Source organism: Triticum aestivum, chromosome 3B, assembly GCF_018294505.1.
Source record: "Triticum aestivum cultivar Chinese Spring chromosome 3B, IWGSC CS RefSeq v2.1, whole genome shotgun sequence".
NCBI lineage: Eukaryota > Viridiplantae > Streptophyta > Magnoliopsida > Poales > Poaceae > Triticum > Triticum aestivum.
The window spans coordinates 22,472,632-22,616,810 of record NC_057801.1 but is presented as its reverse complement, the minus strand read 5'-3'; the positions used below and the strand labels follow the sequence as shown (position 1 = coordinate 22,616,810).

General features: G+C 45.5%; 2 protein-coding genes and 1 pseudogene across 5 annotated transcripts; 1 reads left to right on the top strand and 2 right to left on the bottom strand.

Moving 5' to 3' along the window:
* Nucleotides 1-3,747: 3,747 nt before the first annotated feature.
* LOC123068322 (disease resistance protein RGA2) lies at nucleotides 3,748-10,247 on the top strand. 2 transcript variants are annotated; one of them, XM_044490893.1, is made up of 5 exons: nucleotides 3,748-7,753; nucleotides 7,836-8,176; nucleotides 8,284-8,610; nucleotides 8,841-9,003; nucleotides 9,155-10,247. In XM_044490893.1, exons 1-3 carry the CDS (start codon nucleotides 3,872-3,874, stop codon nucleotides 8,297-8,299), a joined length of 4,239 nt encoding a protein of 1,412 aa, XP_044346828.1. In that variant the 5' UTR covers nucleotides 3,748-3,871; the 3' UTR covers nucleotides 8,300-8,610; nucleotides 8,841-9,003; nucleotides 9,155-10,247. The 2 variants fall into 2 exon arrangements, with proteins under 2 accessions (XP_044346828.1, XP_044346827.1); XM_044490892.1 differs by having other exon boundaries at nucleotides 8,841-10,247.
* Nucleotides 10,248-59,468: 49,221 nt separating this feature from the next.
* Nucleotides 59,469-105,907, bottom strand: LOC123067187 (hydroquinone glucosyltransferase-like; annotated as a pseudogene).
* A 22,768-nt stretch (nucleotides 105,908-128,675) lies between these two features.
* Nucleotides 128,676-129,881, bottom strand: LOC123068321 (UDP-glycosyltransferase 72B3). 3 transcript variants are annotated; one of them, XM_044490889.1, is made up of 2 exons: nucleotides 129,061-129,878; nucleotides 128,676-129,020 (listed from the first exon to the last, which is right to left on the bottom strand). In XM_044490889.1, the coding sequence occupies exons 1-2, from the start codon at nucleotides 129,817-129,819 to the stop codon at nucleotides 128,928-128,930; spliced, it is 852 nt and encodes a 283-aa protein (XP_044346824.1). In that variant the 5' UTR covers nucleotides 129,820-129,878; the 3' UTR covers nucleotides 128,676-128,927. The 3 variants fall into 3 exon arrangements, with proteins under 3 accessions (XP_044346824.1, XP_044346826.1, XP_044346823.1); XM_044490891.1 differs by having other exon boundaries at nucleotides 128,676-129,026; nucleotides 129,067-129,878; XM_044490888.1 differs by having other exon boundaries at nucleotides 128,676-129,881.
* Between the last annotated feature and the right edge of the window lie 14,298 nt (nucleotides 129,882-144,179).

The following is a 144,179-nucleotide window of genomic DNA, read 5'->3' as shown; positions in this document are numbered from 1 at the left end:
TATATGCATAACGTGTACAATTTGTAGTATCGTGAAATAGCAGCAAACAAAAAAAATAGAATAAAAAATAAAAAAACATCTAAACATTTAGTATCGGTTGGTGTTACCAACCGGTACTAAAGCCCTACGCGCACCCGGGCCTGGCTCGTGCCACGTGTTCGCACTTTAGCGCCGGTTCGTGACGAACCGGTACTAAAGAAGGGGACCTTTAGTCCCCACTCTTTAGTGCCGGTTGAAGAACCGGCACTAAAGGCCGTTACGAACCGGCACTAAAGGCCGGTTCTGCACTAGTGCGCAAACGGTTTGAACACCCATCAGGATGCATCTATTTGTTGGTGATGTGGACTTCCACTCATAGGGACACTTACATCTCTGTTGCACCACCTTAAGCAGAGAGGGGTTTCATGTGGGCTCTTCGTATTGGGGAAGTAGTATCCCATGGACATGTTTCACCTAAGATTGGCTTTTGATCCTGGTACCGCCAGGTCATATCCCTCAATGACGGTGGCAACCCTGTCTTGCTTGTCTGTTTGGCAAAAATAGAATTTTTCTTCCGAGATGATGATCAGGACCAGATGCAGCAAGTTATTAAATTTAATTTCTAGTAAGAACACAATTTGTGCGTGCATTCTTCATGTAATGTATATATACAAAACCGGCCTTTAGTGCATGTTGATCATGACCACATACATGAGCAGTGGATGATCTTGTCATGTGATGTATATATACAGCCTATGGCAAAGTGTCTTCCTCAAGTACCAAGCAGTAGCAAGTCGGCAGGCTATATGTTAAAACGAAAGCATGCAGTCCTAGACCGAAAAACCTTAGTGAACTGAAAGACATTGCAGCAACTAGCTAGGTACAGTGACTGTGGGACGTTGGAGCGAAACAAACAAGCTTGTTGTTTTTTTATTACTTTTTACTTAATTAGCATGGGTGGAGTAGACAGCGGTTCCATGGGAGAAAATGGCACAACGGCATGTTGATCTCACGCGTGCGTGAAACTCCTCCATGGCCACTAGCCACAACTGGTTCTTTCGTCCTTCGAGTTGGTGCTTGTTTGATTGTTTTTTCAGTGACACCTCTGTGATATTTAAGATTTTTAAAACCAAGATAGAATAAACACCTGAATCGTGTGTCATGTCATTTGTCAATACTACAAGATTGCAAGCACGTGTGATTGTGCACATGAAAACATATAATTTCTTTATATATGCTTTGGAATGGATAAAATTATCCTACTCCCTCCATTTTTGTACACAAGGCCACTATCAAAATTACAATTTGCAACTATACAAGGCCACTAACATTAATCGAGGCAAAATTGATGGCGTTTGCCTCGTACTAGAACCCGAGGACATTAATATCCTTTGTGTGCATGCGGAGTGAGAAGGTTGGTTTGTACTCCCAACATTAATCAACCAATGAGGAGTAAAAGGGTTGGCTTGTTGTGCGTGGGAGAGAAAAACTACATTAATTAACACGACAAACAAGGTGACAAGCTAGCTTGCAACATTGACTTAAACATAGCATTGATTTTTACCTTGATACCTGTAATATGAGTTTGTGGCCTTGTATACAAAAATGGAGGGAGTACCAAATTCCATACAAATAAATTCTATGCGAATTGCAGTCCTACGGATTATAGAAAATCTTAAAGATCAACGTGCTCCATTCATTTTTAGTTCCTTGGATGAGCTATTTGCCAGAAAAAAAAATCTTTCGATGAGCTGCATGACCGACAAAATCAATTACTCGTGGGCGCAGCGTCCTGGCTGGTACAGGTCGTCGGCAACGGCATCGACGCTGCCTGGGCCGCCGCGCGCGCGGCAGACCCCGACCCCGACCGCGGAGGCGAGATCCACTGGCTCCCCTCCCGCCTGCAAGGCCTCCACCTCGTCCTCTCCGCAGCCCAGGAGCGTGTGCCCAGGGTGAGCAGCGAGGCCCTGCTCGGCTCCCTGCGCCACCTCCACAAGCTCGCCAGCGGCGCCGACAACCTGCTCGAGGAAATGCTCTACTACCAGATCCACCGCCTGCTCATCAGGATGAGGCAAAAGACACTTCCTCCTCGTCGTTGATCATCAAGTCAGTGGTCTCCAAGATTCGTGGTGCTAAAAGGGCGTGAATTGATGTACTGCAGTGTGTCTCGGTGCTGGTCCGGATGACATTGACGAACTTTGTAAGTTTTATTGTAGCTTGGCTACACGAGTGATATAAGGCGTTTTAGATCACTAAAGTGCATATTAAGTTTTTGAAAGTTAAACATATTTATGTTTGACCAAGTTTTATAGAAGAGAATATAAAAACCAAAGTTAAAAATTAGTGTCATTAGATTCGTCATGAAGTGCATTTCTATAATTTATTTATTTAGTATTTACTTGCAAACGGTCTATTCTATAAACTTGGTCAAACATAAAATGTTTGACTTTTGGAAAAAAAATATGCACCGCATCGTGGAATAGAGGAAAGTACTAGCCCATTATATGTGGGCCAAAAGATCAAGCACAAATGGGTTGAACAGTCGCCACAATGCATCTACTTGTTGGTGATGTGGACATTGGCTTGGTCATCCCCCCTCCCAAATGCAAGCAAAGAGGGTTCCTCTCGGCTCTTCATCTTGTGGAAGTAGTAGTCGGTGGACATGTTTTGCTTGAGATTGACTCTTGAATCTTGATCCTACTACAACCAGGTCATATCCCTCAATGACGGAACAACCCTGTCTTGCTTGTTGGTTTGGCAAAAATAGAACTTTCCTTGCTAGACGTTGATCAGGCCCAGATGCAATAACCTGTTTAATTTAATCTAGTAAAGAAATACATTTTGTGCACGCATTCTTCATGTGAATGAGAAAGAGAAACAATGTATAGCATGTACGACTTGCATGCAGGGTGCGACAATATACTCGTGACTACATACATCATACATGGCCGTTGGATGATCTTGCATGTGGTGTATATATACAACCTATTGCAAAGTGTCTTCCTTCCTCAAGTACCAAGTAATAGTAGGTGAACGGGCTGTATCTTAAAGTGGAAGCATGTAGCCCTGAAGACATTAGTAGAGTAAAAGACATTGCAGTAATTAGTTATGTACAATTGCTATGAGATGTTGGGGTGAAACAAAAAAGGCTGGTGTCATCCGCTTGTGCATCTTTCCTTTGGCATTGGCAACCATGACTTGGCCCAAGAGTGTCGTCTGCCTGCTTATGTCTTACGCAAATAGGGGCATTGACTAAAGGTCAAGTACAGTTTTTGTCCGAACACATGTAGAAAAAAAAAACAGAATAGAAATTCATACATGCCACTTTTCACTTGAGTGGAAGAATATTTTTCGAGTGCCCAGTTCAAAATTATACTCGGTGAATTATTTGTAGTACTAGTCTACATCAGCTTTGATTCTGTTTTTTTCCTTTGTTGTATGTTCAATCGGAATGGGTGCCATTGGAAAAACACATTGAGTGAGTGTCATGTTCTTTTCAACATTATAGGACTGCATTGATGTTGACTGTGTACAGAGAAGTCATAACATTCTTTACTTAATGTTTGAGCGGATTGAAATGTTCCTACGAAATCTAGTACAGATAACTCTTATGAAAAATTCCTGTAAATTGCAGTCCTAAAAATTAAACCATGCATGGAGTAGAAAGGAAAATGAAAATCATTCAAAATTCCTTTAGAAAAATGTTTTTGAATCAAAAGGCTTCTCACAAGTCACAATACATCGGTGACGAGCAGCGTGACACCACAAAGTCAACTACTGTTGCTGCAGGCAGGCTCCGTCCACCGGTATCCAGTGGAAAAATCCTCATCGCCATAGATCTCTACATCCTCGGGCCTCTCCCGTCCACCGCCGCCGCCGCCGCCCTGCACCCATGGACGTCGTGGGCGCAGCGTCATGGCTTGTCCAGGTCGTGCTGGAGAAGCTCGTCAGCGATGGCATGGACGCCGCCTGGGCCGCGGCGCGCGTGGCCGACCCCAACCCCGACCCCGGAGGCGACATCCACCGGCTCCGCTCCCGCCTGCAAGGCCTCCACCTCGTCCTCTCCGCAGCCCAGGAGCGCGTGCCCAGGGCGCGCAGCGAGGCCCTGCTCGGCTCCCTGCGCCGCCTCCACGGGCTTGCCAGCGACGCCGACAACCTGCTCGACGAAATGCTCTACCACCAGATCCACCGCCAGCTCCATCCGGATGAGGGGAGCGAGACTTGCTCCTCGTCGTCAGTCGTCCAGTCAGTGGTCTCCAAGATTCGTGGTGCTAAAAGGGCACGAATTGGTGGGGACGAGGATGCCAGCACCGGTCGAATTGATGAGATCTTGAAGCAAATGTGTGAAGCTGGAGATGATGTTCGTGAGGCGCTCAAGATGGAGAAGCTGGACCTTGTTTTCACCCGCGGAGGTCATGATGCTGGTATGGATCGCCGGGGCCCGACAACAGCTTTTGTTACCGAGCCGAAGATATTTGGGAGGGATGCCGTGAAGGAGCGCATTGTGGAGACGCTGGTGAGTGCTGAGGCTTGTGGTGTCGATTTGTCAGTCCTTCCGATTGTTGGCAATGGTGGTGTTGGGAAAACTACTCTAGCACAACTCGTTTATAACGACGCAAGAGTGAAAGGTTGCTTCAGCAAGCGGATATGGATCTCGGTGTCTGCTGACTTTGATGAAGTAAGGCTCACACGTGAGATGCTGGACTGCGTGTCAACTGGTGTGAGCAAGCATGAAGGAATCACAAATCTGAATAAATTGCAAGAGATTCTTGATGAGGATTTGAAGTCGAAGCGCATGCTGCTTGTTTTGGACGATATGTGGGAGGACAGTGATAAAAGTCGCTGGGACAAGCTATTAGCACCACTAAGATGTTCAATGAATGGCAATGTGATCTTGGTCACAACTAGAAATCACTCTGTCGTGAAAATGATTTCTACTGTGGACCCTATACATTTAGATGGCCTGAAAGATGATGACTTTTGGCTTATGTTCAAGTCATGTGCATTTGGTGATGAGAAATATGAAGGACATCCAGGTTTACAGGTTATTGGGCAGCGGATAGCCAACAAGTTGAAGGGTTACCCCTTAGCTGCAAAAAGTGTTGGTGCACTGTTGAAAAGAAACCTTGATGGTGGGCACTGGATGTCAGTTTTGCAAAGTGATGAATGGAAGCTGCAGCAAGGGCCGGATGATATCATCCCTGCATTGAAACTTAGTTTCACACACTTGCCTTTCCATCTCCAAAGGTGTTTTTCTTATTGTGCACTATTTCCTAAAGGTCACATGTTTGATGGGATGGAATTGGTTCGCATTTGGATATCACAAGGTTTTATTCCTTCTGGAAGTAAGAGAATGGAGGAGACTGGTTATCATTACTTGAATGATTTAGTGGACCGAGGTTTTTTTCAAAGAAGCACATACTATTCTATGCATGATCTGATTCATGACCTGGCACATATAGTTTCTTTAGACGAATGTCATATGTTGGAAAATTTTGATTCAAGAAGTGGAACATGTCACCCAACTATTCGACACCTATCTATCAATACAAGATCTGCTTATAAGTGGAACACAAGTGCCCGTCATTATTCTCCCAACGATAACTTTCAGAGAAAGCTGGCTTACATTGGTGGAAAAGTGCAGACCAAAACGTTGAGCACATTAATGTTATTTGGGAAGTATGATGAAGGGTTTTCTGAAACTTTTTCCAAGGTATTCAAAGAGGTGCAGCATCTTCGCGTTTTGAGGCTATCCGTACTAACTTGCAGCATAGACACTCTTCTTAGTGACTTTGGCAAATTGATCCATCTTCGCTATCTTGAACTAATATCAAGTGGACCAGGTGGACCCTTGCCAGAGGTTATATGTCGACTTTATCATCTCCAGGTTCTTGATGTAGAGTATTGGGTGGATCTTTCTGCTTTACCACTTGGCATGAACAATCTTTTGAACTTGAGGCATTTTGTTGCTCGAGGCGAATTGCATGCAAAGATTGCTGGAGTTGGAAGGCTAAAGTTCCTCCAAGAATTGAAGGAATTCCGAGTGGGAGAGACTGAAGACTTTCAGATTGAACAGTTGAATGGGTTAAAAGAATTGGGAGGATCTCTTGCAATTTACAATCTGGAGAATGTGGGTAGTAGGGAGGAGTCTAAGAATGCTGGATTAAGGGACAAGATATACATCCATGATCTGTTGCTTTCATGGTGTAAGAATCGGTTTGGTGTGAGTTCTATTACAGAGGCAGAGGTGCTTGAGGGTCTTCTTCCAAGTTGTGGGCTCAAGCGCCTTCATATAACTAGTTATGGAGGTATTTGTTCCCCGACATGGTTGAGCTCCAATTTTTCACTCACCAGCTTAGAGTCCATCTATCTTGAGAATTGCACAAAATGGGAGATACTTCCGCCACTTGGGCAATTTCCACTTCTTAAAACACTACATTTGGTACAGTTGTCTGCTTCAACAGAAGTACCAGTTATGTCCTGTGACGATTGGACTGGGTCTGAAAAGCATGTCATTTTTCCATGTCTAGAAGAACTTACAATAAGAGATTGCCCTAAACTAAGGTTATTTGCATTACCTCAATGTTCTTCCAGTGACAAAGGCTTTCACTCATTTTGTTGCCTCCGTCGTGTTAACATTTACAACTGTCCTCAGCTAGTTGACTTACCCCAGTTTGGTGAGATGAAATCTCTATCCATAATGTCTATTGAGGGAGTAGGATCATTTCCTGACATCAGATTATTTGTGCGAGCATTACATATCAAAGGGAGTGCTAGTGTGAGAACCTTGGATGAGATATTAACATCAATTTTGACTTACTACAGGCTTAGCGGGCTTGTGAAATTAACAATTGCAAGCTTCCTTGATCTAGCATATTTGCCCTGGGAAAATTTCAGCCGACTTCTCTCCTTGGAGATGCTGGTAATTATGGATTGTCCAAAGTTTTTCTTGCCTGCTTATTCGTATGATCAAGGAGTCCCATCTTTGCTCAAGAAGCTTGTAATCCAAGAATGTGGTATAACCGGGAAGCAGTTATCTGACTTGCTGTTGCAACTGCCCTTCCTTTATTTCTTGACTATTGGAAGCTGTCCAAAAATAGCATCCTTGGCAGTTGGTGGTCTGATTACTGGGAATTTCAGCTCCTCAACATCTTACAACCACTACTGGACAATTGATGGCTTGTTGCAAATCCCACCTGACCTCTTAAATCGGCTTGAGTATTTGTGCATAGAAGACTTCCCAGATCTGGTTCTTCTGTGCAATGAAGGCTTTCTTGGATTTATCTCACTCAAAACACTGCACATAACAGGGTGCCCACAATTTTTTTCTATAATGACAGAAAAAGAATCCAGTGACAGCTGGTCCCTCCTACCACCATCGATACAAGACCTTATGGTTACTCACATGGATAACAGGTTGCTGTCTTTCATGCTTTCTAATCTCACCTCATTGTCCATCTTGGCAATATCACGGAGTCCAGGGCTGACATCTATTGTTCTCCATTCTTGCACATCTTTAGAAACAATTATTATTGAGAAATGTGCTAGGTTATCTGCTCTGGACAGCATGGGGTCTCTCTGCAGCATCAAGCACATGCGGATATTTGAATGTCCCAGTTTAGCTATACCGTGCGGCCCTTCATCTCCAGATGGGCAGAACAAGGATCTGTACTTTTTACTGCATCTAGAGAAGCTTGAGATTGATAATGCTTCATTCTTTAGCACAACAATTTGCAAGAGCCTCCCCTCTCTCCAACATGTGGTGTTTTTCATGGTAATAATAACTCAGTGTAGTTGCATTGATGTGGTGAACTTGTAGGGTATACAATGATTTCTCAATCACTCATTCTCTGCAGGCGAAGAATGTGAGATCGTTCACAGAAGAACAAGACAAAGCACTTTGTCACCTTACATCTCTTCATATTCTTGATTTTTGCTATTGCTCTGATCTCATATCGCTGCCTAAGGAACTGCATCGTCTTTCTTCCGTCAAGAAACTATCTATCAAGGCTTGTCCAGGAATTCTATCATTACCAGAAATGGGCCTGCCGGCTTCCCTGCAGGAGCTGTATGTGAGCAACTGCAGTACAGAACTAAAGGAACAGTGCAGAAAGATAAAAAACGTTAGATGCGTTTATGTTGATAGACATGCAAGCAAGTTCATAACTATATGCAAGATGTTACGGCTGTATTTTAGGTACTATTTCTAATTTGTTTTTGTATTTTGTTATACAAAGTATCTTATTCTTACTAACCAGTAATACTGACATAAAAGTATTTTTTGCTGGCTTGCTTAATTCACAGGAACCAGAAAAAGTGAGGATCCATTCTGATGGAAATTGCAAAATAAATCCTTGTGCTGATTGATAGTCTATTTCATGGCAAGAAGTGGCAGAAACAGCTCTTTGATGAAGTCCCAAAGTGCAGATGGTTTCAAGAATACATTGTCTAGATTCTGTCGTTAAAAGAAAAGTCTCCTGTGACTGTTGTACTTGTATACATGATGGAGCTTGAGATGAAGCAAGCAGCTACAAGAGCAGCAGACCACTATCTTGATTACGCACTTCCCCCTTCTCTTGTGCCGGTTTGCCAGTTATTTGTTGATAACTACAGACTCTGGAAACTGATGAGGTATGGCTACCGGGTATACCCACGTTTTCTGAACTGTAATGTAGTTTTGGTGCCATCATTACAGGATTTCTTTCTTCACATAGCTTTGTTTGTGGTACTGGAATGAATTTCTGTTAACTGCACAAACCACAAAAACCATTAGTATATCTGAATGGCTGCGATCAGCAAACAACTATAGTAGAGAATGTTGTTTTCATTGTATGGAAAATTAAAGGTCTAATATTCTGCAGATGTTGATTCAGTAATCGGTTCATCAGTAAGGTTCAACCTAGTCGTATGGATGTTTCTTATGTTCAAGATGGCGCCATGCAAGTTGTTCAAATGCAAGATGCTGAGAAGGGTAGTATAAGAATTGGAGATGAAGAAAAGCAAGCTGCAATTAATTACTAGATGGTATGATACATGGTGCGCAAAAGAAAGCTAGCATGAGATGTTTCTCCATGTGTTGATCTGCCGGAGGGAAATACTCATGGGAGGCATGCATCAGGTTGTTACCAGATTCAGTTCTGGTGATAATTGAGATTTTTGGTTGGTTTGCTTGCAGGTCACCGGATCATTTCTTTACAGCTAAACAGAATGTTAATCAGCTCCGATCTATGATGGCCAACTCACCAGAGGAGATGTGTTGGAGATATCCAGAGCTAAGCATGCAGAGTGTCAGTTCCACTGAAACAGAATGTAAGGCAAGTAATCTTAGAGTTACTGGTAAGTCGGGCACATTCAAATAGCGGAGAAAGCATCCTTGTGTCTGTGCATTCTGGTATTTCGGGATGGCAATACTTTCATGCTACAGCTCGTCCGTAATCTATTTCGCATGTTGTTCTGATGCTCTTCAAGCTGCTACCACCTACTAGAGGAAGTTCTGGCATGGCGTGGGGCTGGAATCAGAGAGAAGTGTTTGTATGTAGCTGTCCGGTTTGGTTGAGCCGTAGGTAGACACCAACACATGTAGGATCGTGTGAGTAGCCAGGCAACAGATTTGGTCGAGTCATGGGTTATTGAAGTTATTCCAGGATTGGTGGTGCGAGGCGTGTGTTTAGCCGAGTCTAACAGCCTATTCATGTGATCAAGTTTGCTATATAAGAGAAGTAGTGAGAAGAGGAGGACGCTGCGAGGGCAGGAAAAACAATGTACTAGTCTCTAGTGCCACCAAGGAGAAATACCTCTGGCCAAAGCAAATCTCTGAGTGTCTCTCTCTTGGTGCGTATGTGTTGTGTGAAGCAACGTGTGAGAGTGAAGGGAGGAGCTGTGAGAATTGAGATGCAGCTCCAACAGTTGGTTAAAAAGAGGTGTGTGAGATAGTGGAGGAAAACAAATAACGGGAAATTGGCAGTTGGCTTTTGTGCAGTAGTAAGACTAAACTTCAAGCGAACGATCGACTTCTAAATCCTTGGTCCAGTCTCATCATCTCTTTCTTCGTGGTTCGAAATCTGCATCCTGAAGTTACTAATGGCTTAATTGTAAAGACAGTCCAGGCGTACCCACATGGTGTTGTACAATCGGCTACTGACCTATCCTTCTGCCTCCATTTGTCTACATCATTGTGGCATTAAGTCATTGGAAAATACCCCAGCTGTTCGTCTGCGTCATTATGGCATTTAAGTAGTACTGCCACATAAACAGAATAGGCAAAATCATCTCATTCTTGCTATTTTCTCCCTCTCTGTTTTAAAATGTAAGGCGTATTCTTTTTAAAAAGACAAGCATTTGACCGATAGTACTCTAGCATGCAATTTAGGGAATCTATGGAAAGTACTGACAGTACTACCATACACGTGTACTCTCTATCATCACCTTCCTTTTTTGCATCAAAGTTCGTGCAATTGCATTTCGTTTTTTGTTTGTTTCTCCCCAATAAAAGAATATTTGATCTTGAAACTTCACAGACCAACAACGCACAAGTATTACCATGTGCAGAAATATGTTTGGATGTTTTGGCGCAATATAAAAAGGGCAGCCTTGTGATGTAGCTCTCCCTTGTGCAGGGTCTAGGAAGTGTTGGAACCGCTCTCTCTCTGATGGATGGAGCACTTTTTTCTGGCAACCAACCAGTACACAGGCGGGGGGATTTATACCCGGAGCACACACGCACGCTCACCACACCGAGCACTAACCCACTAGAACGCCACACCGGCCACTAACCCATGGCCTGACTAACTAACTATCACTGGTGGAAAAAGGGCCTTTGGTCGCGGTTCGCAACTGCCATTAGTCGCGGTTGCGCAACCGCGACAGAACGGGCGCGACTAAAGGCCCCCCCCCCTTTAGTCGCGGTTGCTTAAGAACCGCGACTAAAGGCCCGTCCACGTGGGCGCCAGGTGGCCGTCGGGGCGGAGGACCTTTAGTCGCGGTTCTTCTGGCCAACCGCGACTAAAGGCCGCCGCAGGTTTAGGGTTTTAGCCCCCCCCCCTAAACCTGTTTTCTGTTAATTTGTATTGTTTTATTTCTTTTGTGCTTTATTTTAATTTTGAAGGAGTTTTATATATTCTACGGTACTACATACATGCATATGAATGTACAATTTCAAATAAATTTGAAATTAGAACCAAAAAGAATTCAAGAGGAATATACAATATATATTCAATATCATTGGATGACCATATACAATTTTGAACAAGTTTCCATACATGATTTAATGCATATAAAGTTCTACGTCCTCGTAATAGTGTTCTCCTTTAGGATGGAGGACTTCCCTGCTGAACCATCCAGCTAGTTCCTCTTGAAGTGGTCGGAAGCGAGCTTCTGGACTAAGCATCCACCGGAGGTTATTCCTCTGAGCATTGGTATCACTCGGAACCCGCTCAGAGGTGTATCTCCGGATCATCTCACAGACATAGTATCCACATAGATTGGTCTCCGGTGGCTGAATATCCCCAGCATTCTTAGCCTTTAACATTTTGAATTCTAGCTCTTTTTTGAATTCACCGACCTTTGTATCTACGAACCGTCTCCAAACCCTACGAGGCAAAGAAAATTAAATGAACAAGAGAGTTATTAATTAGTTACTTGATATTAGGAAATGAACGAAATAGGCCGATCGATATAGAGCGCAAATGAATGAAAATAATTACTTCTGCAGCATTCTTCTCATGCCGCCCCAAAGCTTTGGATCCATATTCACAGAGTCGTGGACGAGACATTCTGAGGTGTTAACTTTAATTACTAGCAGAATCCAGTGGAACCTGCGGACACGATACATGCACAGTACGTCATGCATAACTCATCGATTAGCCGGCCACATACCATGCATGGAGTAAACAAAAGAGAATGTGCTCAAGACAGAAACACTCACTCAAAATGGTAAGGAAATAGAATATCACTTTTGAGTTCCTGCTTTGTAAGAAACTGCCACAGGTCTGCCTCCATGTTGGCGGGGTAACGCTCCAACACATGTCCATTAACGATGTGTGGGTCAATGAACCCAACATCATGGATGTTCCTTACTCTGCATTCCTTAATCTTCATTCTGCATGTATAATAGCGGACACAACAATATAGTTAGAACATATATATAGTGCAGGCAATATGAACGAGATGGGGTAGAAATTAATAAATCACTTACAGAACGTAGCAACTGATGATAGATTTATCGAGCTCGCGCAGATTGAAAAGCTGGAACAATTCACTCAGTTCAATTTGTACATAGTAATGTTTGAAGTGATGCTCATGTCTAACTTCCGCATAAATATATTCTTTGGCGTTTTTATTTTTTATGTAACCCTTGTACCATTTCAGCAGACCTTTCATTTGTGGAGGTAGATCCTTTTCCTGCGCAGGCTCGACGAGAGGCCCATTCTTGACATATGTAATTACTACCTCCTTCACTGGCGCCTCATCAAGGCCTAACAGTTCACGAAGAGTAATACCTAAGTTGGCCGCTTGTTCTCTGGCACTCGTTACAGTCAATCCCTGTGCTGCCGTAGCTTGTATGATCTCGGGGGCATCCGGACAGAAGGCTTCCACTATAAGCGGGGCAATCGATTGTTTACTTTGTTCCCCGAGCTGGGCAACTTGTTTCCCGCTTTTTTTTACTTTCGGCCTTCTCCCGCTCTTTGTTCTCCTTGAACATGAGTGCCTGCCTGCGAAGTTCACGTGCACATGGAGACGAATATATGTGGGGTCGGGATGACCCATGTGCAGGGCGGGGGGTGCTGGCCACACTCTTTTTTCTTTTCTTTTTCATTTCATTTCATTTTTTCTTTTCCTGTTTTTATCCTTTTCATCTTTAAAACAATTCAGTATATCAAAATATAGCAATGAAAAAAGATATTTGAGAAATCATAAAATGTATGTGAATTCAAAAAAATGAATCATAAAATGTTCATGGATACAAAAACATTGTGATTTTGCAAAAAAAAGGTTTTCAAAAAATATTGATGATTTTGTGGAAAAAACAGGAATAAAAACATATTGTGTATTCAAAAAATGTTTAGGGATTTCAGAATAGTTCACGTATTTAATTTTTTCACTGATTCATGACATATTCGTGAATTTAAAAATTATTCGTGTATTTCAAAAAATTGATTTTATTAGACACAAAAAATTCTTTCACGTATTTTCACGTATTTAATTTTAAAAATTCTTTCTTTTTTTCTTCTTCCTTTTTTTTCTTCTTTCTTTTTTTCTTCTGTTGTTTTCTTCCTTTTTCTTTTTTTTCTTCCTTTTTCCTTTTTTCTTCCTTTTTCTTGTTTTTCTTCTGTTTTTCTTTTGTTTTCTTCTTCCTTCTTTCTTCTTCTTCCTTTTTCCTTTTTCTTTCTTCTTCTTCTTCCTTTTTCTTCTTCCTTCTTCTTCTCCCACGATGGGCGGCGGGCAAGGGCAGGGCCAGCGGGCGGCGGGCAAGGGCCGGAGGACGGCAGGCAGGGCCAGCGGGCGGCGGGCGGTAGGGCGGCGGGCGGCGGACAAGGGCGCAAGGCACGGGCGGCGGGCAAGGGCAGGGCACGGGCGGAGGCGGCGCTCACTGGGGACGGGGGCGGCGGCGCGCAGGGCTTCGGCGTCGGCGTCGGCGTCGGGGCAGGGCTTCGGCGTCGGCGTCGGCGTCGGGGCAGGGCTTCGGCGTCGGCGTCGGCCGGGGCAGCGCTTCGGCGTCGAGAGAGAGGAGAATGGGAAGTGGCAAAACTGCTAAGTGCAGTATTTATAGACGCACCTTTAGTCGCGGTTGGAGAGGCGGACCGCGACTAAAGGTACCCTTTAGTCGCGGTTGGAGAGGCGGACCGCGACTAAAGGTACCCTTTAGTCGCGGTCCGCCTCCCCAACCGCGACTAAAGGGTTTTGGCGCCGCTTCCGTTCCCGCGCAGAAAGACCCTTTAGTCGCGGTTGGAGAGGCGGACCGTGACTAAAGGGTACCCTTTAGTCGCGGTCCGCCTCCCAACCGCGACTAAAGGTCTGTGCTAGAACTGGCGCGGTGCGGTGGGATGTTTAGTCCCACCTCGCTAGCCGAGAGGCTTCGACAGTGGTTTATAAGCGCGGCTGCGCTCACCACTTCGAGCTCCTCTCAAATACAGGCTTACGGGCCTATTCTGTCACTATGTGCCTGTGGGCCTACTCGGCCTTCTGCGGGCCTGAATCCTGGCCCTTTAATGGGTTTCTAGTCGTATTCAGGCCGTGGTGGCCCAATAGGTGGCATATTTTCTTTTTTTCTTCCTTTTTTCCTTTTTCCTTTTTTCTTCTGTTTTTTTCTTCTGTTTTTTTTATGTTTTTCTTCTGTTTGTTTTTTTCTTCTGTTTTTCCTTTTTTCTTCTGTTTTTTTCTTCTGTTTTTTTCTTCCTTTTTCCTTCTTTCTTCTTCTTCCTTTTTCCTTTTAAAATCAGAAAAATAAAACTAATTCATTTTAAAATCTTAAAAATACAATTATATATCAAAAAAATCAGAAAAATAAAACTAATTCATTTTAAAACCCCTTGAAGGTTTGACAAAAGGTTTGATACAATAAATTATTACACATCATTTCTTCCCTTGTGTCCCTGCTTGCTTACGATTGTGCCGTATCCATGGAGCATCCTCATCATTTAACTTAATGCTTGGGTCGGTGTTCACTTTGAAGGGCGGAATTTCAGCAAACATATTATAATCTTCTGACATGTCTGTCTTGTCCTCCACTCCCACGATGTTTCTTTTCCCTGAAAGAACAATGTGGCGCTTTGGATCATCGCATGATGCACTGATCGTTTTCTTATCTTTCCGTTTCCTCGGTTTGCTACTCATGTCCTTCATATAGAAAACCTGAGCGACATCTTTCGCTAGGACGAATGGTTCGTCAAGGTAACCAAGATTGTTGAAATCCACCATTGTCATTCCGTATTGCTGGTCCACCTTTACCCCACCTCCTGTTAGCTTGAACCATTTGCACCGGAACAAAGGGACCTTAAAGGAGGGTCCATAGTCAAGTTCCCATATCTCCTCTATGTAACCATAATATGTGACCTTTTGCCCATTCTCGGTTGCTGCATCAAAGCGGACACCACTGTTTTGGTTGGTGCTCTTTTTATCTTGGGCGATCGTGTAAAATGTATTCCCATTTATCTCGTACCCTTGGAAAGTCGTTATAGTCGAAGATGGTGTCTTGGCCAACATGTACAGCTGATCTACAACATCATTGTCATTCATTAAATGTTTTCTCAACCAACTGCCGAAAGTCTCCATGTGGGCCTTCCTAATCCAGGATTCAGGCTTCCCCGGGTTGTCCGAGCGTAAAATATTCTTGTGTTTCTCAAAGTACGGAGCCACCAAGCTGGAATTGGTCAGTACAGTGTGGTGTGCTTCAGTCAGAGAATGGCCGTCCATACATATCGTTGATTTCCTTCCGATCGTGCCTTTTCCACTTAGTCTCCCCTCGTGCCGCGATCGAGGAAGACCAATCGGCTTAAGGTCAGGAACAAAGTCAACACAAAACTCAATTACCTCCTCATTTCCATAGCCCTTGGCGATGCTTCCTTCTGGCCTAGCACGGTTACGAACATATTTCTTTAATACTCCCATGAACCTCTCGAAGGGGAACATATTGTGTAGAAATACAGGACCGAGAACGAAAATCTCTTCGACTAGGTGAACCAGGAGGTGCGTCATAATATGGAAGAAGGATGGCGGGAACACCAACTCGAAACTGACAAGACATTGGATCACATCGTTCTGTAACCGTGGTAGAACTTCTGGATTGATTACCTTCTGAGAGATTGCATTGAGGAATGCACATAGCTTCACAATGGCTACTCGAACATTTTCCGGCAGGAGCCCCCTCAAAGCAATCGGAAGCAATTGCGTCATAATCACGTGGCAGTCGTGAGACTTCAGGTTTTGGAACCTTTTCTCCGCCATGTTTATTATTCCCTTTATATTGGACGAGAATCCAGACGGGACCTTCATACTGCTCAGGCATTCAAAAAAGATGACCTTCTCTTCTTTGGTCAGAGCGTAGCTGGCACGACCTTGAAACCATTCCGGATGCCGGTCATCAGGGTCTTTCAAACGTTGCTGGTCCTGCCGTGCTTCCTTTGTATCATTTGTCTTCCCATACACGCCCAAGAAGCTTAGGAGGTTCACGCAAATATTCTTCGTAACGTGCATCACGTCGATTGCAGAGCGGACATCTAGGACTTTCTAATATTCTAGCTCCCAGAATATAGATTTCTTCTTCCACATGGCTGCGTGCCCGTCAGCTCCCTTCGGAACTGATTGTCCGCCAGGACCCTTTCCAAAGATGACTTTCAAATCCTTGACCATATCAAATACCTCAGCACCAGTGCGTTCCGCAGGCTTCGGCCGGTGATCTGCCTTGCCGTTGTAATGCTTGCCTTTCTTTCTTACTGGATGAATTTTCGGAAGAAATCGACGATGCCCAAGGTACACGTTCTTCTTACAATTTGGCAAATGTACACTTTCAGTCTCATGTAAGCAGTGCGTGCATGCATTGTATCCCTTATTTGACAGTCCCGAAAGGTTACTAAGAGCAGGCCAATCGTTGATGGTTACGAAAAGCAACGCTCGTAGGTCAAATTCCTCTTGTTTGTGCTCATCCCACACACGGACACCACCCCACAGCTGTAAAAGTTCATCAACTAATGGCCTTAGGTACACATCGATGTCGTTGCCGGGTTGCTTCGGACCTTGGATGAGCACTGGCATCATAATGAACTTCCGCTTCATGCACAACCAAGGAGGAAGGTTGTAGATGCATAGAGTCACGGGCCAGGTGCTATGGCTGGAGCTCTGCTCGCCAAAAGGATTCATGCCATCCGTACTTAGAGCAAATCTTATGTTCCTTGCGTCAGCTGCAAAATCTTTGAACCATCTGTCGATCTTTCTCCATTGCGTTCCATCTGCGGTGTGTCTCAACTCCCCGTCCGACTTACGGTCCTCTTTGTGCCATCGCAACAACTTGGCATGCTCTTTGTTCCTGAACAGACGTTTCAACCGTGGTATTATAGGAGCATACCACATCACCTTGGCGGGAACCCTCTTCCTGGGTTTCTGGCCCTCAACATCGTCACCAGGGTCATCGCCTCTGATCTTATAACGCAATGCAGTGCATACCGGGCATTCATTCAAATTCTCGTATTCACCGCGGTAGAGGATGCAGTCGTTGATGCATGCATGTATCTTCAGAACCTCTAAACCTAGAGGGCAGACAACCTTCTTTGCTTCGTACGTACTGGCGGGCAACTCGTTATCCTTTGGAAACATATTCTTCAACATTTTCAGCAAGTTTTCAAATGCCGAGTCAGCTACACCTGCCTCTGCCTTCCATTTCAGCAAATCCAGTGTGCAGCCCAGCTTTTTCAGACCATCATCGCATCCGGGGTACAACGCCTTTCTGTGATCCTCTAACATGCGATCCAAATTCTCCCTCTCCTTTTCAGTTTCGCAGCGTCTCCGTGCATCAGCAATGGTCCGACCAAGATCATCAACGGGATCATCACGTGCCTCTTCTTCACCTTCCCCTTCACCTTCAGCATCCTCCATGAAAGTATCACCGAAATGAGCAAGATAGCTTTCATCGATGAAATCATCCCCTTCTTCATCTTCTTCCATTATAACCCCTCTTTCTCCATGCTTGGTCCAACACTTATAGCTTGGCATGAAACCGTGCCGAAGCAGATGCATGTGAACATCTCTTGAGGAAGAGTAACCCTTCTGATTCTTACAGATAACACATGGACAGATAACAAAACCCCCCTGCTTGTTCGCATTAGCCACTACGAGGAAATCTTTCAAACCCGTAGTGAACTCGCCGGAGAGTCGGTTACCGTACATCCATTGCCGATTCATCTGCATTATTATAATATAAAATATATAATTAACCATCATGCATTTGTTAAACTAACTAGCTACAAACAATATAAATTAAACAATGAACTGCACACATGCATATTTTATCAATGACACACATGCATGAAAGGTTCAAGTTGCTAACCGCGATCGAGAAGGAAAAAATAAATGAGGAACCTCAAGTGTGGCTCCAACACTTCATATCATGTTTGTTTCACCCTCTTAGGGCATTTCATCAAACACCTTGTGTGCATAAGAGGAACCAAAAGCAAACCTACACCCCCTTGTGAAGCTTGTGAAGAGAAGTGGCACCAAATGGCTAAGTGAGCGTGCTGAACTGGTATATATAGGGGAGGAGCTTTAGTCGCGGTTGGCCTGGCCAACCGCGACTAAAGGCCTTTGCGCACCTTTAGTCGCGGTTGGCCTGGTCACTAAAGGCCTTTGCGACCGAGCGCCCTGGGCCCAGGCCTTTGGTCGCGGTTCGTCTGCCGAACCGCGACTAAAGACTTCATTAGTCGCGGTTCCTACAGTTTCGCGACTAATGGGGCTGGACGGAAGCCTCTTTTTCTACCAGTGTATGCATGCACACGTACATGCAGTAACAAACTGCTGCTAGCTACACGCATGGTTCCAGGACTTGCGCAGGCTTCTCAACGGCCGCAAGACCGGGCCTCTCCACGAGCCAAAGAGTGATCCACATCCGGCTGCCCAACTTCATGCGCGGAGTCTCAACGAGCACAACGACGCTGCGCTAACTGATACGCCGGTCACCACGCCGAGCCGTGGTTTACTCCTAACAGGAAGGGTCTGACCACTTTGGATCCTTTGGCGCAATATAAATTTTTAAAAATGATACAAGTGATTCAAAATTTGACAAATTCATGTTTCATCAAAAAATCGGAAAATATTTTATTACAATGAATGTCCCTTGAGTATAGTTGAACTACAAAGTTTCAAGGTCAAATTTTCTTTCATTGAAAGAAACAAAAAAGAGAAAATTCTAGATAACGATAGCACGAATCTTGACGCAAACTGAAAGATTTAGATACAGGGTAGAGTGGTATTGTAGTACAACAAATCCACGGTCGGGAATCTAACAGTCTCCCCAAAATTTAAATAGTTTCTTATGGTGTTCATGTATGATTAAGAGTACTCGTGGATGTTTGTGAGCTGTTGGGAAATACTAAATATATCCATCAAAGTAGTAAAATATTTCCTATTTTTTGTCAAAAGTAGTTAGCATGTAGCTGGTTTGGTTGAGTCGTAGGTGATAAGCAGTAGTCCTGGAGTGTGGATTGAGTGATCCGGTCAGCACAAAAGTGGTTGGTTTGGTTGGGTCATGTGTGCAGGATCGTGTGCGTAGCCAGCCAACTGGCCAAGTGATTTGGTTGGGTCATATATATGGTCGTGGAGTGATCCCAGGAGTGGCGTGAGAGGCGTGAGCTTAGTTCTGAGGCTAACAGAAGCCCATACATGTAATCAAGCTTGCTAGTAAGAGGTAACGAGAGAACGTTGTGAACCAGGAAATAGTGTAGCTCGTCTCTAGCGTGAGAGCTGTGAGATGTAGTTCCAGAAGATAGTCGGAGACTGGTCTGTGGGATAGTGGAGGAAAACAACGACTTGTGGGACAATGCAGGCATGCCCACATGAGCTCAGAGGCAGCAAGGCCACAATGCGCCCAAGCATGCCCCTCTTATCGATGCCTCGACGTAGCATGTATGTCAGGATAGCTTGAATATCTCCAGCGAGGAGGGGACTCACATGCTGTCCTTCGGAAAATATCTCCGTTCTTGTTCTGCTTCAAGCACCGTGGCGTCGTGCGAGTAGTACTGCCTCATAAACAGAAGACATTGTATTGGACTTCACTCTATGAACGCATACGCTTGGAGAACCTGGTTTAAAGGTAGCCATGGTGTCTTGGTGCAACCACCTCTTCTTGCACATTAGCGCAACCATGAACCTCTCATGAATTTATCGGCAACTTCTTTATTAATGTATTCAGGTGGGAATCCTCTCCCACGGTGATCCGTAAAAATAATATTAATGTGATTGGCGCTAGTAGTAGCTGGTTTGGACAAACATAGTGATGTGGAGATAAGGCTTAGCCTATTTGTTGATGAGAAAATAGGACTGAGAAATGGCAGGCCCATTGATTTTGAAAATGGTGAGTTTCAAGAATGTGTCAGGGTAATATACATCACAAAGGGACGCAAACGGCAATAGGAGGGACAAGGGTACCGGTTGTTACTCCCATTATTGGATCATATAATTTTTTTGGTGAAAGGTTGGACGATATAATGTTTTCAGTGCAAAGGTTACAATTTATCCAAACAGATGAAAAATATCTATCAAGATGTTTATTCCTCGTGAAACAGTCTTGAATATTTGAATGTCGACACAAGACTTGCAAACAGTGGAAATGAGATTGTAACAGCCAAATCAATAGGTTATTATTATAAATAATATAGGCCAGGGACAACACATCTGTATGTATTTGGCAGATACACAGTGCCAGGCATATCGTTGGAGGTAGGGACTGGTGAAGGAAAATACCATCACCTACTAGTTAGCTCGAGATGTTGCACGCTGACTTGGCCAGAAGGGTGCATAATACGAGGCCAAAGTGCAGCATCTGACGGTTGAATTTCGTGCAACAGTCACACAAGGACTAGCAAGAACAAAATTGCACGCAGATTGCGGCAATATACTCATGACTATATGCATGGCCATCTGATGATCTAGCCAGGTGGCTCGTCTATATATAGTCCATCACAAAGTATGGAAGCTATATATTGGTTTAAATGGGAGGACCAAATATAGACTTAGTGGGATACTTAGCTACATACAACTCTTATGAGATATTGAAGTGAAACAAACAAGCCAAATGTTTTCCTATGCGACTGGTGCGATCAAATAACTTGTGGCCAAAAACTGATCAGGCAAATGATGATGCGTGATAGGCTTTGTGCCAGCTGGCTTGAAGCCATTTGGATCGGAACCTAAGCGCACAGAGCGCTTGGATTGAAGAACATTTTGTATCATTTCAAACTACACCCACATGTTGTCGGCTCAGCCTGCAGTGAGCTCGCCAGCAAAGAACGCATCTCCCTCGACCATGCTGTGCATGCGCATCACTGGCATGCGCCGGCAGCACGTCCACGAAGTTGGTCAAGCCTCCCTGTCGGAGAGCCCCCCCCCCCCCCCCCCCCCCACCCCGCGAGGAGAAACGAGTGGAACATGTAGCCTTGGAAGCTGACCTTAATGGTCTGAATTTTTCACTTTCCCTTTTAAAAAGTGGTTGGAAGCTTGGCGAGTTGGAAGATGAGATCTGGTTTCAGCTTTATTTCCGAAGGCACCTTCAACTTCCGTTTTTCTACATCGCTCATTCACTCCTTTTTTTTAAAAAAAAAACTCTATTTACATGGGAGGTAAAAGTATATAATAGATCTGAGTCACTGATTTTATTAAGTAGGGGGTTTAATTAAGTCTTACCTTCTTAGCTCCCATATGAAAAGAGGGGGTAAGAGGGAGCATGTCAAAATTGCTCAAAAATATGCGGCGGAAAACCTTCATATACATGGAAAGCACTATCTTTTTAGTTTTTAAAATAATAAAATTTAACGAGACGTTACAAATGAAAAATGGTTCACGCACATTTGAGCCATGGAAGCCACAATATTCGTTGTGGATTTTATTGTGGAGTTTCCCCCTCATGTTAGATCTACCTCCTCGCATCGTCCTCTGGCTGCGTCGAGTATCCCACCCCCACCCCACCTGATCCCCATCGGCAATCCTCACTCAGGCTGCCTCAGGGGCGACCTTGTGTCGCGGTGCGACTGCTTGGAGGGCAGGCACACCTTGGGGTCTGGATCATGAGATACTCCCAGGTGTCAAGGGTTTCAAGGATGGTGTCTAGTTTGTCTAGTGCTATGGGTCATGACCTTGAGAAGATGGTCAAGAGGGTCGGACTGACTCAAGCCGATCTTGATGATCTGTTGTTTGAGAAGGAAGAACTGGTGCCGGCGGAGGCAACCTGCTGACTAGCCATCACCAGACTCCACATGGGTTAAGAATATAGTGAGTTTATTTTATAAAACATGAAAATTGCATGGGATCTAGCTCGGGAAGTCAAGTTCAGATCGTTGGTGGATAATTTGTTCATATTGAAGTTTTTGTGCCTTGGTGATTTGGACAGAACAATGGAGGAGGTCCATCGCAATTCCATGGCAGCCCAGTTATCCTAGCGTCGTATGATGGATTCTCTAAGATGTCTACATTCGACCATTTCCAGTTCAAGATTTGGGTGCCGATTCATGATTTGCCGGATGGGTACAACTCAATGGTAAAGTCTCTGCCTCAAAGGTGAGGGAGTTTGATGCAGCTGAAACGGCCTCGAACGACTTCTCTTGGAATTTATATGGTGAAAGATTGCAAATGCCAGATTTTTTTGGATTAAATATGAGCAGCTTCCAGATTGGTGTGATGTATGTGGCATGATTAAACATTTTCGTGCCAAGCACGAGGACCGAGTTCACCCGACGTTTGCCCTCGTGTTTAATGCTCTTTTCTAAAAAAACATATATTAATTAATTAAAAAATATTATTACAATTGTTCATTAAAAACTTCAGCATGCATGGCGGGACACTATCAAGAACAATCCCATAAGATCTACTAATAAAGCTAAACTTCGCAATTTGGTGAGCCAGCCCATTGGCTAGCTGGTTGATTTTCGCAATTTTTAAAATTCTTGATCATCCTAGATATACTCAATGATTCTTTCTTCATATCAACAAGAGGAGGCCTTTCAAGCTTCTCATTTGTAAGGAAAGAACGAATAAAAGCACAATCAGTCTCCAGAATAATGGACTGGTGAAGAGTAATACCAATATAAATGTCTGCCATGCATGCACGCAGCTCAGCTTCATTCACGCTGGAACACTGACCCAGAAAGTCCCACAAAGAAATAATAACTTCACCAGATGAGTTCCTAGCGACCACCCCCACACTGACGGTATTAATACTCTCCGCATAACTCGCATGGACATTGATCCTGGTATAATCATAAGGTTTCCACACCACATGATCTTGTAATGATGCGCAAACTGGTATAGCACCTCCCATTTTTCCTTTACCTTTGTTACTAGGAACAACCTCAATAGTTTCATGATAGGATTCCTTAAATCATTTCTCAGGTTCTAGGCTCGCCAGAAAAGAAACAAAATTTGCTCTTGCTGTTACAGGCTCAAATGCCAACAAAATCAAAAGCCAATCTGTCCCCAGGAATTTAAAGAACTCTTCATTAGGAATATTATACAACTCTCTCAAAGCCAATCGCAGAGCACTAGCCATTGAACAAGTAAGAGAGCATGAAAAGTGCTTTCATCTTCTACTCCACAAATACAACACATACCTGAAGTAATCTGATGGTGTTTAACTCTATTAATCTGGACCGCCAAGCTATCAGATGCGGCACACCATGCAAAAATCTGTATCTTCTGAGGAATATTAGCCTTCCAAATTAGATTCCAAAGCCTTCTTTCTCCGTTTGGATCGCCACTAGATTGACCCGCTTTATCCTGAATATCCTTCAACTTAAGCGCTAAATTGTACGCACTTTTAACGGAAAATATACCGTTCTTCTTATAGTGCCACATAATAAAATCCTTATTCCTAGAAGCGTGGATATGAATCTTAAGAATCTCCTCTGCATCATGGTCACAGAAAAGACACTTAATCATATTTTCATCCCAAACCTTTCTCCCGCTCAAGAACAAATCAGAGACCCACTTCAATATAGTATTATGCCTTTTAGCTGAAATTTTAAGGCCAGAGCTCCTAGGTAACCAATTATCCCTCCAAATATCAATGCTAGATCCATCACCCCACCCGCCAAATGAATCCTTTCTTAAGAAGTTCTAGACCACGCATAATACCTTGCCAAGTCACTGATGCGGACTGCGGAACCACCCTATCAAGAATATGTTCCTGAGGATAATACTTTGCCTTCATCAGCTTATTATTAGCACACAATGAGTCCGGATAAACCAACAAACACCAGGCTTGTTTAGCAAAGAGGGATTGGTTAAATAATCTGAGGTCTTGAAATCCCATACCTCCCTTACTTTTAGACCTTGTTAATTTTTGGTGGGAGGTGAGGAAGATAGAAGAAAAACACATTTGTGTTTAACGATCTTTGATCTACTTTCACGGATGCTCACTGGTGGTCATGGTCGCGGCGGTGGGCATAGGCATAGGCCGAGAAGGGTTCATGGGCATACTTCTCAGGGAAGCCATTTTCAGGATGAATTTTCTGCTGCTGGTGACTTTGAAGAGTTTGACAAGGGGCTTAAACTCATGATCGTTTGGTGGATTTATATGAGGAAGATCGGTTGCATAGGTTGGAGATCATCTAATAAAAGAAGCTTGTTATGGTCAGTGCTGATGGACAGAATTTTTCGTAATGATAGTGTGCTAACAATAGGAGGACACCTATGTTCAAGAAAAAGTGGACGCCTCAATATACAACATGCATTTCAAGCTTAGCAGATATGTGTTTTCCCTTGCATGTATGCAGAGTTGTGTGAGTAGCCAGCCAAGAAATTTGGTTAAGTCATGAGTTTTCGTTGAATGATTCCACTTAGTGATGGTGTTTGGCGTGAATTTAGCTGAGGCTAACATCCTACACATGTAGCCAAGTTTTCTATAAAAGAGAAACCAAGAGGAGAGACAAAGGCTGCGAAGTCTGGAAACAACGTACTAGGATCTAGTGCCATGCATTAAGGATAAATGTTTCTGCGCAAAGCAAATCTAGTGTTTCCCTCTTGGTGCGTGTGTGTGGTGGGTTGTGTAAAACAAGGAGAAAGAGTTGTAAGAGTGAAGGCAAGAGCTGTGAGAAGCAGCTCCACCAGTTAGTTGACGAGGTATGTGGGATAGTGGAGGAAAACAAAGAGTTGTGGGATAGCGTTGTTCGAACAAACAAATATTGTGTCGTATACGCCGACGGTGAGCTCGCGAGCGACATAGGTGCCTCTTGTCCATGCCGCGCTGTAGTATGCAAGTGAGCACAAATTGCATATCTCCTATGAGAATGGGACTGCATGTGCTGATAATTGGAAATTATCCCAGATGTTTGCCTGTTTCATTCTGTGGCATTTAACTAGTACTGCCATATAAAGATTGGTTTTTTAAAGAACATAGACATAACACATTGTATCATATTTCACTCTATAGACCAGTAAAATGCACAGAACCATCACTTTTAGCATTATAGCTCTCGGAAAACCACCACTTTACAAAACATGATACTTTGCACCGCGCAGAAATTTTGACAGTGGGAAATAAACACTGATTCATTTTCTAAGAGCATTTTCACGTGGCTGATCACTCGTGGGCCGGCAGCTGTGACGGCGTGCCGCTAACGGCCCTTAATGGTTGTTTTTTTGGCTCGACGAGCTGGTAGGATGGGTTGGGTTGGGCGATGTTTGCTGGGTTGGGCACGTACGATGATTTGCTAGGCTGGGCGCGTTCAATCGTTCCTAATTACTGCGCTTTGCTCGATCGTTTCTTCTCAAATAAAATGTAGCGGTAGTGCGATGCGATTGAAGGTGCCCGTTGCAGTCTCCACACACACACAGGTAGTGCATTTATTCACATTCACCGTCCTGGCACAGATAACCACTAGTAGAAAATAGGGCTTTGGTTCTAGCCGGATCGGAGCAATAGTCCCGGCCGCATTAGTCCCAGTTCGAGTGGCTAGGACGCCGGGCGAGGCTTGGCAGGCATCAGTCCCGGTTCGAGTGAGACCTTTAGGCCCGGTTGGTGTGGTCTCACTCGAACTGGGACTGATGCCTGCCGAGCCTCGTCCGGCGTCCTAGCCGCACCAACCGGGACTAAAGGGGCTGCGGCAGGCACGATGCCCTTTAGTCTCGGTTGGTGTCTTCAACCGGGACTAAAGGTCTATTCTCAGTCCTGGTTTTAGAAACCAACCGGGACTACAAATTTGCCTATATATACCATCGCCCCTGCCAACCCTCTCCTCCGTTTTTCCTCATAGAAGGTGGGAGGTGTGTGCTAGTCTGTTTTCCCATCCTATGCACAAGAGGTGCTCGATGAAACGCGTGAGAGCATGATGCCACTTGAGTTCACACAAACAAACGTGATATGAGGTGCCCGAGCTACACTTAAGCTTTCTCCTCTTTCTTCTCCTCTATTCTTCCTCCAAGCCCGTCCCGGTCGCCATCCTCACCACTGTCGATCGCCTACGTTGATCTCGTTGACAACACCATTATGGTGAGCATCTTGTTGTTATCTTTCTATAAAAAAAATCTTACTTGTATGATTTAGATAGTCACTTGTATAATTTTCTTACTTGTATTAGTGTTTGTTTTTATATAGTGACATGGTTTTGATATCCGCCCCCGTCGGCTCTCGTCCGGCCTACTTGTATTAGTGTTTGTTTCATTAAGTGTTTATGACAATTATGTCGACTAACATGACATAGATATTTTTATCAAGGAGGTATGTGAACCATAAATTCCAACCGCCCCTCTTATCGAGATGTTAAATTTAGTTGAAAAAGAAAATAATTATTTGAAAGAAAAATTGTCAAGAACTGAAGAAGAGAAGATGAAATTGGAGTTGCATGTTGGTGATGTCGTCGATCTACACAAGATCCAGATGGATGCAATGCGCTTGAAGATTAGAAAGATTAGAAAATATGCCATTGATAAAGAGGTTTGGTATCATTATGCGGTTGGATCAATTGTTACCTTAGTTGCGATTTTGATTGCATTTGTTGTTGCATTTAAATGTTTTACATAGTTGTATGTTAGTTTCAATGTATGTTTTAGATGCTCTAGATAGTTGTATGTTGTTATGAGAACTATGTATGAACTATATGTATTTATTTATGCAGTAATAACATTTGATCACTATTGTACTTTGGTTTTAATGTGATGAACTTGTATTAATTTGGTCATTTCACTATTCATGATGTTGTGTAATGGTTTTTGATATACTTAATTATATAATGCGCAGATGAACCGGCAATGGATGTACAGTGACCAACACCCTTCCGAGTACATTACGGGCCTGCATAATTTTATCGATGTGGCTCAGGCCAACAGTCTGAATGGTTTTATGTGTTGTCCATGTGTTGTCTGTCCGAATGATATGGATTACTCTTCCACGAAAATCCTTCACACCAACCTACTTAAATACGGTTTCATGCCCAGCTATAATTGTTGGATCAAGTACGAAGAAAGAGGGGTTATGATGGAAGATAATGAAGAAGAAGAGTGTGATGACAACTATCATATATTCCATGAATACAGTGATACTACAATGGGGGAAGCCGAAGATCAAGAGGCACCAGATGTGCTAGCTGATGATCTTCGCCGGGTCATTGTTGATGCACAGAGAGAATGCGAAAGTGAAAAGGAGAAGTTGAAGTTTGATCGCATGTTAAAGGATCACAAAATTTGTTGTACCCTAATTTCAAAGATGGCAACACAAAGCATGGTACCACACTAGAATTGCTGCAATGGAAGGCAGAGAATGGTTTATTCGATAAGGGAATTGAGAAGCTACTAAAAAAATAATGAAGAAGAAGTTTCCAAAGGATAACGAATTGCCTGACAATACGTACGAAACAAAGAAGGTTCTTTGCCCTCTAGGATTAGAGGTGTAGAAGATACATGCATGCCCTAATGACTGCATCCTCTACCGCGGAGAAGTATGAGAATTTGAATGCATGCCCGGTATAAGATCAGACGGGACGACCCTGGTGATGTTGAGGGCGAGCGCCCCAGGAAGAGGGTTCCTGCCAAGATGATGTGGTATGCTCCTATAATACCACCGTTGAAACGCCTGTTCGGAAACAAAGAGCATGTCAAGTTGCTGCGACGGCACAAAGAAGACCGTAAGAAAGACAGGATGTTGAGAGTATCCACTGATCGGTCGCAGTTGAGAAAAATCGAGAGAAAGTGGCCGGCGTTTGCAGATGATGCAAGGAACTTATGGTTTCGTATAAGTACAGATGGTATGAATTCTTTTGGGGAGCAGAGCAGTAGTCATAGCACCTGACTTGTGACTCTATGTATCTATAACCTTCCTCCTTGGTTGTGCATGAAGCGTAAGTTCATTATGATGCAAGTACTCATCCAAGGCCCTAAGCAACCCAGCAAAGACATTTATGTGCACCTAAGGCCATTAGTTGAAGAACTTTTACAGTTGCAGGATGTAAAAGGTGTACGTGTGTGGGATGAGCACAAACGGTAGGAATTTGCCCTACGAGCGTTGTTGTTTCTAACCATCAACGATTGGCCTGCTCTTAGTAACCCTTCAGTATAGACAAACAAGATATACAATGCATGCACGCATTGTTTAGATGAGACTTAAAGTATATATTTCGACAAATGTAAGAAGAATGTGTACCTAGGACATCGTCGATTTCTTTGGAAAGGGTCTTGGCGGACAATATGTTCCGAATGACGCTGACGGACATGCACACATGTGGAAGAAGAAATCAATATTTTGGGAGCTACCCTATTGGAAAGTCCTAGAGGTCCACTCTGCAATCAACGTGATGCACGTGACAAACAATCTTTGCGTGAACCTGCTAGGCTTCTTGGGCGTGTATGAGAAGATAAAAGATACACTAGAGACAAGGGAGGACTAGCAACATATGAACGAAAAAGATGTCATGCATTCAAAGAAGTATGTCCTACCAGCTACGCTCTTATCAAAGCAGAGAAGGAAATCTTTTTTGAATGCCTACTTTGTATCAAGGTCCCGTCTGACTCCTCATCAAATATAAAGGGAATAATAAATATGGCAGAGAAAAAATTTAAAAACCTAAAGTCTCAAGACTGTCACATGATTATGACGCAATTGCTTCCGGTTGCATTGAGGTGACACTACTAGGGAAAAGCCTAGCAACAGCGCGGGTTTTGGATGTATCAGTAGCGCGGGTGCCCGCACTACTGACACGACGCCACAACTAACTTGTAGCAGTAGCGCGTGTTGACACACGCTACTGCTATACATGGTTAGCTGTAGCGTGCGTTGCAAATAGCGCTACTGCTAATTAGCTGTAGCGGGTCTTATACCCCCCGTTACTGCTATTACTTTCAAAAACAAAAAAAAATCTCGATCCCGTGCGTGTTGTCAATGGCAGTAGTGGTTCGATCTAGCAATGATTGGCGTCGCCGGAGGCATGAACGGATAGCGGAAGACCAGATGCAGCAGTGGCTGTTCGAGAGGGCCCTCTTCTATGGCAGAGCCAGGCCGCGGCGTGGGGCTTCTCTTCCCAACCATGCCAGATAGCTCCGGGTCGTCCATGGTGACGACCTGCACGGGCATGGACATGGGAGGGTGAGTCAAACCAGAGGGAGAGAGAGAAAAGGAAAACCGAGGGAGAGAGGAAGGTAATGTAGGGAGCAGCGGAGCTAGTTACCGGTGGTGAGGTGCTCTGGTGTGGTGGCGCGGGGCGGCAGCCTTCTAGACGTCGGTGGAAGACCGGAGAGCTCCTAGACACCGGTGGCGCGAGGCGGCGGCCTCTTTCGGCGCCACGGAGGAGGATGGGCGCATGGGCAAGAGGTCCATGTGAGAGCGTATGGAAAGTGAGAGGAGAGAGTGGTGGAAGAGAAGAGGGATTTGGGGGAGGAGATGGGGGTTCGGCCGAGGATATGACGACTTCACCTACCTCGTACTTAGTAGTAGTGAGGTGTATAAAACCGCGCTACTACTATCAACTTAGTAGTAGCGCGGGTTTATACCCCTCGCTACTACTATGGCATGTGTCGGGGGGCACGGTAGAGACCGCTTAGTAGTAGCGAGGTTTAAAAACCCGCGCTACTACTATCAACTTAGTAGTAGCGAGGGGTAAAAACCCACGCTACTGCTAATTAGCAGTAGCGCTTCTTTTTGTGCCGCGCTGCTGCTAAGATTCTGTGTATAAGGTTTTCCCTAGTAGTGTGGCTTCTACCAGAAAATGTTCGATTAGCCATTGTGAAGCTATGTGCATTCCTCAATGCAATTTCTCAGAAGGTAATCGATCAAGGCATCCTACCAAGGTTACAGAATGATTTGGTCCAATGTCTTGTCAGTTTCGAGTTGGTGTTCCCACCATCCTTCTTCAATATTATGACGCATGTCCTAGTTCACCTAGTCGAAGATATTTCCATTCTGGGTCATGTATTTCTATGCAATATGTTCCCCTTTGAGAGGTTCATGGGAGTCCTAAAGAAATATGTTCATAACCGTGCTAGGCCAGAAGGAAGCATCTCCAAGGGCCATGAAACATAGGAGGTTATTGAGTTTTGTGTTGACTTTATTCCTGACCTTAAGCCGATTGGTGTTCCTCAATCGCGACATGAGGGGAGACTGAGTAAAAAAGTCACCCTAGGACCATATCAATAATATGTAGGGATGGGCATTCTTGGGCGCAAACACACTACATAGTTCTACAAAATTCTACCTTGGTGGCCCCGTATATCAATGAACACAAGAATAGTGTATGCTTCAAACACCCGGGACAGTCTGATGACTGGATTAGACGTGCACACATGGAGACTTTCGGCGGTTGGTTGCAAACTCATCTCGCGAATAACACCACCGTTGTAGATGAGATGTACTTGTTGGCCCGGACACCATCTTCAACTGTAATGACTTTCCAAGGGTAAGAGATAAATGGGAATACATTTTACATGATCGCCCAAGATAAAAAGAGCACCAACCAGAACAATGGTGTCCGCTTTGATGCAGCAAACACCAATAGGGAAAAGGACACATATTATGGTTAAATAGAGGAGATATGGGAACTTGACTATGGACGTGATTTTAAGTTCCCTTTGTTTTGGTGCAAATGGGTCAATCTGACAGGACGCGAGGTAAAGGTAGACCGGGAATGACAACAGTGGATCTCAATAATCTTGGGTAAATAGACGAACCATTCGTCCTAGCCAATAATGTGGTGCATATTTTCTATGTGAAGGACGTGTCTACCAAACCGACAAAAAGAAAAGATAAGGAAGCGAATAGTTCTTTCAGAGAAAAGAAACATTGTGGAAGTGGAGGACAAGACAGACATGTTAGAAGATTATGAAATTTTTGATGAAGTTCCTCCCTTCATAGTGAAGACTAACCCAAGCATCCTGTTAAATGATGAAGATTCTCAATGGTTATGATGCAATCATAAGCAAGGGACACATGTGAAGAAACGGTTATATACCCCAAGATCCCACTCTCGGATGTGACCGGCTTCACCGTCATCACTTTCTCTCTAGTGAGTTTCTGGACTTATAGCATGAAAGTCCTACTTCGGATAAACCGAAGGGAATCTTTGTAAGAGCTAGGGCATTTTGGCATTTGAAACATGATTTTTGAATAATTATTTATTAAGTTATGAATTTTCAATTATTCCTATCCTTTGTAAGAGCTATGGTATTTTAATTATAAGAGAGAAACGTTGTACGGCATAAAGTTGGAGGTATTGTGTGGTTTCTCTGATCGGAGGACCCGTTATGCCGAACCAAGTCCAGATGAGGAGTTCTGGTTGCTTTCTGGTGAAATTGAGGACAATATATCAGATGGTAGGATTGTTCAAGTAACAGTTCGGCATATACAAGATAACCGAATAATTTGCACCTTTGATTCTGTGTTGAAAGCCATAGTTATGGGAGACAACTATTCTGATGATGACTTTGATCTAAAATCACCGCAGTTACATGAAGGCGATGTATTAACTGGCAAAATTAAGAATGTGAATAAAAATAGGTTCATAGTTTACCTAACATGCAAGCAGAGTGAAATGAAGAGATGGCCATTCTCGAGAAATAACCATGATCCATTGGTGATGAAACTTTTGAAAACCTTGATGAGGTTGGTTTACATACAAGATGATTTTCATTGCAATTTTTCTGTAGACCTCGGCACTGTAGAAATATGTAGGTAATAGACAAATATGTGGATCCATTGGTAGGCCACCTGAAAAGCATGCTCTCTTATTGCAAATTCAGGAAAGAGTTAAAAGGGGAAGTTGATGATATGTTGAGTGCTGAGAAATCCGAGAATACTATGAGAATAGTCTATTTTTTTGGCATATCTCACAAACATCCAGGCACCTTTATATTATCTTACATCAGGAGTACACACCCGCATCATGAGTATGTTGGGTTATACACAAAGGGCTTTAGATTCCGAAAGAAAGATTTTGACAGCATTGATAGTCTTGTGTTGTAGTTTCAAAAACATATTGACAATAACTAACAGTTGTAATTTTATAAACATATTGAAAAAGCAAATAGAAAACTCCTAAGGGAACTGTAGGACTTAACTAGAAATAACAAAAATAGTTTCTGTCCTAAATAAAACTTAGCAGCAAAGACAAATACTAAACTAATAGCTTAACAAAAAATAAAATATAACAATATTAGGTTAACAAAAAGTATTTTATAATATTCTTCAATAGCAAAAAGAATCAACTAAAAAGCTTTTATAAAACTCTAGTTATGATAAAAATAATATTAACTTAAAATTTTATCCAACTAAAATTTTCATAAAGTATTATCTGTTAAAAACTTTAATAGCAAAAAAATTAAATCAAAAGTAGGCATGTATGCTACTATTTTTGAATCCATTTAAAACAAAACTAAAATAATTTGGATGTTTAGTCCTGGTTGATGGCCCCAACAGAGACTAAAGGCCTAGTCTTTCGCGCCATTTCGGTGGCGGCCAAAATTAGCTTTAGTCCCGGTTGGTGACTTCAATCAGGGCTAAAGGCCAACCGGGACTAAACATCCTTTAGTCGGCCTCTTGGTATTTAAGCATGCCTTCTCCCTCACCCCAATCCTTCCTCCCTTCCCTCTCGACGACGCCGTCAGGCTGCCCGACGGCCGCGCGCGTCCTCGACGTCACCGTCCGGCCGCTCTCCTCCACGCAATTAAGTCAAGACTTACAAAACAAATTCTTAGACGAGTTAGTAATAGCAAATCAGAATAAAATATATCTAAATGAACCTAAAACAATATTATCATAGTGATTACCATGCCCCGTGCTAATTCTCAAAATGAAACCAGAAACATTTTCTCAAGCTTACAGAACCTTAATCAGCACCTATTTCAGTTGGCGACGTCCACCGCAGGAGGAGCGGAGGAGGTGCGTTGGAGATGTCCAGAGCTAAGAGCCTAAGATCTGCCGTTGGTTGTGAAGCTGCACTGAAACAAAATGTCAGGCAAGCAATCTTAGAGTTACTGCAGACATTCAAAAACCAAAGGAAAGCAACCTTGTGTTTGCGCCCTCTGTAATTTAGTGATGGCAATACATTCATACAGTTCATCCATACTATTCTTCTTCGTTCGCGAGTTTCGCATGCTGTTGTAATGCCGTTCTAGCTGCTACCAGCCTACCAGTAGGATGTGTCAAGAAAAGCATCAGTGCTTGCGGGAGCTGGACTAAGATAGAAGTGTTTGCATGTAGCTGGCCGTTTAATTTGGTCGAGTCGCCGTTGGTAGACATGTTTTTTCGAAAAGGAGGGAGACCCCGGGTCTCTGCCTCGACCGATGCACACATCCATTTTATTATATATTCCTCATAGCCAAACAAACCAAATACGACAAACCAAAGCCACCATCCTGACTTCCTGACCACTACTGTCTCTATATCTAGAAACTTGATGACGTGCCTTGACCGCGTATCAATACACCACATCTATTCTGGTGGCCTCATGAAGCTGCTCGCTAGCAGGCCGAGAGTCGTAGGTAGACATATGGTAGTCGGGGAGGTTGATCGTGTCAGGAGCAGATGTGTTCGAGAATCTTTTGTGTGTGTGTGTGTGTGTGTGTGTGCGTGTGTGTGTGTGTGCGCGCGTGCGTGCGTGTGCGTGTGTGTGTGCGTGTGTGTGTGTGTGTGCGCGCGCGCGTGCGTGCGTGTGTGTGCGTGTGTGTGTGTGTGCGCGCGTGCGTGCGTGTGTGTGTGTGTGTGTGTGTGTGTGTGTGTGTGTGTGTGTGTGTGTGTGTGTGTGTGGAATAGCTAACAGAATCTTAATCAGCTCGTATCTATGTTGGCCGCGTCACTAGAGGAGCAGATGCGTTGCAGCGTTGGAGGTGAAGTATACAGTGTCTGTTTCATTGAAATAGAATGTAAGGCTACTACTGTTTGAGTTACTGATAAGCGGGCACATTCAAGTTATCAAATAGCACACAAAGCAACCTTGTGCGTGCACTCAGTAACTTGGGAGATGGGCAATAATTCCGTGCTACAGCTCGTCCAATTTTCGCATGTTGTCCTGATGCTCTTCCAGCTGCCACCAGTAAAATGTGTCTGGCGTGGATTCAGATAGAAGTGTTTGCATTTAGCTGGTTTGGTTGAGTCATAGATAGACACCGATGAATGTAGGATAACGTGAGTAGCCAGCCAAGTGATTTGGTCGAGTCATGTGTTATTGAAGTGATTCCAGGACTGGTTGTATGAGGCGTGAGTTTAGCCGAGTCTAACAGCATATGCATGCAAACGAAGTTTGCTATAGTATATATAAGAGAAGTAAAGAGGAGAGGAGAGGGCTAGGAGGGCAGAAAATAATGTACTAGTCTCTAGTGCCACCAAGGAGAAACGCCTCTGGGCAAAGCAAATTTGAGTCTCTCTCTCTTGGCCCGTGTGTTGTGTGAAGCAATGAGAAACAGTTGTGAGAGTGAAGGGATGAGCTGCGAGAATTAAGATGCCGCTCCAACAGTTAGTTGAAAAGAGGTTATGAGATACTGGAGTAAAACAAACACGTAAATATTAACAATTAGCATTTGTGTGGTAGTAGAACAAAACTTCAAGCAAACGTCCTATGGCTACATCCTTGGTCTGGCCTAATAATCTGTCTTCATGGTCCAAAATTTGCATCCCAACAGTCACCATATCTGTATATGTCCTGCCCTGCTGCTTGGCAACTGCGAGCGATGGCTCACAAGATTGCTTGAAATGAGACGCTGGACAATGGGAAGCACCGTGAGACGCCTAACGATGAACGACTTTCTTTTTGCGGGAAAACGACGAGCGACTCTAATAGTTCCGCCTAATTATTTTTTAGTATAGCTGCGCTATTTGGAGGAACAGAGCACACACCTTTAGCTTCCCGGTAGAATGACCTGGTCGCCTATTGACCCTATTCTCCTTTGAAAATTGATTTTTGGTTGCTCATTTTGAAGCACAGAAGAAATATTAACTTGCACAGATTCCATTTGGGTACTGCGCTTTCAGTGGGAATGGATGCCTGATTTTCTTCTAGGTTCCACTGGGTGAGATGAGATAGTAGTAGAAGTTTTGAGCCATAGTTCTTGATGGATTATGGATGGGCTTAGGCCCATATAAGACACTAATTCCTGGTTAATCTTGAGGTCCATGTATGAGATGGCAGGTGGTGGGAAGTTTAGTCCCACCTTGCTAGTTGAGGAGAGTTGGTACCCCTTTATAAGGGCTGCTCTACCACTTGCCATTGGGAGCTTGGGAAGAGGAGTGGTTCACGCGCGCTCCTCCTCCTCCGCCGCCCGCCACTCCTCGGCACGACGCACGCGGGAATGAGCCGAAGCTTATTTTTGCCGCTCAGGAATGAATTAATTAATCAAGGATTAATTAACGACTCGCTAACAGGTGGGCCACTGTCCGAGACGTTGGACTGTGGGCTGACTTGCATTGCCGGGATTCATCGACTCCCTTGCCGGGAGTCCGACCCTTCTCCGACTCCCTTGCCGGGATTGCGTCAACTCGGTCGTGGGCCTCCGCCAGGCCCATGACTTCCTACCCGACGGCCTATATAAGAAGGCTCTGCCCAGTAGAGCGACCTAGTTCGGTTCACTCACTCCCTCTCGCGTAACGTAGCCATCATCTACTGTTCCTCACTCTGTGCTATCTCCGATGATCCCATCCCGACGACCGCGTGCACGGCTGGTCGGGAGAGCAGGTGCCTCCGGAACCCTGTCATTCGAGATCCTGCCCGGGAGAACGGCAATAAGGATTTTGGGGAGCGTCTCGACGCGACTGCTCCCGATCCGTCCCCAACTCCTTCCGCCTCTGCTTCCACTACTTCCCCTGCATCGACACCATGGCCGACGACACCGCCGACAAGAAGAAGGCCACGGACGACGCCGAGGCTGCTGCTGCCGCCGCCGCGTTGGCCTGTCCAACCGGAGGGTATGATATGTTCATCCCTCGTTTACTCGTACTTGTGCTAGCCGTACATGTGCTGCTCATAGATGATTCGGTTCTATGTTCTGCACGTGCTAGTATGCTTAGGTATCGCTATGATATGCATACCGTTTATGCCATGCTTACTGTTTACTCGTGGATTAGTCTAATCGGAAAAGTGCTAATATTTCCAACAGTTTTCATGTCTAGAACAAATTCCTTCAGTTTTCACCATAAAAAGGCACTCAGCTTCCTTTTATTTGCATTTTTTATTTATTTAGTTTTCCTTTTAAATCTTCATATACATTCAAGATACTATACAAATTGAAAGGAATTCATGCCAATCATTGGAAGTTACTCTAGTTCACTTGTTTGTCTATTTCACCGTGGCATGAGCAGTACTTACGCATAAAGAGAATAATGAAAATGATATTGCTACTGTCAATTGTCGATACGAAGTAGAGGCGGAGCGTCCCAAATTTGTTCTTGTTGGTGATGGGCGGCAGACATGATATTCAGGACGAGAGAGAAAGATGGGAGGGGAGGGAAGGACCTCTACCCAAGAAGGCAACACATATAAAGGGCTCATCTGCAAAAGTTCACAACAACCACGCTCTCCCCGGGACGATGTCGAATGGTCCAAGCAACACATCGGCAGGTCAACGTTGGCCAGGTGAGTTTATGACTTGGGATGGATGACTAGAAATGTTTTGGAACCAAAAACTGGAGTTGTGAAGATATATAAGACTAACTTGACACATCTAAAAGTTAAAGGACTTATGATGCATGTCACTCTACTTTACGTAGCTTCTTCACTACATACTAAGCCAGGGGCGGATCTATAGGGTGGCCAGGGTGGACCGCGGCCCACCCTGGGATTTTGGTTCGGCCAATATACCATACGGGAGAGAGCTCTATGAAATTTAAAAAGGACAATACTTGTCTATTAGTAGTTCAGCACCACACTGTACCACCCGAGTCCCGACCAGGCCGATCCTTCTCCCAACTCGATGACCAAATTGGCCAATTACCAGCAGCTAGCTTCCCTCTCGCTGACTCCCAAGCCCAATTACCATAGCTCATTTTGTAACAACATAGTATTTCACATTGACGCCCTATCACTAGTAGAAAAGAGGGCAATGGTCCAGGCCGGGCCAGCCCATTAGTCCCGGTTCAGTCCAGAACCGGGAACAATGGGGGCATTGGACCCGGTTCGTGAGCCACGGGGGCCGGCCGGGCCACGTGGGCCATTGGTCCCGGTTGGTGGGACGAACCGGGACCAATGGGCCTCGCTCCTGGCCCACCCCCTTTGGTCCCGGTTGGTGGCTTGAACCGGGACCAAAGGTTGTCCTTTAGTCCCGGTTCTGGCCATGAACCGGGACCAATTAGTTGCCTATATATACCCCTCGCCCGCGAGCAGAGCACTCCCACTGCTTTGTTTTTCGTCGCCGGCGAGGGGGAAAGCTTTGTGGTGCTCTAGCTCACCTCCTATGCACACGAGGTGTTCGATGGAATGCCAGAGCCACACTACTTAAGCTTTCTTCTCCCCAAGCTCCATTTTCCTCAATATTTGTCTAGGTTTAGCGGTCCGTCACGTCCCGTCCCCGTCTTCACCGCCGTCGATCGCCCGCGCCGATCTTGTCGCCGGCACCACCGTGATGAGCCTCTTGTTCTTATCTTCTTTCTGAAAGGGAAAAAAATCTTACTTGTATGTTTATATAGATACTTGTATAATTTTCTTACTTTTATTATTGCATCTTATATAGTGCGATGGTTTTGGTATCCGCCCCCGTCGGCCCTCGTCCTGTCTATGATTCGGATGTGGTATATATTATCTTTTCATAACTATTGGTTCATTTATTGTTTATGACAATTATACCGACCAACGTGACATAGATTTTATTTATGTAGGAGGTTGTTGAACCGGAAATTCCAACCGATCCTATTGTCGAGAGGTTAAATTTAGTTGAATAAGAAAACAATTTGTTGAAGGAAAAAATTAGAAAAATTGAGGAGGAGAAGATGATATTGGAGTTGCATGTTGCGGATGTCATCGATGATCACAAGATCAAGATGGATGCAATGCGCTTGAAGATTAGAAAGATTAGAAAATATGCCATTCATACCGAGGCTTGGTATCATTATGCCGTTGGATCAGTTGTTACATTGGTTGCGATTATGATCTCATTTGTTTTCGCATTGAAATGTTTTACATAGTTTCAGTGTATGGTTTAATTAATTTAGATGCTCTGCAAAGCTTTATGTTGTTAGATGAGAACTATGTATGTACTTTAGTTTTAATGTGATGATGAACTTCTATTAATTTGGTCACTTAATTATCTATTCATCATGTTCTGTAATGATTTTTGACACACTTAATTATATATAATGCACGCAGATGAACCGGCAATGGATGTACGGTTCAAGACACACCTCCGAGTACATTAAGGGCGTGCATGATTTTCTCGAAGTGGCCGAGGTAAACAAGCAGAATGGTTTTATGTGTTGTCCATGCCCTATATGTGGGAATACGAAGTCTTACTCTGACCGGAAAATCCTCCACACCCACCTGCTTTACAAGGGTTTCATGCCACACTATAATGTTTGGACGACGCACGGAGAAGTAGGGGTTATGATGAAAGACGGCAAAGAAGAAGAGTACGATGACAACTATGTGCCCCCTGAATACGGTGATGCTACTGAACATCAAGAGAAACCAGATGATGTGCACGATGATGCTGCAACGGGCGAAGCTGCTGAAGATCAAGAGGAACCAGACGATGTGCCCGATGATGATGATCTCCGCTGGGTCATTGTCGATGCAAGGACGCAATGCGAAAGTCAAAAGGAGAAGCTGAAGTTCGATCGCATGTTAGAGGACCACAAAAAAAGGTTGTACCCCAATTGCGAAGATGGCAACAGAAAACTCGGTATCGTACTGGAATTGCTGCAGTGGAAGGCAGAGAATGCTGTGCCTGACAAATGATTTGAGAAGCTACTGAAAATATTGAAGAAGAAGCTCCCAAAGGATAACGAATTGCCCGACAGTACATACGCATCAAAGAAGGTCGCATGCCCTCTAGGATTGGAGGTGCAGAAAATACATGCAAGCCCTAATGACTGCATCCTCTACCGCGATGCGTACAAGGATCTAAACGCATGCCCGGTATGCGGTGCATTATGGTATAAGATCAGACGAAATGACCCTGGTGATGTTGACGGTGAGCCCCCCAGGAAGAGGGTTCCTGCGAAGGTGATGTGGTATGCTCCTATAATACCACGGTTGAAACGTCTGTTCAGAAACGGAGTGATGACGGGAAAATGGCGCGCGTGAGAACACGCGTCCACGTCATTGATACAGAGTGAATAATTTAAATGCATAAAGAAAATGGAGATCAAACATTGCAGGTACATTATTTCCAGAGCTCTTACATTTTCATAAAAGATCTGTTAATTACATCTCCGAAGAGAAAACCCTCGATTAAGAATTCCAACTATCCTATTACATAGAATTGCAACACATGATCACTACAAAATGATAAAGAAAAAATCGCTCCTCCTCGCTGTCGTTGACGCCGAGCATCCTCGATCTTCTTCAAGTTATCATGTGTCTTGTTCATTTATATTTTTACCCTTGTACTATTATGAGTAGTACATAGAGTACGAGTGCAACGTATGCTTTTTGTAGATACCTAATTTGTGTAGTCGACTTAACCAACATATGCTAGTATGACCATGCGGCTATCTTAATCAACTTTCAGGTCATTTCATTTTAAGGAGTGATGATTCGACTAGAAGAGTATCCACTTAATACATGCATGTTACATCTTTTATTAATGCATATATGACCATGCATGAGATGATGGGGCGCATGATTTAATACATGTTGGCCTTTGTGCATGCATGGAAATTTAATAAAAGGGGTTCTATTATCAGAACCATCCCATATGTTATCTTGTTTGATTTGGTTTGGTATGTTTTGATGATGGCATATGCTAAGCGAATCAGTCTCTTTTGGTTGGGACTAAAGCGAGCTAGATGCAATATCTTTTATTTTGTTATGGGTCACATGCATATACCCTAACTATTGGTGGATAGTATATGCGTATTGCATAGAGTCTTTACGCTCTAGATTTCATATTTTTAGATATGTAGGATTATATTTTTTTACTGAACCTACACGCATTCATTTTCTTTTATGGGCATATTTTATTTTAGTGCAAAATGAGACAACTAACATTTTTATTATCTCATGTTTACACATTAGATTTCACTTAACATATTCTATATGCATTAGAGTATGCTCATTTCACAATCATATGACAGATGTATGTGATGTTTATACCTCCCTGTTTGTATTACTACTGACGTGGCATAGCATGTATGTCCGCAGTGTAACCAACAAGAGGCCTCAAATATGAGTTGGCAAGCACCCGATTTATACATTTTCATGCACTAGGTATGGAGGTACATGCACAATTTACATGACCTTGTTTTGTGCAACTCAGACGAATGAAGAGTGCATTTTTTGTAAGCACGTACTTATTCTATGATTTTATGTAGCTGGTTATATAGGGTTTGTGTATGTTTCATATTTATTTTCCCCCGAACTTTGCCTTTGTGTCGCTCTCATTTATGATGGAAGGGAAAATATGTCCTCCTTAGTTTGGGTCGCCATGATTAACCAAGGAGTGAAATTTATCCTCTTTGACATAATCGCACTTTGGCTCGTATCATAATGATCAGCCAAAGGCAAAGATGACAAGATGGAATTATATGTTGTATGCTTCTTGATTTGTATCATGATGATCCGCCAAGGAGTATTTTCTTTTCTGCTCTTAAACATATTCGCGCTTTGGCTTGTATCATGATGATCAGCCAAGGCAAAATGTCAAGATGAGACTATATGGAGAATGTTCCTTAGTTTGTATCACAATGATCAACCAAGGCAAAAATTTCACAACCTGCCAAGGAGTATTTTTGTGGCTCTCAAACATGTTCGCACTTTGGCTTGTATCATGATGATCAGCCAAGGCAAAAATGACAGGGTGAAAATATGTGAAATATGCGTTCGTATCGCAATGATCAACCAAGGGTAATTTTCCTCTTTTGAACATAATTGCTCTTTGGATCGTATCACGATGATGAGCCAAGGCAAAATGTCAAGATGAGGCTATATGACGTATGCTCCTTGGTTTGTATCATAATGATCAACCAAGGAAAAATTTCCTCTCCTAAACATAACTGCTTTTTGGCTCGTATCACGATGATCAGCCAAGGCAGAATGTCAAGATGATGATACATAATGCATACTTCTTGGTTTGTATCACAATGATCAACCAAGAAGAAAGGTGAATATGATGAGAGATATGGGGAGGAGCAAGAAGATTAGAGGAGGATCATGATTCCCACCTGGACTACCTTCCTCACGCTCCTGGATGGACGGCGGCCTTGCAGCAACAGCGTATATGAGCTTGTTTCTATAACAGCAGTATATGTGCGTGGTTGAGAGGAGCAGCGGCAGCACAACAGCAGCAGCGGCAGCACAACGGAGATTAGGAAAAAAGAGGGTAATGGATCACCACCCCCTCTGTACGCTAGGTAGGCATGTATTTATAGGAGCTAGGGAGCAGCCAAGGCTCTCGTGCGCCCGCCCACGTCCTCCAGATCGTGGGAGTGCTTCGTGGGATTGTGGAGCGGATGGCTCCTTTCTTTAATTTGTTTATTTCTTAATCACAAGTTGATTGAGATTTAAACCGGCCATTAGCCTAATTAGCCCATTTATTTCAATCTATGCTTGATTATTTTAATCAACTTGTGGGCCTTGTCACTGTTGAGCATGCATGCATAAGCGTACAGCCATGCGTAGACTTATTTATTTTTAATGGGCCACTAAACCTGATTAGTTATTAGTGTCTCATTAAGGCTTATATATATGAAGGTGTGCACGTTAATTTTTTTTTGCATGCAACTCACGTGCTAGCGTCATATGTATTATCAAATGAATATTTGACTAAGTACACCACGCGTATATTTTATTAGCGTGATGTATTCTTTATGCGCGGTTTCAATATTTCATTTCATCGATGGAACAAAGCCTAACATTTATCATATAGTCAACATTTGGTGATCTTAGCATCCCTCGTGAGTGTTTGTATTTCTGCGGTTAGTGTTGGCGGCATGCGTGCGAGCCCTGTGCCCTCTATATTTTCTTCCCGACAAAATCTAATGCATTTCGTCACATTTTATAATTGTCGGTTTAATATATCATATGCCTATTTTTTCAGTCCTTAATTTGAGCGGTTGATTGCATTTTAATCCATTTTTTTCATGATGAAACAGATTGTTGCCGTTATGTATTTATATTTTAACATTTTATATGGTTTATGTATTTTATTTTATCTTGGTCAAAATCCATGTCAACACGGAGAGCATGCCAAGTTGATGCGATGGCACAGTGAGGACCGTAAGAAAGACGGGAAGTTGAGAGCACCCGCTGACGGGTCGCAGTGGAGAAAAATCGAGAGAAAGTATTGGGATGAGTTTGCAAGTGACCCAAGGAACGTATGGTTTGCTTTAAGCGCGGATGGCATTAATCCTTTCGGGAAGCAGAGCAGCAATCACAGCACCTGGCTCGTGACTCTATGTATGTATAACCTTCCTCCTTGGATGTGCATGAAGCGGAAGTTCATTATGATGCCAGTGCTCATCCAAGGCACTAAGCAACCCGGCAACGACATTAATGTGTACCTAAGGCCATTAGTTGAAGAACTTTTACAGCTGTGGAATGGAAACGGTGTACGTACGTGGGATGAGCACAAACAGGAGGAATTTTACCTAAAGGCGTTGCTGTTCATGACCATCAATGATTGGCCCGCTCACAGTAACCTTTCAGAACAGACAAACAAGGGATACCACGCATGCATGCACTGTTTACTTGACACCGATAGTATATACCTGGGAAGCTGCAGGAAGAATGTGTACCTGGGCCATCGTCAATTTCTTCCGACCAACCATCAATGTCGAAAGAAAGGCAAGCATTTCAAAGGCGAGGCAGATCACCGGAAGAAGCCCGCCATGCTAACCGGTGATCACGTACTTGCTATGGTCAATGATTTACACGTAATCTTTGAAAAGGATCCCGACGGACTAGCTGTTTCGAGTGACACTGGGGGACACGCACCCATGTGAAAGAAGAAATCTATATTTTGGGACCTACCCTACTGGAAAGACCTAGAGGCCCGCTCTTCGATTGACGTGATGCACGTGACGAAGAACCTTTGCGTGAACCTGCTAGGCTTCTTGGGCGTGTATGGGAAGACAAAAGATACAGCTGAGGCACGGGAGGACCTGCAACGTTTGCCCGAAAAAGACGGCATGCCTCCAAAGCAGTATGAAGGTCCTGCCAGCTATGCTCTTACCAAATAAGAGAAGGAAATCTTCTTTGAATGCCTGCTTAGTATGAAGGTCATGACTGGCTTCTCGTCGAATATAAAAGGAATAATAAATATGGCAGATAAAAAGTTTCAAAACCTAAAGTCTCATGACTGCCACGTGATTATGACGCAACTGCTTCCAGTTGCATTGAGGGGGCTTCTACTGGAAAACGTCCGATTAGCCATTGTGAAGCTATGTGCATTCCTCAATGCAATCTCTCAAAAGGTGATCGATCCAGAAATCATACCAAGGCTAAGGAGTGATGTGGTGCAATGTCTTGTAAGTTTCGAGCTGGTGTTTCCACCATCCTTCTTCGATATCATGACGCACGTCCTAGTTCATCTAGTTGACGAGATTGTCATTCTGGGCTCCGTATTTCTACACAATATGTACCCTTTGAGAGGTTCATGGGAGTCCTAAAGAAATATGTCCGTAACCGCGCTAGGCCAGAAGGAAGCATCTCCATGGACCATCAAATAGAGGATGTCATCGGGTTTTGTGTTGACTTCATTCGTGGCCTGAAGAAGATAGGTCTCCCTCAATCGCGGTATGAGGGGAGACTGACTGGAAAAGGCACGCTTGGAAGGGACTCAATAATATGCAGGGACGGATATTCTTGGTCTTAAGCACACTACACAGTTCTACAGAACTCTACCTTGGTGACCCCGTATGGCGATGAACACAAGAACAGTCTGCGCTCCAAACACCCGGAGCAGTGCGATGACTGGATTACATGTGAACACATCAGGACTTTCAGCAGTTGGTTGGAAGCACGTCTCAGAGGTGACAACACTGTTTGTGCTGAGCTGTACTTGTTGTCCAGGGGACCATCTTCGACTGTTACGATTTAGAAAGGATACGAGATAAATGGGAATACATTTTACACGATTGACCAAGATCAAAAGAACACCAACCAAAACAGCGGTGTCTGCTTTGATGCAACAACCGAGAGGGGAAAGGACACATATTATGGTTACATAGTGGACATATGGGAACTTGACTACAGACATGATTTTAAGGTCCCTTTGTTTAAGTGCAAATGGGTCAATCTGTCAGGAGGCGGGGTACAGGTAGACCCATAATACGGAATGACAACAGTGGATCTGAAAAATATCGGGTACACTGACGAACCGTTCGTCCTAGCCAATGATGTGGCACAGGTTATCTATGTGCAGGACATGTCTACCAGACCGAGAAAAAGAAAAGATAAGGAAGCGAATACATCATACGATGAGCCAAAGCGCCACATAGTTCTTTCAGAAAAAAAGGACATCGTGGGAGTGGAGGGCAAGACAGACATGTCTGAACATTATGAAAAGTTTCATGAAATTCCTCCCTTCAAAGTCAAGGCTGACCCCAGCATCCTGATAAACGATGAAGATTATCCATGGTTACGGCGCAATAAGCAAATGACACAAGCGAAGAAAAAGTGAAGACTTTCTCCTGCAACTATTATAATGATACCATGCTAACTTTGTAACAGACGAGTATGATACCATTATCCGTTTTGTACATGAAGATGCTACGTGGGTGAATTTATGATACCATGCCAACTTTTAACTTTTTCAGAGATCATTTGAAATGCTTTAATGCCTTATGGTTCGGCTCTCGTAATAATTAAAAATAGCAACAATAAGTATTTTGTTGTAAGTAGGAACAAAATAAAATAAATAAAGCAAAAAAGAAAACAAAAAAATAAAAAAAGTGATTTCAAATTTGAAAACTAATGGCACTAACAGAAAGTTTATATTTTTTCTAAAACTAAAAGCAAAAAAGAATTAAAAAATAGAGCAAAAACAAAATAAAATAAATAATGCAGAAAACAAAACAAAAAAATTTGAAAATAATTAAAAATAGTAACAATAAGTATTTTGTTGTAAGTAGAAACAAAATAAAATAAATAAAGCAAGAAAGAAAACAAAAAAATGTTTTCAAATTGGAATACTAATGGCACTAACAGAAAGTTTATAATTTTCCTAAAACTAAAAGCAAAAAGAATTAAAAAATAAAGAAAAAAACCAAAGAAAATAAATAATGCAGAAAACAAAACAAAAAACTGGGAAAAAATAAAAATAGCAACAATAAGTAAAGAAAACAAAAAAACAAAAAAGATGCCTCCTACTGGGCCCCCACGGTCTGAATACGACTAGAAACCCTAGTATGGGCCAGGATTCAGGCCTGCAGTAGGCCCAAAAGGCCCATCAGGCAAAGCAATAGCAAGTAGGCCCGAAAGCCTGCGGTGGAGAGGAGCTCAAGAGGGGTGCGGCAGTGGGGCTTATAAACCACTGCGCGCCCCTCTCAACTAGTAAGATGGGACTAAATTTTGGCCCCGACGCGGGCAGCACATGGCCTTTTGTCCCGGTTGGTGGCACCAACCGGGACTAAAGGGGGAGGCATTGGTCCCGGTTGGTGGCACCAACCGGTACCAAAGGCCGCCGCTTCCCGCCCTTTGGGCTGCCGAAAAAGAGGCCTTTGGTCCCGGTTGGTGGCACCAACCGGGACTAAAGGGGGCGTTGGTTCCGGTTGGTGCCGCGAACCGGGACCAATGCTCGTGGTATATAAGTAGCATTTTGCAATTTTGCAGAGTTCATCACCACAGTTGCCCCCCGACGACGCCGATCACATCGTCGCCGCCGGGCTGCACCGATGGCGCCCGCCGCCCCCGCCGTCGCCGTCGCCCACGCCCTTCCTCATCGCCGCCCGCGCCCTCGCTGTCGCTCGCGCCCTCGCCCGACGCCATCGTCGCGCGCCGTCCCTGCCCCAACGCGTGCCATCCCTGCCCGGCCATGCGCCGCTCCTGCCCCGATTCCGTCGCCGTGCCACACCCCGTGCCCCTGCTCGCCCCGACGCTGCCCGCCGCGCGCTCCTCCCTCTATGAGCACCGCGCCTCTGCGGCCCCGCCGCCGCCGTGCTATTTTTTTAGTTATACATGCTATTTTTTATATGCTTTTAGATTCATATATGTATGTATGTATTTTTTAGATATATGTATTTTTTTATGTTTGTTCATATATGTATGTATGTATTTTTTACATGTTTTTTATGTATGTATGTATTTTTTCAATTGTAATGATGTTTTAAAGTATACATATATGCAAAAGTTAGATTTTTAGAAATTTTTTATCTATATATGTTCTCTGATTTAGTACATTTTAGGTTAGTTTAATTTTTAGAAAATTTTTATATATCTAGCTAGGAAAGGAAGAAGAAGAAAAAGAATGAGAGGAAAAAGAAAAATAAGAAGAGGAAGAAAGGAGAAGAAGAGGGGAGGAAGAAGAGGAGAAATAAATATGAAGAAGAAAGAACAAGAAAATGAAGAGGAGAAGAAGAAAGGAATAGAGGAGAAGAAGAAAAAATAGAAATTTTTCTATTTTTTCTTGTTCTCCTTTCTTCTTCTCCTCTTTTTTTTCTTCTTTTTTTCTTTGATCTTCTCCTGATCTATTCCTTTCTTCTTCTCCTCTTTTTTTGGTGATATTAATTATTGTAGAATATGCAAATGTTTGTATATTCATATGAACAATGCATTAGGCAAAACCTTTGTTTTTTTCGAAATTTTCTATTTGAACATTTTTTTTAAAACAAGCAATACTAAAAGAATGAGAGGAAAAAGGAAAATAAGAAGAGGAAGAAAGGAGAAGAAGAGGAGAGGAAGAAGAGGAGAAATAAATAAGAAGAGGAAAAAAGAAGAAAAAGAAGAGGAGAAGAAGAAAGGAATAGAGGAGAAGAAGAAAAAAATAGAAATTTCTATTTATTCTTCTTGTCCTCTATTCCTTTCTTCTTCTCCTCTCTTTTTTTCTTCTTCTTCCTTCTTCCTTCTTCCTCTTTTCTTCCTTTTCCTTATTTTCCTTTCTCGAGGGGGAAGAAGAAAAAGAAGAGGAGAAGAAGAAGAAAGGAATATAGGAGAAAGAAGAAACTTCAACATGAGGGGGGGGGGGTACCGATACCCCCTCCCGGATAATATTATTTTCCCATGTATATGTATGTCGCGTCGTTGTCGATATAACCCCCTCGAGATAACTTCGATATGAGGGGCGGTCGATATATATACCCCCTCTCGACCGTGATAACTTATACAACGGCAGCACCCCCCTCGGCCCTCTTGCTCGACCAAAACTCTCGAGGACACCCAAACCCTAGAGAGAAAATGATGTTGGTCTCCTACCCCCTCCCACCGCGCCCCTACCCGACAAATTAACTCTCTCGAGGTCACCCAAATTTACCAAGTTAAAAGAGCGTTGTCGTCGAGGCCACCCCAAACCCTTGAAGCGTTGTGTCGAGGCGACCCCAAACCCTAGAGAAGCAGCGTCGAGGCCACTAACATGATTCCTTATTGTGATTAGCTAGTTAGTTCTACGTTTGCCACTAATATATATATATATATATATATATATATATATATATATATATATATATATATATATATCCATCTGTACCATGTTTGAATAATAATTGACATGTTGTAAATATTTGTAGAAACTATGGAGCACTCCCGAGACGAAGAAACAGAAGCGATGTTGGGGGACATAATCGCACAAGGAAGTGATGATGTTGCGTCATTTCTCAACGACACCGATGGTTAGGAAGGACTGGGTGAAGAAGAGGGCTATGTTCATGATGGCTTCGGCCCATTAATGCCGGTACAAGAAGAGGACTATGTTCATGATGGCTCCAATGACACAATGGAGGTACAAGAAGAAGACCGTGCTGACTGCTCTGGTGACCGAACCGAGTCCGACCAGGTATATATATATATATATATATATATATATATATATATATATATATATATATATATATATATATATATATATATATATATATATATATATATATATATATATATATATATATATATATATATATTAGTTAAGCCCGTGCTGACTAGTTAATTGATGCATCCATTGTTTTGGTATATCTACACATATTAATTATTCTCGTCTTTCTTCCTTATAATTTCTAGCCCTCCGGATCGAGCACAACTTCGGTAAGGAGATGAGGCCCGAAGAAAAAGTTGAGCTCGGATGAAAGGTTTGAGATCATAGAAATCGCGCTCGATGGCGAACCGATTGAACCCATCCAAACAAAGCGCGCATTTTCTGCTCAGTGCGGGGTTCTTGTTAGGGACAACATCCCGATCAGCATCCAACAATGGTATAAGGTTAAGGAGGAAGACCCTGAGGTGTCTTATGTCAATGATATGCAGAATGAAGATCTTTGGACTCAGCTGAAGGCAGATTTCACCCTACCGCCAGAGGAGGATCCGGAGAAGCCAGTTAAAGAGCAATTAATCAAGTCTTGTGCTCTTAAGAAGATGGCAACCCTATTCAGGAGCTGGAGGAAAGAGCTGAACAAGTTTGTCAACAAAAAAAAAGACACTAGAATTCATCGGCAAATATGAGAAGATCAAAGATCACTGGCCCGCATTTGTGGCCCACAAGACATCGGAAAAGAGTAAGAAGATGTCGGCGACAAACAAGCAAAATGCTGCGAAGAAGATGCTTCACCATCGCACGGGGTCAGGTGGCTACCTCAAAGCCCGGCCTAAGTGGTCCAAGGCTGAGCATGATCTGCTTGAAAAAGGGATCGAACCAGAGACAATGTACTGGCCAGACCGTTGCCGGACTTGGTTCTTCGGGGCTGGCGGAACCTTGGACCCTGTATCAGGGAAGTGCCATTGGACGGTCGAGCAACTGCAAATACCAGTCAAGAACCTCCGGCACTATATAGATGCAGCGCAGCGAGGGACGTTTGTTCCAGACAGGGAGAAGGACGAGCTCACAATGGCCCTCGGGAATCCTGAGCACCCTAGACGGACACGAGGCACGCCAGGCTCCATTCCGTGGAAGGTTGGTTTTCACCGAGCTGCAAGGGGCTACAAAACCCATGAGAGGAGGAAGAAACTGGAGCAGGGCCAACTACAGGCGCTGCACAAAAGGGTAATGGGGCTAGAGGAATGAGAAGGGGAACGAGAAGCAGCAGATCATAGCAAACGACCTGCCAAAGCTTCCCCCGAAGCTACCCCGCCATCTCAGCGGAGAAGCAGCGTGGCTTCCACCGAGCTGCTTCAGCCGGAGCATGTCTTGACGGCTCCTGCCAGCTATCCCGTGGATGATATCACGGAGTCTCAAAATTGCCACATTATGGCGCGATGGATGAATTTGAAGGTCAAGGCGGTTGTTGGCTCTATTTATCCTAGTGGACCCGGCACAACTTATCACTGCCAGCCGATTCCAGAAGGATGTGCTAAGGTGATGGTGGATGAAATAACGGAGGGATTTGAGGACCTCCTGCTTGACCACCCTACCGGTGAAGGGGAGACTAGGTTGGGTTCTGCTCTGAAGACTCCATGCCTATGACGGAAGGAGCTCATCAACCTTCCGAACTGGACGCCTCCGCCTCCTCCTCCTCCTCCGGCGAGTTAGGGTACTCCGCCTCCTCCACCGCCTCCTCCTCCAGCGAGTGACGATCAGGGCACGCGTGGCGGCACTCCGCCTCCTTCTCCGACGCGTGGCGGCGCTCCGCCTCCTTCTCCGCCTGCGCCGGCGCTCCCGAGCAGCCAGCAGCCTCCTCCTTCTCCGCCTCGCCAGCAAGGGCAGAAGAGACCCGCCGCCACCCCGGCTGCTCCGGCGTGTCGTAGTCCTTCTCCTCCGCCTCGTAAGCAAGAACGAAAGAAGACAGACGCCGCAGCCGCTCCGTCTGCTCCGGCGTCTAGCAGCACAACCATAGGCGGGAGGCAATACAGATACGGTCCACCTCTCAAGCCTCTAGAGAAGTTACCGTACAAGAGGACCGAGGAGGAAAACGATGCGATCGTGCAGACCCACATGAAGGAGTTCTTTGAAGGGGTGAAAGCAAAGAGACATCCACCTCCGGAGGAGAAGGTAGATCCGGTGAAAGCAAAGCGCACTCTCGATGCCCTGAGGAAACCGGCAAAGTCTCCGCCGAGAACCAACTATGAGCGCATTACTGAACAGACATATCTCCAAGCGGAGCGGTCGGGAAGTACTGTCAGACATCAAAGAGCAAGAGAACGAGCAGATGCGAAAAAAATTGACCAGCTCGGCGAACAAGCAAACCAATCGTGCCCCCCGCTCAATGTGTCTAGCGGCAACATCGTCGCTAATGTTCCGGGGATGGTGGCCGGTTATGGCAATCTACAAGATTACCTGCCTGACGATGCACTTCCTGATTTCATGGAGGTGGAGGAACATAGATACGAGTACGGGAAGCCTCTCGTCAAAGATGAAAAATCTCTAACAATGATGATGCGAAGATTCCATACTTGGTACATGAAAACCTGCAGAGAGTCTGAGGGGACGAATACTTTGTATCTGAGAATTAAAGAGGAGCACGACCTCGTTGGAAATGATCTGTTGCCTGTTTCATTTGAGGAGTTCTTCGAGTTCTTCAATCAAAAGGCCCTTGATAAATTAACGGTCTTTGTCCACTGCCTCTAAGTACTATTTCTGTCATTAAGTCTCTATATATAGCTCGGCTCTTTCACTGCATGTATTTATAATTAATTATCCTTAATATATTATGCAGAGAGAAGATCGTCGAGTGCAAAAAACAAGAAATTTATGATATTGGGTTCATTAACACAAATATTATAGATCAATTTCTGGTTGAAAAGGACGTCAAAGAGGCCGACGACAACTTGCTACAATCGTTGATCAAAAATCAAAACAAAGATACCATACTCTTTCCTTACAACGGCAAGTGAGTGTTACTGTCGTGTGCATATTTGGTTTCCCTTATTACTCGAGCGAGGTTATAGTAATGTAATTGATGAGTTATGCATGCGTGCGCAGGTACCACTATATTCTTCTGGAGATTAAGCTTGAGCGTGGACTAGTAACCGTCTTAGACTCGAGACGGAAAGATCCCAAAACCTATGCGGACATGACTGAAATGCTCAGCAAGTAAGTTCAATCGATCATTATCGCACCATATCGGTAACTTTTTGTTCATTTTCTGATATCTCAAGTAATAATAATAATTTTCTTTGTCTTGCAGGGTTTGGAAACAGTTCACCGCAGAAGCTCCGGGACTGCCGAAGGAGCTGCGATATACATATCCGGAAGTAAGTACTACTGGCTAGCTAGTTACGCGCATCTCCCGTTGATTCTATAGCTATACTTTCATCAATGCCATTTATAATGCTTCATTATCAGTTTGATTGACCTCTATTTCTCGTAAAGTGCTTGTGGCAGGAACAAGAGAATGATTTCTGTGGATACTACGTGTGCGAGTTCATCCACACCGCGACTTTGAAAAACAAGCGGGGCTACTCCCAAAGACAATATGAAGTGCGTAAGCAATAATATTCACAATTTCATTTTATTACACCATCATTTCTGTTGAGTTTCATTCACATATATGTATTAATTAACCCCCTTCTTCAAATTAGACGTGGCAGATGCGGAATGAACTCCTAGAACAAGATCACATGAAAGCAATTCAAGAGGAATTGGCGGGATTCTTTTTTTACCACGTCATCAATAAAGCCGGAGAATACCATGCGAAAGTTGATTTCAATTGCTAGGGGACTGTAATTGAGAGATCTTACATATTGTACATGTATGTAGCCAGTAGCGTCGGATACATGATACGAAAACTTGTTGTTCGACCTTTCTCTCGGAGAAGGAGAGGTCGATCGATCATTTCTCTCGGTATGCATGACGAACTTCTGTACTCAATGGTTCCCTTTATTTTCTTACTAGCTAGCGTGTCGAGGGCTATATGTATATAGTACGTACCATCGACCAAGCACGGACATAAGAGAGGACACTTCTCTCTATTAATTAGCTAGCTATCACAATATATGAAACAACTAAATTAACTCCCCAAAACCCCCAACCCCCCCCCCCCTTTCAAAAAAAAAACAAAACCCCCAGCCACTGGAATGCTGACGCGTGGATTCCTTTTGGTCCCAGTTGGTGCCACCAACCGGGACCAAAGACCCCCCTGCCTGGGCTCGGCGCGCCGGCCACGTGGAGGACCATCTGTCCCGATTCGTGTTTGAACCGGGACTAAAGGGGGAGGTATTAGTAAAGACCCATTAGTCCCGGTTCAAGAACCGGGACTAAAGGCCCTTACGAACCGGGACAAATGCCCCCTTTTCTACTAGTGTATTGCCATTGCTCATTCAAAACTGTTATTTTCGTCTTCCTCACAAGAATTTTTTGGAAATTTAAATGATGCCATGACTTCTTTTTAATCTTGCTGATTGTACGATTGTGTAGTAAAGTACCAGTGGTTTTTTTTTTTTGCAAAAAAGAAGTACCATTGTTTTTGTTATTTCTTAAGTTATTTAAGGTATTGTCACTATGATGAAAAAAATCTTGCTCCATGAACCTTTAAGATATTGCATCATACATTTTATTTCATTTTGAGCAACGAAGTTTGAAATCTTGCCTCCGACACTGGCGTATCACATTTCTGGTAAGAAAATTGTTAAGGTGGACCACCCTGTTTCGAAATCCTAGATCCGCCACTGTACTAAGCCATTATTGATGCCCCAAAACACCCATCACACATGGTTTGAGCAGCCGTTGGGATGCGTTTTGCCTGTTCCTGATATGTACGCCAGCTCTAGTGAACATTTACATATCCACGGTCAACCCCCTCAAGCAAAGAAGGTGTCCGACATGCTGTTCATCTTGTAGAAGTATAGTAGATGTACATGTTTCGCGTGAGATCCTGCTGTTGCTAGGCCGTATCCCTCAATAACGGTTAATATCCATGCTCCTGTTGTCAGTTTGGCAAAAATGGAACTTTTCTAATTAGACGTTGTCAGGCCCAAATGCAGCTGCCCGTTGAATTATTCTAGTAGAAGTAGCAGCTTTATTCATGCATTCTTCATGTGGAAAGAAAGAGAAACAATCCGTAGCACGAACATATTATATTCAGGGTGCAGTAATATATTCATGACTACACACATGGCCACCGGATGATCTTGGTGTCTTCCTTCAATTACCAAGTAGTACTAAGTCGGCAATCTCTAGCTTTAAATGAAAGCATGAAGCCCTGGACTCAGTAATGGACTAGAAGACATTCCAGTGATAAGCTACCAGTACAATTGTCATGAGATGTTTTAGAGAAACAAACAAACAAGTTGTTCTCCTATAAGTTCCTAATTAATTAGCATGCATGGAGTATGCAATAAGCCATGCTGGGCGAAGTGGCTCTCGCAGCAGAATGTGGATGGTTAGACGCTCCCCCATGACCACAATGGTCGGGCCCGGCATGGTGGCCGTCTCCTGCTCAGCCTTCCACGAAAGATCTGCTATACAACCGACAGTACACAGACGATTTCTGAACGATGCTGAAGATCGCACCATCTGATGCACACAGGAGTGTGGAAAATATAGGATGGCTGAATATTGTGTGTACTTTTGTTTATGGTGTGTATTGATCTGACCCTCATATGGGGTATATATAGGAGTACAACGTGGAAAGAGGATTGGAGTACAAGGCAAGTCTTTGTTGGTTTAAACCAAATATATCTATATCTCTCCTAATTCCTAACTAACACGTTTATACTTCTAACATTTCCCCTCAGTCGTAGCAGGAGTGAAGCGGACGATTGCGACTGAATTTGAAGTCTTGCATTTTTGTCGTCTTCTCCGCTTCACCATTACCTACTGCGTTTTTGATGGGTCGGCACCTAGGGCGGTGACTGCATCCCCTTCTGGTGTCTTCCCTTTCTTCTCCTCTATTCCCTCCCGCAGTCACAGTGGGAGTATCGTGGACGCTGTTGACTGGAGTTGTTACCGACGAGTTGCTGCAGACGTAGCCATTAATGTCGAGGTAGCCGATCATGGTGATGGTGTGGTTGTCGTGAATGATGAAGCCGCACAAAGCCGGAGGCGCAAAAAAAAACGCTATGATGAAGCTGCAGGCGTGGACGATGCACCTTGCGGATGTTAGAGGGTGCCGTCGGCGATGAGTCCACCGGTTTTGCTAAGACCGAAGGAAGCCCATCGAGCACACATCGGTTTTGCCAGAACTGTGTGGCCGTGTAGGGTCGTCACTGTCAGTGGCGGAGCTTCTTGGGGGCCAACCTGGGCCATGGCCCCCAGCTCACAAGAAAACATCTATATATTTCTTTGTATTAGGCATGTTTTCAACTAAAAATTAGCTAAAATAGTTACATTTGCCCCCCTCCAGCCCACGCCCCCCCTAATTTCGGCTCAAGCTCCGCCACTGATCACTGTAGTGACGCTGTGTCGATGCAGTCGTGCTGTCGTGGATGACGCGGTCGATGCCGTCGTCATGACACGGTCATTGCCGTCGTCGAGGTCGCGTCTTGCAGAAAAAGTCTGTCAGAGGACGCTAGGTGTCTATCTTGTGAACGAGGCGGCGACAGTGTGTTGACGAAGATGTTGGTGAGGACCACGTTGATGAAGACCTTGGTGATGAAGTGTCTGATGGAAAGACCTTGGTGATGAAGTGTATGATGGAAAGACCTTGGTGATGTAGTGTCGGCGATGGCGTTGCAACGGTGTGTCGACAATGATGCGTCGCTTGAAGGCGTCCCTCGCGACGACGAAGTGTGGATGTCATGTCGCGCCGGATAAGTCAATGAAGAATTGCTCGCTTTCCACGCCGACCTGGTTGTGTTGATGCCGCAAGAGCTCGATGGAGTCGGCCTGGTGGAGATCGCATCCGTGCGCGTGCAGTGTAGTCGATGCACGTCGCTTGCAGATGGTTCTATCGCTCGGTGCAGTCTGCCGGCGCCGCGCCGATCGTTGTTGGCGTAGTCGCGAAAACTGAAGAAGTCGATGTAGCGACTCGAGTCACAGCTGACGAGGGCAGATCTGATCGATCGCGATCGAAGCCGCCGGTGCGTCTGTAGACGCGTACGTGTAAGCTCATATTGATGCATGCACGTACCTGGCCTGTTGGTTTCTTCACGTCCCACGTCCTGGGAGGCTACGCCATGTATGTGGGCATTGTAGCCCATGGCGTGCTCGACGAAGCTTGCGGGGCCGGCTCGGTGAAGACTCGGGCGCTCGATGTAGTTCGCTCGGACGGCTCGTGTCTGGTTCAGAAGGCTCGGTGTAGGTTGCCCGGCGCGCTGGTCGCTGATGATGCCGGTGAGGTACCCTCCCGTGATCAGAGACATGGCGCCTCGTGCAACGTAATCTCTCGCTGGAGTCCGGTGCTGATGCGTGCTGGTGGAGCTGGATTGCTGGTGCTGGCCTCCAGGAGTTGTGCGCCGTACCATGGGCACGTGGATATCGAGAGAGCGCTGCTGTTGGTGGCGGCCGCTTGATGCACTCCTGCGCGCCGGAACGGAGCCCTTGCATGTGCGAGGAGTCCCTGGCCTGAAGTCGATGCCATGCTGTTGGAGAAGCCGGTTCGATTAGATTGTACTCACCACCAGATCGGATAGCTGCCTCCATGCGTGCGCATTGGTGGCTGGGTGCCCGTGCGGACAGGGCGAGTAGCCGATATTGCCGTTGTCCGGATGCGCGCGAGGCGTCCGCTGGTGGATGCCGGCTTGAAGCCTGCCGTGACTGCAATTTGGCGAGGAGATCCGTCTGATGGGCATCCATCTATGAAGATTTCGCGCCGGTTGGAGGGTCAATGGATTTATTTGGTGGCTAAGAAAGAAAGAGAATTTCGAAAATTGGAAACCTATGAAATTTGATCTAATACCTAAACTATAGAACGATCGGATGCCGCGCCCCCGAGGAGAGGAGATTGATCTCCTCGGGGGCGGCGCGCTGCGGAAGCGGTGATTGTCACCAAGGATCGATGGCGTTGGTCTAATGGCTCTTATACCATGTGGAAAATATAGGATGGCTGAATATTGTGTGTACTTTTGTTTCTGTTGTGTATTGATTGACCCTCATATGGGGTATATATAGAAGTACAACATGGAAAGAGGATTGGAGTACAAGGGTTGGTTTAAACCAAATATATCTCTATCTCTCCTAATCTCTAACTAACACGTTTATACTTCTAACAAGGAGCACTATCTGATTGCACCATCACGGCTGCCGCCGCCACCAGAGAAGAAACAGCTGGAACATGTAGCCTTGGAAGGTGACCATAATGGCGTGAATTTTTCACTTTCCCTTTAGAAAAGTGGTTGGATGCGTGGAAAAGGTTCTATACTTCTATGGCGAGATTGAAGTTATCTGAAATGTCCCATATGAGCAAGATGAGATCTGGTTCCAGCTTTATTTCTAAGAGAACCTCTAACTTCCTTTTTTCTAAATTGCTCATTCATTCCTTTTTTGTTAAAAAAATGCAGCAGAAAACCTTCATATACATGAAATCACTATCTCTTTAGTTTTTAAAATAAAAAAATTACTGAGACGTTACAAATGAAAAATGATTCATTTATTGAGCCATGGTAGCCACAATACTCGCCGTCGATTTTACTGTGGAGCTTTTCCCCTCATGTTAGGACTACCTCCTGGCGACGTCCTCTCGCTGTGTCGAGTATCTTCCCACCCCACCCCGCTTGATCCCCGTCGGTAATCCCACTCGGGTTGACTCAGGGGCGACCTTTGTGTCACGGACAGGCCTTGGTGTGACTGCTTGGAGAGCTGACGCAGCTCAGGGTCTGGATCATGAGACTCTCCTGGGTGTCTAAGGTTTCAAGGATGGTGATTAGTTCGTCTAGTGATATGGATCATGGCCTTGAAGAGATGATGAAGATGCTTGGACTGACTCAGACCTGTCTTTATGATGTGGTGTATGAGAGGAGGTCCGTCACAATTCCGTGGCAGCCTGGTTATCCTAGCTCTGTATGATGGATTCTCTAAGCCGTCTACAATTGACCATTCCAAGTTCAAGATTTGGGTGCAGATTCATGATTTGCTGGATGGGTACTACTCAATGGTGAAGTCTCTGGCCTCGAAAGTGAGGGAGTTTGATGCTGCTGAAACAGCCTCGGACGACTTCTCTTGGAATTTATATCCGCCTATAGTTTTGATCGATGTTAGAAAGCCTCTCAAAAACCATGTTCCTATGTGCAAGATTGCAAATGCCATATCTTTTTGGATTAAATAGGAGCGGCTTCCTGACTAGTGTGATGTATGTGCCATGATTAGATATCTTCATACCAAGCATGAGGAACGAGTTCACCCGTCGTCCACCCTCGTGTTTAATGATCTTTGAACTACTTTGGAGTATGCTCACTGGTAGTCGTGACCGTGGCGGCGGACATAGGCATGGCTCGGGAAGGGGCCGTGGGCATGCTTCTCAAGGAGGCCATTTTCAGGATATATTCTCTGATGCTGGTGACTTTGGAGAGTTTAACGAGGGGCTGAAAGCCTGAAACTCATGATCGTTTGGTGGATTTAGATGAGGAAGAACTATTGCATAGGTTGGAGATCATCCGACAAAAGAAGCTTGTTCTGGTCAGTGTTGATGGCTAGAATAATTCATAATGATAGCATGATAACAATAGGAGGACGCCTGTGTTAAAAAAAATAGGAGGATGCCTCAAGATATACAACATGCATTTCAAGCTTAGCAGCATCGTGTGAGTACCCAGCCAAGCAATTTGGTTGAGTCATGTTTTCGTCAAGTGATTCCACTTTGTGCTTGGGTGAGGCATGAATTTAGTTCAGGCTAACAGCCTAAACATGTAGCCAAGTTTGCTATATAAAAGAAACTAAGAGGAGAGGAAAAGGCGGCGAAGGAAGGAAGCAGCGTGCTAGCTTCTAGTGGCAACAAGGAGAAATGCTTCTGCGCAAAGCAAATCTACTGTTTCCCTCTTGGTGCGTATGTGTGGTGGGTTGTGTAAAACAAGGAGAAAGAGTTGTAAGAGTGACGGGAAGAGCTGTGAGATGCAGCTCCACCATTTAGTTGACGAGGTATGTGGGCTAGTGGAGGGAAACAAAGAGTTGTGGGATAATGTTTTTAGAACAGACAATGACGGTGTCGTATATGCCGACGGTGAGCTCGCAAGCTACAGAGGCGTTTCTTCTCCATGTCCGGATGTAGTACGCAAGTGAGCACAGATTGCATATCTCCCACGAGAATGGGACTGCATATGCTGATACTTGGAAATTACCCCAGATGTTTGCCTTTTTCATTCTGTGGCATTTAACTAGTACTACCATATAAACATTATTTTTGAAAGAACATAAACATAACACATTGTATCGGATTTCACTCTATGGACTCATAGGTTTAGAGAACCAAGTTTGAAGGTAGATATGATATCTCGACAAACTACCTCTTATCACGCGCTAGTGTGACAATGCATGTAACTAGTATTGAAGTTACCCAACCTTCAAAAGATCACATTTTGTGCAATGACACATTGGAGGCCGAACTACATGGATTAATGCAAGGAATGGCCCTGGCTATTCAACATAGTGATGGTCCTGTCATTGTTCAGTCCGACTCATCGGAAGCACTGATGGCAATGAAGGGGGGTAGCCTTACCTACTCTGCATATGGACATTTAGTGGCTGAGATTCAGCATCTTATGAGTGAAAGAGAGTTTATTCCATCAAAAATTAAGCGTGAACAAAATAGGATAGCACACCGGTTGGCATTGTATAGTCGTACGGAGAATACTACTGCTGTATGGCTTGGTAGAGGTTCACCATGAATAGAGGAACTTTTGCCTCTTGATTGTTACCCTATGATCTTGGAATAAATTTCTTTACCCTCGCAAAAAAAAAGACTTGGTCAGCAGGACCAGTGCATAACACGTGAGGCCAAAATGCAGCAACAGCCGGTTTAATTTCCTGCTGTAAGGGTCACACAACAAGGGGTGCATGCATGTATTCTTCATGTGAAGTGAAGGTAAAGAGAAACAAGGTATGACTAGCACGAACAAAGTTGCACCCAGAGTGCAGTAATGTACTCATGACTACGTACATGGTCGCCGGACGATCTAGGCATGCATGTTGGCTCGTCAATATATAGTCCATCACAACGTGTGGAAGCTATAACTTTAAGTTGAAGCGTAAAGTCTTAGACTAAGTGGACTATTTATCTACATATACTACTTCTATGAGATATTGGAGTGAAACAAACAAGCCAGATGTTTTCCTATATGACTGGTACGATGTGTGATCCCTTCTGTATCAGCTGGCTGGAAGCCCATTGGACTAGAATCTAAGTGCACAGGGCGCATGGACCGTTAATCATTTTGTATGACTTCAATAAACACCCACATGATGACAGCTCAACCAATGTGAGTGCTCTGTCGCGACGAGACTTGTGCCTTCCACCATGTTGTACTCGCACAGCACCGGCATGTCCCGGCATGTTCATCTACTTCTCCAACTTTCGCATGCCTATCCTCACTGTTGGCGAGCACCACGGTCGCTGCCGCCAGAAGCCAACAAACTATAGTAATATTTAGCCTTGAAACGGGGCTTAAGTAGTGTGAAATTTTCAGGCAATGTATCTTGGACTGATTGTGGGTGATGTGAGATCTGATAGCACAATTAGAAAAATGCAGAATAGTAAATGTATCATAGTCATAGGTCCAATAACTATTTTGGGGGTGTCAAGCTAGTCATAAAACTAAAAAAGTTGTGCATCGAGAGACCTAACTTGCCCAGACTAGTGTTGACCTGCTCATGTTGCGCTTGACGGTTGCCATGCCGACATAGCTTATGCAAAATAACCTTTACAAATATACAATTAGAAATCCACTCTTAAAAAATCCGTACAACCGCGTTCAAGAAGCGAGGTGTTTTTCTTTCTTAAAAAAAGGCACATCATCACTATGCATACAGGCAGAAGGAGCGAGATGTATTGGTAGGTTTACTAACACCTACCAATACTTGCCACATGTCCACTTGCGCACCACCTTGTTTTCCTGCTGTTTTGCCTTGAAAAAAGCACTCATATTTGAAACTTTTGATGAAAGACACCTTAAATTAAAACTTTAAGCAACAAGATAGTATAAAAAGAAGCCATATGTACAACATATCTATGTACGATCTCGGCTCCCGTCGAACAGATACGCACGAAGATTGCTAGCTTCTGCTTTTCCGGTGCAGCAGCTATCCGATCCTGAATTTCTCATGGCGACATCGTCGTGGATGTCGTTCCTGTCTGATCCGGTCATGGGAGGGAGAGGATGTGTTTGGGCGTGCAGTGAAGATGGTTATTGCAAGGGACGCTGGATGGAAGGGCATACCGGCCACTGTCCCATCGCGTACAGGAAAATGTTCTGGTCGCTCCACCATGAGAAAATCACATTCGGAATCTTCGTACATATCTGATCAGAAGCCAAGAGAAGCAACCAACCAAGTGTATGAGCAGGTATCTCCGATGGTAAGGTTGGGTATATGGCGGCATCTGGCACAGAGGACACACGAGGAAGAGTTTGCGGGCTGTACATATGATTTTTTTCAGCTATCGACAACAATTATGCATCTCAAATGGCATGGCGATAAAAATATATGAGAACAAAACAAAAATCGTACAACCACATTGGAGAAGTGAGATGAAATGGTAAGTTTGTCGTCAGCTACATGTCCACTTGCGCACCACCTCATCCAAAACGGTTGCTTCCATGGCCACCTTTTGCAGCACCGCCACATTAGCTCTTACCTCCACGCCTTTGCCTTGGCCTGCCATCACTTCCCTAACTGCCGGGGCGATCTCCTCCTTTCGGTTGGTCATCGCTTCTCGTATGGCTACCTCAACCCCCTCGGTTAGCATCACGGCGTTCTGCCGCTGTTCTGCGAAGAGCGGCCACGCCACCATGGCTACACCGGTCACCAGGCTCTCCAAGAGGGAGTTCTACCGGCAGCGCACCACCTCATGTGAAAAGGGGAGGTAAGATGGAGCATGTTAAAACTGCTCCTGTAAATCTGGATGAAAGCCTTTTTCAGGGATAGTAGGACAATCATAGGGGACCGCCTCAAGATATACAACATGTATTTCAAGCTTAACAGATATGTGTGTTTCCCATGAATGTATGCAGGATCGTGTGAGTAGCCAGCCAACTGATTTAGTTGAGTCATGTGGTCTTCGAGTGATTCCACTAAATGGTGCTGCGAGGCGTGAATTTTAGTTGAGGCTAAGAGCCTACACATGTAACAAAGTTTGCTATATAAGAGAAATTAACAGGAGAGGAAAAGGCCTCGTGTGTTTCTCTCTTGGTGCGTGTGTTGGCGTGTGTGTTGTGTAAAACGACGAGAAAGAGTTGTGGGAGTGAAGGGAAGAGCTGTGAGATGCAGCTCCGGAATTTAGTTGAAAAGAGAAATGTGGGATAGTGGAGGAAAACAAAGAGTCGTGGGACACTGGAAACATACCTGCATGGCGTCACTCTACATGCCGACGGTGAGGTTGCCTGCGACGAGGCAAGCATGCACCTCTTCTTACTGCCGTGTCGTATTATGCAAGCGAGGGCAGCATTGATATCTTTGATACGAATGGGGCTCATGTTGACCAATAGAAATTGTCCCAATTGATGGTCAGTTTCATTCATTGTGGCATCTGAGTAGTACTGCCACGAAAAAAGGAAACATTGACTAGGATGAACTTATGGGAAGACAACCAAATTTAAAGGTAGCCGTGGTGTCTTTGCGGAACAACCTTTTCTCGCGCACTAGCACAACTCGCCAACTTGTTAGCAATATTTTCACTAATGTATTCAGGTGAAAATCCTGTGGTCAAAAATAAATAATAAACATAATAAAAATGTAAGGCGTACTTCTCATTAAGACGAATATTTGACCAACAATTACTCTAGCATGCAGTTCATGGATCAGATTTTCTCCTCTGAAATTTATGCCAGTGGCACTCATCCCTCATCAATCTTTGTCACATATGAGATGATGATCTTCGCCGCTCGGAGCCTTTGGTGGTGACTAAATTTTGTCGCAGCTAATTGCATGCTTGTTCGGGCATGGTCTTCACTTGCATGACATCTCCATGTCAAGATCATGTTACACATGAGCTGTTGGGATGAAAAGTGGTGGTGACAACACTTGTGCCTTCGATTTTGTGGTCCTTCTCAAGTACCCTGTCTTGAGGTCCGAAGTGAAAACCCTAGGTTTGACTCTAGTTGATTATATCTAGCAATGGTGGTGTTTCTGTGTACTTACTTTGTCAAAGGCATTACTCGGATTTTTCTCAAACTTTATCTCCAGGATGAAAACACATGATATCTAGTGGTTGGAACCCACGAAGATGGATCTTGAGCGACGTTCCCTGCTAGAGGACCTTTCTCGATGTGCTTTTGAGGTCAAGAAGTTGCTGGTGTGGATGGTCTTCGGCCTAGGCATAACTTCGATCTTGTATGATTTTGCTCTTTGCTGGCATGATTCATTTCAATGTGTGCATTGGTGTTTGTTGTGTGCATCCTAGTCATTTAGATATCGTATGTATGCTCATTGTGTTTGCATCCCCTGGATGCTTTATTTTGTGTTAGGAACATCCATCCTTTGTCAGAAAAAAAAATCTATTTAGATGTGAAAGTGTTCTTCTGCTAGAGCTAGAACTTCTAAAGATTTGATTGCATGCCTACATGCGAGAGCTAGCCCATAACGGAGTTCCATTCTAATCAAAAGGTTATATAGAAGCAACGTTGTTCATATGCAGGTGATGAACTGATGATTCAGGTTTTATCAACTACAAAAAGAGATCACCTCGGTAATTAAATTTTGGATCTTGCACGCTGACATGCTCAGCGGGACCTGCGCATAACACGCGAGGCCAAAATGCCGCAACAGCCGGTTTAATTTCCCACTGTAAGGGTCACACATGGGGTGCATGTATGCATTCTTCGTGTGAAGTGAATGTAAAGAGAGACAGGGTATTTATTTTTTATTTTTTCAGAAATGGAGGAGGACCCTCGGCCTCTGCATCTAAACGATGCATGCAGCCACTTTATTAATTATTCACACAAGACCTTACAAAGTCATACTCCTATCCAATTGATAAAGGGATGCTGATAGTCTGGGCCTAATACCAAACAGACCTCACAGCCAAACCTAACATCTAAGATCTGAGGTCCCAACCAGGACGTCTGCCGGGTATTGGCACCCGCCAGTCCGGCGTACTTCTCAACCTGGACGCCTGCCGGGTCTAAGGCCGCCGCAGCCACCTGCCTCAAATCCATCTTCAGAGCTGTACTGCTACATCTACCTTTCTCGGTCTAGTTGCTGCCGATGTCACCACGGCGCCAGACAGCGTCGACCTCCTGCGCGTGTCCATCGCCACACATCTGACGCCAAGCGTCCGCTGCTCCATGCCGCGAAGAACCTCTGCCATGAATATGTAGAAAAAATACCGCTCCACCGAAGAAGCCAACCGCTGGTCCCTCGAGCCCGAGTGCATCTCCAAGAATGCTGCCCCCAAGGGGGTAACGACACATGAACGCCGCCGTCATCCGATCAACTGATCTAGGGTTTTCCCCGGAGGTATTGGGTGGGGTTGGGAGTTTCACCTCGATGATGCCTTCATGAAGGAAACGATGATAAGGGCATCGTCATCACCGGCTCCGGCCAATGACCGAATACCAGGTTTACACCCAGATCCGTCCCAAGGAATCCACCCGACAACCTATGCACCATCTCGACCACCTTCAAAGCTCCAGAACTAGCCACCTAGATCTGGCGACCAACCGCAATAGCAGTGCCACCGTAGGAGCCCTAGCGCATCGGCCACTGCCAGAGTGTGCCACCACTGGAGCCTGGGAGGAGGGCTCCCACCCCCACCTCGCCAAACTGCGAGAGTCGCCGAGATGGATCCCGCACGCTCATCATCGTCTCTGACTGAACCAATTCGCAATCAGATCGCCGTGACAGATCCGCCTTGGACAGGGACTGCACCACGCCATGCCGCCGCGGGAAGCCCAAGCTTCACCCACCGCCACCATCCAGGGCCGCCGCTATAAACATGAAATAGTTTGAGGGAAGACGCCTCTCAAGGGGCGATCGGCTCATATATTTATAGCAGAGTTACAAGTCTTGGAGACCAAGAAATAAACCCTATACGTGTATATGTACAACCGTATGCAAACGGAATATGCGAGATTATCTATACAAAGTTATACGTTAACATCCCCCAGCAGTTTGTGCGTCGGTCGAACGCATAAACTGTACCGAAAGTCCAAGAAGAGCTGAGTCGGTAAGCCCTTCGTCATGATATCGGCAAACTGATGTGAGGATGGCACATGAAGAACCCGAATCTGACCGAGAGACACCTTCTCGCAGACGAAGTGGATGTCGATCTCGATGTGCTTCGTGCGGCGATGCTGGACCGGATTACAAGCCATGTAAACAGCACTGACGTTATCACAGAAGACAATGGTGGCGGACGGAAGAGGACGATGAAGCTCAAGAAGAAGTTGGCGAAGCCAGCAGCACTCAGCCACGACATGTGCCACAGCTGCTGCGATAATCCACGGACCACCCGCCGTGCCTTGTACTGAGCGAGAGCACCGTCAGCACCAAACTTGTGCTTGAAGATCCACTTCCCTGAAACAATGTTAGCACCAACCGGTCTAGGAACAAGAGTCCAGGTGCGGTTCTGAAGGATAGCATCCTACTCCTCAGTCATGGCAGCACGCCAAAGAGGATCCTGGAGAGCAGAGCGATATGTTTTGGAAATAGGAGAAATAGAGGAGTGTTCAACCAAAAGATTTAGTTTATCAATGGGCTGAAAAATACCACGCTTTGCGCGAGTGAGCATGGTGTGAGTGTTGGTGGAGGGACCAGTGCTACTGCGAGAGCGACGAGGAGGGGGAGGGGGTGGTGGTGGTGGTGGAGAAGGGGACAGGGCGGGGGACGCAGACGAGGGCGGCGCGGGTTGATAACCCACAAGTATAGGGGATCGCAACAGTTTTCAAGGGTAGAGTATTCAACTCAAATTTATTGATTCGACACAAGGGGAGCCAAAGAATATTCTCAAGTATTAGCAGCTGAGTTGTCAATTCAACCACACCTGGAAACTTAGTATCTGCAGCAAAGTGTTTAGTAGCAAAGTAATATGATAATGGTGGTAACGGTAACGAAAGTAAAGACAACAAAAAGTAATGTTTTTGGTATTTTGTAATGATTGTAACAGTAGCAGCGGAAAAGTAAATAAGCGAGAACCAGTATAAGAAAAACTCGTAGGCACCGGATTGGTGATGGATAATTATGCCGGATGTGGTTCATCATGTAACATTTATAACATAGGGTGACACAGAACTAGCTCCAGTTCATCAATGTAATGTAGGCATGTATTCCGTATAAAGTCATACGTGCTTATGGAAAAGAACTTGCATGACATCTTTTGTCCTACCCTCCCGTGGCAGCGGGGTCCTATTGGAAACTAAGAGATATTAAGGCTTCCTTTTAATAGAGAACCGGAACAAAGCATTAGCACATAGTGAATACATGAACTCCTCAAACTATGATCATCACCGGGAGTGGTCCCGATTATTGTCACTTCGGGGTTGCCGGATCATAACACATAGTAGGTGACTATAGACTTGCAAGATAGGGTCAAGAACACACATATATTCATGAAAACATAATAGGTTCAGATCTGAAATCATGGCACTCAGGCCCTAGTGACAAGCATTAAGCATAGCAAAGTCATAGCAACATCAATCTCAAAATATAATGGATACTAGGGATCAAACCCTGACAAAACTAACTCGATTACATGATAAATCTCATCCAACCCATCACCGTCCAGCAAGCCTACGATGGAATTACTCACGCACGGTAGTGAGCATCGTGAAATTGGTGATGGAGGATGGTTGATGATGATGACGGTGACGAATCCCCCTCTCCGGAGCCCCGAACGGACTCCAGATCAGCCCTTCCGAGAGAGATTAGGGCTTGGCGGCGGCTCCGTATCGTAAAATACGATGATTTCTTCTCTCTGATTTTTTTTCTCCCCGAAAGCCAATATATAGAGTTGGAGTTGGTATCGTTTGTGAGGAAAGATTCTTGCAGGAATTCTCTGTGCTCCAATGTAGATGTAAGTACCTGTTGTATATCACTATATTTTTACATCAACATGTATTTTGTTAATCTGCGTGAATCTAACCTTTATCTGATCTAAAATTAGTTGTAGCAAAATGTTAAAGGCGCCAATGTTGATTTTTGTAAGGAAAACTGCCTGGTAGTTTTGCATACTGAGCTGCATGAATGTACTATCTCATATCACGCACATTACTGAATTGTAGTGCTTCTCTGGTTGCCCATTCATTCATTGTGTCAATGTTCCTTTCGTACTACCTTACCTGGCTGATGATAGCTATGCCATATTGTGTTAATTTGGTGTAGGCTACTTGCCCAAACGTTTGTTGTGTCAATGTTGCTTTCCTATTATCTGACTTGGCCAATGATAGCAATGCTAGTATGTTAATTTTGTGCAGGCTGCTGAAGATAAGAAGACAAACTCTGAAAACAGCAAGGCAACCCCGTTGTTTCTTTCCAGTAAATCTAGGCCAGGTAATATGGCAATAACTCATGATTAATCTGTTTGGTTCCCGTCCAAATTTATGTTATGATCCAGTGGTCGAGACACTCTCCACTATCAATAATACAAGCCTGCCAAAATCGCCATCTGAATCTGTTCAGTATTTTTTGTCTCGAATGCAACGGAATAAATGTATGTTTGTGAACCAATTAATGGATGAAGCAATGATGGAAATGATGGATGAATCAGAGGTGCAGAGTCGTGCGACACAACAACTGATCAATGTTTTCAGAGATAGTGTAGCAAAGCAGAAAGAACTTGCCCACATGCTTATGGGCGTCATCTGTGCTGAGGTTGCAGATTGTGACATTGTATATGGTTAGGTTCTGCTCATTTATTTGCACTGGCATCAATCTTTGATTTCCTAGTGGATGTAAGTTCCTATAATATATGTTGGATGTGCAACGGTATTCCCTGTATGCCGTACCTTTGCGTGATCGGTTTTGGTCCTGTGCATAATTGCTCGTCGTAATGGGCTCAAATTATCTAATTTGGCCTAAAGACATGTACGAACTTTAGTGGGCCCATTAAGTTAATGGGCCGTTACTAGGCCGAAAGTTAATGGTCGGCCCTCTTACCTCCCAGGTCGTTAACAGGCCGACATTGAAGCGGGCAACAGGTGGCCCCAGTTTATTTCACGGGCCATTAACAGGCTGTTACTAATTTGGGCTACATATGGCCCAACTATACTGTAGGTCTTTAGCAGGCCAAAAGAGAAAGCGGGCTTGTACTGGACCATGAAGACCATGGGCCGCTAAGAGGCCGAAAGTCAGGTCATCTTGTAAATGGCCCAACTGTGTTGTGGGCCTTTAGCAAGCCGAAAGAAAAACCGGGCTGGTATTGGACCATGAAGGGCATGGGACGTTAAAGGGCCAAAACTAAGGTCCGGCTACAAATGGCCCAACTCATTTATGGTCCGTTAACAGGCCGAAAGTCACACAGGGCCAGGAATTGGCCCAATACTTAAATGGGTCGCTAAAAGGCCAAAACTCAGGTCCGACTAAAAATGACCCAACTGATTTATGGGCCGTCAACAGGCTGAAAGTGACACCGGTCCCGAAAATTGGCCCAACACTTAAATGGACCGCTAAAAGGCTGAAACTCAGGTCCGACAATAAATGGCCCATCAGATTTATGGGCCGTCAACAGGCTGAAAGACACACTGGGCCGGAAACTAGCCCAACATTTAAATGGGTCACTAAAAGGACGAAAGATGTACATCTTGAAAATTGGCCCATCCATTAAACGGGCCATTAACAGGCCGAAATCTCATCGGGCCGATATTGAGCCCAGATATATAGCGGGCTGTTAACGGGCTCGAACTGACGATGGGATGCAATGGTGTCAAATCTTTAACAAGCCGTTGACGGGCCGAATTGGCTCATCTCGTATGGGCCATGGGCTTAAATGGACCTGACACAAGTAGGCCTTATATGGGCTGGCCTGCTAATTTTTACTGGGCCGGCCTTTTCACAGGAATGGGCCTCTGTTGGGCCGTGGCACATGTCAATGTACCATAGGTGTCTTCCGTCCAATGAGTGGATGACATCTGTCCCAACGGTGAGCCGACACGTGTTTCCTTCAGCCAATGATGATTTTACACGTGGAAAATCCCCATTGGTCGGGGTTGTTAATGGGTTATCGGATCCAAAACCCGACCCGATAGCTTAACGGCGTTCCGTTACAGTGGATGCCACGTGTCGGTCACCCTTGACGAAAGCACTTCTGTGACGCGCGATTTATCGTCATGGAAGTGGACACTTCCGTGATGATAATTTTGGTAATGTCATGGAACACTTCTACGACAGCACAGGTATGACTATCTTGATTCTGTCATAAATTTGTCATGGATGTACATGCATGACAAAAAACGCGACCTACTGTGACAAACATGTATCATCACAGAAGTGTATTTTTTTTGTAGTGACCCTTAAAAGTGTAATTAGCAAGCATGGTGGAAATTTCAGCTTCCGGTATCTTTCTTTTATTTGTGATGATATCCTTCATATACTTAGCATAAGGATTTACTTTAAGCATGTCAGTTAAACGCATACGTAAGAAGATAGGTCTAATCATTTCAGCAAAGTGATCAAAATCCTCATCACCCTTTGACTTGGATGGTTTTTAGGTGGAAAGGGCACGGGTTTCTGAACCCATGGTTCTCTTTCTCTACCGTGCTTCCTATCAACAAAATCTCTCTTGTCATAACGTTGATTCTTTGATTGTGGGTTATCAAGATCAATAGCGGGTTCAATCTCTACATCATCGTTTTTGCTAGGTTGAGCATCAACATGAACATTATCATTAACATTATCACTAGGTTCATGTTCATCACCTGATTGTGTTTCAGCATCTGAGATAGAAATATCATTGGGATTCTCAGGTGTGTCTACAGTAGGTTCACTAGAAGCATGCAAAGTTCTATCGTTTTTCTTTTTCTTCTTTCTAGAAGAACTAGGTGCCTCTAAATTATTTCTTTGAGAATCTTGCTCAATTCTCTTAGGGTGGCCTTCAAGATACAAAGGTTCCTGAGTCATTCTACCCGTTCTAGTAGCCACTCTAATAGCAAAGTATTTCTTATTATTTAATTCATCAAGCAAATCATTTTGAGCTTTGAGTACTTGCTCAACTTGAGTAGCAACCATAGAAGCATATTTGCTAATGAGTTGAAGTTCTCCTTTAACTCTGGCCAGGTTATCGCTTATGCGTCCTATCTCGAAAGCATTATTCTTTAACTCTCTACCAACATAAGCATTAAAACTTTCTTGTCTAGTCATAAAGTCATCAAATTCATCTAAGCATGGGCTATGGAATTTAGTAGAGGGGATTTCAACTTTATCATATCTATAGAGAGAATTTACCTTTACTACCTGTGTCGGGTTATCAAGACAATGTGGTTCTTCAACAGGCGGTATATTAAGACGCTGTATTTCTTCAATAGGAGGTAAATTCTTAACATCTTTAGCTTTAATACCTTTTTATTTCATTGATTTCTTTGCCTCTTGCATATCTTCAGGACTGAGAAATAAAACACCTCTCTTCTTCGGAGTGGGTTTAGGAATAGGCTCAGGAGTTGGCTCAATTGGTTTAGGAATTGCCTCAAGAATTGGCTCAGGAAGAGTCCAATTATTTTCATTAGTCAACATATTATTCAATAATATTTCAGCTTCGTCGACTGTTCTTTCCCTGAAAACACGACCAGCACAACTATCCAAGTAGTCCTTGGAAGCATCAGTTAGTCCATTATAAAAGATATCAAGTATTTCATTTTTCTTAAGAGGATGATTAGGCAAAGCATTAAGTAACCTGAGAAGCCTCCTCCAAGCTTGTGGGAGACTCTCTTCTTTGATTTGCACACAGTTATATATTTCCCGCAAGGCAGCTTGTTTCTTATGAGCAGGGAAATATTTAGCAGAGAAGTAATAAATCATATCCTGGGGTCTACGCACACAACCAGGAGCAAGAGAATTATACCAAGCCTTAGCATGACCCTTTAATGAGAACGGAAATATCTTAAGGATACAATAATAGCGAGACTTCTCATCATTAGTAAACAGGGTAGCTATATCATTCAACTTGGTAAGATGTGCCACAACAGTTTCAGATTCAAGGCCATAAAAAGGATCAGATTCAACTAAAGTAATAATCTCAGGATCAACAGAGAATTCATAATCCTTATCAGTAACACAGATAGGTGAAGTAGCAAAAGCAAGGTCAGGTTTCATTCTAGCATTAAGAGACTGCTGCCTCCATTTAGCTAATAGTTTCTTAAGATCATATCTATCATTGCAAGCAAAGATTTCCCTAGCAGCTTCTTCATTCATAACATAACCCTCAGGAACAACAGGCAATACATAATCATTGGGAGGACTTTCATCATCACTATCATCAATAATAGCATCTCCAATATTTTCATTCCCCCTACCTCTAGCAAGTTGTTCATCAATAAATTCACCTAATGGCAAAGTAGTATCACACACAGAAGTAGTTTCATCATGCATAGCAGAAGTGGCATCAATAATAACATGCGACATATCAAAATTCATAGCAGTAGTAGGTTTAGGTGTCACAAGCTTACTAATAATGGAAGGAGAATCTAGTGTAGAGCTAGATGGCAGTTCCTTACCTCCCCTCGTAGTTGAGGGCAAAATCTTGGTTTTAGTGTGTTTCAAGTTCTTCATAGTGATCACCAGTTATAAATCCCAAGTGACTCAGAGAACAGAGCTATGCTCCCCGGCAACGGTGCCAGAAATTAGTCTTGATAAACCACAAGTGTAGAGGATCACAACAGCTTTCGAGGGTGAAGTACAACCCAAATTTATTGATTCGACACAAGGGGAGCCAAAGAATATTCTTGAGTATTAGCAATCGAGTTGTCAATTCAACCACACCTGGATAACTTAGTATCTGCAGCAAGGTATTTAGTAGCAAAGTAGTATGATAATAAAGATAACAGTGGCAAAAGTAAAGATTGTAGTTTTCGGGGTTTTATAGTAGTTGTAACAATAGCAACGGTAAAGTAAATAAGTGAAGAATAGTATGTGAAAAGCTCATAGGCAATGGATCAGTGATGGATAATTATGCCGGATGCGATTCCTCATGTAATAGCTATAACATAGGGTGACATAGAACTAGCTCCAGTTCATCAATGTAATGTAGGCATGTATTCCGTAAATAGTCATATGTGCTTATGGAAAAGAACTCGCATGACATCTTTTGTCCTACCCTCCCATGGAAGCGGGGTCCTAGAGGAAACTAAGGGATATTAAGGTCTCCTTTTAATAGAGAACCGGAACAAAGCATTAGCACATAGTGAATACATGAAATCCTCAAACTACGGTCATCACCGAGAAGTATCCCAATTATTGTCACTTCAGGGTTGTCGGATCATAACACATAATAGGTTACTATAGACTTGCAAGATAGGATCAAGAACACACATATATTCATGAAAACATAATAGGTTCAGATCTGAAATCATGGCACTCGGGCCCTAGTGACAAGCATTAAGCATAGCAAAGTCATAGCAACATCAATCTCAGAACATAGTGGATACTAGGGATCAAACCCTAACAAAACTAACTTGATTACATGGTAAATCTCATCCAACCCATCAACGTCCAGCAAGCCTACGATGGAATTACTCACGCACGGCGGTGAGCATCATGAAATTGGTGATGGAGGATGGTTGATGATGATGACTGCGACGAATCCCCCTCTCCGGAGCCCCGAACGAACTCCAGATCAGACCTCCCGAGAGAGACTAGGGCGTAGCGGCGGCTCCGTGTCGTAAAACGCAATGAAACTTTCTCTCGGATTTTTTCTCCCCGAACGTGAATATATGGAGTTGGAGTTGAGGTCGGTGGAGGTCCAGGGGGCCCACGAGATAGGGGGCGCAACCTATATGGGGGGCGCGCCCCTTGTCTCGTGGACAGGGTGTGGGCCCCCTGGTGTATTTCTTTCACCCAGAAATTCTTATTAATTCCAAAAAGTGCCTCCATGGATTTTCAGGACATTCTGAGAACTTTTCTTTTCTACACATAAAACAACATCATGGCAGTTCTGCTGAAAACAACGTCAGTCCGGGTTAGTTTCATTCAAATCATGCAAGTTATAGTCCAAAACAAGGGCAAAAGTGTTTGGAAAAGTAGATACGTTGGAGACATATCAGCAGCCACTCCTCGCTGTAGGCGGCCGTGGTGGAGTATTCCGAAAGGGACGCCTTTCCCTTCTTGGGCGTCCTAGCCTCCCCGTCCGGCGCGGCTTTCCTCTTCTTCTCCTCCCCAGTGTGGGGAGGTTGCATTTCTTTGTGATCCTCCCCGCCTCCGCGGGAGGAATCTGCCTCGTCGTCCTCGGAAGACGAGCCTATGACGGCCTAGCGCCGGGGACCCTTCCTGGTCCCCTGGGCCCCTCTTAGACCCTTCGGCCTCCTCGGATGGGGAGGCCCTCTTTTTCTCCTTCTCCTCCTCCCCTTCATGGGAGGAATGTGCCTCGTCGTCTTCGGACGAGGCATCCTGTACGGCCTTGCGCTGGAGACCCTTCCTGGTCCCCGGGGCCTTCTTTTTGGCCTTCTTTTCTGGCGCCTTGTAGGGCGCCGGGACCAGCATCTCCGTCAGGAGAGCGGTCGCCGGACCTTCTGGCAGCGGAGCCGGACAGTCGATCTGCTTCGCCATCTCCACGTACTCCTGATTAAGTACACACGATAACTTAGGATCCTCCCATGATTATGCTGGGAAAGCTCCACCTGGTGATGGTTAGAAAACTCACCGGACAGGGGGACCGCACGGTGTGGAGTCTGCGGTCCTCGTACATGGGAGGAGGTGTTTCGGTACCCTTAAACAACACCTTCCATGCATCCTTAAGTGTCATGTCGTAGATCGCTTGGAGTGTCCGGTGTTCGGCCGGGACGAACTCCCACAAGTTAAAAGCCCATCTTTGGCACGGAAGAATTCGGCGGACGAGCATGACCTGGACTACGTTGACAAGCTTGATGTTCTTGTCAATCATATTTTTGATACAATTTTGAAGTCCGGTCAGCTCCGCAGGCTCGCTCCAGGCCAGGCCCTTCTTCTCCCAGGAGGTGAGCCGCATGGGAATTCTGGATCGGAATTCGGGGGCCGCCGCCCAGTTGGCACCGCGCGGCTCGGTGATGTAGAACCACCCCGATTGCCACCCTTTCACGGTCTCCGTGAAGGAGCCGTCATGCCAGGTGACGTTAGGCATCTTGCCCACCATGGCGCCTCCGCACTCCGCTTGCTTGCCCCTCACGATCTTCAGCTTCGCGCAGAAGGTTCGTAGCCACAAGCCGAAGTGAAGCTTGATGTGGAGGAAGGCCTCGCACACGACGATAAACGCCGAGATGTTGAGGACGAAATTTGGGGCAAGATCATGGAAATCTAGCCCGTAGTAGAACATGAGCCTGCGGATGAAGGGATGAAGTGGAAATCCCAGTCCATCGACGAAGTGGGCGAGAAACACGACCCTCTCGTGGGGTTCCAGAGTTGGAATGATCTGCCCTGCGTCCGGTAGCCGGTGCACGATGTCTGCGGCCAAGTATCCGGCCGCCCGAAGATTTACAATGTGCTCCTCCTTCACAGTGGAGGCCACCCACTTGCCTCCTGCTCCGGACATGTTTGGCCATGCGGAGAAGGCGTGGACTAGGGCGCTGAAGCTCGAGGAGGCAAGAATGGATTAGCGAAGGAGGAAGAAGGTGTGGGTGAAAATGGGGAACTCTTATCCCTTTATAGAGGCGACGAAAGCGGTGCGCCTCCCCACTTGCCCGTTGAGGGTCGCTTATTTCCCAAGCGCCACGATAGATGGCACGGTTGGGTTACCCATACCCGTATTGATGGGAATCCCGTGATAAGGGGACATGATCTCTGCTTTGACAAGACATGCCGAGGAAACCGCCTTGCAATATGCGCTGTGGCTGGTTGTGGGAAAACGTTCGAATAATAACCCGACAATAGTGTCGTGTCACGTTGTCAAAAGTTGTCAGCAGATTACATTTGTGAAATATTATTCTCTCTATGGTAGTATGTGAAGATCATCTTGCAGATCCAGACACGGTTTAAGTGTTCCATAATTACTTTGGAGTATTCGGAGATGGAACCTGCCTTGCAATGCCGAAGACAAACTGTGCATCGGACTCATCATCATTGAAGCCTGGTTCAAGGGCTACTGAGGGAGTCCTGGATTAGGGGGTATCCGGACAGCCGGACTATATACTTTGGCCAGACTGTTGGACTATGAAGATACAAGACTCAAGACTTCGTCCCGTGTCCGGATGGGACTCTCCTTTGTGTGGAAGACAAGCTTGGCGATTCGGATATTATATTTCCTTCCTTGTAACCGACTCCATGTAAACCCTAGCCCTCTCCGGTGTCTATATAAACCAGAGAGTTCGGTCCGTATGAGGATGATCATAACATTCATAATCATCATAGGCTAGCTTCTAGGGTTTAGCCTCTATGATCTTGTGGTAGATCAATGCTACCTCTTGAGCACTGCATTGGATTTCCCTGAAGAGGAGAGGATGATGCAGTAAAGTAGCGTAAGTATTTCCCTCAGTTTTTGAGAACCAAGGTATAAATCCAGTAGGAGACCACGCACAAGTCCCTCGTACCTACACAAAATGATAGCTACTCGCAACCAACGCGATTAGGGGTTGTCAATCCCTTCAAGGTCACTTACGAGGGTGAGATCTGATAGAGAGGATAAATAATATTTTTGGTATTTTTGATAGATAGATGCAAAGTGAAAAGTAAAAGGCAAAGTAAACACAAAGAAAATAATGAAGCGATAGAGATTGATATGATGTGAATAGACCCGGGGGCCATAGGTTTCACTAGTGGCTTCTCTCAAGAGCATAAGTATTCTATGATGGGTGAACAAATTACTGTTGAGCAATTGACAGAATTGAGCATAGTTATGAACATATCTAGGCAATGATCATGTATATAGGCATCACATCCAAGACAAGTAGATCGAAACGATATTGCATCTACTACTATTACTCCACTCATCGACCGCTATCCAGCATGCATCTAGAGTATTAAGTTAAACACAGAGTAACGCCTTAAGCAAGATGACATGATGTAGAGGGATAAATTCATGCAATATGATAAAAACCCCATCTTGTTATCCTCGATGGCAACAATACAATACGTGCCTTGCAATCCTTTTTGTCACTAGGTAAGACATCGCAAGATCGAACCCAAAGCTAAGCACTTCTCCCATTGCAAGAACTACCAATCTAGTTGGCCAAACCAAACGGATAATTCGAAGAGACTTGCAAAGATAACTCAATCATACATAAAAGAATTCAGAGAAGATTCAAATATTTTCCATAGATAATCTGGATCATAAACCCACAATTCATGGGTCTCAACAAACACACCGCAAAAATAAGATTACATCGAATGGTTCTCCACAAGAGAGGGGGAGAACATTGTATTGAGATCCAAACAGAGAGAAGAAGCCATCTAGCTACTAGCTATGGACCCGAAGGTCTGAAGTAAACTACTCACACTTCATCGGAGAGGCTATGGTGTTGATGTAGAAGCCCTCCGTGGTAGATGCCCCCTCCGGCGGAGCTCCGGAACAGGCCCCAAGATGGGATCTCATGGATACAGAAGGTTACGGCGGTGGAATTAGGTTTTTGGCTCCTGTTCTGATCTGTCGGGGATACGTAGGCATATATAGGAGGAAGGAGTACATCGATGGAGCAGCAGGGGGCCCACGAGGTAGGGGGCGTGCCCAGGGGGGCGTCCTCCACCCTCGTGACCGCCTCTTTTGTTCCTTTGAGCAGGGTCCAAGTCTCCTAGATCACGTTCGGTGAGAAAATCATGTTCCCGAAGGTTTGATTCCGTTTGGACTCCGTTTGATATTCCGTTTCTTCGAAATACTGAAATAGGCAAAAAACAACAATTCTGGGCTGGGCCTCCGGTTAATAGGTTAGTCCTAAAAATAATATAAAAGTGGAAAATAAAGCCCAATATAGTCCAAAATAGTAGATAAAGTAGCATGGAGCAATAAAAAATTATAGATACGTTGGTCTGATCTTGGGCCATGATTGAGCAATCAAAAATTATTGTTGAGGAAGAGGTTCCGGATCAGCGCGTAGGCCTCGTACGCGGTCTGATCTTGGGCCATGATTGTGTCGAAGATGTCCGCGCTGATGGATCCGTAGATCCACGAGCGCGCGAAGAAGTCCTGATGCTGCCAGTCGGCCGTGCGAGCATTCGGCGGCGTGACGACGGAGATGTGGCCGGTGAGGTCGTACTTGCCGAGGAGGACGGTGATGAGCATACGCCATTTGGCGTAGTTGGACTTCTGGAGGTCGAGTATGACGGGGACATGCATCTTAACGATGGCGACATGGACGGACTGGGACGCCAGCGATGCGATGGATGGGATCATGGCCCCGGCGGTCTACGTCCCGAGCATCGATGAGGTGGAGGCCCCGAGTGCGGAGGAGGTGGAGGGGGAGGTCAACATGGCGGCGGCCTGGGGAGGGGCAAGGAGCTGCGGCGGCGCGGAGGAAGTATGGCGGCGGCGGCTTAGGGTTTGGTGGCGACGGAAGCTAGGTTTTAGGACCTAGGGAGGATACCATATAAACGTGAAATAGTTAGAGGGAAGACGCCTCTCAAGGGGCGATTGGCTCATATATTTATAGAAGAGTTACAAGTCTTGGAGACCAAGAAATAAACCCTATATATGCAAACGGAATACACGAGATTAGCTATACAAAGTTATACGTTAACAGCCGCCCCGGGATCCAGACAGAACATCGCCGCTGCCACCGGCCTTGTTCCGCCGCCGCCGCCGCCGACCGGCTAAACCGCCGGCCACTGCGACCTCCGCCGCCGTGGCCATGCAAGCCCTCCGAGCGACCGACACCACTACATCTTCCACGAAACCCGCAGCTCCGCCGCCTCCGCTCCTCACCACCCGCCACCTTGCACCATCGCCAGAGGAACGACCGCGCCGCCGCATTGCAAATCAGGGCGGAGCGCCCTGACACCGCGGGAGACCTGCCTCACCCGATGCGGCGCAGGAGGGAAGAGGGCCTCCGCCGCCACCGTCAGCCGCCCGGGGCTTCGTCCGGCGGCCTCCTCCAATGGCGGTGGAGGGGAAGGGGAAGATGGAGGCGCCCGACGGCGGTGGGGTCTAGGGTTTCCACCAGAGCCGCCCGGGCGGGGGGCGACGCAGTGGCCTAAATAATGGGCGAGAATTTAACTTCCCCGGCCTCTCTTTAATATTGCGGGAGAATTTCACTTCCCCGGCCTCTGCACCAACTAGGGATGATACAGCCTTTTAAGTATGAGTATTAGGATTTTTAATCTCGGTTACACACCGAGCCTAGTCCCCAATAAGGCCCAATTGTTTTGCCAGATTCTTCCAGAATCTGACCCCTACCCAGTTTCTTCCAGAATCTTTGAGCCCCATTTGCATTACAATCCTAACTCATTGGACCTTAACTAGATAGGATTGTAAAACAAATGAGGCTCAAAGATTCTGGGAGAAGCTGGGTAGGGGTCAGATTCTAGGAGAATCTGGCAAAAGAACTGGGCCTAAATGCGTGAGTACCAGGAAAGCCTGGTCCTCAAGAATAAATAGGAACCTAAATTTGCTTCCGTGAGGATTTGAACCCACTACTAGGAAAAGGGCTATAGATAGGAATGATTCTAATGGCGCACCAGGTAAGTAGTGCGCCACTAATATATACTAATGGCGCACCGGTTGCTCATGCTCCATTAGTGTGGAAGACACTAGTGGCGCGCCGTGCTCACGGTGCGCCACTACTATTGATTTTTCCCCCATTTTTCCATACAAACTAATGGCGCAGGGTGACAAAGTGCGCCATTACTAGTTAGAACTAGTAATGGCGCACGACCAAGACAGTGCGCCATTAGTATATATATATATATATTTTACTTTTTTGCAAACCTACTAATGGCGCACTATGCCAAAGTGCGCCATTACTAGTTTAAACTACTAATGGCGCACTATGCCAAAGTGCGCCATTACTAGTTTAAACTACTAATGGCGCACTTTTCCACAGTGCGCCATTAGTATACATATGTTTTTTTACTTTTTTGCAAAAAGTACTAATGGCGCACGACCAGCCGGTGCGCCATTAGGAACCAGGGTTACTAATGGCGCATTTTGTGGTGGTGCGCCATTAGTAACCTGGGACCAACAAGATATTTTAGACAACCCACCTACCTACTCACTTTCCCCACTTCATTCTCTCCACCTCCTCCTCCAAGCTTGTCTCGGCTGCCTCCTCCTCCTCACCTCATTTCCACCATAGATTCATCAAAATTAAGTGGTGAAATTACCTTTTTTTGATAGGTAAGTAAGGGGAAAGCTATCTTCATGATGTAGATCTACTTTTTTTCTCCCTAGATCGCTCCAACAACGTGCACATGCACTTTTTGTGGCCTAGCTAGATCTATGTATGTTTGTGGTGTTGCTTGTGTTTGTGGTGTTGCATATATGTTTGTGTTTGCAGGTACCGGTATTTGAAATGCGATAGTTGCCAATATTTTGCCGGAATGTTGATTCATTTCCGTTTCGGCGAGAATTTTGGCACTATGCATTCTTTTTGGTCCTATTTTTAGGGAAGGTCATGCCAAATTTTTTCTTGGTTCTAAAATATCGTTTTGCTATACCCCGCAGGCGACCATGGTCCGCACGATGACCGAAGGCATCGTGAATAGGTTTTTGAGCTCCGCGAAGGCCGAGATGCTTCAAAAGAACGAGACGGAGATAAGATGTCCGTGTCGAAGATGCAAGCTGAAGAGCCTTATTGCGGACCCGGATTCCGGGCAGGTGCGGGACCACCTGCTCTTGCGTGGTTTCATGGATGGCTATCGGTGGCAAGGTGATGAAGATGACTATGAAGTCGTCCATGGGGGCCGGGCAAGAAATGAGGAAGGGCAACAAGACAACCACCGCGGCGAGGGCGGGCGAGAAGACGAAGAATCTCCAGGACATGATCACGACGGTGATGATGTACACAATCATCATGTAGAAGATGTCGTACATGATGATGAGGAAGATCAAGACGAAGGGCATGATCATGAAGATGAAGATGCCGGAGCAGACGACGATGGAGGCTGGGTGCAGGACCCTCATATTCAAGAGCTGCTTCGCAAGCAGACGGATAACGCAAGAGCTGCCGCCCGAGAGAAAGCCAAGCTGGATCAACTGGAGATAGACGCGGTTACTCCATTGTATGAAGGATGCAGGCCCGAGGATACCCGCCTGAAAGTAACGCTCATGGCTCTGGAGATGAAGGTAAAACACAAAATGACCGACGCATGCTTCGACGAGAACATGTCATTCTGGCACGAACGTCTTCCCAAGGGGAACAAGTGCCCGACCAGTTTCGAGGAGGCGAAGAAAATCGTGTGTCCTTTGGATTTACCGCACGTGAAATACCATGTGTGCATGAACAATTGCATCATTTATCGGGACGAGCACGCGGAGTCTACCATATGTCCGGTGTGCGGCGTCACTCGATACAAGAAGAGGAAGAAAGCTCCTCGAAAATCGGTGTGGTACTTTCCGATCACTCCTCGTCTGCAGCGGTATTTCGCGGACCCTAAGGTAGCAAAGCTCCTGCGTTGGCACGCGGATAGGGAGGAGAAGAAGCGGGAAGATGACGGAAATGATCCGGAGATAAATAAAAAAGACAAGATGCTGAGTCACCCTAAGGATGCGAGCCAGTGGCAAGCGTTGAACTTCGAATACCCAGAATTTGGGAAGGATCCAAGGAACATCGTGCTGGGCGCGAGCACCGATGGAGTCAATCCGTTTGGCAGCCAGAGAAGCACACATAGCACCTGGCCTGTGTTTGTGTGGATGTACAACCTTCCCCCTGGTTGTGCATGAAGAGGAAGTACATTCACATGAGTATGCTAATTGAAGGGCCGAAACAACCAGGGAACGACATCAATCTGTATCTGGGGCTGCTGAAGGAGGAGCTAGACACGCTGTGGAAAACGCCAGCCAATACGTGGGACGCCGCAGAGAAAGAATATTTCCCTATGAGAGCCGCACTGCTCACGACGGTGCACGACTATCTTGGTTACGGATATCTCGCGGGGCAGGTAGTCCACGGATTTTCTGGATGCGTAAGGTGCATGGATGACACAACGTATCGCCAGCTAGATAGAGATCCCGGGTCTTCGAAAACCGTGTTCATGGGACATCGAAGGTGGCTTCGCGACGATGACCCGTGGAGGAAACGCAAGGATCTGTTCGATGGTGAAACCGAACCCCGAAAACGCCCGTGTACGAGGAGCGGCGAGGAAATAGACGAGCTGTTGAAAAATTGGAAAGACTGCCCACTGCCGGGAAAGAAGCAAAAGGCGCCAGAGCCGGGAAAGAAGCGAAAGGCGCCAGAGCCGCTGCTGAAGGTATGGAAAACGAGGTCTGTTTTCTGGGACTTGCCGTACTGGAAGATCCACCGTGTGCCTCACAGCCTTGATGTCATGCATATCACGAAGAACGTGTGCGAGAGTCTGCTTGGTACCCTGCTCAACATGCCAGAGAGGACCAAAGATGGGCCGAAAGCAAGGGCAGACTTGAAATCAATGGGCATCAGGCAGGAGCTTCACGCTAATGATGATGATGATGATGATGATGATGATGATGATGAGGCGAAGCAGGACACAGAAAGTCGTCGCAAAGGCAAAAAGGCCAAGAAGACCGGAAATGACTACCCTCCCGCGTGCTTCACTCTAAGTCAGGAGGAGATCGAGCAGTTTTTCACCTGCCTCCTAGGAGTAAAACTTCCTTACGGTTACGCGGGGAAGATAAGCAGATACCTAGACCCAGCGAAGCAGAAGTTCAGCGGGATGAAGTCTCACGACTGTCACGTGCTGATGACGCAGATACTTCCAGTTGCAATCCGTGGGATCATGGACGCGCACGTCCGTGAAACGCTATTTGGCCTATGCAACTTTTTCGACGTCATCTCTCGGAAGTCGATTGGCGTGAGGCAACTCAGAAGGCTACAGGAAGAGATCGTGGTGATACTATGCGAGCTTGAGATGTACTTCCCGCCCGCATTCTTCGACGTTATGGTGCATCTGCTGGTCCATATCGTGGAGGATATCATCCAACTCGGGCCGACGTTCCTGCACAGCATGATGCCGTTCGAAAGGATGAATGGTGTCATCAAAGGATACGTTCGGAACATGTCACGTCCAGAGGGAAGTATAGCCAGGGGCTTTCTGACCGAAGAGTGCATCTCCTACTGCACGAATTATCTAGGCATCGAGAACCCCGTTGGTCTGCCCGTCAACAGGCACCTCGGCAGGCTCGCTGGATGGGGTCACCGTGAGGGTCGCCGCGAAATGCATGTCGACTTCGAGGGTCGACTCGCCGACTTTGAAAGAGCAAACCTAGTCGCGCTACAACACATAGACGTGGTCGATCCTTGGGTGGTAGAGCACAAAACCTTTATTGAGAAGACGTACAATGACCGAGGCCAACAGAGGACGGACGGAGATATACTCAAAGAGCACAACTCATGTTTCACGCGTTGGTTCAAGCAGAAGCTTCTGTCGTACCCTTTACATGAAGATTCTTCCGCGGAAGAACAACTCATATTCGCCTTGTCACAGGGCGCCGAGCACAACCTGATGACCTATGAGGCGTACGATATCAACGGCTACACATTCTACACCGAGGACAAGGACATGAAGAGCGATGGTTATCAGAACTCCGGGGTAACGATGGAATCCTACACCGGTAAGGACAAGGACAGATACTACGGAAGGATCGAGGAGATCTGGGAGCTGAGCTACGCTGGAGAGAAGGTGCCGATGTTCCGTGTCAGATGGGCCAAGAGCGTCCTAAAAGAAGACCGATATTTCACCACCATGGTTATACCCGAAGCCAAATCCAAGACCGCGGGCGCAAACGTCACCGCGAAAAATGAGCCATGGGTACTGGCTTCCCAAGTGGACCAATGCTTCTTCATTACCGACCCGCCAAAGCCCAGTCGTGTTGTCGTGAGGAGAGGAAAAAGGAAGATCATCGGAATGGATGGAGTAGCCAATGAGCAAGACTTCGACAAGTACGGCGACCCGAAGATCGAACATGACGACGACGATGAAGTAGCAGCACACACCACAAGAAGAAGCAGGACCACCCTACCTAAAGGACGTCTGTTCCACAGAAGAACTCCATTTGCGAAAAAGAAGGGCAAGAAGATTGTGAACAGATAGCTAGCTAAGATCGATTGTATTTAAATCGTAGTCTTCATTTCTCGATTTTATTTCATGGGCACTTTTTGATATCATGAATATTTTTAAATTTTATGGGCACTTTTTGAATTCATGAGGACACTTGATCTCGATCCCCCTCCATCTCAATCTCGATCCCACCCGCACCCTCCCCCGCTAGCTCCACCGCCGCCGACGACCCACCGCAACCCTCCCCCGCTCCACCACCGCCGCCGACCACCCGGCCCCCCGCACCCTCCCCCGCTCCACCGCCGCCAACGGGCACCCCCCGCACCCTCCCCCGCTCCACCGCTGCCGCCGATGATATTTTCAAGTAACAAATTTGAATATATATTTTTTAAAAATATTTTTGTTTTTATACAAAAATATTACTATTATGATTTAAACAAGTTTGAACATATTTAAACACAAATAAATATCAAACATGATTTAAAATGCATAAAAAAATATTGGGGAGCTTGGGAATCGAACCCAGGACCTCCTGGTGTGGGTGCTACGTACTGACCAGTCGGGCTAGTGGGCAAGTTCTGTTGTATATAGGGTTAGGTGGTATATAACCTGACAAGTCGGGCTAAATTACTTATGGTGCACCCCTCGGTGGTGCGCCATTGCTATGGATGTACTTATGGCGCACCCATGGATGGTGCGCCATTGCTAAGCCTTCCCCCACACTAAATTAAAATCCCCAATCCCCTCACATTTCTCTCTAATCCCTCCCCTGCCTCATCTCCCCCCACACCGACCGTGCTTGCCGTCCCTGGCCGTGCTTGCTTCCTCCTCCGCACCCGACCACCTCCCTCACCGTCCCCCCTCCTCCCGCGTCCGCGCTCCCGCCGTTCCCCTCCCCCCGCGGCCCCGCCTGCGTCAACCTCCCTCCCGAGCGCGACAGCTAGGGTTCCTAGCCGCTGCCACCGCTGCCGGCCCGCCGCCGCGGTGCGCCCAGCCGGCCGAACCCGACGCTGCCCAGCTGCCCCTGCCGTCCTCCACCACCGGTCACCTCCGCAGCAGCCGTCGAGCCAAGGAAGTACTCCTCCCGCGACCTCGCCGCCCACACCTCCCTCAAGCCCAGGTAGGCGATTTCAAATTCAGCAATCCTCTTTCACTACCCTCGTGGTTCGAATCGAATCATCCGTCCGGCCTGGTAGAATTGCTGGCCCTGGGGACACGGGTTCGAAATGCATGCGCACCTGAATGTACTCACTAAATTTTAATTGACAGTAAAATTTAGTGTAATTTTGGTTAACTGAATTAAATGTAAATTCAGTTAACTCATAAAATTAAGTGAAACATTTGGTCTGATTGAAATGCAGCAAGTTTTTTGGGGGTCCTAATCAGTTTTCTTACAAAAACTTGCTTAAATAGCAGCAAGTTTGAATACAGTGTATGTTCTGTAGCTTGTTTAGAAAGATCACTGAATACAGTGTATGTTCTGTAGTTTGAATTGTGTAATGTTCAGGGTTGTGTAATATTCAGACTTGACTAGTTCTAACCCCATACAGAAACCCTAAATCCCCAATCCCTTCTACTCACCACGTATGCTCATTTATTTTTCCTTTTGATGAACAGCAGGTTAGTGGATTGGTCAGCGGATCTGAAGGTCAGTGGATTCCAAGCAGCCAGATCAAAGGTAACTGAAGAAAACACCATTGCTCTGTTATGCTTGTGATGGCCTGAATGATGGTGTATAGATGTTCTTTTGATTTTTGTGATGGTCAGATTTGTTACATCAGATCAACTAGACATGATTTGTTACATGGTTGTAGACATGTTCTGTTGATACTTGTGATGGTCTGATAGTTGTAGACATGTTCTTTCGCCATACCCCAAACACCATGAATTGGTAAGCTACTGGTTACTGCCATACCACAAACAAGTACTTGGAGTTCTAGCTTCCATGCACTAGCCTATCAATGGCGAAAGAGAAAAAAACACTGACTAAGAATATCAACATTTGTGTCCATGCTTCGATGCAGAAAAAACATTTGTGTCTATCTTCCATGCACTAGCCTATCAAAGCTCTTTTTACCAGCTGTAAGGCAGTGTGCAATGCAAGACCTGCATTAGTTAGTGGATGAGGCCACAAGACCAGCTTTAGGGTTTAGGGCTTAAGCCAAGAGGAGAAAGAAAGGGTTGTCCATATGAAAAGACCAGCTTTAATCAGTTAACAGAAAAAGGTACAGAACAAGCAAATGTAAGAAAAGAAGAGAGCTTGTACTGCCAGTACATCATCAGGCAGTTCACCAGAGATTTTCAAGTTAGAAATACTCCCAGGGGTAGATGAAGAGAGAATATCATGAAGGAACAATTTAGTTTTAATTAATGGAAAAGTTGCATTTACTTGTAGTGAAAGGAACAATTTCAGGTAATTATAAATATTCAATAGCAGCAGAGGCAAGCAGTAGCAGTAGCAGTAGATGCCAACTTTTGATATGCATGCATGCATTCTTTGCTTGTTTATATTCATTCTTGTAAACTGAACATGCTCATCTATCTATCTATCTATCTATCTACCTGCTTAAGTATGTATGTATGCATTGTATTTTTATTTCCTTTGGAAAGTAAAGTTTATTTCCTGGCTGGCTGGCATGATGGCTCATGGATCCCTCAGCTGCAGCTACAGTTGGAGCTCAATCTGATCTCATCTGAAATGAATCTATAAATACAGAGTGTAGTTAGTTACAGAGTAGCAGAAATAGTTGTTGGATGCAGTTACTTGCATGGGCCTGGCTGATGAAGAAAAACTTTATATATATTCATACTGATGTTGACTCTATAAATCATACTTATTGGACATGTTTTATGTGTTGATCCATCAATTGATCACATTGAGAAAGACCATCGTGTCTCCGACCATTTTGCAAAGGTCATGTCTCCGACCATCGTGTCGTGATGAATTTGCAGGTACCCCGAGAGGCCCTTGAGTTTGCCGGAATGTTGATTAACTTCCGTTCTGGCAAATTCGGGTACTCCATATGTCCTATTTTCAGCAAAGGTCATGCTGAAATTTTCCGTGAATTTTAGCATGACTTTGCTAAAAATAGGACATATGGGGTACTTGCGACTAATGCATGGACCGGGGTATCTTAGTACTTAGTTAAGTAGGATCAAATGCCCTGCCATTCTTGCTGCATTAAACCATAGGTGGCAATAGAGCCAAGTGATTAGTGCCAAGTGATTAGGCCCAACCTAGAGTGCCTCGGCTTAGGCTTTTAGGGTGCCTCGGCGTCGACAAACCCTAAATGATAAAAGCTTAGCTTTTAGGATGTCTCGGTGTCGACAAACCCTAAATGATGAGACCATGATCTTGTTCCTTGACAATAACCAACTTTTTGACCAAACTGTTTTCCTATTTAGAGCGAAACATGGCCAACAACGATGAGGCCGGCGGTTCAGGCGGCAAGCAATTCTGGGAGCTGTCCCAGGAGATGGAGGAACAACCTCACCGCTATGAGGACGCCGCGGAAGACACCGATCCTGATTACACAACCCCTAGTGGTGTCGGGGATGACACCACTGATGGTGCCGCCGAGGATGCCACCACTGATGATGGCGGCGCACACATAGATGGCAGCCAACCGAAGAAGCAAAGGAAGGACCGGCGCCCGAATGCGCTCCGCACCCTCAAGGAGGAATTCACTCAAGTGGACTCCGACGGGAATCCAACGGAGCCCAAACATATAGTCAAGGGGTACTCGGTTCAGCTCGGGTGCATTCTCCGGAGCACCGTCTCGATCAACACCGAGAACCTTAGGCATAAGGACCGAGGGAATTTGCGCAACCTCCTCTTCATGAAGCTGCACGAACGATACAAGTTCCCCGCCAAATTTTAAAACACACGCCTCTCAGGGAATAAAGTGAACAGTGCCGCCCTCACGAAGATGAGCACGGCCCTGTCTACTTGGAGAAGCGCGATGAAGAGAATGATTGATAAAGGTGATAGTTATGAGAAGATCAAGGCGAAATATCCTTTGATGAGCGAAGATGACTACAAGGAGTTCAAGATAAAGTGCGAGAGCAGTGCAACCTCCGAATCAAGTCAGTGGGGGAAAGAAATGCGGGAGTTGAACTTAGGGGAACACAAACTCGGTCCCGGCGGTTACAGAGTGGTGGACCCTATATGGGACAAGGAGGACGCAGAGCGTGCCGAGCAAGGCCTACCGCCCCGCTTCGAGAAATACAGCGGTAACAAGCAAATCAGGAACTATGTCAGGGCCCGGTACAAGGAGGACCCGATAACAAAGGAGCTTACCACGGATCCGAAGACCAGGGCGCTTGAGCTTTTTCTGGTAAGGAATACACCCCCGCGTAATTAGCTCCATATGGTTGCACTCTAATTAATCCCCAATATTTCTAAATGGTTCACGTTCCTTTCGCAAGAAACTGAAAGCAGTAGCGCGGGTTCGTCTCAGAGCTCCCCTTTCGACACCCCTTTAAATAGGGCGTTGAACGTAATGAAAAGCAAGGATAAGCTCACTAAGCCGACGTCAGCTGGTCGTGTGGTCGGCAAAGGCTTGTCCACAAAATGGGGGTCATACTATACCGCTGGTGTGCGGAAGGAGAAAAAGGCCAGCTCGGAAAGCCAGACGGGTGAGGTTGAAGCACTCAAGGCACAAGTGGCGCAGATTCCGGAGCTTGTCCAAGAGCAAGTGGAACAACAACTGGGAACGAAGCTCAACGCCATGGTGCCTACGTTGATTCATGGGCTGACGACGTGGATTGCGGGTGGCCAACAGGGGCCTCCCCCGGTTCCCAGCTTCACGGCCAGCAACTCGCACAGCGCGCAGGCGGCGCCATTGGTGTCTCCGGCGGCGCCATTGGTGTCTCCTGCGGCAGCGCCATTGGTGTCTCCGGCGGAGGCGGTATTCGTGTCTCCGGCGCTGGCACGGGCATTGGAGCTTAATGCACCCGGGTGTACGCCGGCCGGCACCTCGCTAGCAAGAGCCCCCTCCGTCAGTTGCACGCCCGCCGTTGGCGGTGCCTTGACATTAGCCGAGCTCGACGGCGTCACGGTAACTAAGCCTCTCAGCCGATGACTTCATCTCCCACTACTAGAAAAAAGGCTATATATGGGATTGACACTAATGGCGCACCAGACAAGTGGTGCGCCATTAGTATATACTAATGGCGCACCTCTTTCTGATACGCCATTAGAGTTGAAACTACTAATGGCGCACCTGGCCCAAGGTGCGCTATTAGTATCCAAATTTTTTTTTGAACTAGTGCGCCTGTCCAAACATACTAATGGCGCATCCAGACACAGTGCGCCATTACTAGTTGTAACTAGTAATGGCGCACCCGTCAGAAAGTGCGCCACTAATGTTGTTTTTTTATTATATTTTTTATTCCTTTTTTTGCAATACTACTAATGGCGCACTCTTCAACCGTGCGCCATTACTAGTTTAAACTAGTAATGGCGCACTGTTAGTATGTTTCTTTTTTTTGCAAAACTACTAATGGCGCACCGCCAGAAGGTGCGCCATTAGTAACCTGGATTACTAATGGAGCATTTAGTGCTAGTGCGCCATTAGTAAGTGGGCAGCAACAAGATATTTTGGACAGCCTCTCCTACCCACACTCACTTTCTCCCCACTTCATTCTCTCCACCTCCTCCTAGGCTCGGGTGCCTCCTCTTTTTCACCTCATTTCCACCATAGATTCATTCAAATTAAGTGGTTAAATTACCTTGTTTTGATAGGTAAGTAAGGGGGAAAGCTATATTTATGTTGTTCTCCCTACAACAATGTGCACATGCACTTTTTATGGCCTAGCTAGATCTATGTATGTTCGTGGTGTTGCATATGTTTGTGGTGTTGCATATGTGTTTGTGTTTGGAGGTGTACCGGTATTTGAAATGCGATAGTTGCCAATATTTTGCCGGAATGTTGATTCATTTCCGTTTCGGCGAGAATTTTGGCATTAAGCATTCTTTTTGGTCCTATTTTTAGGGAAAGTCATGCCAAATTTTTTCTTGGTTCTAAAATATCGTTTTGCTCTACCCCGCAGGCGACCATGGTCCGCACGATGACCGAAGGCATCGTGAATAGGTTTTTGAGGTCCGCGAAGGCCGAGATGCTTCAAAAGAACGAGACGGAGATAAGATGTCCGTGTCGAAGATGCAAGCTGAAGAGCCTTATTGCGGACCCGGATTCCGGGCAGGTGCGGGACCACCTGCTCTTGCGTGGTTTCATGGATGGCTATCGGTGGCAAGGTGATGAAGATGACTACGAAGTCGTCCATGGGGGCCGGGCAAGAAATGAGGAAGGGCAGCAAGACAACCACCGCGGCTCGGGCGGGCGAGAAGACGAAGAATCCCCAGGAGATGATCACGACGGTGATGCTGTACACAGTCATCATGTAGAAGATGCAGGACATGATGATGAGGAAGATGCCGGAGCAGACGACGGGCATGATCATGAAGATGATGATGCCGGCGGAGCAGACGACGCTGGACCATCGATGGGCTGGGTGCAGGACCCTCATATTCAAGAGCTGCTTCTCAAGCAGACGGATAACGCAAGAGCTGCCGCCCGAGAGAAAGCCAAGATGGATCAACTTGAGTTAGACGCGGTTACTCCATTGTATGAAGGATGCAGGCCCGAGGATACCCGCCTGAAAGTAACGCTCATGGCTCTGGAGATGAAGGTAAAACACAAAATGACCGACGCATGTTTCGACGAGAACATGTCATTCTGGCACGAACGTCTTCCCAAGGGGAACAAGTGCCCGACCAGTTTGGAGGAGGCGAAGAAAATCGTGTGTCCTCTGGATTTACCGCACGTGAAATACCATGTGTGCATGAACAATTGCATCATTTATCGGGACGAGCACGCGGAGTCTACCATATGTCCGGTGTGCGGCGTCACTCGATACAAGAAGAGGAAGAAAGCTCCTCGAAAAGTGGTGTGGTACTTTCCGATCACTCCTCGTCTGCAGCGGTATTTCGCGGACCCTAAGGTAGCAAAGCTCCTGCGTTGGCACGCGGATAGGGAGGAGAAGAAGCGAGAAGATGACGCAAATGATCCGGAGATAGATAAAAAAGACAAGATGCTGAGTCACCCTAAGGATGCGAGCCAGTGGCAAGCGTTGAACTTCGAAGACTCAGAATTTGGGAACGATCCAAGGAACATCGTGCTGGGCGCGAGCACCGATGGAGTCAATCCGTTTGGCAGCCAGAGAAGCACACATAGCACCTGGCCTGTGTTTGTGTGGATGTACAACCTTCCCCCCTGGTTGTGCATGAAGAGGAAGTACATTCACATGAGTATGCTAATTGAAGGGCCGAAACAACCAGGGAACGACATCAATCTGTATCTGGGGCTGCTGAAAGAGGAGCTTGACACGCTGTGGAAAACGCCAGCCAATACGTGGGACGCCGCAGAGAAAGAATATTTCCCTATGAGAGCCGCACTGCTCACGACGGTGCACGACTATCTCGGTTACGGATATCTCGCGGGGCAGGTAGTCCACGGATTTTCTGGATGCGTAAGGTGCATGGATGACACAACGTATCGCCAGCTAGATAGAGATCCCGGGTCTTCGAAAACCGTGTTCATGGGACATCGAAGGTGGCTTCGCGACGATGACCCGTGGAGGAAACGCAAGGATCTGTTCGATGGTGAAACCGAACCCCGAAAACGCCCGTGTACGAGGAGCGGCGAGGAAATAGACAAGCTGTTGAAAAATTGGAAAGACTGCCCACTGCCGGGAAAGAAGCAAAAGGCGCCAGAGCCGGGAAAGAAGCGAAAGGCGCCAGAGCCGCTGCTGAAGGTATGGAAAACGAGGTCTGTTTTCTGGGACTTGCCGTACTGGAAGATCCACCGTGTGCCTCACAGCCTTGATGTCATGCATATCACGAAGAACGTGTGCGAGAGTCTGCTTGGTACCCTGCTCAACATGCCAGAGAGGACCAAAGATGGGCCGAAAGCAAGGGCAGACTTGAAATCAATGGGCATCAGGCAGGAGCTTCACGCTAATGATGATGATGATGATGATGATGAGGCGAAGCAGGACACAGAAAGTCGTCGCAAAGGCAAAAAGGCCAAGAAGACCGGAAATGACTACCCTCCCGCGTGCTTCACTCTAAGTCAGGAGGAGATCGAGCAGTTTTTCACCTGCCTCCTAGGAGTAAAACTTCCTTACGGTTACGCGGGGAAGATAAGCAGATACCTAGACCCAGCGAAGCAGAAGTTCAGCGGGATGAAGTCTCACGACTGTCACGTGCTGATGACGCAGATACTTCCAGTTGCAATCCGTGGGATCATGGACGCGCACGTCCGTGAAATGCTATTTGGCCTATGCAACTTTTTCGACGTCATCTCTCGGAAGTCGATTGGCGTGAGGCAACTCAGAAGGCTACAGGAAGAGATCGTGGTGATACTATGCGAGCTTGAGATGTACTTCCCGCCCGCATTCTTCGACGTTATGGTGCATCTGCTGGTCCATATCGTGGAGGATATCATCCAACTCGGGCCGACGTTCCTGCACAGCATGATGCCGTTCGAAAGGATGAATGGTGTCATCAAAGGATACGTTCGGAACATGTCACGTCCAGAGGGAAGTATAGCCAGGGGCTTTCTGACCGAAGAGTGCATCTCCTACTGCACGAATTATCTAGGCATCGAGAACCCCGTTGGTCTGCCCGTCAACAGGCACCTCGGCAGGCTCGCTGGATGGGGTCACCGTGAGGGTCGCCGCGAAATGCATGTCGACTTCGAGGGTCGACTCGCCGACTTTGAAAGAGCAAACCTAGTCGCGCTACAACACATAGACGTGGTCGATCCTTGGGTGGTAGAGCACAAAACCTTTATTGAGAAGACGTACAATGACCGAGGCCAACAGAGGACGGACGGAGATATACTCAAAGAGCACAACTCATGTTTCACGCGTTGGTTCAAGCAGAAGCTTCTGTCGTACCCTTTACATGAAGATTCTTCCGCGGAAGAACAACTCATATTCGCCTTGTCACAGGGCGCCGAGCACAACCTGATGACCTATGAGGCGTACGATATCAACGGCTACACATTCTACACCGAGGACAAGGACATGAAGAGCGATGGTTATCAGAACTCCGGGGTAACGATGGAATCCTACACCGGTAAGGACAAGGACAGATACTACGGAAGGATCGAGGAGATCTAGGGAGCTGAGCTACGCTGGAGAGAAGGTGCCGATGTTCCGTGTCAGATGGGCCAAGAGCGTCCTAAAAGAAGACCGATATTTCACCACCATGGTTATACCCGAAGCCAAATCCAAGACCGCGGGCGCAAACGTCACCGCGAAAAATGAGCCATGGGTACTGGCTTCCCAAGTGGACCAATGCTTCTTCATTACCGACCCGCCAAAGCCCAGTCGTGTTGTCGTGAGGAGAGGCAAAAGGAAGATCATCGGAATGGATGGAGTAGCCAATGAGCAAGACTTCGACAAGTACGGCGACCCGAGGATCGAACATGACGACGATGATGAAGTAGCAGCATACACCACAAGAAGAAGCAGGACCACCCTACCTAAAGGACGTCCGTTCCACAGAAGAACTCCATTTGCGAAAAAGAAGGGCAAGAAGATTGTGAACAGATAGCTAGCTAAGATCGATTGTATTTAAATCGTAGCCTTCATTTCTCGATTGTATTTCATGGGCACTTTTTGAACTATCATGAATATTTTTAAATTTCATGGACACTCGATCTCGATCCCCCTCCATCTCGATCGCTATCCCACCTCGCCAGATCCGGTCCCCCTCGCCGCCGAGCACCCCCCGGTCCACCGGCCGCCGCCGCCGACCCCCCGCACCCTCGATTCCCCTACTCAACCGCCGCCGCCGACCCCCCGCACACCCCTCCCCTACTCAACCGCCGCCGCCGACCCCCCGCACCCCCCGCACCCTCCCCCGCTCCACCGGCATTACTGTTTGATGATATTTTTTAAAAAATTATTACTGTCTTATAAAAAAATATTACTGTTATGATTTAAACAAGTTTGAACATATTTAAACACAAATAAGTATCAAACAGCATTTTAAATGCATAAAAAAATTGTGGAGCCTGGGAATCGAACCCAGGACCTCCTGGTGTGAGAACTGGCTGCTGACCAGTTGAGCTAGTAGAGGGAACTTGATGTGGATCAGGTCAGGTGGAAGATAACCTGTTGGCTCGAGCAGAAATAAAAAAAAAATACTAATGGCGCACCAGGGCGAGGTGCGCCATTAGTATGGATGTACTTATGGCGCACCGAGGGGTGGTGCGCCATTAGTATTGTGCCGCCCCCATCCATATCCCGGCACAAACCTATCCCCTCTCTCTCCCTCGCCCTCTCCCTCGCCCTCGCCCTCGATCCCCTTCCCCTCTCCTCTCCCGACGCCGCTGCCCCGCCGCCTCGACTCCGCCCCGACGCCGCCTTGACACCGCCCCGTCGTCCTCGTCTCCGCCCCGACGCCGCCCCGTCGTCCTCGTCTCCACCGTCGATTCACTCCACCGAGCCTCCCCCGAGCTCGCCTTTGCACAACTACAGGGCCCGGTGAGGCCACCTCGTCCGATTCCCTTCGATCCCCTTTGATTCTTCCTCTGATTTAGGCCCTATTTTGCCGCTAGACGCCGTGCCCCCACTAGCTGCTACCTTTTGCCGTCGCCGCGGCAACCGTCGCCGCGTGCCATGTTGGCCCCCTGTTCACCGGCCGCGCCTGTGCCGCCCGCTCGCCGGTCGTCGCCTGCCCTGGCCGGAGCCGTCCCATCCCCATCCGCGCGCGCCCTGCTGCGCCTGACGCCGTCCGCGCCCGCCGCTGCCTGGCGCGGCTGTCCCCGAGCTCGGCCATGTTGGCGTCGTGATGCGCGTGCGTTTGCTCGGCTGCTGCTTTACGGTTGCTGATGCACTGCCGCTGCTCGTCCTGCTGCTTGTTGCTTAGCTGCTGCTCCGCTACTAACTGCTACTGCTGCTGCCGAGCCATGCTGTTGCCTTCTTGCTACTGCTGTTTCTTGCTACTACTGCCGCTGCATAGCTACTGCCGTCGCTGCTGTTTCCTTAACTGCTGCCGCTGCTGTTTGCTGGTCGCTCTGGCTCGTAGCTGCAAGGTTGTTTGCTGAAGAAACAACTGAAGAAACTGAACCGTGAAGAAACCCACGAGACTACCAGAGAGCTTGCCCCGTCCAAGCTTGGTTATGTGCTATGTGTGCGTTTGTGTGCACACCCGTGAGGCTGGCCGTGCAACCAGGTCGGTCCTTGTTGATTAGAGCTAGGTGGTGCTAAATTAGTCTGGTAACAGATGACGTTTGGTCCCCCATTAATTAGGTTTGTTTTATTTATTTGTTTATAGGTATAGCATATGACATGTGGACCCACATGCACTGTTCACTTTTTGACCCATTCAACTTTGACTTGTTGAGTCACTGATAATCTGGTGTATTAGTTGGATGGATCCCTTGCAATGTAGTGTCTCTGTTTTCGGATTGATGTACGTAGGTGACAGATACATCAGTAGCAGCAATGTAGGGAGATGTAGGTGAGAAGTAAGTATCATGTGCAGTGCATCACATTGACATGGGCTAAGAACATTAATCAGGATATGTAGTAGCTCATGTGCTTAATAACCTCCATCGTTAGAGGGTTAGTAGGGGTATATCATGAACATTTACCTATGCCAAGTTGGTTGATCAAAGTTATGATCTGACGAAAGCCAAGTAGTGCACTTGCACACAACTTGGTTGTAATTCCTATCGATGAGTTACTTGATTGTTTTGATATGGTCTAATTTTGCATGCATGGTTTTGGAAAAACCGTGTTGCCAAACTAGGCCTTAGCTTGATGGAGCCGACAGCTTCCGTTTACCTGAAACAAGTCTTCTTGTTTTGCGGTGCTCATTTTTTTCTAAGTGTACTGTAGTACTTGTTCCTTTGTGCACCATAAGTAAAACTAGCTAATTTTATGAAAATGTATCATGTCACTGTCCGTGACTCTCTCTTTTTAAGTCCACATTCTGTTGGTGGCTCGGTTAACTCCTAGGGTTTTAGCAGTTATGTATAAAAAACATTCTGATCCAGTATTGCTTGTAGTGGTTTGTCCAAAATGTTGAATGATACTGCTTGGAGATGCATATATTGTTTCACCTCTTCACATGCCAATGTATTTTCCATGTTGTGATGAAGGCCTTTTTTGCCTTGTCCACCCGAGAGGCCCTTGAGTTTGCTGGAATGTCGATTAACTTCCGTTCCAGCAAATTCGGGTACTCCATATGTCCTATTTTCAGCAAAGGTCATGCTGAAATTTTCCGTGAATTTTAGCATGACTTTGCTAAAAATAGGACATATGGGGTACTTGTGACTAATGCATGGGCCGGGGTACTTGTGACTAATGATGAAAGCTTAGGCTTTTAGGGTGCCTCGGCGTCGAAAAACCCTCAATGATAAAAGCTTAGCTTTTAGGATGCCTCGGTGTCGACAAACCCTAAATGATGAGACCATGATCTTGTTCCTTGACAATAACCAACTTTTTGACCAAACTTTGTTCCTATTTAGAGAGAAACATGGCCAACAACGATGAGGCCGGGGGTTCGGGCGGCAAGGCATTCTGGGAGCTGTCCCAGGAGATGGAGGAACAACCTCACTTGTATGAGGACGCCGCCTTCCCCACCGATCCTGAGACCACTGATGGTACCGCCGAGGATGACCCCACTGATGCCACCACTGATGGTGCCGCCGAGGATGCCACCACTGATGATGGCGGCGCACGCACAGATGGCAGCCAACCGAAGAGGCAACGGAAGGACCGGCGCCCGACCGTGCTCCGCACCCTCAAGGAGGAAGTTACTGAAGTGGACTCCGACGGGAATCCAACGGCGCCCGAACGAATAGTCAAGGGGTACTCGCTTCAGCTCGGGTGCATTCTCCGGAGCACCGTCTCGATCAACACCGAGAACCTGAGGCATCCTGACCGAGGGAATTTGCGCAACCTCCTCTTCACGAAGCTGCACGAACGATACAAGTTCCCCGCTGATTTTGAAAACACAAGCCTCAAAGGGAATAAAGTGAACAATGCTGCCCTCACGAAGATGAGCAAGGCCCTGTCTACTTGGAAAAGCAATGTGAAGAGAATGATCGAGAAAGGTGAGAGTTATGAGAAGATCAAGGAGAAAAATCCTTCGATCACCGAAGATGACTACAACGACTTCAAGATCAATTGCTCGAGCACCGCAAACTCCCAATCAAGTCAGTGGGGGAAAGAAATGCGGGAGCTGAACTTAGGGGAACACAAACTCGGTCCCGGCGGTTACAGAGTGGCGGAGCCTATATGGGACAAGGAGGACGCGGAGCGTGCCGAGCAAGGCCTACCGCCCCGCTTCGAGAAATACAGCGGTAACAAGCAGACCAGGAACTATGTCAGGGCCCGGTACAAGGAGGACCCGATAACAAAGGAGCTTACCACGGATCCGAAGACCAGGGCGCTTGAGCTTGTTCTGGTAAGGAATACACCCCCGCGTAATTAGCTCCATATGGTTGCATTCTAATTAATGAAGCCAAATTTCTAAATGGTTCACATTCCTTCCGCAGGCGACTGAAAGCAGTAGCGCGGGGTCGACTAAGAGCAACCCTTGGGACACCACTCAATAGGGCGTTGAATGTAATGAAGAACAAGGATAAGCTCAGTAAGCCAACGTCAGCTGGTCGTGTGGCCGGCAAAGGCTTGTCCACAAAATGGGGGTCATACTATACCGCTGGTGTGCGGAAGGAGAAAAAGACCAGCTCGGAAAGCCAGGTGCGCGAGGTTCAAGAACTCAAGGCACAGGTGGCGCGGATTCCGGAGATTGTCCAAGAGCAAGTGCAACAACAACTCGGAGCGACGATCACCGCCATTGTGCCTACCTTGATCCAGGGGTTGAGTGCGTGGATTTTGGGCGGCCAATAGGGGCCACCCCCGATTCCTAGCTTCACAGCCAGCAACTCGCAGAATGCAATGGCGGGGCCATTGGTGTATCCGGCGGAGGCGGCATTGGTGTCTCCGACGCCGACACGGGAGCTTAATGCACCCGGGTGTACGCCGGCCGGCACCTCTGCAGCAAGCGGCCCCTCCATCAACTGCGCGCCCGCCGTTGGCGGTGCCTCGACATTAGCAGAGCTCGATGCCATCATCACGGTAACTAATTAAGCCTCTCTCGGTCGAGGACTTCATCTCCTTGCCTTTGACTGGGCATCCCTGATGCCCTACATGTTTTCGCAGGGCGCCGCCGATGTTTCGTGCGCTCTCCTGCACTTCGTGAACAACGAGTTGGTCGATGTCGCCAAGGGCAAAATCGTTCAACCGGGCAACCCCTTGTTCCACGGTACCCAGATGCCACCCAACTTGTTTAGGGTTGAACTGGTTCGGGTGCTGCCAGGCTGCGACGAGTTGTTACCTCCGATTCGACCCGTCGGGGGCGACGATGATGACGTGATGACCCTCAGCGCTTGCCTGAGCTGGCCCCTGCTTTGGCCGAAGAGCCAGATTCGTTTGGGGGCGGGGGACACCACCCCAAAGACAACACCGACAGTCGTGCCAGCGCCAAGTCGGCCCCATGGCAAGACCGCCGCAACGGTGCCGGACATCCCTATGCCACTGGATCCAAACATGCATATGGCACAGGATCAGAATGACAACGACGACGATACATTTGGCAACGTCGATCAGTACTTTGCCGAACATGGGTACGATGGCGACTTCATGGGGCCTCCTTCTCAAGAACCCAACCCAACAAAAGACGTGCGCGATCTAGCTGGTACCACGGAGAAGCCAAGTTGCAACATGCGTCGTCTGCTGTTCAGCTCTCAAGAGACGCCTCCAGCTGCCGACTTCACCGAGCCTCAGATAGGCGAGGTGCGAAATATTATCAGCCCAAACACACTCAAGAAGGCGGTCTGTGAGCAGAACTCGGTCCCATTACAGGAGAAGAAGAAGGCACGCAAAAGAAAGACTAACAAGGGTGCGAGCCAGCCGGCACCGAGCACGATCCGTGCTCAGGACGGGCCACCTTCACCTGAGGATATCTCGAGGAGGGTGCATGTGGCGGGTAGGGCGATGCTACCGACAAATATGCTCAATGCTGCAACCGGTGCTATGCGGAGTCTGCATGACTGTGTTCTTTCTTTGGAGAAGCGGCGTCTTAGAGAGAAGGATGTGGCATACCTGGTTTTCGCGGCCAAGGTGCCAGAGGGCAAGGGCTTTGTGGATAACTCCATTGGGCGTACGATCGTCCTGCGGTTTGATGACATCCACGCTATGATGAACCTTCATCCGCTGCACTACACCTTCGTTCGGCTATTTTCGCTGAGTATGGAGATGCGGATCATTCGCGAGAAGACCCCGGACATCATGATAGTCGACCCCTTCTACATGTGTGCCAAGATCTTGGGCAGCGCTGGGGACCGGCAAGTCGCGAGTTCTTACCTCGAAGGCGTCATTCTGGCAAACCAAGATAAGGATAACTTCCTCGTGCCTTACTTTCCTGAGTAAGTCCTCCCCTCAACCGGCCCGTAACATATGAATTTCGACCCGGACTGTAGGTCGAGAAGGTTCTTGATGATGTTCTCCCCGGCTACGCCAAATCTGGAGGCACCTTCACCAGGCCTATTCGTAAGTACGACAAGCACGTGTTCTCCCACAATACGACGTTCTTCTGCGTCAAGCAGCCGCCTGGCTGTCAGAAGGGTGCCTACTACGCCATCCATCACATGCGGGCGATCGTACGGGACCATCATCAACTTCTGCTACCGAGTAAACTCAAAGATTGGGCCGCGAGCGTGTCGGCAATCCAGGACGTGGACATCAGACAAGAATTCTTTTGCATCCAGTCGGAGTTTGCGGAAATCATCCATCAAGATGTCCTTCGTACCTTGGGGCAGTTCTACCTCAGAAATCAACCGTCCAACAATGACATCGACACAATGCTACAAATGCAGGCTGACAACGCCCGTTCTTTCATGACTCCCACGATAGACGGCGGCTTCATCCACGCTCCGGTCCCTTGAGTCGAGTCGAAAGCAGTGATGCTGTGTCTAGTTCTGAAACATCGATTGGCTCATGTTGTAATTAAACTTTAATGAACTTGTAGTATGTCTCTTTGGTTTCGAGAGTCGTTCAACTTAGATGTAATCGATGCTATTAATGTCTTGCTTTTCTCTTCCGATCGTTCTGTTGCATACTTATATATTGCTTATGTATTGTCTGTGAATTGGTACTAACGTTTCGTTTGGCTAGTGCATAGCGATGCCGTCGTATGTCGTGTACAAGGGTAAGGTTCCCGGAGTCTACGATGACTGGGAGGAGTGTCGGAGACAGGTTCACCGATTCAGCGGTAACAATTACAAAGGGTACACCACTAGGGCCGAGGCTGAATCTAGATACGCCCGCTATCTAGCGGGAGAGGGGAGGGAGCGTTGGAGGAACCGGATGAAGACGAGTTTCATTGTGATGATGCTCATCGTGATGACCGCAGCTCTATTCTATGTGATGGTAGTTTAGATGATCGATATCGACTTGTGATGTGAAGACAAACTCGCTACTCGCGGTCTCGAGACTTGTAATATAATGTTCTATCTTTGTTCGGTCTTTTCAATTCGGAGACTAATATGATGAATTGTATTCAGAGACTAATATGATGAATTGTATTCAGAGACTAATATGATGAATTGTATTCAGAGACTAATCTTCTATTGTATTCGATGAATCTGTTGTTGATGTGTGCTGTCTATATTTTGTCCAATTATACATTTTGTAACCTGTGCAAAAAACAGAAAATAAAAAAATAAAAAAGAACCTAATATTCATACTAATGGCGCATCACATCACAGTGCGTCATTAGTATGCCAAAGGATACTAATGGCGCATCATTAAACAGTGCGCCATTAGTATGCCGAAGTTACTAATGGCGCATCTTGTTGTTGTGGGCCATTAGTATGCCAAAGCACCTGGGTCACCCCCTGGGAGGCATACTAATGGCGCACTGTTGTATATACTAATGGCGCATCCAGTGGTGCGCCATTAGTATACCAGATACTAATGGCGTACCAGTGGTGCGCCATTAGTAAAATATACTAATGGCATGGCACTAATGGCACACTACTAATGCGCCATTAATGGCCAAATTAGGTGCGCCATTAGTAGGCCTTTTCCTAGTAGTGTCCTTGCCTTTGACTGGGCATCCCTGACGCCCTGTACATGTTTTCGCAGGGCACCGCCGACGTTCCTTGCATTCTTCTGCACTTCGTGGGCGCCGAGTTGGTCGATGTCGCCAAGGGCGGAATCGTTCAACCGGGCAACCGCATGTTCCACGGTAATCCGATGCCACCCACAGTGTATAGGGTTGAAGTGGTTCGGGTGCTGCCAGGCTGCGACGAGTTGTTACCTCCGGTTCGACCCGCTGGGGCCGACGAAGAAGATGAGATGACCCTCAGCGCCTGCGTAAACGGGCCGCTGCTTTGGCCGAAGAGCCAGATTCGTTTGGGGGCGGGGGACACCACCCCACAGACAAGACCACCAGTCGTGCCGGGGCCAAGCCATGGCAAGAACGCCGCAACGCTACCGGACCTGCCGGACATCCCTATGTCGGACATCCCTATGGCACAGGATCCGGACAGCCCTATGGCACAGGATCCGGACGACGACGACAACGACGACGGTACATTTACCAAAGTCGATAAGTACTTTACCGAACATGGGTACGCTGACGAGTTATGCGGGCCTCTTTCTCAAGAACCCAACCAAGACGACCGCAATCTAGCTGGTATGGCGGAGAAATCCAATTGCAATAGGCGTCGTCTGGCGTTCAGTTCTCAGGAGACGCCTCTAGCTCCCGCCTTCACTGAGCCTCAGATAGCGGAGGTGCGAAATATTATCAGCCCCGACACGCTCAAGAAGGCGGTCTGTGAGCAGAACTCGGTCCCATTACAGGAGATCAAGAAGAAGGGACGGAAACGAAAGACTAACAAGGGCGCCGGTGCGAGCCAGCCGGCACCGTGTTCCATCCGTGCTCAGGACGGGCCACCTTCACCTAAGGATATCTCGAGGAGGGTGCATGTGGCGGGTAGGGCGATGCTACCGCCAAATATGCTGAATGCTGCAACCGGTGCTATGCGGAGTCTGCACGACAGTGTTCTTTCTTTGGAGAAGCAGCTTCTCAGAGAGAAGGATGTGGCATACCCGGTTTTCGTGGCCAAGGTGCCAGAGGGCAAGGGCTTTGTGGATGGCGACATCGGGGGTAATGATCGTCCTGCGGTTTGATGACATCTTTGCTATGTTTAACCTTCATCCGCTGCACTACACCTTCGTTCGGCTGTTTTCGCTGAGTATGGAGATGCGGATCATTAGAGACAAGACCCTGTACATCGTGATAGTCGACCCCTTCTACATGCGTGCCAAGCACTTGAGCAGCGTTGGGGACCGCCAAGTTGAGAGTTCACACCTCGAAGGCGTCATTCTGGCAAACCCAGATAAGGATAACTTCCTTGTGGCTTACTTTCCCGAGTAAGTCATCCCTTAACCGCCCCGTAACATATGATTTCTTAGATTTCGATCGTTCTTTTTTTTCTAACATTCCGTGTTCTGTGCAGTGACACACATTGCACACTCATCCTCTTAAGCCCGAAATATTCCATGGCCACGTATTTTGACCCGAACCGTAACTCCAAGATAGACTACACAAATGTCAAGAAAGTTCTTGATGATGTTCTCCCCGGCTATGCCAAATCTGGAGGCACCTTCACCAGGGCAGTTCGTAAGTACGGCAAGCACACCTTCTCACACAATACAAAGTTCTGCTGCGTCAAGCAGCCGCCTGGCGGTCAGAAGGATGCCTACTACGCCCTCCATCACATGCGGGCGATCGTAAGGGAGCATCATCACCTTCTGCTACCAGATAATCTCAAAGATTGGGCCGCGAGCTTGTCGGCAATCCAGGACGCGGACCTCAGACAAGAATTCTTTCGCATCCAGTCGGAGTTTGCGGACATCATCCATCAAGATGTCCTTCATACCTCGGGGCAGTTCTTCCTCAGATATCAACCGTCCAACAGTGAGATAGATGGAACGCTACAAATGCAGGGTGACAACGACCGCTGTTTCATGACCATCACGACAGACGACGGCTTCATCCACGCACCTGTTCGGTGAGTCGAGTCGAAAGTAGTGATGTGTAGTTTTGAAACATTGATTGGCTCATGTTGTAATTAAACTTTAATGAATTCGTATGTCTCTTTGGTTTGGACAGTCGTTCAACTTAGATGTAATCAATGCTATTTATTAGTAGGACCATGAATCGTGCTATTAATGTCTTGCTTTTCTCTTTCGATCCTTTTGTTGCATACTTACATATTGCTTATGTATTGTCTGTTGTTTGGCTTGTGCATAGAGATGCCGTCGTATGTCATGTACAAGGGTAAGGTTCCCGGAGTCTACGAGGACTGGGAGGAGTGTCGGAGACAGGTTCACCGTTTCAGCGGTAATAGTTACAAAGGGTACACTACTAGGGCGGAGGCCGAATCTAGATATGCCCGCTATCTAGCGGGAGAGAGGAGGGAGCGTTGGAGGAACCGGATGAAGACCAGTTTGATCGCGATGATGCTCATTGTGATGACCACAACTCTCTTTTGTGTGATGGTAGTTTAGATGATCGATATCGACTTGTAATGTGAAGACAAACTCGATACTCGCGATCTTGAGACTTGTAATGTTTTATCTTTGTTCGGTCTTTTGAATTCGAAGACTAATATGATGAATTGTATTCGGAGACTAATCTTCTATTGTATTCGATGAATCTGATGTTGCTGTGTGCTGCTGTCTATATTCTGTCCAATAATATATTTTGTAACCTGTGCAAAAATCAGAAAAGCAAAAAAAAAATCAAATATTCATACTAATGGCGCATCAAGGCAGAGTGCGCCATTAGTTTGACAAAGCACATAGTTACATATGGCCCCCCGGGAGGCATACTAATGACGCATGAAGTTACATACTAATGGCGCACTGCCAGGTGCACCATTAGTATACCAGATACTAATGACGCATCAGTGGTGTGCCATTAGTAAAAAATTCTAATGGCGTGCTACTAATGGCGCACCGGTAGTGCGCTATTAGTAGGCAAAACCGCTGCGCCATTAGTAGGCCTTTTCCTAGTAGTGCCAGGTGTTGGATTTGTACATCCATTCCCCCAGCCAGAGAGACAGGGTATGACTAGCACGAACAAAATTCCACCCAGAGTGCAGTAATATACTCATGACTAAATACATGGTCATCGGATGATCTAGGCATGCATGTTGACTCGTCTATATATATAGTCTATCAAAACGTGTGGGGGGTATAGCTTTAAGTGGAAGCGCAAAGTCTTATACTTAGTGGACTATTTAGCTATATATACTACTTCTGTGAGATGTTGGAGTGAAACAAACAAAAGCCAGATGCTCTCCTATATGACTGTTACCATGTGTGATCCCTTCTGTATCAGCTGGCTAGAAGCCATTAGGACTAGAATCTAAGTGCACACGGCACATGGATAGTAGATCATTTTGTATGACTTCACCCACATGGTGACTACTCAGCCAATGGTGATCGCTCTATTGTGACGAGACTTGCGCCTTCCACCATGCTAATCGCGCAGCACCAGCATGTCCCGGTAGCATGTCCATGAACTTCTGCAACTTTCCATGTGTCTAGCCTCACCGTCTCCGAGCACCCCCAGTCTCTGTCGCCACCAGCCAACAACGGCAGGAATATTTAGCCTTTGAAGGCGACTTAACTGGTGTAAAATTTTCACTATCCAACCGAAACGATGTGGTCTTCCGTTATCCTTTGATAAAAAGAAGTGGCTTTTGGTTGGAAGCATGGAAAAGACAATGTATCTTGGGCTGATTGTGGGTGAAGTGAGATCTGAGATAGCGCAATAAGAAAATTTCAGAAGAGAGTGTGTACCATAGGCAAAGATCCAATAACTATTTTGGGGGTGTTAAGTTAGCCTCCGTCGCGGCTTGGAGGCATGGTTGTGACGGTGCATCTTGAGCGGGCACCTCGGGACGATGTGTGTGTGGCCATGGCGCCGGTCACGCAGCGATGTGACCTCCTCTACATTTGGTTGTCTTCATCGTCGGTCCAAACGGATCTGGTCGGTAGGTGTTGCCTCGCGGTGGCTTCCCGGCGGCGGATCAAGTGGAGGAGGAGATGGTGACCTAGCTACTGAATTGGGTAAGGATGCCATCATCTTCGGTGGCGCCCGTGGGTGTCGTTTTCCTCGTTGGAGGCATGGTGGGGACGTGCCTCGCTCCATTGTTTCCGGGGGAAATCTTAGATCTGGAGGAGGCTACCATTGACGGCGGCGCCCGTGGGCCTTGTAGCCCTCGTTGGAGGCATTGAGGGGCCTCATGCATGGATCGGATGATGGCGACGAAGTCTTCATCGTCACCCCCATGGGGCATCATCTTTGGAGACATTCATCGGCTGGACGGACATGTGGATGGCTTGGTGGTTGGACGTCGGTAGGTGGTGGAGCGGTGCTTCTTCCTACACATCGATGGCGGCGGATCTCGGCGGTGTGGCGCGGTGGAGACTCCACGTCCGATGGGTGGTGATGGAATTGTGCAGGAGGACGATGTTGTCTAGCATCGTTGTGGCGTCGATGGCAGGGAGGCCTAGCAAGGTCGATGCGTCAATATCTGATATGAGGATGAATAGATGGATGAAGGAGGTGACCGCCCGTACAGCGTGCACATGTGGTGCCCATTGAAAGTGCGCCAAACCGGTGTCTAACTCAGTTCAGGTATTGTGGCTTGGATGGGGCATCCGGCATTAGATGTTAGGTGTTGGTGCAATCTCTGTTTGGTATTAGGCTCAGACATTCAACACCCCTTCATCACCGGGATAGGAGTAGCAACAAGTGTTGCCAAGATGGCGGCTTCAGGCTTACTGATGTATTACCTTTGTAAGGGCTTTGTGAATAATTAATAAAATGGTTGCATGCATCGCCCAGATGCAGAGGCCGGGGGTGCATCCTCCTTTTCAAAGAAAAAGTTAGTCCTAAAACTACATAAGTTGTTGATCGAGAGCCCTAACTTGCCTAGACCAGTGTTCCTTGCTCTTGTGGCACTTGACTCTTGCCATGTCGATATAGTATATGAAAATAGCCCTTTCATCAAATATACAATTGAAAATCCACTCTCAAAAATGTCATACAACCACATTGAAGAAGAGAGATGTTTTTATAATTTCTTAAAAAAGGACACATCATCATCGCGATGCAGACAAATAGAAGGAGCGAGATGTATTCGTAGGTTTGCTGACACCTAGCAATACCAGCCACATGTCCACTTATGCACCACCTCATCCAGTGCAGTCGTGGCGGCACCTCCCTCAAGGAGAGCTTCTGTGGCCACCTTCTGCATCGCCGCCACCTTAGCTCTTACCTCGGCGCCTTCGCCATGGCCAACCGTCACCTCCCTCACTGCCACGACGATCTCCTCCTTTCTCTTGGTCATCGCCTCTCGTATGGCTACCCTGACCCCTTCAATCAGCATGATAGTGTTCTGTCGCTACTCGGCGTAGAGCGGCCATGCGACCATGGGCACGCCATGCACCAAGGTCTCCAGGACCAAGTTCCACCCGCAATGCTCCAAGAAGCATCATGTGGCCCCGTGAGTCAGTACCTCCGTCTGCGGCGCCCACGATGGCACGAGGAGGCCGGTGTCATTGCTGTCCACGAACCGCTCTGGGAAGTAGGCCAGGGGGTCGTTCTTGCTCTCAGCGTCATAGTGGTTGGCATTCACGGCCCCCTGGTCGCTCGGGCTCCGCACCACCAATAGGAAGCGCTGCCCGTTGAGCTCCAGCCCAACCGCTAGCTCACGCATATGCTTCGTCGACAGCAAACCTCTGGGGCCAAATGAGACGAAGATGACCGACTTGGGAGGCTGCCGATCGATCCAGTCCAGGAAGGTGGCGCACGACTCATCGCTGGCGTCGGCACGTATGAGACTATGAGTGGACCGATGTTATACTCCGGAGGGCAGCCGGGCTTAGGGTAAGAGAGCACCCTTGCAACGTCCTAATCGAGGTCCTCGAAGGAGTTGATCGGGATGGCCTTGGCCTTGTGGTAGCGTTTGGCGTGGTGCACCATCCACCGGTAGCAGGGGTCAGACTTGTCCTGGATCGGCGGGATGGGCATGCAGCCGGGCAGCCTAACGGGCTCGGCGAGGTCCAGGAACTCGCCGGACATGGAGTTGTCGAGCTCCGGGAGGTGAAGCATGATGAGAGAGAGAGGCTTAGAGTAACTGAAGGAAATATACCCTAGAGGCAATAATAAAGTTATTATTTATTTCTTTAATTCATGATAAATGTTTATTATTCATGCTAGAATTGTATTAACCGGAAACTTAGTACATGTGTGAATACATAGACAAACAGAGTGTCACTACTATGCCTCTACTTGACTAGCTCGTTGAATCAAAGATGGTTATGTTTCATAGCTGTAGACATGAGTTGTCATTTGATTAACAGGGCCACATCATTGGAGAATGATCTGATTGATTTGACACATTCCGTTAGCTTAGCACTTGATCGTTTAGTATATTGCTATTGCTTTCTTCATGACTTATACATGTTCCTATGACTATGAGATTATGCAACTCCCGAATACCGGAGGAACACTTTGTGTGCTACCAAACGTCACAACATAACTGGGTGATTATAAAGGTGCTCTACATGTGTCTCCGGTGGTACTTGTTGAGTTGGCATAGATCGAGATTAGGATTTGTCAATCCAATTGTCGGAGGGGTATCTCTGGGCCCTCTCGGTAATGCACATCACTATAAGCCTTGCAAGCAACGTGCCTAATGAGTTAGTTGCGGGATGATGCATTACTGAACGAGTAAAGAGACTTGCCAGACGAGATTGAACTAGGTATTGAGATACCGACGATCGAATCTCGGGCAAGTAACATACCGATGACAAAGGGCACAACGTATGTTGTTATGCGGTTTGACCGATAAAGATCTTCGTAGAAGATGTAGGAGCCAATATGAGCATCCAGGTTCCGCTATTGGTTATTGGCCGGAGATGAGTCTCGGTCATGTCTACATAGTTCTCGAACCCGTAGGGTCCACACGCTTAACGTTCTGTGACGATTTGTATTATGAGTTATGTGATTTAATGACCGAAGTTTGTTCGGAGTCCCGGATGAGATCGGGGACATGATGAGGAGTCTCGAAATGATCAAGCCGTAAAGATCGATATATTGGAAGGGTATATTCGGACATCGGAAAGGTTCCGAATGATTCGGGTATTTTTTGGAGTACCAGAGAGTTACGGGAATTCGTATTGGGCCTTAATGGGCCATACGGGAAAGGAGAGAAAAGGCCTCAAGGGTGGCCGCACCCCTCCCCATGGACGGGTCCGAATTGGACTAGGGAGGGGGGACGCCCCCTTCCTTCCTTCTCCTTTTCCCTTCCCCTTTTCCTATTCCATGTGGGAGGTGGAATCGTACTAGGACTGGGGAGTCCTAGGACTGGGGAGTCCTGTAGGACTCCACACTTTGGGCGCGCCCTATGAGGACCGGCAGCCTCCTCCCTCCATCCTTTATATATGTGGCCAGGGGGCACCCCATAGACACACAAGTTGATCATTGATCTTTAGTCGTGTGCGGTGCCCCCCTCCACCATAATCTACCTCGGTCATATCGTAGCGGTGCTTAGGCGAAGCCCAGCGTCGGTAGCTTCATCAACACCGTCATCACGCCGTCGTGCTGAAGGAACTCTCCCTCGAAGCTCTACTGGATCATGAGTTCGTGGGACATCACCAAGCTGAACGTGTGCAGATCGCGGAGGTGCCATACGTCCGGTACTAGGACCGGTCGATCGTGAAGACGTACGACTACATCAACCGCGTTGTCATAACGCTTCCGCTTATGGTCTACGAGGGTACGTGGACGATACTCTCCCCTCTCGTTGCTATGCATCACCATGATCTTGCGTGTGTGTAGGATTTTTTTTGAAATATTACGTTCCCCAACAGTAACATAGGTAGATACCTTGTCATAGTATAAATCTTACGCTAATATGTGTCATGCATGGCAATAAATAAAGAAGATCATATATGATATTATGCACTATGAAGGTGATATCATAAACTACTATCATATTCATGATTCTAATATATGATATTCCCCACTGTGAGTAGCCTCACAAACGCATCTTTGCCGTCCGCCTCCTCCGGACAACACTGCTATCCCCCGTGGAGCTCGTCCATCTTTCCGTCTACAACCTTATCTTTTCACCGACCTCTCTTCCCCACTCATTTCTTCCTCATCTTTTCCCCTTTCTATCTTCATTCGTTAAGCTAGCTAAGAAAAAGCAGAGCGGCGGCGGCTTCCCATGGCAACCACCATCCATCAGCTCGAGATCTATACCAATATAGAAATGTCGAAGGAGCAAATTCAATTAATCTCCACAATCAAACCATGTCAAACCATCGAGCTATATTACTCTAATGGTAATTTCTCAACATGTTTAGCATACAATTAATGTCGTGCCTAATATCATCCTCGAGTGCCCTGACACTAGCAAAATCAAACATCCTAGTAGTGCTTCACATCCAAACACAGTTAATCTGCGAGAGGAGAGACACAGTTATGCACGTCCTCGCAGATCGGAGAGCATAAAGCACGATTGTACTATGTTGGCTAGATCATCGCGCATGAGTTGACATGACAAGGAAGGTGAGCCTCGGCAAACAAAGGTGAAGGAGCATGCGCTCTCATTCAATGCTCATTGTTGTTGCCGGAGAATAAGTTGTCGGGTTATTGTGACCACCGCCCATTATGTATGATGCAGGGGACAAAAGAACTTCAAAGTTAGGCATCAAATGAGGCCGCTACAAGGTCTCGCTTATTGTAACCTTGCCTACACCGCACTCTCGCATGGGCCTAGCCCAACACTGATGCAACGAAGCAAATTTTTTCCTTGTGCTTTTTTTATGTTTACTTATATTTTGAAATATTCTCTCTATATACGCATATATCAAAACTTAGTTTACTAAAAATTTAAAAAACATTTGCCATGTATTAAAAAAAATCCATGCAGTTTTTAAAACCTGTTAATACTATTTTATTAGCAAAAGTTTGTGCCATTAAAAATGTGATATTTTAATATGTTCATTTTTTTATTTTGTTCACGATATTTTCTAAGAAAGCTACTAAAATTATAAAACTTGTTCTCATAATTGGAAAAAAAATGTAAAACTCGAAAATTTGTTGATGGAATTTAAAAAATGTTAGCAAGCTTAAAATAGGTTTAATGACATTTTACACAAACGCTTATGAACTGTAAAAAAGTTGTTCACACAATTTCAAAACATATTCATAACATATAATAAAATGTTTCTGTTATTTTAGAAAAATGTTCTAACAACTGTTTACATGTTCACAAATTAATTTATTCTCTTTAAAAGTTTATATTTTACTTAAAAATATTCAATGCACATTTTAAAAATATTTAGCATGTATATAGTTTGATAAGTTTTCACCATGTATCTAAATAATGTTCAATTCGTATCTAAACAATTTTTCAATTTGTATACAAAAATGTTAAACGTGCATTCGGGAAAACTTGGCATGTAAATAAAAATAAATACAAAACATGAAAATAAAAACAGAGAAAATAAAAAATAAAAAACATGTAAAACCATTCCAAAACCAATCAAAATAGTGCAAAAAAAATTCACGAACAAGATATCAAAAGGTTCCCAAAATCACGAGGTACATCTTGTTGGGCCGGCCCACATAACACATCACTTGAGGCGAGCGTTGCTACATTCTCAAAAAAGGCGTAGCATTTTCGGCAAATGAACCAGGCGTCGAAAAAGAAGAAGAAAATAGAGTAGAAATTAAGGCTGGCCAGACAAGCGTTGTTACGTGTCAATGGAGACCTCAGATGAGATTCTACCTACCTATAAGGGGGTCGTATGGATAAAAAACATTGCGTAGCATGATAGTGGATCAGGCGGACTACAGGTGGTAATCAAGGCGCAACATTTAAGCACAACGGAGAAAACTAAAAATGAAATTACGCGTGTGGGTAAAATCGCTTTCCCTATTTGTCTCATGTCGCCGCAACACACAGGCAGCGATCCAAATCAAGCAAATTGGGCCGGCCCATTTTCTAGCTGTACACAAAGCTTTCTCCTTCCGGTTTTGGCAACATTGTTCAGGAAAAAAAATCTCTAAAAAGTTTTGTTGCATTTGGACTTCGTTTGGTACTGATATTCAGAAAACCAAAAACAGGCAAAAAAAACAGTAACTGACACTAGGCACTAGTTAATATGTTAGTCCCAAAAAATGATATATATAATGATGTATCTTTAATGGCACAGCAAAGGGAAGTTTTTCTTGCTGCATCTTACCGGGTGATTTATTAACAATTTAGACTTATGTTACAAATAATAATGTATCCTTTTCTTTTTCATCTACTACTACATTTGAGGTTGATGCAGTACGAAGTTTACTGAATTGACAAATTGTGAGAATTTTTTTTTGTAGCAACCCACGTATATCAAGGAGTAGCTCGTAGAGGGAGGCCCTCACATCTAGTTCGACAAGGTTAGTTTTGAAAGTTATAAACAATGCTTTGTTTATTTTTACGGAGTAGAAACATTGCTTTGTTAGCACAGTTCAATGACAATGTGATGGACGAGCTCCTCGCCTTAGGATGAATCACGTACGAAGCCACCGTGGCCATGTGAGCGGCCACCATTCGTGGTGATGGGAAGGAGCAACAACACAGGTAGGGCCATGTTGACATTGAGGACGACATGGCCTAGACTGTGTGTGGGGTGGTGGTGCTGTTTGCGGGAGAGGCTGTGATATTTTTCTCTCCTGTGCATTACACGAGGCCAAAATGCAGCAACAGCCTGTTTAATTCCTGCTGTAAGGGTCACATATAGTGTGCATGCATGCATTCTTTATGTGAAGTGAAGAGAAAGGGTCAGAGAGAGAGAGAGAGAGAGAGAGAGAGAGAGAGAGAGAGAGAGAGAGAGAGAGAGAGAGAGAGAGAGAGAGAGAGAGAGAGAGAGAGAGAGAGAGAGAGAGAGAGAGAGAGAGAAAGAGAGTATGACTAGCATGAACCAAATTGCAGGGAGTGGAGTAATATACTCATGACTACATACATGGTCATTGAATGATCTAGACACGCATGTTTGCTAGTCTATATATAGTCCAACACAACGTGTGGGGGCTATAGCTTTAAGTGGAAGCGCAAAGTCTTAGACTTAGTGGACTATTTAGCTACATATACTACTTCTATGAGATATTGGAGTGAAACAAACAAGCCAGGCATTTTCCTATATGATTGGTGCGATCAAAGAATCCGTGGCTAGAAATTGGCCACTCAAATGACGATGTGTGATACGTTCTGTATCAGCTGGCTGGAAGCCATTTGGACTAGAGTCTAAGTGCAAAGGGCGCATGGATTGTAAATCATTTTGTATAACGTCAATAAACATCCACATGGTGGTGGCTCAGCCAACGGTGACCATTCATTGGTGACACCATTTGCGCCTTCCACCATGTTGTACTCGCGCATCACCGGCATATCCCGACATCATGTTCATCAGCTTCTCATACTTCCCCGTGTCTGGCTCACCGTTGGTGAGCACCACAGTCGCTGCCCCACCAGCCAACAAACGAAGGTGACTTAACTAGTGTGAAATTTTGACTATCCATGCAAAACGATGTGGTCTTCCAGTATCCTTTGATAAAAAGAAATGACTTTTAGTTGGAAGCATGAAAAAACGCAATATATGTTGGTCTGAATGTGGGTGAAGTGAGATTTAATAGCACAATAAGAAAATTTCAAAAGAGTAAGTGTATCACACTCATAGATCCAATAACAATTTTGGAGGTGTCAAGTTAGCCCTAAAACTATATAAGTTGTTCATCGAGAGCTCTAACTTGGCCAGACCAGTGTTCACCTGCTTGTGGTGCTTGACTGTTGCCATGTTGACATATTGTATGCAAAATAGCCCCCACAAATATACAATTGAAAATCCACTCTAAAAAAATGTCGTACAACCACGTTGAAGAAGAGAGATATTTTTATTTCTTAAAAAAGACACATCCACTAGTAGAAAAACACCTAATAGTCCCGGTTCGTAAGGGCCTTTAGTCCCGGTTCATGAACCGGGACTAATGGGTCGTTACTAATACCTCCACTTATTAGTCCCGGTTCAAACACGAACCGGGACCAATGTGCCTTCACGTTGCCCTGTGCGCCGAGCCCAGTCAGGGGGCCTTTGGTCCCGGTTGGTGGCTCCAACCGGGACCAAAAGGTATCCACGCGTCAGCATTCCAGTGGCTAGGGTTTTTGTTTTTGTTTTTTTTTTTGAAAGGAGGGGGTTGGGGTTTTGGGGGGTTAATTTAGGTGTTTCATATATTGTGTTAGCTAGCTAATTAATAGAGAGAAGTGTCCTCTCTTATGTCCGTGCTTGGTCGACACTACATACTATATATACATAAGTGATCAAGAGAACCATTCAGTACAGAAGTTCGTCATGCATACCGAGAGAAGTGATCGATCGACCTCTCCTTCTCCGAGAGATTGGTCGAACAACAAGTTTCGTATCATGTATCCGACGCTACTGGTTACATACATGTACAATATGTATAAGATCTCTTAATTACAAACTCCTAGCAATTGAAATCAATTTCCACATGGTATTCTCCGGCTTTACTGATGACGTGGTCAAGAAAGAATCCCGCCAATTCCTCTTGAATTGCTTTCATGCGATCTGGTTCTAGGAGTTCATTTCGCATCTGCCACGTCTAATTTGAAGAAGGGGGTTAATTAATACATATATATGAATGAAACTCAACAGAAATGATGGTGTAATAAAATGAAATTGTGAATATTATTGCTTACGCACTTCATATTGTCTTTTAGAGTAGCCCCGCTTGTTTTTCAAAGTCGCGGTGTGGATGAACTCGCACACGTAGTATCCACAGAAATCATTCCCTTGTTCCTGCCACAAGCACTTTACGAGAAATAGAGGTCAATCAAACTGATAATGAAGCATTATAAATGGCATTGATGAAAGTATAACTATAGAATCAAACGGGAGATGCGCGCAACTAGCTAGCCAGTAGTACTTACTTTCGGGTATGTATATCGCAGCTCCTTCGGCAGTCCTGGAGTTTCTGTGGTGAACTATTTGCAAACCCTGCAAGACAAAGAAAATAATTATTATTACTTGAGATATCAGGAAATGAACAAAAAGTTGTCGATATGGTGCGATAATGATCGATTGAACTTACTTGTTGAGCAATTCAGTCATGTCCGCATAGGTTTCGGGATCTTTCCGTCTCGAGTCTAAGACGGTTACTAGTCCCCGCTCAAGCTTAATCTCCAGAAGAACATAGTGGTACCTGCGCACGCATGCATAACTCATCAATTACATTACTATAACCTCGCTCGAGTAATAAGGGAAACCGAATATGCACACGACAGTAACATCACTGGCCGTTGTAAGGAAAGAGTATGGTATCTTTGTTTTGATTTTTGATCAACGATCGTAGCAAGTTGTCCTCGGCCTCTTTGACGTCCTTTTTAACCAGAAATTCATCTATGATATTTGTGTTAATGAACCCAATGTCATAAATTTCTTGTTTTTTGCACTCAACAATCTTCAATCTGCAGAATATATTGAGGATAATTAATTATAAATACATGCAATGAAAGAGCCGAGCTATATATAGAGACTTAATGACAGAAATAGTACTTACAGGCAGTAGCAAAAGACCATTAATTTATCGAGGGCCTTTTGATTGAAGAACGCGAAGAACTCATCAAATGGAACACACAACAGACCATTTGAAACGAGGTCGTGCTCCTCTTTAATGTTCAGATACAAACTATTCGTCCCCTCAGACTCTCTGCAGGTTTTCATGTGCCAACTATGAAATCTTCGCATCATTGTTGTCAGAGATTTTTCATCTTTGACGAGAGGCTTCCCGTACTCGTATCTGTGTTCCTCCACCTCCATGAAATCAGGAAGTGCATCGTCAGGAAGGTAATCTTCCAGATTGCCATAACCGGCCACCGTCCCCGGAGCATTAGACACATTGAGCGGGGGGCACGATTGCTGTGCTTGTTCGCCGAGCTGGGCAATTTTTTCCCCTTTGCTCGTTCTTTTAACCTTTTATCACTGACAGTAGTTCCCGACCGCTGGGCTTGGACAGTAATGCGCTGATAGTTGGTTCTCGGCGGAGACTTTGGTGGTTTCCTCAGGGCATTGATAGTGCGCTTTGCTTTCACCGGATCTACCTTCTCCTCTGGAGGTGGATGTCTCTTTGCTTTCACCCCTTCAAAGAACTCCTTCACGTGGGTCCGCACAATCGTATCGTTTTCCTCCTCGGTCCTCTCGTACGGTAACTTCTCCAGAGGCTTGAGAGGTGGACCGTATTTGTATTGCCTCCCGCCTCTGCTTGTGCTGCTAGACGCCGGAGCTGACGGAGCGGCTGCGGCGTCTGTCTTATTTCGTGCTTGCTTACAAGGCGGAGGAGAAGGAGTACGACGCGCCGGAGCAGCCGGGGTGGCGGCGGGTCTCTTCCGCCCTTGCTGGCGAGGCGGAGAAGGAGGAGGCTGCTGGCTGCTCGGGAGCACCGGCGCAAGCGGAGAAGGAGGCGGAGTGCTGCCATGCGTGCCCTGATCGTCACTCGCCGGAGGAGGAGGCGGTGGAGGAGGCGGAGTGCCCTGACTCGCCAGAGGAGGAGGAGGAGGCGGAGGCGTCCAGTTCGGAAGGTTGATGAGCTCCTTCCGCCATAGGCATGGAGTCTTCAGAGCAGAACCCCGCCTAGTCTCCCCTTCACCGGTAGGGTGGTCAAGCAGGAGGTCCTCAAATCCCTCAGTTATTTCATCCACCATCACCTTAGCATATCCTTCTGGAATCGACCGACAGTGATAAGTTGCTCCGGATCCAGGATAAACAGAGCCAACAGCCGCCTTGACCTTCAAATTCATCCATCGCGCCATAATGTGGCAATGTTGAGACTCCATGATAGCATCCACGGGATAGCTGGCAGGAGCCGTCAAGACATGCTCCGGCTGAAGCAGCTCGGTGGAAGCCACGCTGCTTCTCCGCTGAGATGGCGGGGTAGCTTCGGGGGAAGCTTCGGCAGGTTGTTTGCTGCGATATGCTGCTTCTCGTTCCTCTTCTTGTTCCTCTAGCCCCATTACCCTTTCGTGCAACGCCTGCAGTTGGCCCTACTCCAGTTTCTTCCTCCTCTCGTGGGTTTTGTAACCCCCTGTGTCCGGAAAACCATCCTTCCACGGAATGGAGCCTGACGTGCCTCGTGTCCGTCCAGGGTGCTCAGGATTCCCTAGGGCCATTGTGAGCTCGTCCTTCTCCCTGTCTGGTACGAACGTCCCTTTCTGCGCTGCATTGATATAGTGTCGAAGGTTCTTGACTGGTAGTTCCAGTTGCTCGTTCGTCCAACGGCACATCCCTGATACAGGGTCCAAGGTTCCGCCAGCCCCGAAGAACCAAGTCCGGCAACGATCTGGCCATCTCATTGTCTCTCGTTCGATCCCTTTTTCAAGCAGATCATTCTCCTCCTTGGGCCACTTAGGACGGGCTTTGAGGTAGCCACCTGACCCCGTGCGATGGTGAAGCTTCTTCTTCGCAGCATTTTACTTGTTCATCGCCGACATCTTCTTACTCTTTTCTGATGTCTTGTGGGCCACAAATGCGGGCCAGTGATCTTTGATCTTCTCATATTTGCCGATGAATTCTGGTGTCTTTTTTTCGACAAAATGGTTCAACTCTTTCCTCCACCTCCTGAATAGGATTGCCATCTTCTTAAGAGCATAAGATTTGATTAATTGCTCTTTAACTAGCTTCTTCGGATCCTCCTCTGGTGGTAGGGTGAAATTTTCCTTCAGTTGAGTCCAAAGATCTTCTTTCTGCATATCATTGACATAAGACACCTCAGGGTCGTCCTTAGGCTTATACCATTGCTGGATGCTGATCGGCATCTTGTCCCTAACAAGAACCCCGCACTGAGAAGAAGATGCCATCTTTGTCCGGATGGGTTCAATCGGTTCGCCGTCGGGCGCGATTTCTATGATCTCAAACCTTTCATCCGAGCTCAACTTTTTCTTTGGGCTTGTCTCCTTACCGAAGTTGTGCTCGATCCGGAGGGCTAGAAATTAAAAGGAAGAAAGAAGAGAGTAATTAATATGTTTACATATACCAAAACAATGAATGCATCAATTAACTAGTCAGCACAGGCTTAACTAATATATATATATATATACCTGGTCGGACTCGGTTCAGTCACCGGAGCAGTCAACACGGTCTCCTTCTTGTACCTCCATTGGGTCATCAGCGGAGCCATCATGAACATAGACCTCTTCTTGTACCAGCATTAATGGGCCGGAGCCATCATGAACATAGCCCTCTTCTTCACCCAGTCCTTCCTGACCAACGATGTCATTGAAAAATGACGCAATGACATCAGTTCCTTCTGCGATTATCTCCCCCAACATCGCTTCTGTTGCTTCGTCTCGGTAGTGCTCCATAGTTTCTGCAAATATTTACAACATGTCAATTATTATTCAAACATGGTACAGATGGATATATATTAGTGGCAAACGTAGAACTAGCTAGCTAATCACAATAAGGAATCATGTTAGTGGCCTCGATGCTGCTTCTCCAGGGTTTGGGATCGCCTTGACACAACGCTTCAAGGGTTTGGGGTGGCCTCGACGACAACGCTCTTTTAACTTGGTAAATTTGGGTGGCCTCGAGAGTTTTGGTCGAGCGAGAGGGCCGAGGGGGGTGCTGCCATTGTATAGGTTATCACGGTCGAGAGGGGGTATATATATCAACCGCCCCTCATGTCTAATTTATCTCGAGGGGGTGGCGAGGGCGAAGGCGAGCAGCCTGACGGCGACAGACCCAATATAACATAAGAAAACGAAGAAGAAATAAAAAGAGAAGAAGAAGAAAGGAATAGAGGAGAAGATCGAAGAAAAAAAAGAAGAAAAAAAGAGGAGAAGAAGAAAGGAATAGAGGAGAAGAAGAAAGGAATAGAATTTTTCTATTTTTTCTTCTTCTCCTCTTCCTTTTCTTCTTTTTTGTTCTTCTTATTTATTTCTCCTCTATTCCTTTCTTTCTTCTTCTCCTCTTCTTTTTCTTCTTCTCCCTCGAGAAAGGAAAATAATTAAGGAAAGGAAGAAAAGAGGAAGAAGGAAGAAGCAAGAAGAAGAGAAAGGAATAGAGGACAAGAAGAAAAAATAGAATTTTTTTTCTATTTTTTCTTCTTCTCCTCTATTCCTTTCTTCTTCTCCTCTTCTTTTTCTTCTTTTTTCTTCTTCTTATTTATTTCTCCTCTTCTTTTCCTCTCCTCTTCTTCTCCTTTCTTCCTCTTTTTATTTTCCTTTTTCCTCTCATTCTTTTTCTTCTTCTTCTTCCTTCTTCCTTTTTTTTTCCTTTTCCTTATTTTACTTTTTCCTCTACACTAACCTAATTAAAATGCACTAACCTAAAATCGATATCTACTAACAGCCTAAATAAAAAATTAATACATATATGAAAAAACATATATAAACAAAAAAATGCTATGAACATTATATTCATACATACATAGCCACATACATACATATATACATTAATTATATATATGAAAAAAATGCAAAGAACAAAAAATACACATGTATGTATGAAAAAAAAGCACTGAACAGAGCCTCGACGGCGGCGGCTCACATCGGGGGCGGCCGGCGAGGGAGACGGCGGTGGCGGCGAGGGTGTCGGCAGCGACCACGGCGGGCCGGGGCAGGGGCGTGGCCGGCGACGACGGTGACGGTGACGGCGACGACGGGCACGGGCGATGATGACGGCGTCGGCGGGGGCGCGCGGACGGCGTCTGGGCGGCGCGCGGACGGCATCTAGGCGGCGGGCGGCGTCGGGGCAGCGGACGGCGTCGATCTGGGCAGCCTGGCGGTGTCGATGAGCTCGGCGTCGTCGGGCGGGCCGGGGGCAACTGGCGATGTGTTCGTCAAATTTTCCTAAGTGTTGTATATATATCAAGAGCATTGGTCCCAGTTCGTGAGTCCAACCGGGACTAATGCCACCTTTAATCCCAGTTGGTACCACCAACTGGGACCAAAGGCCTCTTTTCAGCAGCCTAAAGGGCGGGAAGCGGCGACCTTTGGTCCCGGTTGGTGGCATCAACCAGAACTAAAGGGTGGGCATTGGTACCGATTGGTGCCACGAACCGGTACCAAAGGAGCCTGTGCTGCCAGCGTCGAGGCCAAAGTTTAGTCCCACCTCGCTAGTTGAGAGGGGCGTGCAGTGGTTTATAAGCCCCACTGCCGCACCCCTCTCGAGCTCCTCTCCAGCGTAGGCTTGCGGGCCTATTTGCTACTGCTTTGCCTGATCGGCCTTCTGAGCCTACTGCGGGCCTGCATCCTAGCCCATGGTTGGGTTTCTAGTCGTATTCAGGCCGTGGGGGCCCAGTAGGAGTCATATTTTTGTTTTCTTTTTTGCTTTATTTATTTTATTTTGTTTCTATTTACAATAAAATACTTATTGTTGCTATTTTTAATTATTTTCCAGTTCTTTTGTTTTGTTTTCTGCATTATTTATTTTCTTTTGTTTTTTGCTTTATTTTTTAATTCTTTTTTCTTTTAGTTTTAGAAAAATTATAACTTTCTGTTAGTGCCATTAGTTTTCAAATTTGAAAACACTTTTCTTGTTTTTTTGTTTTCTTTCTTGCTTTATTTATTTTATTTTGTTTGTACTTACAACAAAATACTTATTGTTGCTATTTTTAATTGTTTTTTGTTTTGTTTTCTGCATTATTTATTTTCTTTTGTTTTTTGCTTTATTTTTAATTCTTTTTGCTTTTAGTTTTAGAAAAATTATAAACTTTCTGTTAGTGCCATTAGTTTTCAAATTTGAAAACATTTTTTTGTTTTTTTGTTTTCTTTCTTGCTTTATTTATTTTATTTTGTTTGTACTTACAACAAAATACTTATTGTTGCTATTTTTAATTGTTTTTTTGTTTTGTTTTCTGCATTATTTATTTTCTTTTGTTTTTTGCTTTATTTTTAATTCTTTTTGCTTTTAGTTTTAGAAAAATTATAAACTTTCTGTTAGTGCCATTAGTTTTCAAATTTGAAAACACTTTTTTTTTTTGTTTTCTTTCTTGCTTTATTTATTTTATTTTGTTTGTACTTACAACAAAATACTTATTGTTGCTATTTTTAATTGTTTTTTGTTTTGTTTTCTGCATTATTTTTTTTTGTTTTTTGCTTTATTTTTTAATTCTTTTTGCTTTTAGTTTTAGAAAAATTATAAACTTTTTGTTAGTGCCATTAGTTTTCAAATTTGAAAACACTTTTTTGTTTTTTGTTTTCTTTCTTGCTTTATTTATTTTATTTTGTTTCTACTTACAACAAAATACTTATTGTTGCTATTTTTAATTATTACGAGGGCCGAACCATAAGACATTAAAGCATTTCAAATGAACTATGAAAAAGTTGAAAGTTGGTATGGTATCATAAATTCACCCACATAGCATGTGCATGTACAAAACGGACAATGGTATCATACTCGTGTGTTACAAAGTTGGCATGGTATCATCATAATAGTTGCGGGAGAAAGTCTTCACTTTTTCTTCGCTTGTGTCATTTGCTTATTGCGCCGTAACCATGGATAATCTTCATCGCTTATCAGGATGCTGGGGTCAGCCTTGACTTTGAAGGGAGGAATTTCATGAAACTTTTCATAATCTTCAGACATGTCTGTCTTGCCCTCCACTCCCACGATGTCCCTTTTTCCTGAAAGAACTATGTGGCGCTTTGGCTCATCGTATGATGTATTCGCTTCCTTATCTTTTCTTTTTCTCGGTCTGGTAGACATGTCCTTCACATAGATAACCTGTGCCACATCATTGGCTAGGACGAACGGTTCGTCAGTGTACCCAAGATTTTTCAGATCCACTGTTGTCATTCCGTACTGTGGGTCTACCTGTACCCCGCCTCCTGACAGATTGACCCATTTGCACTTAAACAAAGGGACCTTAAAATCATGTCCGTAGTCAAGTTCCCATATGTCCACTATGTAACCATAATATGTGTCCTTTCCCCTCTCGGTTGTTGCATCAAAGCGGACACCGCTGTTTTGGTTGGTGCTCTTTTGATCTTGGTCAATCGTGTAAAATGTATTCCCATTTATCTCGTATCCTTTCCAAATCGTAACAGTCGAAGATGGTCCCCTGGACAACAAGTACAGCTCATCACAAACAGTGTTGTCACCTCTGAGACGTGCTTCCAACCAACTGCTGAAAGTCCTGATGTGTTCACATGTAATCCAGTCGTCGCACTGCTCCGGGTGTTTGGAGCGCAGACTGTTCTTGTGTTCATCGACATACGGGGTCACCAAGGTAGAGTTCTGTAGAACTGTGTAGCGTGCTTGAGACCAAGAATATCCGTCCCTGCATATTATTGAGTCCCTTCCAAGCGTGCCTTTTCCAGTCAGTCTCCCCTCATACCGCGATTGAGGGAGACCTATCTTCTTAAGGCCAGGAATGAAGTCAACACAAAACCCGATGACATCCTCTGTTTGATGGCCCATGGAGATGCTTCCTTCTGGCCTAGCGCGGTTACGGACATATTTCTTTAGGACTCCCATGAACCTCTCAAAGGGGTACATATTGTGTAGAAATACGGGGCCCAGAATGACAATCTCGTCAACTAGATGAACTAGGACGTGCGTCATGATATTGAAGAAGGATGGTGGGAACACCAGCTCGAAACTGACAAGACATTGCACCACATCACTCCTTAGCCTTGGTATGATTTCTGGATCGATCACCTTTTGAGAGATTGCATTGAGGAATGCACATAGCTTCACAATGGCTAATCGGACGTTTTCCGGTAGAAGCCCCCTCAATGCAACCGAAGCAGTTGCGTCATAATCACGTGGCAGTCATGAGACTTTAGGTTCTGAAACTTTTTCTCTGACATATTTATTATTCCTTTTATATTCGACGAGAAGCCAGTCGGGACCTTCATACTAAGCAGGCATTCAAAGAAGATTTCCTTCTCTTCTTTGGTAAGAGCATAGCTGGCAGGACCTTCATACTGCTTTGGAGGCATGCCGTCTTTTTCGTGCAAACGTTGCAGGTCCTCCCGTGCCTCAGCTGTATCTTTTGTCTTCCCATACACGCCCAAGAAGCCTAGCAGGTTCACGCAAAGGTTCTTCGTCACGTGCATCACGTCGATCGAAGAGCGGACCTCTAGGTCTTTCCAGTAGGGTAGGTCCCAAAATATAGATTTCTTCTTCCACATGGGTGCGTGTCCCCCAGCGTCACTCGGAACAGCTAGTCCGCCGGGACCCTTTCCAAAGATTACGTGTAAATCATTGACCATAGCAAGTACGTGATCACCGGTACGCATGGCGGGCTTCCTCCGGTGATCTGCCTCGTCTTTAAAATGCTTGCCTTTCTTTCGACATTGATGGTTGGTCGGAAGAAATCGACGATGGCCCAGGTACACATTCTTCCTGCAGCTTCCCAGGTATATACTATCGGTGTCAAGTAAACAGTGCGTGCATGCGTGGTATCCCTTGTTTGTCTGTCCTGAAAGGTTACTGAGAGCGGGCCAATCTATGATGGTCACGAACAGCAACGCCTTTAGGTGAAATTCCTCATGTTTGTGCTCATCCCACGTACGTACACCATTTCCATTCCATAGCTACAAAAGTTCTTCAAGTAATGGCCTTAGGTACACATCAATGTCGTTGCCGGGTTGCTTAGGGCCTTGGATGAGAACTGGCATCATAATGAACTTTCGCTTCATGCACATCCAAGGAGGAAGGTTATACATACATAGAGTCACGGGCCAGGTGCTGTGATTGCTACTCTGCTCCCCGAAAGGATTAATGCCATCCGCACTTAAAGCAAACCATACGTTCCTTGGGTCACTTGCAAACTCATCCCAGTACTTTCTCTCGATTTTTCTCCACTGCGACCCGTCAGCGGGTGCTCTCAACTTCCCGTCTTTCTTACGGTCCTCACTGTGCCATCGCATCAACTTGGCATGCTCTCCGTTTCTGAACAGACGTTTCAACCGTGGTATTATAGGAGCATACCACATCACCTTCGCAGGAACCCTCTTCCTGGGGGCTCGCCGTCAACATCACCAGGGTCATCTCGTCTGATCTTATACCGTAATGCACCGCATACCGGGCATGCGTTCAGATCCTTGTACGCACCGCGGTAGAGGATGCAGTCATTAGGGCATGCATGTATCTTCTGCACCTCCAATCCTAGAGGGCATACGACCTTCTTTGCTGCGTATGTACTGTCGGGCAATTCATTATCCTTTGGAAGCTTCTTCTTCAATATTTTCAGTAGCTTCTCAAATCCTTTGTCAGGCACAGCATTCTCTGCCTTCCACTGCAGCAATTCCAGTACGGTACCGAGCTTTGTGTTGCCATCTTCGCAATTGGGGTACAACCCTTTTTTGTGGTCCTCTAACATGCGATCGAACTTCAGCTTCTCCTTTTGACTTTTGCATTGCGTCCTTGCATCGACAATGATCCGGCGAAGATCATCATCATCGGGCACATCGTCTGGTTCCTCTTGATCTTCAGCAGCTTCGCCTGTTGCAGCATCATCGTGCACATCGTCTGGTTCCTCTTGATCTTCAGTAGCATCACCGTATTCAGGGGGCACATAGTTGTCATCGTACTTTTCTTCTTCGCCGTCTTCCATCATAACCCCTATTTCTCCGTGCCTCGTCCAAACATTATAGTGTGGCATGAAACCCTTGTAAAGCAGGTGGGTGTGAAGGATTTTCCGGTCAGAGTAAGACTTCGTATTCCCACATATAGGGCATGGACAACACATAAAACCATTCTGCTTGTTTGCCTCAGCCACTTCGAGAAATTCATGCACGCCCTTAATGTACTCGGAGGTGTGTCTTGAACCGTACATCCATTGCCGGTTCATCTGCGTGCATTATATATAATTAAGTGTGTCAAAAATCATTACAGAACATCATGAATAGATAATTAAGTGACCAAATTAATAGAAGTTCATCATCACATTAAAACCAAAGTACATACATAGTTCTCATCTAACAACATAAAGCTCTGCAGAGCATCTAAATTAATTAAACCATACATTGAAACTATGTAAAACATTTCAATGCAAAAACAAATGCGATCATAATCGCAACCAATGTAACAACTGATCCAACGGCATAATGATACCAAGCCTCGGTATGAATGACATATTTTCTAATCTTTCTAATCTTCAAGCGCATTGCATCCATCTTGATCTTGTGATCATCCACGACATCCGCAACATGCAACTCCAATATCATCTTCTCCTCCTCAATTTTTCTAATTTTTTCCTTCAAGAAATTGTTTTCTTCTTCAACTAAATTTAACCTCTCGACAATAGGGTCGGTTGGAATTTCCGGTTCAACAACCTCCTAGATAAATAAAATCTATGTCACGTTGGTCGGCATAATTGTCATAAACAATAGATGAACCAATAGTTATGAAAAGATAATATATACCACATCCGAATCATAGACAGGACGAGGGCCGACGGGGGCGGATACCAAAACCATCGCACTATATAAGATGCAATAATAAAAGTAAGAAAATTATACAAGTATCTATATAAACATACAAGTAAGAATTTTTTTCCTTTCAGAAAGAAGATAAGAACAAGAGGCTCACCACGGTGGTGTCGGCGACGAGATCGGCGCGGGCGATCGACGGCGGTGAAGACGGGGACGGGACGTGACGAACCGCTAAACCTAGACAAATATTGAGGAAAATGGAGCTTGGAGGTCGAGCTTGGAGAGGACAAGGCTTAAGTAGTGTGGCTCGGGCATTCCATCGAACACCTCGTGTGCATAGGAGGTGAGCTAGAGCACCACAAAGCTCTCTCCTCGCCGGCCACGAAAAACAGAGCAGTGAGAGTGCTCTGCTCGCGGGGTATATATAGGCAATTAATTGGTCCCGGTTCGTGGCTTGAACCGGGACTAAAGGGAAGCCTTTGGTCCCGGTTCAGGCCACCAACCGGGACCAATGGTGGTGGGCCAGGAGCAAGGCACATTGGTCCCAGTTCGTCCCACCAACCGGGACCAAAAGGTCCAGACGAACCGGGACCAATGGCCCACGTGGTCCGGCCGGCCTCCCGGGCTCACGAACCTGGTCAATGCCCCCATTGATCCCGGTTCTGGATTGAACCGGGACTAATGGGCTGACCCGGCCTAGACCATTGCCCCCTTTTCTACTAGTGATCATCATCACGATGCACATAGACAGAAGGAGCGAGATGCGTTGGTAGGTTTGCTGACACCTAGCAATACTCGCCGGATGTCCACTTGCGCACCAGCTCATCCAGAGCGGTCGCGGCAGCGCCCCCTTCAAGAGGAGCTTCCTAGGCCGCCTTCTGCAGTGCCACCACCTTAGCTCTTATATCGGCGCCTTTGCTTGGCCAACCATCACTTCCCTCACTGCCGCCGCAATTTCCTCCTTCCTCTTCATCGCTGGCACTCTCATGGTGACCCCGACACCCTCTGGAAGCATCACGGCATGTGATCCGATTAGCAATATCAGTATGGTGTGCGGACTGAGTTATCCGATTGGCAATATCGGTATAGAGTGCCGACCATGTGATCCGAAAAATGGTTGGTTTCTCATGTACATGCAGGATCATGTGAGTAGGCAGCCAAGTGAATTGGTTGAGTCATGTGATCTGTTAGAGTTGTGTCAAATATAGTGTACAAGATAGGTTACAGTTGGTTTTGTAGTTGTGTTGTGTTTACATGGGATATCGAGTCGTGTTTTAGTAGGACATTGTACTCTAGGCCTCTCATATATAGCGGGGGTAGACACACGATGTAACCTATGCCAACATAATAGCACAGGAACGCATGGGAAGCCGGCGGCATGTGCCGGCGTCCAGGGCGACCTGGTGCGGTATTGTAGGGGTGTCATGGGGAGAAGCGCACATAGTCAGGCCCCGGGGATGTAGCCATACGATGAACCCCGTTAACAAATCTCGGTGTCGTGTTCGTGATTGTTTGATCGTCGGATGATCGACGGTATGCCTCAGATAATCGACGATAATTAGTAAGTGAAGATTGGGTTCATGTACTTGGGGCATTGTGTGGACAGCTCAGATAATTTTTTCACAGGGTTAGTCATATGAAGAATCATAGTGTCAACGGGCACCAGGTTTAAGGTAGAGAAGTTCAACGTGACTTCAAACCTTGGGTTATGACAGATAAGGGTGAAAAAAGAGTGAAGTGAATTGTAGGTCCTTAAACTATTTCAGGGATGTCACATAGGTCCTCAAACTATGAAAATCGTCATTTAGGTCCTCGAAGTATAGTAAGTGTGTCATTCAGGTCCAAAATCTTACTAACCCCCTCTAAATGGCCAGCTGGCATGGTGAACAGTGCGAAAAATAAAAAAATATGAACAAAAAATCTGAAAATCTTTGGCATTGAAGATACCCCTCGTGCGTGAATAGTAAAAATGTTTGCGAACCACAAAAATTCATGACTTTTAAAGATGTTAGTGAACTTTATATTAAAGTCGCAAATAGTTTTTCCAAATTCATCGTTCGCGAACATTTTATTAAAGTCACGAATATTTTTTCCAAATTTATCGTTCACGAACATTTTTTTAAAGTCATGAATATTGTTTCCAAATTCATCGGTCGCGAATTTTTTTTAAACTCACGAATAATTTTTTAAAGTCGTGAATATTTTTCCCAAATTCATCGTTCGCGAACATTTCTTTAAAGTCGTGAATAATTTTTTCCAAATTCATCGTTCGCGAACTTTTTTGAAAGTCGCGAATATTTTTCCAAATTCATCGTTCGCGAACATTTTATTAAAGTCACAAATATTTTTCCAAATTCTTCGTTCGCGACTTTTTTTGAATTAATGATATTTTTACTGTTCATGCGCCAGGATCTCTTCGATGACAGAGGATCTCAGTTTTTGGATATTTGTTTATATTTATTCTTTGTTGTGTACTGTTCATCACGCACAGGAATTCAGGACTGTTTGCCGCGCACTGTTACGGTTACTGTTTACGTGCCAGCTGGCCAGTTAGAGCCTGTCAGGAAGATTTTTGACCTGAATGACACAGTTACGGCACTTTGAGGACCTAGATGACGATTTTCATAGTTCGAGGACCTACGTGACATCCCTGGAATAGTTCAAGGACCTACAGTGCACTTCACTCGTGAAAAAATGTGTTGGCACAACAGGGATGCTTGAAGGCGTTGCGAGAAGTCATGCCAGCTAAGATGGAATTATCGTGTGATGGATAGAAATTTGCGGAAGATGATTTGGAAGCCTGGGTCGGACTAGATAGTTTGACGGATTGACGCAAGTCGGTTGGTACAGAAGACGGTTTCGCGACCCTTGAGACTCGACCGGGATAGCGAAGGTTCGACGCGGTAATAGCGGCGAGGAATGCGGTATGCATGGGACATGGAGACAGGTCAGGGCTCTGGTCACTAGTAGAAAAGGGGGCTTTGGTCCAGGCCGGGTTAGCCCATTAGTCCCGGTTCAATCCAGAACCGGTACTAATGAGGGCATTAGTACCAGTTCGTGAGCCCAGGAGGCCGGCCGGACCACGTGGGCCATTTGTTCCAGTTCGTCTGGACCTTTTAGTCCCGGTTCGTGCCATGAACCAGGACTAAAGGGTGCGATGCCCATTAGTACCGGTTGGTGACACCAACCGCTACTAATGGTTAGACCTTTAGTACCGGTTCATGCCACGAACCGGTACTAATGGAGTTGGAGGCATTAGTACCGGTTCATGGCACGAACCGATACTAAAGGTGACTCCCATTTTCAAACTCTACCCCCCTCCCCCGATCGCCTTTTCAGTTTTAAAAAAATAAAAGAAAATGATGAAAATATCAAAAAAATAAAAGAAAATAAGTTTCCCATGTGATATGTGGTCTAGTTTTTGGGAAAATTTACAAATATGAATTTCAACTTTATTTACAAAATCTCTCTAGAATTTAGTAAAATGGGCATAACTTTTGCATACGAACTCGGATGAAAAAGTTTTTTATATGAAAAATCATCTACTCGAAAAGTTACATCCGAATTTAACCAGGGGAACCCGTTTAAACATTTTCAAAATCCTCAAAAACCTAACAGAAAAAAAGTTATGGGGCTTTTAAGATCTGGAGGCAAAAAAAATTCAAAAAATCAAGAAGTATTATGGTCAAACTACTTATTCAAGAGGTATTAGTGTTACTAAATAATTATTCAAGATTATCAGTGTTACTAAATAATTATTTCAGTTTTTGAATTTTGGTCAAATCTGATCAAATTATGGTCAAACTGTGGTCAAACAATGGCCAAACTAATTATTCAAGAAATATTAGTGTTACTAAATAATTATTGTTTTTTAAAACAATAGTTCCAAACTCAAACAGTGAAATATGTCACTTCATGCTCAAGCAAAATTCCTGAGGGTTAATAGGATTGACATCTTACTATTGCCAGGAAAATAAAAGTGCAGACTTGGAAACGAGGGAGAATATAACCCGAAAGTTAAGCGTGCTCAGGCTGGGGGAGTGGGAGGATGGGTGACTGTTCGGGAAGTTAGATGATTTGGAACGATGAGGGGTGACTAGAGATTAGAGGATAAATTGAGCAGTGATGAGGGGTGGTGATTAGAGATTAGAGGTTAAAATAATTCAGAAATTTGAAAATAAAAAAATAAAAAAAAAGAAATTTCAAAAAAAAAATCATAAAATTTCCTTTAGTCCCGGTTGGTGTTACCAACCGGGACTAAAGGTGGAGCTCCACGTGGTCGCGGCCTTTAGTCCCGGTTCGTGTAAGAACCGGGACTAAAGGGGAGAGGCATTAGTAACGACCCTTTAGTCCCGGTTCAAAAACCGGGACTAAAGGGCCTTACCAACCGGGACAGAAGCCCCTCTTTCTACTAGTGGGTGGTCATACATGTGGTGAGACAATTGCGAATTTGACTCGGGATGAATACAAGCAATGGTGAAATTCCTTCAAGTTTCAGACAGGTAGTCAAGAAAGGAGCGGTGATGTTGAGTTTAGGTAACTCTTATGTGTGACACCAAATATGTGAGTTGTTCATTTTCACGCAGGTTAGTGATCGGTGTGTGATGGCGTTGGATGGATACTCTGGACATTGGGAGCACAAATTAGAGTAACAAGGAACTTAATTTTGCTCGAGTGTTGATCGTGGTCAAGAAAAGAAGAGAGTACAAGTTGTAAGTGGAGTCACATGGAGTCTTTGGAGTAGCAGCGGTTCTCATGAGATAAGCTCAAGTCCAATGTACATGAAAGTTTGACGCATTGACAAATTCTAGGTGGTGGAGTTTGTTAGAGTTGTGTCGAATATAGTGTACAAGGTAGGTTACAGTTGGCCTTGTAGTTGTATTGTGTTTACATAGGATATGGAGTCGTGTCCTAGTAGGACATTGTATCCTAGGCCTCTCATATATAGCGGGGGTAGACATACGATGTAACCTATGCCAACATATAGCACAGGACGCAGGGGAAGACGGCGGCATGTGTCGGCGTCCAGGGCGACATGGTGCGGTATTGTAGCAGTGTCATGGGGAGAAACACATATAGTCAGGCCCCGGGATGTAGCCATATCGGTGAATCTCGTTAACAAATCTCGGTGTCGTGCTCGTGTGATTGTTTGATCTTTGGATGATCGACGGTATGCCTCAGATTTATTTTAACATGATCCCAGGAGTGATGGTGTGAGGCGTGAGTTTACTTGATAGGCTAACAACAGCACATGCATGTAATCAGGGGTGCTATATAAATATAAAGATAAAAAGGCTGTGATGCATGTACTCAGGCATCAGCGATGTAATCTATTGAAACTATTTTCTCCGTTCTTAAATATAAGTCTTTGGAGAGATTCCACTATAAATCACATACAGATGTATGTAGATACATTTTAGAGTATAGATTCACTCATTTTGCTCCATGTGTAGTTTATAGTGAAATCTTTACAAAGACTTGTATTTAGGAACGGAGGGAGTACTTACTTTTTTGTCGAAAATATCTAATTTCCGTCAAAAATAGCAGCAAAGGCCACTAGTGCAAGCTGCGAGGTCCTATCCCTGTCAACTGTCAATATGCGAGAAATAATAAATGTGATTGGCACTAGCAGTACATAGTTGCTCGGGCTCTGCACTACCCACAGGAAGCGCTGCCCGCTCAGCTCCAGCCCGAGCGCCAGCTCGTGCATCTCCTCCGTCGGCAGCGAGCCTCCGGAGCCAAAGGAGACGAAGATGACGGACTTGGGCGGTTGCCGGTCGAGCCAGTCCAGGCACGCAGCGCGCGGCTCCTCGCCGGTGTCGGCCCGTATGAGCGGACCGATGTTGTACACCGGAGGGCGCCCGGGCTCCGGGTGAGAGAGCACCCTGGCGGCGTCCGGCTCGACGGCGTCGAAGGAGTTCACCAGGATGGCCTCGGATTCTAGGTAGCGCTTGGCGTGGTGCACCATCCACCGGTAGCAGGGGTCAGACTTGTCCTGTAACGGCGACATGACGTCCGGCCCCGGGATGGGGACGCAGCCGGGCAGCCTGACGGGCTCGGCGAGGTCCCGGAACTCACCGGGCATGGAAACATCGATCTCCGGGAGGTGGAGGATGAACGTTAGCCCATGCAGGTTCCCCGGATGGAAAAGGTACCTTCTGGGCACGCCGGCGGCCACGGCAGCGTCGAACGAGTCCGCCCCGAAGAGGTCGGCCACGTAGGCCACCATCCGCGTCGTCTCCCTGAGCCCCGACAGAACCCCGGTAAGCGCCGGCACCAAGCGGGCGCACTCCTCGGACATGAGAGTCTCGATGGTGGCGCCGGGTGGCAGGTCGGAGAGGTCGACGGGCGGAAGGGACACGGAGGAGATGGCGGCCGGGAGGGAGGCGAGGAAGGACCGCTGCGTGGCGGACGCAGTGGAGGCGAAGGTGATGAGCGTGGCCGTGACGCCGTGCCGCGCGGCCAGGCGCTTGGCAAGCTCCGCGAGCGGGATCAGGTGGCCCATCCCGGGCGTCACCAGCATCGCCACGTGCGGTGGCCGGCGAGCCTCAGCCGTGCCGCTCGCCTCCATTGTTTTGCCCCTGTGTTTTCTTCGTGGATTATTTACGGTGGTTGTGCTTGACCTCGTACGTGTATTGCTTTGGGGGTTTATAGGTAGGGAAGGAAGATAGAATCAATTTATCCAACAGCATGTTTGTCAAAAAATATAAATCCAGCATGCATGCAGATTCTTATCGCCGGATCTGATCTATAGATAGGATAGCCTGCAGCCGTGATGGGAACGTGGATCACGCGCAGACAGTATTATTGATTGGTCGGTTCGGCTCCTTGTGGCCCAATCATTTGCATCATTTACTCAGCTGTGGCTATGTGGGGTGAGCTAAACATGAAATTTTGGCAACTTCCGAGTTACCATTTTTTTTTCTTTTTTGCAGGGAGCGATTTTATCATTTGACGGTGCGGCGGAGTTTAAGACTGGGGAAAAGCTTCAATTCACAAACTCATCCGTGTCGTCCGCCTCCCCCGGACAACACTGTTGTCCCTCGTGGAGTCCATCGGTCTTTCCCTTTCCAACCTTATCTTTTCACCGACCTCTCTCCATCACTCATTTCCTCCTCATGTTCTCCCCTATATATTTTCATTCGTTAAGCTAGCTAAGAAAAAGCAGAGCGGTGGCGGCTTCCCATGGCAACCATCATCTATCAACTCGAGACCCGTCATCATCTATACCAATATATATAAATCAAAAGGGCTTATTCAATTAATCTCGACAATCAAACCATGTCAAACCATCAAGCTATATTACTCTAAATGGTGAATTCTCGACATGTTTAGCATACGGTTAATATCATTCTTGAATGCCCTGACACTAGACAAAATCAAATATGCCGGTAGTGCTTCACATCAAACACAGTTGATCCGTGAGAGGAGAGACACAATCTCGCGGATCGGAGAGCATAAAGCACGATTGTAGCATGTTGGCTAGATCATCACACATCAGTTGACATGACAAGGATGGTGAACCTCTATACAACCAAGTTGGCAAACAAAGGTGAAAGAGCATGCTCTCTCATGCAATGCTCACTGTTGTTGCCAGAGGATATGCTATCAGGTTCTTACGACCACTGCCGCCCATTATGTACGATACATGGGGCAAAAGAAGAACTTCAAAGTTTTTTTTTTGAGGATGAGAAGAACTTCAAAGTTAGGCAGCAAAGGAGGTAGCTACTAGGTGTTCATAATTCTTTTGCAATGCTCATTGTTCATAATATTTTTCAAATTCAAAAACTCTTCATGGAATTTCATAAAATGTTTGCATTTTGAAAAACATGTTCATAATTACGAACAAGAATGCTTTTCAAAAAATATTCCTCTTTTCAAAAAAATATTCTTGTTTCATAATTTGTTCTCAATTTCAAAAATGTTCGGTGAATTTCAGAAAAACATTATTAGAAAAAGTTGTTCATTATTTCTAAAAGTGTCCGCGTATTTGAAAAAATGTTCCTGTTTTCAAAATTTGTTCACAAATTAAAGAATGTTCTTGTTTCCATAATTTGTTTGTGAATTTCAAAAAAATCAGGGAATTTCATAAAATATTCATGTCTTCAAAATTTTGTTCAGATTTTCAAGTTTGTTGCAGTTTTTCTAAAAATGTTTAGATTTTCAAAATGTTATTTGTAGTTTCAGAAAATGTCCAGAGCTAAGTATGCAGAGTGTCAGTTCCACTGAAACAGAATGTAAGGCAAGTAATCTTAGAGTTACTGGTAAGTCGGGCACATTCAAATAACAGAGTAAGCATCCTTGTGTCTGTGCACTCTGTTATTTCGAGATGGCAGTAGTTTCATGCTACAGCTCGTCCGTAATATTTTTCACATGTTGTTCTGATGCACTTCAAGCTGCTACAACCTACTAGTAACATGACTCAGATAGAAGTGTTTGTATGTAGCTGTCCGGTTTGGTTGAGCCGTAGGTAGACACCAACACATGTAGGATCATGTGATTAGCCAGCCAACTGATTTGGTTGAGTCATGTGTTATTGAAGTGATTCCAGGACTGGTGTATGAAGCGTGAGTTTAACTGAGTCTAACAGCATATGCATGCAACCAAGTTTGCTATATAAGAGAAATAAAGAGCAAAGAAGAAGGCTGTGAGGGCAGGAAACAATGTACTAGTCTCTAGTGCCACCAAGGAGAAATGCCTCTATGGGCTAAAGCAAATCTCTGAGCGTGTCTCCCTTGGTACGTATGTGTTGTGTGATAGTGGAGGAAAACAAACACCGAGATATTAACAGTTGGCTTTTGTGCAGTATTAAAACTAAACTTCAAGCGAACGATCTACATCTGAATCCTTGGTCCAGTCTCATCATCTCTTTCTTCGTGGTTCAAAATCAGCATCCTGAAGTTCCGAACGGCTTAATTGTAAAGACAATCCAGACATACCCACATGGTGTTGTACAATCCACCGCTCACCTCGTCTGCTGCCTCCGTTTGTCTATGTCACTGTGGCATTTAAGTCATTGGAAATTACCCCAGCTGTTTGTCTGCGTCACTGTGGCATTTAACTAGTATTGCCACATAAACAGAATATGCAAAATCATCTCATTCTTGCTACTCTCTCCATCTCTGCTTTAAAATGTAAGTGTATTCTTTTTAACAAGACAAGCATTTGCCCGGCAGTACTCTAGTATGCAATTCAGGGGATCTATGGAAAGTACTGACAGTACTACCATACACGTGTACCCTCTATCATCGCCTTTCATTTTTGCATCAAAGTTCGTGCAATTGCATTTCATTTTTTTTCTTTCTCCCCAATAAAAGAATATTTGATCTTGAAACTTCGCAGATCAACAACGCACAAGTACTACCATGTGCAGAAATATTTTCGGATGTTTTGGCGCAATATAAAAAAGGGCAGCCTGGTGATGTAGCCCCCGCTTGAGCAGGGTCCGGGAAGGGTCCGACCACTTTGGTGATACATTCAGAATTTGAAATTTGACAAATTTATGATTCATCAAAAAAATTGGAAACATTTTATTACAATGAGTGGCACTTTTGTATAGTTGAACTGCAAAGTTTCAAGGTCAAATGTTCTTTTTATTGAAAGAAACAAAAGAGAGAAATTTCTAGACAAGGATAGCACGAATCTTGACACAAACTGAAAGGTTTAGATACAGGGTAGAGTGGTATTGTAGCACAACAAACCCACGGTCGGGAATCTAATATCTCCTCCAAAATTTAGATTGTTTCTTATGGTGTTCATGCATGTATGCTTAAGAGTACTCGTGGAAGTGTGTGAACTGTTCAAAAATACAAAATACATCCGTCAAAGTAGTAAACTATTTCCTAATTTTTGTCAAAAGTAGTTAGCATGTAGCTGGTTTGGTTGACTCGGAGGTGATAGGCAGTAGTCCTGGAGTGTGGATTGAGTGATCCGGTCAGCACAAAAGTGGTTGGTTTGGTTGGGTCATGTGTGCAGGATCGTGTGAGTAGCTAGCCAACTAGCCAAGTGATTTGGTTGGACTCGCAAAAAAAAAGTGATTTGGTTGGGTCCTATATATGGTCGTGGAGTGATCCCAGAAGTGGTGTGAGAGGCGTGACCTTAGTTCAGAGGCTAACAGAAGCCTATACATGTAATCAGGCTTGCTAGTAAGAGGTAACGAGAGAAGGTTGTGAGCCAGGAAACAATGTAGCTAGTCTCTAGTGTGAGAGCTGTGAGATGTAGTTCCAGCAGATAGTTGGAGAGAGGTCTGTGGGATAATGGAGGAAAACAAAGAATTGTGGGATAATGCGCGCATACCCACATGATGCTGTAGATGCTGACGGTGAGTGGCCATAGTGCGCCTAAGCATGCCCCTCTTCTCGATGCCTCGACCTAGCATGTAGGTCAGGATAGCTTGAATATCTCCAAAGACGAAGGGAATCAAATGCTGACCTTCGGAGAATACCTCCGTTCTTGTTCTGCTTCACCGTGGCGTCGTCCGAGTAGTACTAACTCATAAACAGAAGACATTGTATTGGACTTCACTCTATGAACGCATAGGCTTAGAGAACCTAGTTTAAAGGTAGCCATGGTGTCTTGGTGGAACCACAACTTCTCGCACATTAGGGCAATTCAATTGGCTCGGCCCACATTCCAGCCAGCCATTTGGATTGGCTCGGCTCACAGTGAGCTCACCAGCAAGGAGCACATCTACCTCCGCCACGCTGTACATAGGCAACACCGGCATGTCCGAGCTGCACGTGCACGAAGTTCTCCATCTTTCCTGTGTAAAGCCTCACCGTCGGCGAGCATCACGGCCGCTGCCGCCACTAGAGAAGGAACGGCTGGAACATGTAGCCTTGGAAGGTGACCTTAATGGATTTTTCACTTTCCCTTTAAAAAAAGTGGTTGGAAGAATTGAAAAGTTTCTATACTTCTATGGCGAGACGGAAATTATCTTAAAAGTCCCATATGGGTGAGATGAGATCTGGTTCCAGCTTTATTTCTAAATAAGGGATCCTCCAGCTTCCTTTTTTCTACATCGCTCATTCATTCCTTTTTTGTTTAAAGATGTGGAGAAAACATTCATATAATGGAAAGAACTATCTTTTTAGTTTTTGAAATAATAAAATTTAATGAGACGTTACAAATGAAAAAGGATTCACGCGTCATGGAAGCCACAATATTCGCCGTCAATTTTACTGTGGAGTTTTCCCCATCACGGTAGGACTACCTCAAGACATCGTCCTCTGGCTGTGTCGAGTATCTTCCCACCCCACCCCGCCTGATCCCCGTCGGTAATCCCCACTCGGGCTGACTCAGGGGTGACCTTGCGTCGCGGACCGGCCTTGGTGCGACTGCTTGGAGGGCTGACACGCCTCGTGGTCTGGATCATGAGACTCTCCCGGGTATCTAGGGTTTCAAGGATGGTGTCTAGTTTGTCTAGTGATATGGATCATGGCTTTGAAGAGATGATGAAGAGGCCCAGATTGACTCGGGCCGATCTTTATGATGTGGTGTTTTGAGAAGGAAGAACTGCCACTGGCGGAGGCAACCCGTTGGCTGGCCATCATCAGACTCCACATGGATAAACATAATAGTGAGTTTTAGTTATATATATAACATGACAATTGCATGGGATTTTGCTTGGGAAGTCAAATTCAGAATGTTGGTGGATAATTTGTTCATATCGCAGTTTTTGTGCCTTGGTGGTTTGCACAAAGTAATGGAGGAGGTCCATCACAATTCCGTGTCAGCCCGGTTATCCTAGCTCCGTTTGATGGATTCTCTCAGTCGTCTACATTCGACCTTTTCAAGTTAAGATTTGGGTGCAGATTCACGATTTGCCGGATGGGTACAACTTGATGGTGAAGTCTCCGGCCTCGAAGATGGGGGAGTCTGATGCTGCTGAAACGACTTCCCCATCTAGACTTCCTCAAACGACTTCTCTTGGAATTTATATCCACCTAGAGTTTTGATCGATGCTAGAAATCCTCTCAAAAACCATGTTTCTATGGTGAACGATTGCAAATCGTAGATCTTTTTGGATTATATATGAGCGGCTTCCAGACTAGTGTGATGTATGTGGCATGATTGGACAACTTCATACCAAGCACGAGGATCGAGTTCACCCGTCATCCGCCATCGTGTTTAATGATCTTTGATCTACTTTGGAGTATGCTCACTCATGGGCGTGGCCGTGGTGGCGGACGTAGGCATTGCTCGGGAAGGAGACTTGGGCATGCTTCCCAGGGAGTCCATTTGAGCATTAATTCTCTGATGCTGGTGACTTTGGAGAGTTTGGAGCGGGGCTGAAACTCATGAGTTTGGTGGATTTAGACCATGAAAAACCATTGCATAGGTTGGAGATCATCCGACAAAAGAAGCTTGTTCTGGTCAGTGTTGAAGGCCATAATAATTCATAATGATAGGATGCTAACAATAGGAGGACGCCTGTGTTAAAAGAAATAGGAGGACTCCTCAAGATGTACAACATGCATTTCAAGCCTAGCAACTATCAATTTGGTTGAGTCATGTTTTTGTCGAGTGATTCCACTTTGTGGTTGTGTGAGGCGTGAATTTAGTTGAGGCTAACAGCCTAAACATGTAGCCAAGTTTGCTATATAAGAGAAATTTAGAGGAGAGGAAAAGGCGGCGAAGGAAGGAAAAACGTACTAGTCTCTAGTGCCACCAAGGCGAAATGCTCCTGGGCAAAACAAATCTAGTGTTTCTCTCTTGGTGCGTGTGTGCGAGAGTGTGTTGTGTGAAACAACGAGAAAGAGTTGTAAGAGTGAAGGGAAGAGCTGTGAGATGCAGCTCCACTAGTTTGTTGACGAGGTATGTGGAATAGTGGAGGAAAACAAAGAGTTGTGGGATAGTGCTGTTGGAACATACAAAGATTGTGTCGTATATGCCGACGGTGAGCTCACCAGCGACGGAGGAGGCTCTTCTCCATGGTGCGATGTAGTACACAAGTGAGCACAGCTGGAATTTCTCCAGCCCTGCCGGCGAATTAGGTTTCTCTAGGAACAGCGTCGTTTGAGGGTCAGTCATGGTTAGTTTTTATCGACTACTCTGTTGCTAGGAATTTCTCAACCAAATGATGGTATGTAATGCACTTTGTATCAGCTGGCTGAAACCCCCATTGGTATTCAACCACACAGGACGTTGGACTGCAAATCATTTTGTATCAATTCAAAATTAATTCTAGGCGCCCCGTCTGTCTGAACTGTTTCTTATGGAACTATAGACGTGTTCATCTATACTAATGTGAACTGTGGCAAAATAATTCATCACATATATTCAATTTTATGTCAAAATAGTAGGGGAAGACAACTGGTACAAGTGCAAGGTATCCATACGTGTGAAGCTATCTATGTCAAGGTGAAAGAAATAGCCTACGTAATGCGCAATGTGACGTACACTAGCAGGCCCTGGTGAGCATCGATCTATGTGTGTGCTCATTGTGATGTGTATTCCAAAATTTCTAGCCTGCTAATCTCCGTATAAAAGGTACTCCCTCCGTCCCATAATATAAGAACGTTTTTTACGCTAGTGTAATTTAAAAAATGCTCTTATATTATGAGACGGCGGGAGTACTGTACTACATAGCGTAATTTTTCAGACCACCCCTAGCTAGAAGTTGTTCTCCAATCGTTGAGCACTCTTCTTCAATGCAATGTTCATATTGTTTTAGTTGGTGCCAACAAATTTGCAGTATGAAGTATGAACACACATGGCACACAAGTAGGTGGCTAGTGGAATGCTCCACATAGCACAAGTTAATCGCAAATTCACGGTGGGACGCATCAGTAACTTGAACGAGTTGTTACTCTTGGCACATTACTGGATCATATAATGTTTTTAAAGCCAAGATTACAATTTAGTCAAGAGCCGAACAGATAAAACCTCTCAAGAGGTTTCTTCCATAGAACACCCTTGATATTTGAAAATGTTGACACAACCCATAGACACCTTTCTTAAAATACAACTTTGACAAACATTGAAAGTGACACAGACAACATACCTTTATTTTGCAGGCCCACCTGTCCAGACGTTTTTTTTAGTTAAGGACTGGTGAAGGGAAATACCATCTCCCACTTGTTGGCTTAGAAAAAATGATTATTCTGCAATTAGGTCAAGACTTACAAAAAAAATCTTAGACCACTTAGTAATAGCAAATCAGAATAAAATATGTCTAAATGAACCTAAAAACAATATCATTATACTGATTTGCCATGCACCGTGCTAGTTCTCAAAATGGAACCAGAAATATTTTCTCAAGCTAACAGTCCTAATCAGCTCCTATTTCAGTTGGCGACGTCCACCGTAGAAGGAGCTGAGGTGTGTTGGAGATGTCCATAGCTAAGATGTGCCGTTGGTTGTGGAAGCTGCACTGAAATAAAACGTAAGGCAAGCAATCTTAGAGTTACTGCACACATTCATAAAGCACAGGAAAGCAACCTTGTGTCTGTGGCACTCTGTTATTTAGAGATGGCAATACATTTGTACAGTTCATCCGTAAGATAGAAGTGTTTGCATGTAGCTGGCCGGTTAATTTGGTTGAGTCGTAGGTACACATATGATAGTCGAGGATGTTCATTTTCCATGCATGGATTTAGGATCGTGTGAGGAGCAGATGTGTTGGAGAATCTTTTTTGAGGAATGGCTAACAGAATCTTAATCAGTTCCTATCTATGTTGGCCAGAAATAGATGTGTTGGAGATGTCCAGAACTAAGTATACAAAATTACACAGTATCTGTTCCATTCAAACAAAATGTAAGGAAAGTACTCTTAGAGTTACTGATAAGTCGGCACATTCAAATAGCAGAGACTTTAAGATATTTGTCGAACCTTTTTGCTTGCTAATAAAGATGGCCGTATGCATCACTCTGATGCAAAGGCCGGGGATGTCCCCCTTTTCTAAAAAAAACATTCAAATAGCAGAGAAAGCAACCTTGTGTCTGTGTGCAATATGTTATTTGAAGAAAACAACACTGTCATGCTACAGATCGTCCAATTTTCGCATGTTTTCCTGATGCTCTTCAAGCTGCTACCAGTAAAATGTGTCTAGCGTGGGGCTTGAATCGGATAGAAGTGTGTAGTTGCCTGGTTAATTTGGTTGCATAGTAGGTAGACACCAATGAATGTAGGATCGTGTGAGTAGCCAGCCAACTGATTTGGTTGAGTCATGTGTTATTGAAGTGATTCCGGGACTAGTGTGTGAGGACTGAGGAGTGAGTTTAGCCGAGTCTAACAACATATGCATGCAACCAAGTTTGTTATATAAGATAAGTAAAGAGTAGAGAAGAAGCCTCTGATGGCAGGAAACAATGTACTAGTCTCTAGTGCCACCAAGGCTAAACCAAATCCCTGAGCGTGTCTCCCTTGGTACGTATGTGTTGTGTGAAGCAACAAGAAACAATTGTGATTGTGAAGGGAGGAGCTGTGAGAACTGAGAGGCAGCTCCTACAGTTGGTTAAAAAGAGGTAGTGAGATAATGGAGGAAAACAAACACCAAGATATTAACAGTTGGCTTTTGTGCAGTAGTAAGACTAAACTTCAAGCGGACGATCTACATCGAAATCCCTGGTCCGGTCTCATCATCTCTTTCTCCGTGGTTCAAAATCTGCATACTGAAGTTCTGAACGGCTTAATTGTAAAGACAGTCCAGAGGTACCCACATGGTGTTGTACAATCTGCCGTTCACCACGCCTGCTGCCTCCGTTTGTCTACATCACTGTGGCATTGAAGTCTTTGGAAATTACCCCAGCTGTTCGTCTTCGTCACTGTGGCATTTAGGTAGTACTGCCACATAAACAGAATAGCAAAATCATATCATTCTTGCTACTCTCTCCCTCTCTGCTTTAAAATGTAAGGCGTATTCTTTTTAACAAGACAAGCATTTGACCGACAGTACTCTAGTATGCAATTCAGGGAATCTATGGAAAGTACTGACAGTGCTACCATACACATGTACCATCTATCATTGCCTTCCATTTTTGCATCAAAGTTAGTGCAATTGCATTTCGTTTTTTTTTCTTCCCAATAAAAGAATATTTAATCTTGAAACTTCGCAGATGAACAACGCACAAGTACAACCATGTGCAGAAATATTTTCAGATGTTTTGATGCAATATAAAAAAGAGCAGTTTGGTGATGTAGCTCTTACTTGTGCAGGGTCCAGGAAGGGTCCGGCCAATTTGGATCCTTTGGCGCAATATAATTTTAAAAAATGATAAAACTCATGAAGAATTTGAAATTTGACAAATTTATGTTTCATAAAAAAATTGAAAACATTTTATGACAATGAATGGCACAGGTGTATAGTTGAACTGCAAAGTTTCAAGGTCAAATGTTCTCTTGATTGAAAGACACAGAAAAGGGAAATTTCTAGATAAGGATAGCACGAGTCTGGTTAGAATGGTATTGTATTACAACAAATCCACGGTCGGGAATCTCATAGTCTCCCCCAAATTTTAGATTGTTTCTGATGATGTTCATGTATGCTTAAGAGTACTCGTGGACGTGTGTGAACTGTTGAGAAATACAAAATGCATCCATCCAAGTAGTAAAATATTTCCTATTTTTTGTCAAAAGTAGTTAGCATGTAGCTGGTTTGGTTGAGTCGTAGGTGATAGGCAGTAGTCCTGGAGTGTGGCTTGAGTGATACGGTCAGCACAAAAGTAGTTGGTTTGGTTGGGTCATGTGTGCAGGATCGTTTGAGTAGCCAGCAAACTAGCCAAGTGATTTGGTTGGGTCATATACATGGTCGTGGAGTGATCCCAGGAGTGGTGTGAGAATCGTGAGCATAGTTCAGAGGCTAGCATAAACCTATACATGTAATCAGGCGTGCTAGTAAGAGGTAACGAGAGAAGGCTGTGAGGCCAGGAAACAGTGTAGCTAGTCTCTAGTGTGAGAGCTGTGAGATGTAGTCCCAGCAAATAGTTGGAGAGAGATCCGTGAGATAGTGGAGGAAAACAAAGAGTTGTGGGATAATGCAGACATAACAACATGATGCCGTACATGCTGACGGTGAGCTCACCGGCAGCGAGGCAACAGTGCGCCTAAGCATGCCCCTCCTCTCGATGCCTCGGCGTAGTATCTAGGCCAGGATAGCTTGAATACCTCCAGCGAGGAAGTGACTCAAATGCTGACCTTTGGAAAAATACCTCCGTTCTTGTTCTGCTTCAATGACCGTGGCGTCATCCGAGTAGTACTGCCTCATAAACAGAAGACATTGTATTGGACTTCACTCTATGAACGCATATCCTTAGAGAACCTGGTTTAAAGGTAGCCATGCTGTCTTGGTTGAACCACCTCTTCTTGCAGATCAGCGCAACCATGACACTCTCATGAATTTATCGGCAACTTCTTTATTAATGTATTCAGGTGGGAATCCTCTCCCACAGTGATCCGTAAAAATAATATTAATGTGATTGGCGCTAGTAGTAGCTGGTTTGGACAAGCATAGTGATGTGGAGATAAGGCGTAGCCTATTTGTTGATGAGAAAATAGGACTGAGAAAAGGCAGGCCCATTGATTTTGAAAACAGTGAGTTTCAAGAATGTGTCAGGGTTGTAGGAAATATGAGCAATTTACCAAATAATTCCGGGGACGAAGAAGTTCTGGTGCGTTTCTCTGCGAGGAGCGACCTCCCTTTTACACGTCGTGGCGGGGCGGGCGGCGGAGGAGGACCGCACATTGATGTCCCTCTTGTTCTCATGCTCATACATGTGGGGAAAGAACCTCCCTTATAAAGAGGTTCAACTCTCTCTAAACCAGCAATGTGGGACTAAATTTTAGTAGTGCCCCTTCTCTTGCACGAATGGGCTAAGTGGGCCTCTAGGATTGATTAGGAATTTATGAAATTGTTATTGGGCTGACCCATAAATAGATAAAATTCCAGCAAGGGTAATATACATCACAATGGGACGCAAACGGCAATAGGAGGGACAAGGGTACCAGTTGTTACTCCCATTACTGGATCATATAATTTTTTCGGTGAAAGGTTGGACGATATAATGTTTTCAGTGCAAAGGTTACAATTTATCCAAACAGATGAAAAATATCTATCCAGATGTTTATTCCTCGTGAAACAGTCTTGAATATTTGAATGTCGACACAAGACTTGCAAACAGTGGAAATGAGATGGTAACAACCAAATCAATAGGTTATTATTAAAAAAAAAATAGGCCATGGACAACACAGTGCAATGCATATCGTTGGAGGTAGGGACTGGTGAATGGAAATACCATCACCCACTTGTTGGGTTGAGATGTTGCACGCTGACTTGGCCAGAAGGAGCAGTGCAAAATACGAGTCCAAAATGCAGCATCTGACGGTTGAATTTCGTGCAACAGTCACACAAGGACTAGCAAGAACAAAATTGCACGCAGAGTGCGGCAATATACTCATGACTATATGCATGGCCATCTGATGATCTAGCCAGGTGGCTCGTCTATATATAGTCCATCACAAAGTCTGGAAGCTATATATTGGCTTAAATGGAAGGACGAAATGTAGACTTAGTGGGATACTTAGCTACATACAACTCTTATGAGATATTGAAGTGAAACAAACAAGCCAAATGTTTTGCTATGCGACTGGTGCGATCAAATAACCTATGGCCAGGAACTGATCAGGCAAATGATGATGCGTGATAGGTTTTGTACCAGCTGGCTGGAAGCCATTTGGATCGGAACCTAAGCAGACAGAGCGCTTGGATTCAAGATCACTTTGTATCACTTCAAGCAACACCCACATGTTGTCGGCTCAGCCCACAGCGAGCTCGCCGGCAGAGAGCGCATCTCCCTCCACCATGCTGTGCATGGGCATCACTGGCACGTGCCAGCAGCACGTCCATCAAGTTCTCCAACTTTCCCGTATCAAGCCTCACTGTCGGAGAGCACCACAGCCGACGCCCCCACCAGAGAAGAAACGGCTAGAACATGTAACCTTGGAAGTTGACCTTAATGGTGGGAAATTTTCAGTTTCCCTTTAAGAAAGTGGTTGGAAGCATGGCGAGATGGAAGATGAGATCTGGTTCCAGCTTTATTTCTGAGGGCACCTTCAACTTTCGTTTTCTACATCGCTCATTCACTCCTTTTTTTTTGAAAAAAAAAACCTCTATTGACATGAGAGGTAAGAGTATATAATAAATATGAGTCATTAATTTTATTAAACAGTGGGTCTAATTAACTCTTACCTTCTTACCTCCCATATGAAAAGAGGGGGTAAGAGGGAGCCTCTCAAAGTTGCTCAAAAATATGCGGCGGAAAACCTTCATATACATGGAAAGCACTATCTTTTTAGTTTTATAAATAATAAATTTTAAGGAAACGTTACAAATGAAAAATGGTTCACGCATTTATTGATCCATGGAAGCCACAATATTCGCCGTGGATTTTATTGTGGAGTTTTCCCCCTCATGTTAGGTCTACCTCCTCGCATCGTCCTCTGGCCGCTGTATTGAGTATCCCACCCCGAGCCCACCTGATCCCCATCGGCAATCCCCACTCAGGCTGACTCAAGGGCGACCTTGTGTCACAGACCGACTTTGGTGCGACTGCTTGCAGGGCAGGCGCGCCTTGGGGTCTGGATCATGAGATACTCTCATGTTTCCAGGGTTTCAAGGATGGTGTCTAGTTTGTCTATAGATCATGACCTTGAAAAGATGGTGAAGAGGCTCGGATTGACTCAAGCCAATCTTGATGATGTGGTGTTTGAGAAGGAAGAACTGCTGCCGGTGGAGGCAAGCTACTGAGTGGCCATCATCAGACTCCGCATGGGTTAAGCGTATAGTGAGTTTATTTTATAAAACATGAGAATTTCATGGGATCTAGCTCTGGAAGAGTCAAGTTTAGATCGTTGGTGGATAATTTGTTCATATCACTGTTTTTGTGCCTTGGTGATTTGGACAAAGCAATGGAGGAGGTCCATCGCAATTTCGTGGCAGCCCGGTTATCCTAGCTCCGTATAATTAATGGATTCTCTAAGACGTCTAGAATAGACCATTTCCGTTGATTTGGGTGCCGATTCATGACTTGCCGGATGGGTACAACTCCATGGTAAAGTCTCTGCCTCAAAGGTGAGGGAGTTTGATGCTGCTGAAACAGCCTCGAACGACTTCTCTTGGAATTTATATGGTGAATGATTGCAAATGCCAGATCTTGTTGGATTCTTTTTGGATTAAATATGAGCGGCTTTAGGATTGGTGTGATGTATGTGGCATGATTAGACATTTTTTCATACCAAGCACGAGGATCGAGTTCACCCGACATTCACCCTCGTGTTTAATGATCTTGTTTCTGAAAAACATCCATATATTAATTAATTAAAAAAAGTTATTACAATCGTTCATTACAAAGTTCACCATGCACGGCCGAACACTATTAAGAACAATCCCACCAGATCTACTAATAAAGCTAAACTTCGCAATTTCTTGAGCCACCCCATTGGCTAGCTGGTTGATTTTCGCAATTTTAAAATTCTTTATCTTCCTGGATATACTCAAGGCTTCTTTCTTCTTATGAACCACAGGAGACCTGTCAAGCTTCTAATTTGCAAGGAAAGAACGAATAAAAGAATGAATAAAAGCATAATCAGTCTCCAGAATAATGGACCGGTGAAGAGTAATAACAATATAAATGCCTACCATGGATGGACGTGCTCAGCTTCATTCACGCTGGAACACTGACCCAAAAAGTCTGACAAATAAATAATAACTTCACCAGATGAGTTCCTAGTGGCCACTGACGGTGTCCTGGACTAGGGGTACTCACCACGTCGTCCTCCGATCAGGTGGATCGGGCCGAGGACCCCCATGGCGGTTCACTCATGGGCCACTCCGGGCAGCCCATGCCGCATACAAGGAGGTTTCCACAATACTTGACGCACAAGACGAGGACTCTCCTAAACCCTAGACCTCTGGTGCATTATATAAACCGAGG

Bases quoted from the DNA above. Each gene is read 5' to 3' on its own strand.
- LOC123068321 (XM_044490888.1), bottom strand. From the start codon at position 129,819: ATGGAGGCGAGCGGCACGGCTGAGGCTCGCCGGCCACCGCACGTGGCG.
- LOC123068322 (XM_044490893.1), top strand. From the start codon at position 3,872: ATGGACGTCGTGGGCGCAGCGTCATGGCTTGTCCAGGTCGTGCTGGAG. The intron at 7,754-7,835 runs GTAATAATAACT...CATTCTCTGCAG, and splicing joins AACATGTGGTGTTTTTCATG to GCGAAGAATGTGAGATCGTT.